This window comes from Podarcis vaucheri (assembly GCF_965113315.1).
Source record: "Podarcis vaucheri genome assembly, chromosome: 16".
Classification (NCBI taxonomy): Eukaryota; Metazoa; Chordata; class Lepidosauria; order Squamata; family Lacertidae; genus Podarcis; species Podarcis vaucheri.
Window position 1 is genome coordinate 17019758 of NC_138754.1, and position 121896 is coordinate 17141653.

General features: G+C 46.1%; 6 protein-coding genes and 4 long non-coding RNA genes across 14 annotated transcripts; 3 read left to right on the forward strand and 7 right to left on the reverse strand.

Annotated features, from left to right (window-relative positions):
• Positions 1 to 19012: 19012 nt before the first annotated feature.
• On the reverse strand, positions 19013 to 19469 carry LOC309521640. The gene is made up of 2 exons (XR_014214747.1): positions 19418 to 19469; positions 19013 to 19311 (listed from the first exon to the last, which is right to left on the reverse strand). It is a non-coding gene; the product is annotated as an uncharacterized lncRNA (long non-coding RNA).
• A 1670-nt stretch (positions 19470 to 21139) lies between these two features.
• Positions 21140 to 22321, forward strand: LOC309521241. The gene is made up of 3 exons (XR_014214598.1): positions 21140 to 21655; positions 21884 to 22053; positions 22299 to 22321. It is a non-coding gene; the product is annotated as an uncharacterized lncRNA (long non-coding RNA).
• Positions 22322 to 26118: 3797 nt separating this feature from the next.
• On the reverse strand, positions 26119 to 32788 carry TXNIP (thioredoxin interacting protein). Its single transcript, XM_082204057.1, has 8 exons — positions 32295 to 32788; positions 30774 to 30846; positions 30519 to 30666; positions 29972 to 30074; positions 29408 to 29664; positions 28695 to 28854; positions 28275 to 28426; positions 26119 to 27876 (listed from the first exon to the last, which is right to left on the reverse strand). Exons 1-8 carry the CDS (start codon positions 32542 to 32544, stop codon positions 27841 to 27843), a joined length of 1179 nt encoding a protein of 392 aa, XP_082060183.1. The 5' UTR covers positions 32545 to 32788; the 3' UTR covers positions 26119 to 27840.
• Positions 32789 to 33150: 362 nt separating this feature from the next.
• Positions 33151 to 39436, forward strand: LOC309521499. The gene is made up of 4 exons (XR_014214688.1): positions 33151 to 33176; positions 35220 to 35260; positions 35439 to 35515; positions 35641 to 39436. It is a non-coding gene; the product is annotated as an uncharacterized lncRNA (long non-coding RNA).
• A 2328-nt stretch (positions 39437 to 41764) lies between these two features.
• On the reverse strand, positions 41765 to 50119 carry LOC309521498 (intelectin-like protein). The gene is made up of 8 exons (XM_082204058.1): positions 49964 to 50119; positions 49367 to 49431; positions 47589 to 47753; positions 45438 to 45685; positions 44401 to 44559; positions 43814 to 43934; positions 42386 to 42489; positions 41765 to 42153 (listed from the first exon to the last, which is right to left on the reverse strand). Exons 2-8 carry the CDS (start codon positions 49425 to 49427, stop codon positions 42001 to 42003), a joined length of 1011 nt encoding a protein of 336 aa, XP_082060184.1. The 5' UTR covers positions 49428 to 49431; positions 49964 to 50119; the 3' UTR covers positions 41765 to 42000.
• A 3160-nt stretch (positions 50120 to 53279) lies between these two features.
• Positions 53280 to 56413, reverse strand: LOC309521496 (interferon-inducible GTPase 5-like). Its single transcript, XM_082204056.1, has 2 exons — positions 56209 to 56413; positions 53280 to 54640 (listed from the first exon to the last, which is right to left on the reverse strand). The coding sequence occupies exons 1-2, from the start codon at positions 56213 to 56215 to the stop codon at positions 53322 to 53324; spliced, it is 1326 nt and encodes a 441-aa protein (XP_082060182.1). The 5' UTR covers positions 56216 to 56413; the 3' UTR covers positions 53280 to 53321.
• Positions 56414 to 59126: 2713 nt separating this feature from the next.
• Positions 59127 to 90580, reverse strand: F11R (F11 receptor). 2 transcript variants are annotated; one of them, XM_082204325.1, is made up of 9 exons: positions 90271 to 90580; positions 74791 to 74850; positions 72656 to 72763; positions 71003 to 71146; positions 68573 to 68775; positions 67464 to 67566; positions 65659 to 65770; positions 62669 to 62720; positions 59127 to 60285 (listed from the first exon to the last, which is right to left on the reverse strand). In XM_082204325.1, exons 1-9 carry the CDS (start codon positions 90563 to 90565, stop codon positions 60250 to 60252), a joined length of 1113 nt encoding a protein of 370 aa, XP_082060451.1. In that variant the 5' UTR covers positions 90566 to 90580; the 3' UTR covers positions 59127 to 60249. The 2 variants fall into 2 exon arrangements, with proteins under 2 accessions (XP_082060451.1, XP_082060450.1); XM_082204324.1 differs by lacking the exons at positions 59127 to 60285; positions 62669 to 62720 and adding an exon at positions 63837 to 64029 and having other exon boundaries at positions 65663 to 65770.
• Positions 60859 to 62662, reverse strand: LOC309521634. Its single transcript, XR_014214739.1, has 2 exons — positions 61960 to 62662; positions 60859 to 61313 (listed from the first exon to the last, which is right to left on the reverse strand). It is a non-coding gene; the product is annotated as an uncharacterized lncRNA (long non-coding RNA).
• A 2771-nt stretch (positions 90581 to 93351) lies between the features above and the next one.
• LOC309521612 (immunoglobulin superfamily member 11-like) lies at positions 93352 to 105089 on the forward strand. Its single transcript, XM_082204319.1, has 7 exons — positions 93352 to 93485; positions 96453 to 96613; positions 97929 to 98133; positions 100230 to 100385; positions 102042 to 102164; positions 103202 to 103358; positions 103932 to 105089. Exons 1-7 carry the CDS (start codon positions 93404 to 93406, stop codon positions 104236 to 104238), a joined length of 1191 nt encoding a protein of 396 aa, XP_082060445.1. The 5' UTR covers positions 93352 to 93403; the 3' UTR covers positions 104239 to 105089.
• A 512-nt stretch (positions 105090 to 105601) lies between these two features.
• USF1 (upstream transcription factor 1) lies at positions 105602 to 119655 on the reverse strand. 4 transcript variants are annotated; one of them, XM_082204338.1, is made up of 11 exons: positions 119500 to 119655; positions 116018 to 116105; positions 115065 to 115114; positions 114742 to 114860; positions 112998 to 113099; positions 111630 to 111828; positions 111058 to 111145; positions 110813 to 110871; positions 109147 to 109241; positions 107940 to 108068; positions 105602 to 106641 (listed from the first exon to the last, which is right to left on the reverse strand). In XM_082204338.1, the coding sequence occupies exons 2-11, from the start codon at positions 116023 to 116025 to the stop codon at positions 106555 to 106557; spliced, it is 936 nt and encodes a 311-aa protein (XP_082060464.1). In that variant the 5' UTR covers positions 116026 to 116105; positions 119500 to 119655; the 3' UTR covers positions 105602 to 106554. The 4 variants fall into 4 exon arrangements, with proteins under 4 accessions (XP_082060464.1, XP_082060466.1, XP_082060463.1 ...); XM_082204340.1 differs by having other exon boundaries at positions 114742 to 114854; positions 119439 to 119655; XM_082204337.1 differs by having other exon boundaries at positions 119439 to 119655.
• Between the last annotated feature and the right edge of the window lie 2241 nt (positions 119656 to 121896).

A 121896-nucleotide genomic window follows, 5' to 3' on the forward strand; every position in this document is an offset into this window, starting at 1 on the left:
TGCCTTCTGCAACAGACTAACGTAGCTGCCCCTCTGGGATTGCCACACATCCCATATTGTTATATAGCTCAGCGGAAGAGTGGTTGCCTTGCATGCAAAAGGTCTTCAGGTTCATTCCTCAGCACTTCCAGGTAGGACATTTTAAAGCCCGGAGAGCTGCTGCCGGTCAGTGTTGACACTACTGAACTAGATGGACTAATGGTCTGACTCCATATATGGCAGCTTTTGAAGGGCCGTGGCTCAGTGACAGAACATCTCCTTTGCATGTAGAAGGTCCCACCTCCAATCCCAAACATCTGCACCTGGGCCCGGGATGCTCCTGACCCGGTAACTCTGAGACACGGAATTCACCAGTGTGTGGAGCTGCTTCCTGACAACAGGCCTTTAATTGCTGCCCTCTCTCTCCTCTGAATCTTATCAAGCGCCTTATCTCATACCTGTAATCTTATCTCACAGCACTCCTGGACTCCTGTGACCTGGTAAACAAGACTTTCTTCAGAAGCGAAGTTTCTAGAGCTCGCAGTGATTCAGATAAAGGGCGAGAGTGTGATGGGATTACATGGGATAGATACCCCATGGCTGGGGCCAGCCTGCCCATGAAGCATGGTGAGGTGGTTGCCTCAGGGTGGCAACCTCCAGGGATTGCAGGGTAGAGGCAGACCATAGCCATTGTGGCTAGTAGCCATTGATAGCCCTCTCCTCCATGAATTTGTCCAGTCCTTTTTATTTTTTATTTCAAGTCTTATTTATTTATTTTTCACATTAAAAAACTTGACAAATTTTTACATAGATCATAAGTTATTTTATCCATTGACTTCCCGTCCTCCCCTTCCACGGTTTCCATATTTGCCCTTAAATGCTGCATACTTGACGTATATTATTCAATACAGTGGTACCTCGGGTTACATACTGTCAGAGCTGCTTCCAGATCCTAGCTCACAGAGGATCACGCTAGCCAGCGATCATTAAGTAAAAGTCTTTATTGAGTTACAGTTTCCATTCTCAAGCTGCTGCGTGCAACTCTACGTCTAATGGCTAGATCGGCGAAGTCCCGTCTGAGTCTCCGCCCCTTGCGCACCAACTTAATATCCTAGCCCTGCTCCACCTTTTCCGCCTGACTGTTCTCCTCTGGGTCCCTCTGCCCCCCGGGGTCTCTTCCTTCCTGGATTCTTCTGACGCCGACCCCCCGGACTCTCCTGTCTCCTTGCGCCGGGCTTTAGGACCTGGCTCTCTTTCAGGGCTGCCTACTGCGTCACTTCCCTGTGCATTTGAACTTGGCGCGCGCGCCCAACCTTCCACTTTCCGTCTGACCGTTTCTTCGCTCCCCGATGGAGGTGTGGCCACTCCTGACTCATGCCCTCCCCCCTGTTGTGAGCTGCCAGCGCTTGATCCCTGGCTCTCTTCCTCTTCCCTGCTCTCTGGCGGTGACGCTGGTCCCGATTTCCAACTGCTCTCCTCTGAGTCCCCTCTGGCTCTATCTCCCTGGGGTGTCCCCCTAGGCTCCCCCCTTGCCCTGGCCACTGGTGCTCCTTTCTGTGAATCTTCTGATTCACTGGAAAGACTCGGAGATCTCGGGTCGTCGTCATCACTCATCTTTTCCTCTGCCTCCTCCCCCTCGCTCTCTGTTTCCTCCCTTGCCCTTGCCTCTGCTCCTGAACCCCTGACACATACGCTTCAGGTTACAGATGCTTCAGGTTACAGACTCCACTAACCCAGAAATAGTACCTCGGGTTAAGAACTTTGCTTCAGGATGAGAACAGAAATCATGCTCCAGCAGCGTGGCGGCAGGCCCCATTAGCTAAAGTGGTGCTTCAGGTTAAGAACAGTTTCAGGTTAAGAAAGGACCTCCAGAACGAATTAGGTTCTTAACCCGAGGTACCACTGCGCATCCATTTTAACCTATTTGTCTTAATAAATCACGCTGTTTCAAGTCCTGCTCGCATTTTCTTTCGCTATAGTAGTTCCTTCAATCCTCAATAAAAAAAGTCTCCAGTCCTCAGTGGATAATTTTATTTGCATTTTGGCCTGTAATCTTTGCTGTTAATCAATTCTTGCTAGTTCTGCATCCTTCATCATTTTCTAAAGCCAATGTTCCTTTGTTGCAACCTCTCCTTCTTTTGTGTCACATCATTTTTTTTAGAGCCGTCCATTTTCCCTTTGCAAAATAAGAATCTATCCACTGAGGTGCGTGGCTCTTACGCATGGGTAGGAAAACTAAGGCCCAGGGGCCGGATCCAGCCCAATCTCCTTCTAAATCCGGCCTGCGGGCGGTCCGGGAATCAGCGTGTTTTTACATGAGTAGAATGTGTCCTTTTATTTAAAATGCATTTCTGATTACTTGTGGGGCCTGCCTGGTGTTTTTACATGAGTAGAATGTGTGCTTTTATTTAAAATATATCTCTGGGTTATTTGTGGGGCATAGGAATTCATTCATTTCCCCCCCCATCCAATATATAGTCCAGCCCCCCACAAGGTCTGAGGGACAGTGGACCAGCCCCCTGCTGAAAAAGTTTGCTGATCCCTGCTCTTACGTAAGATCTGGCCCCTGGGCCTTAGTTTTCCTACCCATGAGTAAGAGCCACGCACCTCGGCAGATAGATTGTTATTTTGCAAAGGGAAAATGGATGGCTCTAAAAAAAATGACGTGACATGAAAGAAGGAGAGGTTGCAACAAAGGAATCAGCACCTCTTTGAGTAAGGCTTACTCAAAGAGGTGCTGATTCTCGCCCAGAAGAGGAAGCAAGAATGAAACCAGCTCTTTGATCCTAGTGAGAGGATTGCTCACCCTTTGCTATCGGAAGAAGGAATGGCTTGGGAGTGACTGAGGATGAGCTGGCCCCTGAAACAAAGGTCTAGTTCTCACCGATGCAATGCACCTACCACCTGTGTTGGTGTAAGCACTCCTATAGCTCACAGGATCGAATGCCCCTCCACAAACAGCTCCCCTAGCTGTATTCCCTGCAGCTAGAACTCTAGCACACGAGTAAGACAAAACTACCCCAGCCATCTCCTTGACATGCTAGATTTCTACCTGCAGTAGCTTTTTTTGCACAAAGGAGCATTCAGTTCAATAACCTTCAGCTACAATCAGATGCCTGACAGCATGGATGCAGCTCATTGCCTCGGTGAAAACTACCGTATTTTTTGCTCTATAAGACGCACTTTTCCCCCTTCAAAAAATAAGGGGAAATGTGTGCGCGTCATGGAGCGAATGCAGGCGCCTTGGTTTCAGCGATAGCAAAGCGAAGCCTCCTAAGCGCAGAGGGAGAGCTCCCCCCACGCTCCGGAGGCTTCGCGTTGCTTTTGCTGAAGCCACCTGAAGCACCCGGAGCTCCCACAGTTCCCGCTGCGCTCCAAAGGCTTGCGGATAGCCGCCTGAAGCCTGGAGAGCGAGAGAGGTCGGTGTACACCAATCCCTCTTGCTCTCCAGGCTTCGCTTCGCTGGAGAGGCGCTGCACAGTTTTCCCTCTCTGCGCAGCGCCCCTTCAGCGAAGCGGGAGGAGAATTGGAAGGGGCTCCGTTTCTCCTGCCACTTCGCTGAAGGGGCGCTGCACAGAGAGGGGGAGAATTTCCCCCCCCCCTGTTCTCCCCCTCCTATGGTCCGGTGCGTCCTATAGAGCGAAAAATACGGTAGATGCCTTGCATTCCTGCCCTGCAGAGGGTTGGACTAGGTTACTCTCAGGGCTACCTTCCGACTCTAGAATTCTATGCTTCTATGGCTCTCTGGCCTTTAGGATCACCTCAGTGAAGCCAGAGATCCTTTGAGGTGCTTCCTTCCTGCTGCTCTGTAACCTGTTGCAGCAGACTGGGGCCGGTGGGAGTTGTAATGCAAAACAGCTGGAAGGCACCAGGTTTGGGAAGATTGAACTAAAAGGCTTCTTGCCTCTACAAAATGCACAGTTGGCTGAGTCACCGGAGAATTTGAATACGGTTCCAGGTAGTGAAAGGGAATGAGATGGGCGATATTGCAGAGCCATGCCAGTTGCTCAGACATGTCAACATATCCGGTGCATTTGACGTATTCCCTAACCTATGCCTCCTCCCTCTCTCCCAGGACTTCTTGAGCCTTTGGCTATTTGAGAAAGACAGATACCTTATACTATGGCTCACTGACGTCAGCAGAGCCAGCTGAAATTCAAAAGAACTGGGCAGCCTATTTTTCTGTGTCCAAGAGGGTTGGGAGGCCCCTATTCCCTGTCCTGCAATATGACCTAGCAGCAGAATACTCTTGGAACTGGGGGAATTGTAACTATACAAACATGTTTCAGGACTGCAAGTTGGGTTTATCTTCTTCTTCTTCTTCTTCTTCTTCTTCTTCTTCTTCTTCTTCTTCTCCTCCTTCTTCTTCTTCTTCTTCTTCTTCTTCTTCTTCTTCTTCTTCTTCTTCTTCTTCTTCTTCTTCGTGTTTTCCTCCAAGAAGCTCAAGGCAGTGCACAGGGTTCTCTGCCTCCTCATGCTATCCCCACAAAAACCCTATGAGGTAGGTTAGGATGAGAGTAAGTGACTGGCCCAAGGTCACACACCCAATGAGCTTCATGGCTGAGTGCTGGATTTGAACACAGGTCCTAGTCTGACACTTTAGGCCAGGGTTTGGCAAGGCTTACCGGGCATGGGCCAGATCACTCTTGCGGAGATCCTCCATGGGCTGGACTGGTGCAGTGTGATGCCGGAAATCGCGTCTGCACATGTCTGTGGCGCTGGAAATTGCTTCTGTGTATGGCCAGATGCTGGAAATCATGCCTGTGCAGAAGCGATTTTCGGCATCTGGGCACGTGCAGAAATGATTTCTGGCGCCACAGACATGCGCAGACGCGATTTCCAGAGCTGCGGAAGAGAATCCCTGCGCCGCGCTGCACTGGTTTAGTGCAGTGCGGGGGGACTCGCTGAGTGGGTGGCTCAGTTCGGGGGTGTCTCATGGGCCACTTCCAGCCCATGGGCCTTAGGCTGCTGACCTCTGCTTTCGGCATTATGCCACAGGCTGGCCACCACCAGTTAGGTAGCCTCATGTCTCACTTTGCAGAGGACTGTCCTCTGTTTGGAGGAGCCCTCTATCTGATGTCTGCCATAAAGAGAAAGAGCCATCAGAATGGAAAGCACATGTGTCACAGTTGACCCTCATCAGGGTCATAGTCTTTCCCTGTATGGTAAGATGCTTTGTATGTCTACATAGATTGTAGTCCAAAACATATGAAGGGCACCAGCTGGGCGGCGGCTGTTCTCTATTTTATTAATATTTGATATGGTTAAATAACTTTGACTCTGGATTCTCTGAGGTCCACCTGGATTCCTTGCACCCTCGTGCCTCGCCAAACTTATAAGATTTCTGCCTATGGGCCTGGCTCTTGGTTTATTTTTTATTTTTGAAGGTGAGGCACAGTGCCCAAAGGGTGGAAGATTAAAATAAAAATAAACAATAAGACTGCATACGCCCTGCATACCTTTAAAGCATGTTCAAAGTGCATTCATTTCCCCCCTCAGAGAATTCGGAGCACTGTCATTTGATCAGGGTTGCTGGGAACTGTTAATTCTGTGAGGGGCAAACTACAGTTCCCAGAATTTGATGTGTGCGTGTGTGTATGTGGAAATGTGCTTCAAAAGTATAGTGTGTACACAGTCTTAAAATCAAGTGTGTGGCTTTTGGGTGATTTGAATTGTGATGGGATGTTGAAGCTGCTTCCAATGAACCGGGTTTCAATCAGATTTTGAGAACAGTTGGAAACGTATTGGTTGCCCTGTTCCAAGAACTATGTCTGTGCCGCTAGGATTTGTAGGGAAAGCAATAAGCTCCGGTCTCTTTTTCAGAACACTTTGAGGTTGATTATCTTGAGAATGTGGCATTTCTCATGGGGAAGACAAAAGGAGCACAGGGCGAGACTCAGCCTTTCCCACAGGCAGGCTGGATTTCCTGGCCTCAGCGCTTTGCTAACACTGAAGCCAGCTCAGCAGAGGATGCTTGGGAGAGGCAAGGGGGCTGATTGGCTGGCTGCAGGGATCACGCAGCACCTGATTGGCCAGAGGCCTTTTGCACACAGCAGCCACGCTCCCTGCGCCTGATCCCTCCTGCCTGTGCCTCCCACTTACTCAAGATGTTTCATGAGCGAGCCCCGGTCCCTAGAACACACAGTGCCTTGCCTCATCTGAGTCATAACCAGATGAATTATTGCTATCTTACTGCTAGCTCCAGAAGAAAAACTTTGGGAAACTCCAGGGCAGCTAGAAGAACCAGTTTTAGACCTGACTGAAGTTTAGCAAATGCGGTGAGCAAGCTCCCCTCCACCCCAATTCGTCTCACATTTAAAGTCAGCTTTTGAGTCACACAGGACGCTTCTTCAGGCCTTGATGTTTAAAGTGTATTTATACTTACTTTATCAACAGTTAACAGAGCTTTTGCTGAATTCTGCTGGCTTCATTTCACACTCAACTCTCTGTTTTCAGAATATGACAGGAGTGTAGAAGGTGGCCCACTTTCTTGATCCAGGCAAGGCACGCCTTGGGAAATGGGTTGGAGGCATGACTAAATAAGGCAGTTGCAAAATTTACTTGCTTTTCAAAGAAACTACACAGTCCCCAACAAACAACCTTATTGTTTTCATTCAGATAAATTAGGCAAATGATTTGCATCTGAAGGAACCTTCCTTAACATTAATTTTTCTGATGGGCAAATGCTGGAATTTCATATTCCTGAATATTTTCTGAGTAGCTGAGGGTTGCCTGAATCTCAGGGTCTGGTCTGAAGTTTCAGGATTTTATCCTCTTTCTCAGGGGTTTTTGTTGGGGGGGGCAAGGAGAATAATAAAATCACAGTTAGCCGAAGTCAAGGGAGCAGGTTATTTTTCTACTTGGCTGTGTGTTCAGTTATGTCTTTATTACATTTATATTCTGCCTTTTTCTCCAAGGAGCTCAAGGTGGTGTACATGGCTCTCCCCTCTCCTCATTTAATCTCCACAACAACCCTATGAGGTAGGTTAGGCTCAGACTGACTGACTGGTCACCATGGTCACCCAGCGACCTTCGTGGCTGAGTGTGGATTTGGTCTCCCATGTCTGAGTCTGACACTCTGACCACTACACCACACTGCACCTCAACTTTACAAATACCTTGCTTTCAATGGTCATGTAGCTTTAGGAGCAAGAAAAAGATAGGTCCTTGCCCTGAAAACCTTACAATCTAAGACTTTGCGCAAGGAAGGCAGTTGGTGTGTGGCAGGGGGTTAGATGACAGTGTGTGTTAACTGAGAGAAGATGCATTAAAGCACACCCAATGCACACATATCAAGCACATGCCTTCTCCCAAAGAATCCTGGGAGCCATAGTTTGTTAACTGGGTGCTCAGGTTGTACCTCTGTGAGTGGAAAACTACAGGTCCCAGCAGTCTTTGTGGGAGTCATGTGCTTTAAATGTGTGTTGGATGTGCTTTAAACACTGTGAAATTATAGAGGTGTATACACACACACACACGGTAGACAGATGATAGATAGATCAGGCATAGGCAAACTCGGCCCTCCAGATGTTTTGGAACTACAATTCCCATCATTCTTGACCACTGCTCCTGCTAGCTAGGGATGATGGGAGTTGTAGTCCCAAAACATCTGGAGGGCTGAGTTTGCCTATGCCTGAGATAGATAGATAGATAGATAGATAGATAGATAGATAGATAGATAGACAGATCGTATTTTCTGCCCCAGAAAAGTAGCAACGCCACACATTAGAACACCTCCCTTTTGCTGGTGAGAGGGGGGCATTCCGGTGGCAGCGGAAGTGGTGGGGAAGGTGGGGTCCTGCCCCTCGTGGGCTGGCTCTGTTTCACACATTTATGGAGGAGAATAAGCCTGTCAAGGGCTATTAGCCTTGATAGCTCAATAGAACCTTCAGGCTCAGTGGCAGTCTACCTTCAAATACCAACCCGGGAGAGTTGTCGCTTTCCTGCCCTGCTTGTGAGTTTCCCAGGAGTAACCAGATGAGGGCAGAAATGATGTACCAGAAAGATCTCATGGTCTGGCCAGTGCTTAACCACAGCTTCTTCCCAGCCAGCGATGTCCCTATCTTCATCGGAGAAATGTTGGAGGGTATGCAGCTCTGATGTGGAGTAACAGCTGAAGAGGGTCTCTGAGCATGCACCAAGTGCCTTGGGGGGATCTCTGCTGAATACCCACAGCTCGACTTCTCCTTGTGGGATCCATGATTGAGCTTCAAGTGAGGGAGTTGCTGACTCTGGGACTGAGAATGTTAGTCACCGTCCTATTCAGAATTTTAAAAATAGATTTTTTTCCCTGGAGGGGCAGTTCCCCGCCCCCGTAGGAAGGGTGGGGGTGGAGCTGCTGATGCTGATTCAAAAAGGGGCCAAAGGATACCCTCAAGCAATGCTGGATTTCCTCCTCACCCTCCTTAGTCAGAGGAGCATGCTGCTGGCGCATGGATGTGCACATGAAAACGGGCCTCCTCCAATCGCCTGCCAGCTGTTATCTCTTCCAGCCAATCAGGGCGACTTCCCTTTACTGTTGAGAGCCGTGTGTGAAATTGCACTTCATCATAGCCTCATGTTAGGAGCAATAAGCAGGAGTGTCAGTTTTCAAGGAAAAGAAAACGGCCGGCTGTTTTGCTACCCTGCCTTCCTCTTGCAACTGAACCCTCGCCCCCACAATTTCTGGTTCCTTATTTTCAATCCCACCTCAGCATCTCTGCATACCCCACCCGCCAGATCTGGTGCAGGGCTCAATTTGACCTGGCTGCCAGCCAGTCTCAGCTCCAGAGCCTCTCTGGTTGGGGGAAGCTGATGACTTGGATCCATTTCGATCTAGCTCTTCAGGCCTGCTTGAGGTACTGAAGCTGCCTTGGTCATGGATTCACAGAAGGGACCCTGGTTGGTGACATTTATCAGGGGACAGATGTGGGGAGGGTGACCCTGCCCATTCCCAGCATCTCCTGATCTCGAGCCACTGCATTCTGTGCTCTAATAACTTCCAGACTGTATTATTTCAATGTGTTCCTTGTGGGGCTGCCCTTGAAGACAACTCAGAAACTTCAATGGGTCTTAAATTCAACAGCCAGATTACTGGCCAGGGTTCCATTTAGATCTCATATAAACACTGTTTTGAAACATCTGAACAGGTTGCCAGTTTGTTTCTGGGCCCAGTTCAAGGTATACACATTGGTGCTTAAAGCCCCAAACAACTCAGGCCCCAAATACCAGACCCTTCAAGTGCCCCTATTTTCCAGGGACTGTCCTGGATTTACAGAAGCCATCCCAGTTTCTGATTTGATCCTGGAATGTCCTGCTTCTCCTTAGGACATCCCTATTTCCATTGCAGAAATGTTGTAGGGTATGGAATTATCCGATTCCCGAGCCACCTGAAGGCAGCACTGTATAGGGAAGGTTTTTTAAATGTTAAATGTTTTATTTTGTTTTTATATATGTTGGAAGCCACCCAGAATGGCTGGGGCAACCCAGTCAGATGGGTGGGGTATGAATAGTGAATTTATTATTATGGAATAGGATGTCCCTATTTTCATCGTAGAAATGTTGGGGGGTATTTTATGCCTGAAAGATGCCCTCCTTCCCTACAGCCTCTCCTGGGTGCCCAAATCAGCAGAGGGAGCCCTCTTGGTAGTTCTCCCCCCCTCAGAGGTTCAGGGAGTGGAGGGCCTTCTCTGTAAAGGCCCCTAAGATGAGATGTACCTCCCCAAAGGGGTGCATCTGGCTTAACCATTTTTTCCTTCCCCACTGTGTTCTCCACAAAAATGTCCACCTCCAAACTGTTAGCTACCACGTAAACCCTGGAAGGGAATCTGGAATATTAGGGATGTTCCTCTCCCCAGCACTAATAGGATCCGTGTGTGTGTGTGTTCCTTTCCATTGTTGGGAAGGAAAGAGTTAAACCTCTTTGTTGGGAAGGAAAGAGTTAAACCGCACGGGCTGCGCAGCCCCGGGTGCTGGAGAGGGTTTATCTGCCACTGGACAGTGGATATGATTTTCACTACTCAACAGCTTCAAGAAAAATGCAGAGAGCAAAACCAACCCCGGTACCCCTGTATATGGCTTTTATTGACGTGACTAAGGCCTTTGACACTGTAAATTGTAATGTCCTGTGAACTATCCTTCTGAAAATTGGCTGCCCAGATAAATTTGTGAACATCTTTCGGCTCATCCATGATAATATGACAGCAACAATCGCATATAACAATGGCTCTCAAAGTGAACCATTCACAGTGGGATCAGGTGTTAAACAGGTTGTGTTATTGCCCCAACTCTATTCATTATTTTCATTGCCATGATCCTACGCTTTGTCGAAGGGAAACTCGCCACCGGAGTAGAAATCATATATCAAACAGATGGAAAGCTCTTTAATCTGAGTATGCTGAAAGCAAAGAGTAAGGTTACCATAACTTCCATCATAGAGCTTCAATATGTTGATGACAACGTAGTGTGTGTACACACAGAGGATGACCTCCAAACCATCCCAAATGTCTTTGCAGAAGCTTACGAAAAGCTTGGTCTGTCGCTCAACATCCAAAAAACCAAAGTGCTGCACCAACAAGCACAAAACAACCCCTCTGCAGTGACACAAATCCAACTCAATTGGAAAGCATGGCTGGGGTGGCTGCGGAAACCCAGCCACATGAGTGGGGTATTATTATTATTATTAATAATAATAATAATAATAATAATAATAATAATAATAGCATCAATCACTTCTCCTACCTGGGCAGTTATCTTTCTACAAGGGTTATCTTTCTACAAGCACCGCCTGAGCTCTGTGAGTGCAGCTTTCTCCCAATTGAAGTGCAGAGTTTTTGAGGTCCAGGACATTTGCAGGGAAACCAAAATGCTTGTGTACAAAACTATTGTACTACCAACCTTACTGTATGTTTGTGAAACATGAACCACTTATAAACACCATCTCCAGCTCCTCAAAAGATTCCTTCAACAGTGTCTCCTAAAAGTTTTACACATCATTTGGGAAGACTAATGCCAGTGTACTAGAAGAAGCAAAGATCATCAGTGTCGAAGCAATGATTCTTCAACATCAACTTCATTGGGCTGGTCCTGTTGTTTGGATGTCTGATTATCGTTTTCCAAAGCAATTACTCTATTCTGACACCTTCCCCAACCAAGGGCCTGCCAGATATTTTGAACTACAGCTGCCACTGACAGCAGATGGAGCACCAAAAAGCCATGCTCACTGGGGCTGATGGGAGTTCTGGTCTAACATGGCTGAGCTGCAGCTATGGAATTTGTAATCAAATATTTGGAGGGCTTGGGGAAGGCTGGTTCTGTGCCATATCTGCCTTGGCATTCAGAAAAGTAATTACTGGCTACGTTAGGGTGGGAACTAGGCTGGCACCACTAGAAAACTCACGCAGACAAAATTTCAAGAGTAGTTTACCATGGACAGAGGACATAGACGGGCAGCTGTCACTTGGTTCCCTGGTCAGTTGGGACAGTTGGACATCACTGTGGTCTTTTAATTATGGGAATAATATAAGATGAAAGATGGAGCAGCAACTTCCAGTAAAACCTTTTGCACGCGAAAGCTTCCCCCCCCCCCCGAGGGAATTTGTTATGAATCGTGCCATGAGACAGGGAAGGGGAAAGGACCTTCGCCTTTCAAGCAAGGGCTCTGGGGACTGAGGAAGGGCATGGTCACACAGTTGGAAAGTCTTCAGCGATTGAGTGCTCATGAGGAAAGACAATGTGCAACCTTTATCCTAGTTGGCCTGGCGACAGGAAAAAAGCCTGCAGGAAAACAACTAATATTAACTCTGACTCTGCGCCACGGCACATGTGCTCTCCAATTTTCTTTCTAGCTATCACCTGCCTAATTTATTCTGCATTTTATTTTATTGCCACCTCACTCTGGCGCACCCTGTGCAGCCTCTTACGATGCAAAATGGTAAAAGCGGCAGAGGCTGGTGTCACCCCCAGACAACCTTGTCCTTGGAAGCATTCATACCAATTTATTTACTTATTTATTGGATTTTTATCCCACCTTTTTTTCTCTCTCCAGAGGGCGCATGTGGGTCTCCTCCATCTCATTTGATTCCCGCAACAACCCTGTGAAGTAAATTAGGCTGAGAGGAATAGTGACTGGCCCAAGGTCACCCAGGGAGCTTCAGGGCCGGGTGAGGAGTTGAACCTTGCCCTCTCCCAGGCCCTAGTCCAACATGCTAACCATTGCACCACCACTGACTCTTGTTTGCATCCTGATTCATGAGTTTTGAAAAAACCTATGCCATTAAAACAATTTTTAAAAACAACAACTCTAGGAATGCATTAGCTGTTTACAGACTTTATTCCGCGGCTTGCTGCTTTGATGCTCTGTGAGCAGGAATAGTGACAGGGCCGTCTTTACCTGGGGTTGCAAGGGGTGCGGGGCACCCGGGTGCCGAATTCTGGGGGGCCTGGTGCCCATCACTATTCCTCTCAGCCTAATTCAAATCGGGGGAAGTAAATACAGTAAATGGACAAAAGTACAAAGATTCACAAAACGTTTAGGGGTATGCGTCCCCCTGCATCCCCCAACAAAGCACTGAGTGTATTAAAAAAAAGAGAAGATGGGACCAGAGGCTAGGTTCTCTTAACAGGAAAAGGCAACCTTCAGGATTTTGTCTACTTCATTGATATAATATTTGCCTTAGACAGTCCTGAACGTGCAAAAGATGTACAGTTTGGTAAGCAGAAAGAGTTTGTTGATGCCTTAAGGTTTTCCTCATGAATCTCACCAAAGTCTGCAGGTGCTGGAAATCATGCAGTTCCTCGATTTAGTCAAAATGGACCATCCTACTGAATGGGGAAACTTGCAGAACAAAAAGTTGCTGGAATCTACCATATATTTGAGAAAGTAGTTTGTCTGTCTGTTTGTTCTCCATAGGTTTGGATGCCTCTTGAGATATCACCGCCAAATTCAGCACAAGGCTACCTGAGATGGAGGCAGCAGCAATTTTCATCAACATCTTCACTCCAAGCACCATCTTGAATCAATATGGTGGACTGAAACATGACTTTAGTGTGACTTCACATGATTTTTGGCGTAAGGGGTCAAAATTGCACAGATTTCAAAATTGGCAAGAGGGTTCCTGAGGTGGGGTGGGGTGTTTATTTATGTCAAAGTTGAACCATCAACTGCCATTTTGAATCAAGATGATGGACCAAATTAGCCCTAATTAAACAATAGCTCCTCCCAAAAAAACATGATTCAAGGCCAAGTGAGGTACTCTCTGGGTCAGGTCAGAGCCCTGGGTTAGTGTTGCTGTGTGTTATGCACATTATGTTGTCATTATGTTATTCCACCGCATTCATTTCAGTGCAAAGGAAACACAATGCAAATGGGGGCAGGTGGGATGGATACATAAACATGTTTTGTTTTCATTCAGAAAGCAGCAACAGCAGATAACAGTCAATATTCGCTGGACTGATTTCTGTTCTGGGCATTTGGACAAATAAGCAAACACTAGCTATTTTTTCCATGCCCATTTCCGTCAGAATTCTCTGACTCAAGTACGGTAAGTCTGAAGGATTTGCTTACAAGAAATAAAAGTGGAATTTATGTATGGATCTTTAGCGACGATCCTCTTTCGAACTGCAATCAGCTACTTTGGGGGTGGGGGCAACTTGCTGGGTAGGTTAGGTTGAAAAGCATCACCCAATGATGTAGAGAGCCATGTATGCCCACCTTGAGCTCCTTGGAAGAAAATGTGGCATATGAATGAAATAAATGGTGATGATGATGAGAGAGAGAGAGAGAGAGAGAGAGAGAGAGAGAGAGAGAGAGATGATAGCACTGGGGGCAGAGCAAAGAGTAAAAGCTGATCAATAGCTTCCTCCACAGTGGTGCTGTGGGTTAAACCACAGAGCCTAGGGCTTGCCAATCACAAGGTTGGTTCGAATCCCCGTGACAGGGTGAGCTCCCGTTGCTCGGTCCCAGCTCCTGCCAACCTAGCAGTTCAAAAGCATGAAGTGCAAGTAGATAAATAGGCATCGCTCCGGCGGGAACGTAAATGGCATTTCTGTGTGCTGCTCTGGTTCGCCAGAAGCGGCTTAGTCATGCTGGCCACATGATCCAGAAGTTGTACACCGGCTCCCTCGGCTCATAAAGCGAGATGAGTGCTGCAACCCCAGAGTCGTCTGCGACTGGACCTAATGGTCAGGGGTCCCTTTACCTTTTACTTAATTTTTTACTCTTCACCAGTGCCGAATTACCAAATAGGCAGAGTAGGTACCAGCCTATGGGCCCCACAGTTCCTGCCCAGAAACCTATGTCCCCACTGCTGAAGGATGTGTGAGTTCAGAATTGGCCTCCACAGTCACTTATGGACACACCATTAAGACCATATTCACAGAAGACAGTCTTACTCGGCTATGAGTGATCGCCAAAGAAGGAGCCCCACAACAAGGGATCTAAATAATATTGATTTGATCTTGGAAGAATATTGCAAAAACGCATTAGGAGTTAATTTGCGAGGGCCCCACCCCCTTATTTTGACTGCCTAGCAGCCTCCACAGGGTTTAATCCGGCACTGCCCTGAGCTTTTAGCCTTTCCCTGGAGACAACCCTGCACATGTTTACTCTGAAGTAAATCCCTCTCTGTCCAATGAGGCTTCCTTCCATCCTTGGCTGCCATTGTTGCTGACTCTTCTGGGCTTATGTAGGGCACTGTTTAATGTCAATAACCAAGGGCGTCATTTGCCCTACATTTCCTGAAAAACAAAACAGGCAGGAAAGTTATATACCTTTTGAGTCATTTGTTTTTAAAGAAAAGTCCAAAATAAAACAAGTGGGAATTTCTGGGCTGATAAGTTTAGTATACAGTGGCCAGTGCTTTGATTTCCAGAAGAGATAAAGATGACAACATCTCTTTTTAAGGTTGGACCAGCTGTTATGATATAGCAATGGGAAAGCTTTCGAGTGCCCTTGCTCTGTCTTGATAAAGAGCTCTGTGATAGCCCCAAAGCTTGCATACAGTGGTACCTCGAGTTAAGTACTTGATTCGTTCTGGAGGTCCATACTTAACCTGAAACTGTTCTTAACCTGAAGCATCACTTTAGCTAATGGGGCCTCCTGTTGCTGTTGCACCGCTGGAGCCCGATTTCTGTTCTCATCCTGAAGCAAAGTTCTTAACCTGAAGCACTATTTCTGGGTTAGCAGAGTCTGTAACCTGAAGAGTCTGTAACCCGAGGTACCACTGTACTTGGTACTGCCAGGATTTCTTTCTAGTGTCCAAAATTTTACTGGTGGGTGGACAATTAAACATGGCCTTGATCCATCAGCTAATTACTAGGTGATCTTTCATAAGCTCCCAGATTGGTAGCCAATAGTCGTATTAGCCTGTGACCGCGAAAACAAGCAAGCCAGCAGATGAGCGTGTCTCCACACCCACCCAGTGACCTTGTGGGTGGGCAAATACCAAGATCACAATCACCACGTCCTTCATTCACCTGGGGCATGTCCAGGGAGAGAAAGACGTGGGTGAACTAATAAAGGGGAGCGTTATCAACTGCCTATCAAGTAACCACACCCACTGCAGGCTTTCGACTCAATCTAGGGCGAACGCAGCTGGTTGAATCATAGAACTGTCGAGTTGGCAGGGCTCCCAGAGGCCATCTAGTCCAACCCCCTGCAATGAAGGAATCGCAGCTAAAGAATCCCTGACGGGTGGCCATCCAACATCCGTTTTAAAACCTCCAATGAAGGAGGATGGTTGAGGACAGGCATGAACTGTTCTAGATTGAGGAAAACTGTATTTTTTTGTGCTACAAATAGGTTAGTGTTTTTAGGCAGCTAGGGACAAAAAATATGTAATAGATCACCTGCTCTGAGACCCCACAGCTAATTCTCCCCTGGCCCAAGTAGGACCAATTCAGCCAGCTAGCCCTGGGGATTATCTAATGCTTATTTCCCCTAAATTGATTTTTGATTTTTGAATTTTATTGTTATCCATGTTTTTATACTGTATTTTATGCTGCTTTTATAATTAAGTGTTCTAAATTTGTTGTTAGCCGCCCTGAGTCTGGTTTTTGAACCGGGAAGGGCAGGGTATAAATAAAAATGTATTATTATTATATTTATTACATTGTGTGCAGACTCTATAGAAGAAAACAAGTGTTCAGTCTCCATTTATTCTATAATAAAATGTCTCTGTGTGTACACAACACAAGTGTCTTGCGGCGTTTTGAAGACAAACAGATTTGTTATAGCATAAACTTTTTGGACTAGAGTTTACCTGATGAGGTAAGCTTCTACCCTGAGCAAACTTTCGTTGCGTAATTCTGTCTATCTTCAGCGTGCTGCAAAACTCTTGGTTGTTTTTCATAAGCTTATATAAGTAAATGTTGGTCTATAAGGTGGGGGCAGGGACTTCAGGTCCTCAATTGAGCAAAACCTTGATTAAGACCAATCTGGCAAGCTCCTGAGTTCTCCAAAACTTCATCTGGAGAGTCAGTGTGGTGTTGTGGTTGGAGTGTCGGACCAAGACCTCAGAGACCAGGGTTCAAATCCCCACTTGGCCATGAAGTTCACTGGGTGACCTCGGAGGCCAGACACTGCCTCTCAGCCTAACCCACCTCACAGGGGCGTTGTGAGGATTAAATGAGGGTGGGGGAAGCATTGCGCCACCTTGAGCTCCTTGGACAAAAGGGTGGGATATAAATGAAATCAATCAGTAAAAAGATGTTAAACAAAATAGGGGCATGTTGAATAATAATAATAAACGAAGGTAGGGGAATAAATAAGATGGCATGATAGCCACCTGGGGCTGCTCATTTTTTTAAAGAGGGAGTTTCATGAGATTTGTTTTTCCGAAAGATAGAGAGAAGGCTTATTCAGTATCAAGGTACAAGTTTTTATTGGGGCAATATAAAAAAAATTAAATTTACCTAAAAATAAAATAATTTCTATAATAAAATTTAAATTTAGCCTTCATGTTATCCCTTGCTAAACTTTGCCCATAACCACATTCTTCTTTATTTTAAAAGTAAAATTTTGCCTGTTTGCTGTTAATATTTCTCATGGGACAGAAAATCAGTGAATTTCTTTTTGTAGAACACTCCCATTTGATTTCACTGGCATAGCAGGTGGGGAGACTGTGGTCCTCCAGTTGTTGCTGAACTACAACCCCCAAGATCTCTCCGGATTGGCCCTCCTGGTTGGGGCTGATAGGAGTGGTAGTCCTAAACATCTGAAGGGCATCAGGTTGGTGAATGCTGCTGCCAACTGTTTATTTATGAGCGAGTTTTGCCTCCTTTGGGCTCGGATACATACTCTTTGCTATGACTGCTGAGGTGGGATCTGCCTTGACAGGCCCAAAGTCAAGCCAAGCCCTTCGCTGCCCTTCCATTGCTACAGCAGCAAGCCAGGATCTTGCCATGCCCCTTCACCACCACGGCTATTTCTTCCTCGCTTTCAGTCCCCAGTTAGGCAGGGAGCTCTGAACTCCATCTCCTTGTAGGGTGGCGGGTTCATGTCCTCCCCAGAACTCCCTGATGCCTCCAGGGTGGTAAACAACTTCCAGGAAAGATATCTGGATACATATCCGTGCCTGTGTATAAATTAAAATCCCCCCCCTCCCAGACAGCTGGTATGTGTAAACAGCCGCCACTGGATTGTGAGAGGCTTCTGTGTGCTGAGTGATCAAGCTTCAAAAATATCCACTCTGAGTCTGGCTGGGGAGGGGAGAACCAACATACTCCTCCTGGCTTGCCTCGTGAACCTTTTTTGGGAGGGAGGTATGAAATCACCAAGGGACGCAGGTGAAGCTGTGGGTTAAACCACAGAGCCTAGGACTTGCCGATCAGAAGGTCGGCGGTTCGAATCCCCGTTGCTCAGTCCCTGCTCCTGCCAACCTAGAGGTTCGAAAGCACATCAAAGTGCAAGTAGATAAATAGGTACCGCTCCGGCGGGAAGGTAAACGGCGTTTCCGTGAGCTGCTCTGTTTCTCCAGAAGTGGCTTAGTCATGCTGGCCACATGACCCAGAAGCTGTACACTGGCTCCCTCAGCCAGTAAGGCGAGATGAGCGCCGCAACCCCAGAGTCGGTCACAACTGGACCTAACGGTCAGGGGTCCCTTTACTTTTACCTATGAAATCATCAGGTAAGCTATTTAAAAAAGAGGGGGCCCCACTGAGTTCACCTGGAAGCTGGACCCATGGTCTATTCTCAGCTGAGTTATAAGGTAGTTGGCTTTTCCTGAAACTATATAGATGATGTGATTCTGCAAGAGTGCAAGAATATTATGGTGTTGGGCATAGAAAACAGCTTCCTGATAATCTAGTACACTGACAGACACACACACACACACACACACACACACATATCCTAGGGGCTCTGACCCTCTCCACTCTCCTTGCCAACCCCTGCATTAACCCCCTTGAAGCTTCCCCTTCCCACCCCATACAACTCCTAAGCTGGCTTTTTTCCGTCCCAACCCTACTGTTGATTCTACTTCTCTGTTCTCGTCTGCAGCACTCCTGCTTTCACCCTCCATGTCGATGCTTCCTCCCCACTTCTGTGTCTTCCCTTCCTCTTTACTCAGAGATCCACTGTTGTTTAAAACTAACGTTTTCCTCTGTGTCCTTCCACCCCAGCTTTATTAAAATATCCGCTGTTGTTTAAAATCACCGTTGCCCTCTGTGTCACTCTATCTTCTGCCTTCTCTCCTGCCTTATTCTCCCACATTCCCTACAAATCCAGGATTATGATGAGGCAGTACAAGGTCTCCAAGTTTCTAGTCCTCATGCCTCATGGCTCAGAAAATATGTTTGGGAGTATATGGGCTTTGAAGCCAGAGCAGCAGTTGATTTACATTCCCGGTATCCCAGAGCAGGACTGTTGTGCCTTATTCATCTCCTTGTAGCAAAGACACTCTGCACATGCACAAAGGAGCCCTCACTTGCCATAATGCTTTTGCCTTGGTGTGAGACGCAGACTGGAGAGGGCAGGAAGGAGGAGGAGGTTACCATTAATGAATGCATTTTGAGAACGATCTTTTACTAGGAAATTCTGTTAATTTCTCAACCATCCTTTGTTTGCAATACTTTTATTTCGGTCATCAAGGGTAAGAGAGAGTCACATGAAAGTCGTAACCGTTCTCCTGGACCATAAATGCCTCAGGGTGTCTGACCTTGAGATTTCCTGAACTTGAAATTTTCAAAGGTGCTGATCACTGGCTGCAGGAAAGGGAGGCCAGCTGTTAAACTTTGCTCTATGGCATATAAATGCAAAGAAAAATAAGGATTTTCAGAGGCTGTGATTTGCAGGTAGCTCCAGTGCGAGACAGTGAGTAGCCAATTCAATGACAATCTGTTATGCGCATTCCCTCTCTGCAAGCATTTCAGAGAAAACAGTGAGATATAAACAATTTTTTTTTTCTAGAAAAAGAGGAGCTCACCATGAACGCCTCCCTTGTTCTCTTATAATGGTGCTCACCTGAGAGGTGCCGTGACTGAGTTCCGGAGAGTTCTGGCTGAATAAAAGCCCTGGATATAAATGTAAGAAATGATTTTCTTACAACAACATCAACACCATCACTGTGCTGGCTGGGACTGCTTTTAAGCCTACTATCAGAGTACAGAGTTTTGTAAATGAAAACGGGGGGAAAGAACAGGACCCAATGTGAGAAACTTAACAAAATACCGGTATATTTCCGTAGTAAGTATGTGCAATTCATCTTTAACTAACTTTCAACTGCCCAAAACGAAACAACCCCAGCAATTTTAAAATTAAGATTTGGGGTTCTTAAAGAAAAAAGACATTCTGAAATCCTCAGCAAAGCGAATTCTGTGCATTCATCACATGTGCAAGGACACTACTTAATATCTGCAGCTAGTACTTTAGAGCAGCCCTACTCCCCAACCTGGTTCCCTCCGGATGTTTCGGGCTACAACTCCCATCGTCCTCAGCGAGTGCTGACTGGAGCTGATGAGAGTTGTGGTCCAAAACATCTGGAGGAGGGCACAGGTTGGGGCACACTGCTCTAGAGATACTGGCCACAGACATGGATCTTATGTAATTTTATCAGGGCTGCTTATTTAAGACTTACTTGGTGTTGGCAGAGAACCCTGCTATTTAGACTGATATACAATATGGCTAGCTCTGGTTGCTGGGCATGGAGTTCAGAGGAATTGCCTTGCATGGTCTGGTGGGCAAAGCAATCTGGGAGTTTTGACAGAGGTTGTATCACTTCTAACAGATGTCAGTACCTGTAGGCTCCTTTACATAACACGTCCCATGCTCTTCTGTTGTCTCCATGTGATAGGGATGGGGAACCTGCGGCCTTCAAAATGGACTTCACCAGCAAGGCCAGAGGTCAGGGGGGAGATGGACTCCAAGAACATCTGTTTTATCCCTGATTTTAGCTTTCCTCCTAGGAAAGGTGCTCTCACCCCCCACCGCGACCATCCTGATCCTCTTTTCCACACGTTTTCCAGCTCTCCAATTACAGATTATTATCAGTGGTTCCCAGTTTTTCTGGCCACCACACCCTTAGTTCCATGAACTCATCCTCAGTGCCCCTTGCCCTGTGAAAAGCATCGTTCAGAACAGCAGTTTGCACAACCCACTAAGGAACATGAAAGCACGACGAAATTCAAAACACTAACAATTAGTTGCACGTTTATTCAAAATGCAATGAAAACGATGTAGTTTAATTCAACATAGCTGAGGAGAGGAACTCGCTTTTCAAAGCCAGAGAGTCATCAATGTCTCCAGTGCCCCTCTGCCACCCCCTTGCCTCTTAGCGCCCCCCCCCCCGGTAATCCCCTCAGGAGGGCAATACCACACATTTTGGGAACAACTGGAATATATCCTTCTGATCTCTTAACAATTACCATCATTTGTCTGCAGACTCTTCACCCATGAACACAAAAATCTGGAATCGGGGTGCTCCCAAGAATGGCTGCTAAGCAGACTTGAGCCCCCAAGCCTATTTCATTTTTTTTTTAAAGCACTTCTGAGGAGCGTATCAGGATTTGCTGCTAGGTCTGTAACTTCATCCAGTCCTGCTGGACTCAGATTGCTCTGCCCAAGCAATCTTTGCAGAGGCAACCACTGACTGGCAGCTGTCTGCATGGCAAGTTGAGGGTGACCCTTAGATCAACCTTATATTCTCCCTCCCTCCCCAGCCTACCCCCCACCTCCTCCCTCCCTCTCAACTTTACCCTGGTTGGCCTGTTGGTCCTTTCCCACCTGTCTTGCTAGGCTGAAGGGGGTTCAAGAAGGGTTGGTTTATTTCAGCAGTGGTGTCGGATAAGCCCTTTGGCAGAGTCCTCTCTCCAAAGCATGTTGTACAAAGGTTACCATCTTCTCTTGGCCCAAAGTCTCTTCTCCTGCTCTTTGAGATGCTGGCAAGAACACCCACCAGCTGCACTTTCGCACGCTGGTTGCAATTTTGGTTTCTTTGCTTTTCATATAATTTTTACTGAAGTTTTAAAGTTATAAAGACCAGGACAAAATGACAGGAGGGAAATAAGAAAAAAGGAGAGAGAAGGTATTGAAAGAAAAGCATTGCACAGCATCCTCAGGGCAGGCATGGAACATGAGCACAGCAGAATATTGTTGAGGATTAACAAATATTTCTACATATTTGAAAAAGGGAATATCACGGAAATATGTTGAAAGCAAGACGGAGCAGGCAAGGTGGATCAGGCTCCCTCTCCACAGTGCAAGGTGAAACTTGGCTTTCCTAAAAAAATCATTTGTCTCTTCCGTATATGCTTTCCTGTTTTTGTTGTTGTTTCTGTTATTTTTTGCTGTGTCTATTTGTTTGATTCACTTCAGTAAAGCCCCCCCCCCAAAAAAAGATTATTGCACACCTAAATCTCAATTCTTTTTATGAAGCATCAAGATGAGGTGGAAGGAGGTTAGATCAATGAGTTCTCTGGGTGGTCTTTTCAGATACCTGGCCAGGACCTCTCATGTCAGGGGCAGAGGAGTGGGAGAAGGCAGAAGTGGAGCCCGCAATTCACAGAGCAGCTCTGTAACTGCACAGCAGTTGTTGCCCCATCCTGCTGGGGTTTGGGGTCATGGGAGAAGCAGGAGCAACAGCTGGCGCCTCTTCCACTCAGGTAGAGCAATACAGGTGAGGTCAGGACCCTGGGCGGCTCTCAGCAGATCCTGCAGCCTGAGCTATGAAAGATGCCTCAAGCAGTGAGGGAAAAGGAGCCTTTGCACAAATTCAGAGGCACTTTTCCCGCCCAGCAATGTGAGACGGGTTTTGCTTGGGATCAAATTTTTTGCAAGTGGGCGGGGATTCCTCACTCCATTTTGCTTGCCTACTGACCAGTGTTTGTGTTTTGATTGTCTAACTCAGAGCTTTCCAAACTGTGTGCTTTCCAAACTCAGAGCTTTCCAAACATTAGTGCGTCGGCTGCAGTGTCTGCAAAGGAGCACTGCTGTCCTGTTGTAATGTGCTGAGCAGCAAAGGAGCCCATTTCGTGGAATTTTCAGAGTCTGGACTGTTTGGAAGCAGAAGGCTTTATGAAACCTCAGCTGCCCCGCTGCTCCGTGCACAGACGGGGCAATGAGAGACAGATAAGACTCTACATGACGTGCAGTCATCTTTATCTCACGTATGCATGCTTCAGCCTCCTCCTACCCAGCCCCATCTCTCACGAGCCATTAGAACAAACACTGCCATACCTCTTTTAGGGCAATTTAATTGTAGGCCACTGCCCTCTGTTCTGATTACAAGATTTCATCTACCTTATCTGGGGCACCTTTGTGATTATGTTTGTTTGTGTTTCCCTTACCACCATGGCTGGCGGCTTGCCCATTTAACACGGTTGCCAGGCTGAGCCAAGCAGAGATAAGTTTTTTCTCCATTTTTATGTACCCTTTTAACTTTATTGACTCCTCTGAGTGAAGCTGTTAATGACAGATGCTGACATTGCTTCCAAAGGAGAAGAGATAAAATATATTAATTGAAGAAACAGCATCTTTCGCTGGGCTGGTTAAGGTTCGCATTGAAGGACGTGAGCTTTCAGCTTTCACAGAACTCTTCAAAAGCTCCTTTCATGAAGATGAGTTCTGTTAAACTTGAAAATGTCCTTGCTAGGTTCCAAAATGGCTAAACCTGTGTGATTGTTTGCTGTTCATGAAAATAGTGTATGTCTGCCTGTGCATGTATTAAACATTCAAACCAATCCATTTTTTAATGGATTGGGGGGTGGGGAATATGGTCAATTATGATAAAGATCAAATTAACATATCATAAGAAATTACAAGTAAATATTTGTGGATAAATTAGCCTTTTTTCAATTTTGAAACTGTAAGTAAAATGATGGTGTATAGGCATATTCTGATTTTAATTTATTGTATTCTCATCTATTTCATCTTTATGCATTCCTGCATTCCTGTGTAAACATGCTAATGGTATAAATAAATGTATATACCGTAAATGGGGGTGTAGGTATAAAAATGGAATGAATACAGAGACAAAAAGGAGTGTGTCTGCCAACATTGGTGGGTTTCCAGGGGGAAAGGGCTGTAGCTCAGTGGCAAAATAGTTGCTAAGCTCACAAAAGGTCCCAGGTTCCTTTCCTAGTATTCCTGGTAAAGGTAAAGGTACCCCTGCCCGAACGGGCCAGTCTTGACAGACTCTGGGGTTTGTGCGCCCATCTCACTCAAGAGGCCGGGGGCCAGCGCTGTCCGGAGACACTTCCGGGTCACGTGGCCAGCGTGACAAAGCTGCATCTGGCGAGCCAGCGCAGCACACGGAACGCCGTTTACCTTCCCGCTGGTAAGCGGTACCTATTTATCTACTTGCACCCGGGGGTGCTTTCGAACTGCTAGGTTGGCAGGCGCTGGGACCGAGCAGCGGGAGCGCACCCCGCCGCGGGGATTCGAACCGCCGACCTTTCGATTGGCAAGCCCTAGGCGCTGAGGCTTTTACCCACAGCGCCACCCGCGTCCCTACAGTATTCCTGGTATCTCCAAGCAAAGTCTAGCAAAGTCTCCTTCTTGAGATCTTGGGGGAAACCACTGTCATACGGTGAGCTGACCAGCCTTAAGAACATAAGAAGAGCCTGCTGATTCAGGCCAATGGCCTGTCTAATTCAACATCCTGTTCCCACTGTGGAAATAAAAATAAATTTAAAAAGGTTGCTGTTGTTACTTACTGCCAAAAAAAAATAAAATTAAGAAACTAACAAAAAAATTAGGAGCCAAATGATCCAGAAAAAGACCGAGAAAAAACATTAGCAGTAGGAAACATTTTCTTTGGTAAATAGCAGAACATTCATGAGAACTAGTCACATGCTGCCCTGGGAGAAGATAAAAGGGTTTTACCTGGAGTCACGAGGATGTTCAGTGCTGGCGCCAAGCAGCCTTGCTGGGATGTTCATTATAATGTCTCTAGGCAACACATGTAATTAAAACAAACCGGCCACCAAGTTGAACGATTCAAACAATACCCCGTCCCGAAAATGCACAACATAGAAACAGCAATAAGAAAGATCGTCACAGTCATTCAAAAGCCTGGGAGAAGAGGTACATCTAAACCTCGCACCAAAAGAGTGTTCATGTTGGCACCTGGCAGGCCTGGCTTGGGAGAGCAGTCTATGGAGAGGCCACCACTGAAAAGGCCCTGTCCCTCGTTGCCACCCTCTGAAACTCTCTCAGATCTGAATATGTATGGGAGCAGGGTGGGGGGCATAGCTGAATGTGCAGACGGTTCTGAGTTTTGAAAAAGGTGGTTCGAATCCCCGCAATGGGGTGAGCGCCTGTTGCTCGGTCCCAGCTCCTGCCAACCTAGCAGTTTGAAAGCACGTCACAGTGCAAGTAGATAAATAGGTACCACTCCAGCGGGAAGGTAAATGGTGTTTTTGTGTGCTGCTCTGGTTCGCTAGAAGCGGCTTAGTCATGCTGGCCACATGACCCGGAAGCTGTACGCTGGCTCCCTCAGCCAATAAAGCAAGATGAGCGCCGCAACCCCAGAGTCGGCCACAACTGGACCTAATGGTCCCTTTACCTTACCCAGGCAGAAAGCTCACTGATGCAAAGTCAGAAGAGGTAGAGCTGGGTAAAAAGGATCAGTGGTCTTGACAACTTCCATTGCTCAGCTCAACAGCAGGTTTTATCAAAGTTGTGGCGATTTCTGTTCTGCTTCCTAAAGGATCCCCCACCAAGCAAGTGCATTTGCCATTGGCTTTCACATCTCTGCCAGTGTCCTAAACACATCTATGCCAATCACCTCCTCTAGGCTATCCATAAGACCTCAGGTGCTCCCAGCAATGGTTAGGTTAGCAGCATTAGGCTTCAAGTTCTCTCAGAGGTCCTCTCATCCCCATTCCTTGCTGCTACACTGATTGGCCAAAGGGAAACAAAGTGCCGATTTGCAACCTACACACCCTAGAAGCAAGAGGCACAAATGGAACTGGCTACATTTTTGCAAGTTTTTGAGATTTAATGCAGCTGATAGGTAGGTGCATTGCCCCAACAAGAGTCTCCAAATTAGTTGCTCGATATATATTTTTTAAATCTTCCCATTAGGCAAGTTCAGTGGGTCTCACACAAAAACATCCAGCAGGAAGACTAGAATTACAAGCTCCTGTGAGTGAAGTGCCTTTCCCGTAATTTGGATTTAACAGGGCCCTGAGTCCATTTGAAATAGTCTTTTATATTATTGTTTGGTACTTTTGTTACATTAGTCTACCACCTCAGTCTAGGGAGCTGTGGGCAGAATATATGAATACCTCTTTTATTTCCACAAGCATCTTGAGTTAAGTTAAACCAAGTATCCCAACATCACCACCCCTTGAGCATCATGGCAAGGTGGGAATTTGAATTCCTACAACACAGGCTCCCATTAGCATTGGAAAACCCATTTCTTTATATGCCATCAGCTGCAATTCCTGCTGATGGGGTTGGACTAGATGATGCTTCTGTGTTCCTTCCAGTTCTATGAAGATGGGTTTTTGGTTTCATTCACATGAATTTAGAGATTTCCCTTCTTACGATCCTGTTATATCCAGTTCACCATGCGTATTGTGCAAATTAATTTAATGCAAACCCACTTACAATTGCATGGTCACATGCAGAATTTGAGGATGTAGTGAGAAACTAACCACTACCACCCCGCCACCTACCCTCCCCTCCAGAACAGCTAAGCAGATAAAGCGAAGACACTGGCATTTCAATTTTTGAACATTTATTAGAAACATGACCCCAAAAGGGGGATTCTGCAGAACTGCAGTAGTACAAAATATAATTAAATTTTCAAACCAGTACAAAATAAAGCAAAACGGAGCAACAAAATACACAATAGGAAAACAAATCGGTACACCCAAATTTATGTCCAACTGTCACTTATATAGTATCTTGTGACAAGATATTTGGAGTGACAAAATCTGGGATCAATTAACACTTTAGATATGCAGTGCTGTTTTTCAAAAACTGTTTAAAGAAAGTGCATTTTTCCATCAGTGGGGAATAAACCAAGTTATTTGCTGAAAAATATAGGGGCGGGGGGGGGGGTGAAGACGAGCAGCCCAGAAATAGATATGCTTCCTTATTTGATTTCACGCAAGCCTAAAGCCATGCCCGATTTTATTCTGCTTGTGTCAGCTTTGTGGGAAAGTACAAAGCTGTTTGGCACCATTCAACAAAATGTATAGAGATTGGTCTTTAGATATTGCTGGGCTTTTGATAACCAAGGAAGCAAGGGAATGCATGAGAAACCTCTCAAGAAGATGGTGGGGGAAAGTGCTGCCCCCCCCCACCGGAGCCTCAGATCCTGCCCTTGCATCATTCAAGGCTGCCAACAACTTGCCCCATACCCCAAATTATCAACATTGGTTTATAGTCACACAACACTAAAGATTCAAGATAAGAAAAAAATAGGCATATAGTGATTTTTCTCCCTTATACAATGTTTGCTTGTTTACCTACTAAGGAGAACGTAGAATTAGACAAAAACAGAACAAAAACCACAGAAATTAAGTGCCACAAAAGTCCATTACAACAACACTTGAGACTGTTTTAGAAAGCTAGACTTCTAAACAGTGTTTGATTTGCTCGATAGGCAAACACAAAAGAACACAAAATTATTGCTTCATAAGAAGTTGGGAGTTATTCTCCCTGGGGCTTCTTTTTTTGGGGGCCCCTTTGGATGGAGTGTTTATTACAACCTAACACTTAACACCACCTGCTATACTTTTCTATTCTCACCTCATTCCTTCACTTAATGCTACTGAGAGAAACCCCCAATCCCATCCAGCATCTGCAGCAACACCTACCAACCTACCACTGTCCATCTAGAAACTCTCCCCACACTTTTTTCCAAGTGTCCCAAAGATCAGGGTGTTAGGTTTTAAAACCTGAGAAAAGAACTTTTACTCAAAAAAAAACCTGTAAGAAACAAACTACCAAAAGCTTGCTTGTCCTATTGAAAAATCTTCAGACATACAACCTCATGTATCTAAATCACCACATTCAAAACAATTTTGAACAGATACAAATGGTCGTTGGTTGTCATTCAGTAGTATTTCTTCCAAACTGTTGATCTGTTGTTGGCCTTTCACCTCCCCTCATTCAGAAATGCCTGACCTACCCTACAGTCCCATCTTGAAAGTTTCACTTCAGCACCTGGCTATAGGGGAGAGCCGAGGCCTGGGTCCACCACTGACCCACATAGCTTCTCTTGGCCTGTGGCAAGTACACAAAGGCATAAAGATAGCCATTCAATTCAGCTCCTTGCCGACAAGTCTTCCACGAGATGTGCTGACACCATGAGGTCTTCCTTCCCTTTTCATCAGGGAATTTCTGCCCGGTGCATAATCTCTGAGTGCAATTGTTAAAAGTCCAGAAAAAGCTGGATAAAAGACAACTGCATAAATATGTCCCTTGATTGGTGCTCACTGGACATTGTTGTTGATAGTGCAAGGATCCACCTGGAAAAGAGGGAAGAACAGAGGGTGTGTGTAAGATGAAGGTCTATCAGCTCCAGAAGTCAGCTTGCAAATATTCTGTACTATTTATTTGCATTACTATTTTTAATTGCAAGACCACCTTGGGGGACTTGGCAGAATGATCCAATAGAAATGAAATAAATTTTAAGGCTTTGCAACTGGATCCATTCCCCTTCACGTAGAGTGCAAAAGCTGAAGTTTGGAATAGAACCTACTTAAGCCACAATGATATTCACAAAGCTTGCTTTGCATGGCTGCTCTTCAGTGAACCCCACACCCCCATCTCTTCGCCCTGGTTTTATTCCTACCACTTGCAAGCAGTGTTTATTGGTCTGTGCTGCAGTCACATTTTATTGTGTGACAAGAGTCGGATGTCTCACCTCTGTGTAGGTAGGTGGTGGCATGAACTTGAACTCTGGAGCATACATGAAGATGGGGCTGTCAAAGGAGTTGTCAAGCTCATCTAAGAGAGGGGTGGTGGGACTCTCCAGGCGGTGGTCTTCAGGGACAATGTCCAGGTAGCATGGAGGTGCTATATTGGAAAAGAAACAGATACACGTCAGTCCACTCTTTCCTAAATCTATCAAATACTTCTGGTGAAATGTGTTTGCAGCAACAGATACTTGATGGAATTTAGAAATCCTAGCTCTTCCCAGGTTCAAACTGAGTGACAAGGCTGCTTCTTACCACCCGCTTTCTAAAGACCTCCAACCCCTGCAATTGTGTCCTTGCAGAGGCCAACCTTAACTCTGAAGGCTACGTTTTCAATAACAAAAAGGCAGCAGGGAAGCTCAGCTCACCTTCTGGGGCATCTGGGATGTTGAGGTCCACCCAGCTCATCTCGGAACTGGTCTGGCTGGCCATGCTAGAGCTGCGGCTGCCAATGCCAGAAGACTTGCTGCCAATGACGAGTGGCAACTCCAGGATGATCTTCTTGGAGCCTGGGACACTGACATAGATCTGCAAAAAAAACACAGGAAAATATGTGGTGAGATGTAATGCGGTGCCTTCTTGAGAGATAATAGTCTGTGGGGAAAGGAGGGCTACTCCATGCCCACAGGGATATGTTTCAGGGCTTGAAAGCAGCTGCCATTAAATGCAAGCTCTCTCAGACAGAATATTTCAGAAGTACTGTATGGTGTTTTCTGACTTGGCTTGCTGGGAATTAAGAGGTCAGCCACCTTGCAGTGAAGCTCTTTAATCCAGATCAAATGTCCTGTCCTTAAAGTTGTCAGGGCTTAAGCATACTGGGATGTATCTCCCTTGGAAGTCTTAAGCCCGGAGGTATCTTAGCCAGTTTTGATAATGATGTAGGAAATGCCTTTTTAAAACATTTCAGGTGACAGCCTAGAATTCAAAAAAGATTCTGGGGCTATGCAGTTCCCAGAATTCACCCCTGAATATGACCTCAGTGCTTGAATTCAGTAGGGATTCTGTAAGCCCTCAACAGAAGCCAAGAACAAGGAAGATTTGGGGTGGGGGTAGGGGAGGGTTGCCTTTCTAAGCCCCTCACCTGCAAGAAGTACTCCACACGCAGGATGTTGCAGCCTAGAATGGACGGTTTGATCTTCTTGACCCGGAGGGTCTTGCCACGCCATGATTCAGACATGCCAGAGACAATGTGGTTGCCTCGGACGCATGAGAGCTTCTGGGAGAAGACCTTGGTCTGCCCATTGGCCAGGTAGGTGTGTTTAGCAACAATGGCTGCCTTGGGCATCACAATCCGGGAACAGGTGTTCTCAAAGTCGGCATTGATACATATGTCATCACCTGGTAAGAACAACAAGGAGAAGAAGCTTAGTTGTGGAAGACCTACAGAATTTGCCCACTGGAGCAGATCTTCATTGAGATCAGTTAGGTGCCACATTTTTCAATGATGACTTTCCCTGCTTGCATCCAAGCTCCTCATTAAATCCCCAAACCACACCTATATCTCCAGCCCTTGAACTATGCTTGGCTTGCCAGGAACAGCTAGCAGTTACAGGTCTGACTACTAGCCATTTACATCATTTATTCCAATTTTCCACCCTTCCTCATCAACTCCCGTTTCCTGAAGAGGAAAAGAGCCAGGCCTCACCTTCACAGAATCCTTTGCGGTCAATCCTGGCACTAACAGACACATGCCCATCAGGGATAAACATACAGGACACTTTCTTTTCCTTCTTGGCAGCTACAGGTGACTGAAAAGAAATGAACAAGAAGATATTGTCACATACATACATACATACATACAACACTGACTAATTTCCAAAGTATTGCTCCTGTCCATATGTACTATCTATAGTCTCAGGAGTTCAGCCTTCGGTACCTTGTCAGACCTTCAATCACCCCTTGAGTTATAACTAATTATTCACAAGTTTCTTGTTTCAACAGATAGTAAATGACACAACTGGACACATACTATTAATTTCAAGCTAAAGATGAACAGAGATGCATGTCTCTGAGAAGACTTTGAACCAACTGAGCAATAATTGGGAGAGAGAGAATTCCAAATTCTGAAGCAAAGTTCACTAAAAAATGCTGAAAGATGGCCTGTTTCAGATTAGCTGTGGCGCTAAATCTATCTAAGCTGATGACTGACAACTGACCAAAGCTATCAAAGGACAACCTCAAGTGGTAATTACCATCAGGTCTGGAGTGTTTACGTCAATTTGATCCATGACCTCAAAGCGCTTCTTTACATCTTGAGTCGGGAAGGATGGACGATCCAAGAAAGCCTTCACCCAATAGTCAACGCAGCCATATTTGCCCTTGAAAGTAGTACCAAGCGGCCTGAAAGAATACAAATGTCTCATTAGACACAGGAAAGGCAGGCAAGTGGCGATAAATCCTGTATTTTAATACTAACGTATCAGTGGCCATGTCTGGCCAATACCTACCCCTGAGGTAGCTCAAATCCAAACTTGTACTCGTAGGTGTTTCCTGGTCTCAGAATCACAGAACCATCTGCATCTAGGAAGACACCACAGAAAGAGAAAAAGGTGTTAGGCTTACAGAGAAAATATTTTAAGTATTTTAAGATGACTAATACTGCAAGGTGTTTTTTATCAATGTCAGTGCACTTTCAAAAAATTAAGCAGGCAAGAGATTTAAACTTGAGTGGTGCCTAAGGAACCCCCATGTTCTGTTTTACCAACAAGTCAGCATTTCAAGAACCGCTGCTTTTCTCATCCTTAATACTGCCTGCTCACACATGCAATTAAGGTTTCAACTGTTAAAAAAAAATTCAGTCTCCTTTCCTATCTGTGCGTCTGTCCAATTACAAACCAAAACGTCCAAGTTACAGAAGCCAACAGTCTAAAGAATTTCACATCTTCCTGGCTCTCCTCACTTGCTCTGATCTTCAGCCAAAGTGATGACTATACCCCTCTCCCAGGGTAAGGGACTCCCCGTACTGCTAGGCAATCACTACCTATTAATACATCCACTGCCAGAAGTCCCAACTGGCCAGTTCCCTGCTGCGCCAACTGTTGCTGGGACATACTGTACTCTCGGAAGTTTGCTTAGCAAGGGAACTACAATGATTTGAAGTTGCCGCTGGCCCTTTATTCAGAGGTGACCCATCACCCTGGACCCTTTTGTTCAACTCCCTAGTAGTTCTCTGCTTTAGGTTATTCCCAATCCTGAAAATTATCTCTCTCTTCTCTGCTGGCGCCTATCTGATGCTAATCTTTTGCTTGCATCTCAGACCTGCAAGGCTGCAATCTTAGAAGGGCTTACTTGGTAATCAAGCCCCATCAAGCTCATGGGGACTTAATTCCAAGTAAACACACATAGGACTGGGATGCAAGTTTTGAAAGCCAGTCTTTAAATGGGGTAGAGTTCCATTCCCATCCCATTCTGAGCCTGCGCTAGGTTTCAAACCTAGACAGAGAGCCCAGAAAACACAGGAAGATGCTGTACCCAGTACAAAAAAAAAAAAAAAATGCCCCAAAAGCCAGTTTAAACAAGAAAAAGCAGAACTGGACCAAGTATTTAGAGCCAAGTATATATACGCCACTGAAGAGGACACCATTCCAACCAACTCATTAGCTTTGCAAACAGAAGTGTCCCAAGTTCAAGCCCCATCAGCATCTCAAAGAAAGGCTGGAAGAGACCCCTGCCTGAGAACTTGGAAAGCCACCGCTGCCCGTCCATGCAGAGAAACTGAGCTAGAGGAATCATTGGTATGACTCTATATAAGACTGCCTCCGATGTTCCTATGTAAAGCCAAAGGTGCCATCCTAAGTCTCCTTACCCTACAGTCAAGTCCCCATGCATAGGACCAGGCTGCAAAAGCTACCCACTCGTTGGGCTCCTCAAAATTCCAGGAAAGGCTTTCAATTCTTTTGCAAAAGCGGAGACACAAAACATACAGAGACACCCTGCCCCCCCCCCAAAAAAAACCCCATGAGGCTCACCAGCTGGATGGTCGTCCAGGGTGAGGACATCTTCATAGCGAAGGTATTCCATCTCCTGCTTGCACTGCTGGGGCCCTTTGATCCACAGGACCTTGGCCACCCCGCAAGCCAGAACTCTGACCCGGGTGACCCGGGTGACTTCGGCCACCTCCACCACGACACGGCCAGCCACCTTGTCCCCGCTGCTGTAGACTTTGTCAGGCTCACTGAAGGCCACTTCGAAGGTCTTGATCTTCTTGAACATCACCATGGTGACCCAAGTGTTATTAGTATTCTCAGGCAAAAGGGTCAAAGTGGGCTGAGTTCCGAAAAGCTTAGCTTTTTATGCCCAGAAATATTTTAAGGGGACAAAACTGAAAAGGCAATTTTTTAAAAAACAAAAGTTTTCCTCCTTTGTCTTCTCGAAATAAAAGGAGTAATAGCTTAGTAGAGTGCTAAGGAACTCCTGCCTCCTCTCTGTCCCAAGCCTGCCTCGGCTATTGGCACCGTCATCCGGATGCGGCCGTTTTATATGCGGCCCACACCCACCTTCCCCCTCCTTTACGCTGTTGATCTCAAGCAGCTCCATGCGGCCGGCTCGTGTACCCTCGTGCTGCCCTCGTGCACAGCGCTCCGATTGGCCGGTTCGTCGTGTTTACAGTCCCGGCAACCAATCGGAGGCCGGCCCGCGGCGCGTGGACAGTGTGTGTAGAAGAGATGCCGGCTGTAAGAAAAAATGAGAAACAGGCGGTTGGGAGGGGGGGAGTGGGAGAGCGGAGTGGCAGGAGGGTAGCCAATCGAGAGGCGAGAATGGTGGAGGAAAAAAGCGCCGCTAGCCAACGAGGCGCGGAGGGCGGGATTTAGCGGAGTTGTAGTAGCTGTGAGAAGTTTCGCTTAAGCGGGGTGTGTGAGGGAAATTTTGCTTAAGTTATTCAAGGATATATTGCACATCTCTCTATATATATTTATTACCTTCTCTGCCAAGTTGTGCAAGGGGAACTCCAAGCCTGCAGCCCTCAGACCTCAATATGCCCCATTACTTTGGATAAAGGGAGGAAGGAACTAATTGCTTCATAAACTTTTTAATTAGCTGGAGGAGAAAATATGTTTCCTTTCAATATTTACATGTTTCGTTTTTTAAACCTTTTCCTTTTACAAAGCACAACCAGTACTAAAAGATATTAAAAGAGGCTTGTGAACAAATATTTTAAAATTCTTGAAAGAGCATGGGGGTGACAATTGAACATTCTGCCAAAAAGGGTTTCCTTAGAGTTTTAGTTTACAAAGCTTGTGGCTCAAGCAGCATGTCACTAATCCAGCCCCCCCCCCCGCTATAATAAGAGGTTAAATTGGCAAAGGAAAATTGAAGGGACAGTTCTAAAAAGGAGAAGCCCAAATTGAATCTGACCGTCCTCTCAAGATGGTCTTGGAAATTGAAAGAATATAATCAAATGCTAACAAAGGTTAAAAGGAACACGACCAGTTAAAATCAGATTTAAACGGCAGATCCAATGCCCCAGACATCAAAAAAAGCTGAAGTTCTTAAAAAAGTTACAGGCTAGTAAAACTGGTGTTTATTACACAAAAGTGTAGCAGATCCAATTAATCTTTAATTCATAAAATGTAGCATTTAGTCATGCTTAGAAGTTCTGATTTCCTTTGAAGCATACATTTATGTAAAAACTCAGTGTTTGCAAATAAACAGAAATACCAATTTGTGTGGCACACACGAGCTTTTAATTCACCACACTCACACTCCATTACAACTGCTTTACTTTGGGAATAGCCCTTTTCCTAAGAGAAACGCTGCTCAATGACATCCTTTACATTGAAAAAACTTCCAACCTTGTCCACGAATATGATGCTTTGTCTTATTTTTCCAACTGCGTGCACACCATACATTTAAAGCACCCCTCAAAAAAAACATGGGAACTGTTGTTTGTTAAGATTGCTGAGAATTGCAGCTCTGAGGTATAAACTACAGTTCCCAGGATTCGGGGGGTGGGTGGAGGGGAGAGTGTGCTTAAAACGTTTGGTGCATACGCAGAAGAGTCAACCTTAGCTGGTCTCAGCTGGGTCAGTCTGCATCTCAATTGCTGCTTTGTTAGTTTTCTCTCGGGCGTCAAATGCATTCTGCAAATGTCAAAGAAGTTTTTGCCCTGCTACGGGCTTACGGCCAGTGGTGCTTGCGATCCAAGGCACGTTCCAGAAATAGTATCCTTCTCAAGTACTCTCTTCTCTGCCAGGCTGCTTTTAACCTTTGGCTCCCTGACCTCAATTCGGCCATAAGCATAGCACAGTGTTCCTGAAGGTACGCTGAAGGAAATAACAATAGGGTTTGCGTGTTTTGAGCCACACACACCCAAGATCACATCTTCGAATTCTGTGTTAATTAATCTAGATCTGCCATCACCCAACTGGGGCCCTCCGGATGTTTTGGGCTATAACTTCCATCAGCCTCAACCAGCATGTAGTCCAAAATGTCAGGATGGCATCAGGTTGCTGAAGCCTGATCTAGAACACTGTTTTCTTTAAACTATATTGTGGAAAGTCCCGGGGTTCCTTAGAAACATATCAGGGGCTACTGAGTGTGAAGACTGATCATGGCTGACAAGCTTCCCTGAAATACGCTGCTTGGTCATCCCACTACCATACTTCTGTTGCAAGGCATCATCATCATCATGACACAGGACTGTTGAGCATGTGCTAAATTCAGCTGCACTCTCAGTTCACAATGGTGAGGCCCCCAGGCTTGTGCAGGGTGGGGGCAGCTGGGTACACTTGCCCCAGGCCTCGGAGGACTCAGCTAGCAGTATGGTGGGGGCCTGCCAGGGACTGGTTGCTTTTTTGTTTCCGTTTATAACTTAATTCTAACAAGACTCCCATCCCAGGCCCTAAAGCCCTCAGTTCCATTTTAATTGACTTATATGCTTCCATCTTCTGCAGAGCAAAGCTGTCCCACGACAGCTAGCAGGCAAGTCACTGCGGTAAGGGTTCCCTTGAGATATAATTTAAAAGCAAACATCCAAGTGGTTAGGAATTGTTGGATTTATAAGGAGTTGGGCTGGATGATCTCTTGGGGACTCTCCAACTCTGCAGTTATGTGCTTCTATTGCATTGCTAGCTCTGCAGTTCTCACTTCTGTGTTTCCATTGTCTTGCTTAGAAACAAACTCAGTGCCTCCTTATGCAGCAGAATCATTGACTAAAATGTAAGCAACCATATCCAAAACAGGATTTCAGGTCAGATTGGAAAAGGAACTTTATTTTTATTCCATAACAAATAGGAAGAAATTGATAATACAGGCTTGGGTTTCAACTGACTGGTCTTTTATTTATTTTTATTTGTTTATTTATTGGATATATAGCCTACCGTTCCTGCCAAATAAGTCCAAGGCAGCAAACGACAAGTGAGAAAAAAGTAAGAGCAATTCGAATACCACCGCAGATGGGGACATTTCTCAACTTTCTTGTTGAAAGTGGAAAATTTTCAGTAGGTACCAAACAGACAACAGAAGACAGCACCTGTCTATTATCCAGGGAGAGAAAATTCCACATAGTGGGCGCCACAACACTAAAGCCCCACTTTATGCATTGTATGGAATCCAGACCTCCTGATAAGACAGTATTTGCAGAGGAGTGCAGTGATCAACTGGGTATTTAAGGGATGAGATGACCTCTAAAGTATCCTGGTCCCAAGCTGCATAGGGCTTTATTCGCCAAAACCAGCACCTTGAACTTAGCCTTCAACTGCAGGGTAACATGTTGGCGATATTCTGCCCCAATGAATCATCGAGCTGCCACATTTTGCACCAGCTGCAGGTTCCACACCAACCTCAAGGGCAACCCCACAGAGTACATTGCAGTAATCCAGTTATTATTAAATGCAGTTATGAAAAAATTACATGTGGCTGTAGGAAGACAGCTGTTATTTGCCGTTCGTACTTGACAGATGTACGGGCTGGAAAGGCAAATTTTATACTTGTCACAATGCAGAAGGTGAATATTCACTCCTTTCTAGAGCTTCTGGTACTTTCTGTTATTTCCCCCCCTTCCACCCAGTCTGGAATGCCAGAGAGAAAGATCCCAGCTGCTGAAGTGCATTCTTCTGGCATCTGTTTTTCCTTGTGTTTTTCCTCTGTTAACAAATACCCTTCTGGTCTGTTTACACAAAATATAAATATATAGCCATATAAGGTTTCCTTCACACCATAAACTGCTCCTACTAAAGCCTGCTAAAGGGATCTGCTCTGCTTGAAGTCAAATTGTTCTAAAAAATCTTCCACTCATTGTGGATAGGAGAGGGTAGGCAATTCAAAGGACTGAGAATATGGTTTTTCTATTTCAGGACCGGGTGCAATGAGGGAAAGTTCATCTTTAATGGATTTGCAAACAAAAAGGTCAAACTGGACATAATATTATATACATTTTCCCATTTACTCTGCATGCTTTTTCAGAATCCGAATAGCAGCTGCAGGGGAGAAGGCTGGTAATTATTGAGATTGCAGCAGGCAGGGAAATGTAGCTTTCACCCCCTGCAATGGTTTGGATGAAAATACTGGAATGTGCCAAACTGACCTGAACAAAGAACTGAAAGCAGGGGTTTCTCCTTGTTAGATTGTGGACACTCATAATATGCAATGCCTATTCAACATCTTCCTTAAAGTTGTCTACACAAGTAATTAGATTTATATGCAAGATAGAACGTTTGGGGCCAGTTCCTATTACAGTATAAAAGATGTTCAGAGACTTATTTCCCACTCCACCCTTCCTTCTTACTATCTAACTCTTCCTCACACACACTCACCTATCTGAAGACAACAGGATCTTTGCCTATGGCACTGGCTGGATAACTGTGGAATTTATTACAGAATGCCAGGGAACTTAGATGGTAAGATACGTTAGGAAAACTTAAACATTTTTTAAAAACTGAGATAGGCTGGAGGAAGTTAGGAGCCTATATTTTCAGTTAGGGTAGGAAATCTAATTTTCTTATTAATGCAATTAAACTGCTGTTTGCATAAATTATTTTGTTGATGGGATTTGCCCTTTAGCGGTTATTTATAACTAGCCAGCACGGCCAAATGGTTTGAATAAGGGTGAAAGCTATATTTTAAATTGTGCATTGCCTCTACCATCTTCAAGTCTGTTCCAAACTGATGCTTGTGGACATTTACTGATATTGCTAGCTTAATGTTTTGGACATGGCAAGATTGCTTACTCAGATATTGTCAAGCCAAAAGGATTAAAAAAAATTTACAAGACAATTAAGGCTGTCATGGTGCACCACGTGTGAGGGAGAAAGGCAGATCATCCCCTTTATGTGAACCAGATCCCTTCTGGGTTCAAAGAAGAAAAACTTTCACAGACTGGAGGAGCAGGGGATATTCTCCAGTGCTAGTCCTTATTTGATGCCTGTAGGAGGAGCGGTACTAACAGTGCTTGCTCCAGCGGTTTGGGGGTGCTTTGGGCATGACAGCCATAGCTGGCCTCTCTAGACTGGAAGAGGTGGGGACATGCAAACTGAGAATTCGCTAAGGCCACATCACATCTTGGATATTCTCTGTTAGGTAGCACTGTTAAGTGGTAGCACTGTTAGGGTGGAGAGCCCTCTGCTGGTCTCATCCAGCATTGCCATTCTCCTAGAGCCAGTTTTGGGAGTTCATGGTATGTATTTGTATTCCTCTTTTCCAGTAGCATGCTGGAGGAAGCTAACAAAGTACTATTGCTCAAAATCTTTGAAACAATTCAGTACAAATTAATAGCAAACATAAGGAATGCCATGGTGACTTCAGGATTAGATTACTGCAACACATTCTGTGTGGGGCTTCCCTTTCACCTGCAGTTACTCCAGAATGCTGCAGCATGATTGCTAACAGGAGCGAGACTCTGTCAACATATAACACCTCTGCTGAGAGATCTGCACTGGGTGCTCATTTGCTTCTCAAGGCCAAAGTCAAGGTGTTGCTATCAGTATATAAAGACCTGAACAATTTGGGACCAGTTTGCTTCCAGGATCACCGTACACTATAGATGCCCAAATGACTGCTTCAGCCTGCAGAGCTAGCACTGTTACAGGTGCCACATAATACTTGTTCTGCGCTTGTAAGAAATCAGTCTTTTAGAATGGCAGCACCTACACTTTATAGCTCCCCGCCCATTAACATCAGGCTTCCATTGTACTCTTTTCGATGCTTGCTAAAGACATTTTTGTTCAGGCAAACCTATCCAGACACACAAAACCTGAGATTAAACACGTGCCTTTTTTAGCCTATTCTTGATTTTAATTATATTTTGAATGTTTTAAAGTATCTGCTTTTTACCATTTTTATCAGTAATTCTGTTATATTTTTATTGCGATCAAGCAGCATATAATTTTTGTTAAATAAATAAATGCAGCATTGCATCCAGAACTATCATAGGCATTGGAGAGGCAGGAGGGTAATTCTATCAAGCTCCTTTGTATCAGAATCAAACCAGCTATCTTTCAGAAGAACAATGTGTCATTTCTGACCCCTCTAGCCCAATGTTATGTACTCTCCTGCAGTGGTGTAGCATGGTTTGCCAGTGCCCAGGGCAGGGCAAGTGTCCCCCCCCCCCCCCGTGGACTGGGCAGCTGGAGTGGAGGCATGCTTGTACTCTGCTGAAATAGCAGGACTCCACCAAATTCTACTGCCTCTCTTCTGGTAGGTCTCAAGTACAGGATTACACCTTCAGTGATGCAGCCAGTAATTACGTTTAGCATAATTACGTTTAGCATTATGTGCAGTGTTCAGAGTATGAGTGCTTCACAGGCTGGGCACATGAAAAATAAATTCAAAACTCAGCTAAATGTTTCTTTTTCTCAATTCGGATCAAATATGGTTTGAGGAAACTTCCTCAAAATGCAGTATTTCATAAGAAAGGGCATAATAGATGGATATATATGGATTGCAGCTGGTGTGTACACTGCTTCCCAGACCTGTGGTGGTAATGCACTGCATGCAGAGTCAACAGGAACATGTACACAGGCACGTAATTATCTTGAAATCTTTACAACAACCCTTTAAGTTAGGTCACTCTTATTATCTCCACGTTGCAGAAGGGAGGAAGGGCTGTAGTGGAGATTGCAGTTTGCCTAGGGCTATGTAATGAGTACATGACAGAAGTAAATGTTGAACCCCAGCAGCTAAATTCCATAAATTTGGCATTAATTTGTATTGCTTACCATCCATTTCTGCCTGCATTTCAAGACTTTCTTTGCTACTACAAACACTAGAAATGTATGCTTTCTTTTAAAATTTCAAACTTGAGATTCACAGAAAAATGCAGATAACCTCATGGGTAGCCTACCAGTTGCTATTCAATTGTTTTCACAAGGAAACAAGCAAACCCTCAGATATTCATTTGGTTGATTTGTCTGGTGATTTTTCTTTCTTTTATCCCAGATCTTAGGAGTGGAGAATGTACTTGATGTGCATCTTCTTTCCCCCCTGGAAATAATTCTACGAATTAAACTTTCAACTCTGTATTCCAAACAAAAGGTATGTTTTTATGTCCCAAAATTACAATACCCCAGATAGACTTCTGTGAGATAAGAGGCCTCAGAAGACCTGTTCTTTTGAGCATTCATTCTCATTTGTTTGCAAAGAGGTTAGACAATGTTGCTTAAAGCAAACTTTATCCCACACTTCCCAGTGCATTTTTCCATCACTTATTGCAAAATAACAACAACAAATATCTTCATGAAGATGGTTTGTTGTGCAATACCTCAAAATTGTTGGTATTCTGCTTGTATTTTGGTTAAAAGGAAGATGGCTCCATAACTGTTAGGGTTCACATGGTGGAAGTGTGCGAAAACAAAGAGTCATATTCTATGGTCTTAACTGCTTCATATTTTAAATAAAGCATGTTGGTTATGTGAGGCTAGATATCCCACAAAAATTTGGCAAAAGCCTGAGAAATATTGCTTTTATTGATGGATCTTGCCCTCTAGAGGTCACTGGTTTGCTTGCAGGGTGTTTACACACCTTCCCATTAATCATTTGTTCACCCTATACTTTCCCCATGCATATTGCCATCACTTCCAAACAGCAAAAAGTCCCTTTTCTTTTTTTTTTAAGGATTTGTTATGCTGGGCAGCAGAGTGCATTCATGTACCTTACATGCACAAATATAAAGTTTTGGTATGCACTTTAATTCTTCCCACAGAATACTGAATGACTTGAAGTTCCCTTAAGGACTTTTCTCTTTAACCAGGCATTTCCTGTTGATATGAAGGGGGTGGGTGTTGTTCTGCCTGCTGTAGCCATTGAAATTACATGGCTGTCTGAATGTTTTTAACTGTTATTTAATGCTTTTTGTGTACATTGTGAACTAGTTCAAGGTTCATGAATGAAAAAGGGTGTTAAAAATACAAATGTAAAGAGTGCTCTTGAGCATGTGCTGAGTGCCTTTCCCTCCCTAATGAATAATCAAATCACAACCAGTGTTCAACAAGGGCACCGGCTTTCACAGGGCAGAGTGTCATATCCAGGGACTTTCATGTCTGGAATCAACCACTGTGGCTTAAATGCTTACATGTAAGGACAGCGGCTGAGCACAGCAGCCAAACTCTCCCCCTCTTAATGCATTGACAGGACACAGGCACTGATTCCTACCCATCTCCTTCATATTTCCCATCTGTTTTCTTTTTGCATTACAGAACATCTTCCTCCTACTCAGCGTGGGGGAGAAGGGCTTATTTGTCTTTCAAGTACTTAGTCATGTTTTGTCACAACCTAAATGCTAATTTGCTGATTCGATGCTTCATATAATAGTTGGTGTTTGTAACTGCCATGGAGCTTCGAACAGAGGAAACATGGCTGGGCACTCTTGGATCTGTGGTTCTGAGGGTAAACATGATCTCAGAGCCATCTGCGAGTGTATCTGCCATGAGAGCCAGTGTGGCCTAATGTTGAGCCATGACCTGGGAGACCAGGGTTCAAATCCCCACTCAGCCATGAAGCTCACTGGGTGCAAGACCTGAGTGCAACAGCAACTCTCCCCACTTGTGATTCCCAAGAACTGGTATAATATTCAGAAACATTACTGCCTCCGACAGCGGAGACAGAACATAGCCATTGTGGTTTGCAGTCATGGATAGTACATGTAATGAAATAATAAGGCTTATAAATGACTATCTTATCCAACTATCTTCCAATCGAACCAAATGCTGAAACTGCTTGAGAGGGGTTAAAACATTCATCCCACATTTGATAGGAGCAGTAACAGATTGTCCCACTGGGAATAACTTTGACCTCTGTGAATGAGGTCAAAATCAATATTCTTTCAAACACATTATGGGCTTCTACAGCAGAAGGAGATATGGTTAACAGCCTTCCTCACCGTATTTTTCTTATAAAAATAGTTCTTTAAATTTTGAACATACAGAAAATAAAACAGAAAAAACAGGTGATCATTTGGATCACCTGAAATGCACCATACAGCTAATTAGGGGAGAAAACAGGTAAGTTGAGATTCACTCATTTTTTAATATTATTGTCACATCAAAAAATATAATTCCATTCTTTTTTATTTATTACAGGGTTCAGATTGTGCCCATCAAAAAATAAAGGGTTGTGAAAGCCAAACTATGTGAACCAGGGGTAGTGGGACTGCTCTATTACATGCCTTGTTATGTGAAAAAAAATAAAATCATGCCAAATTGCATACAGATTGTCATGTTTACTTTGACCTCCTTCCTCTCCTTAGTGATAGAAAAGGAGCATGGCAGATTCCAGTAACTCTTTGGAGACACTAAAGCCACTGTGTGCGCCATAGCCATTCCAATCAAAGGCAGTATAGTCGCCACACTGCCTCGGATGTCCTTCGGGAAAATACCCTCCACCACCAACGCAGGTCTGGAAGAAAAGAAAGAAGCATAAGCCAAAATTTTGAGTGCACAATCTAAAAAAATTGAGGGGCCGGCCCGGCCCAATACATTTTGCTGCCTGGCTTATTGGATCTGCTGCCCTCTGCCCAGCCACCCCCAGCCTGCTGCTTGAGGTGGCTGCCTCAGCAGGGCTAATAGTTGGGCCGGCCTGGGCGTTGGGACCAGGATATGCAACACTGGCAATTGAAGAAGCCACTCACATATTCTGTATCGCATCCTGTGACTTTAACCCCAGCACACAGAGCCATGGCAGCTTTCTCGTTATTAAACACCCGGAACTGAATGAAGCCAGGTTCAATCTTTGCTGGAAAAACAAAATCAGAGGCGGGGGGGGGGGAGGGATATTATGGAGTATGCAACATATAGACTGTCCTCTATCCCAAGAGCTTGGCAGCTGCTAGCTATTAATTTGAACACAGTACTCACGGCTCAGCTGAGGCAGCATACCAAGGTGCAGAGCAGCTGCTTGGGGTGCAAAAGGCCCCAGGTTCAGTGCTTGGTATCTCCAGTTTTTAAAAAAGAAAGAGTATCAGCCTATACAGATACCTTCTGGAATGGGAGCTGCGTCTTACTTTAGCACTCGCAACAGTGGACCTGAGAGCAGCTAACTTTCAGGCAGTTGTGGAGGGTGAAGAAGACACAATGGTCTGTCCCCAACATAGGGGAAGCAACAGGGCACTCAGGAGGGAAGCTCAGGGGGATACCACCACACCTGCCACTGAGGCAGTTGCCTTATTTTGGCTAATGAATCAAGAAACATCTCCCGAAAGTGGTGAAAATAATTGGGAGAGTCCCATCATTTTATATGCCGAACAGCTAAAATTCAAATTCAGAATGAGGATGCGTGGGTTCACTCATTCTTTCTTTTATTCAGAACAGGGTTACCAGACCTCCTGGGCTGGCCTGAAGTCTCCAGGCTTGTCTGGATGCCTCCAGGTGGGGCAGGGGGTATTGAAGCTCCAAGTGGGCATGAATGCCAATTAATAATAATAATAGTTATAGTAATAGTAATACAGTGGTACCTCGGGTTAAGTACTTAATTCGTTCTGGAGGTCCGTTCTTAACCTGAAACTGTTCTTAACCTGAAGCATCACTTTAGCTAATGGGGCCTCCTGCTGCCGCTGCACGATTTCTGTTCTCATCCTGAAGCAAAGTTCTTAACCTGAGGTACTATTTCTGGGTTAGCGGAGTCTGTAACCTGAAGCGTATGTAACCCGAGGTACCACTGTAATAATAATAAAGACTGCAGCTTGCAAGCTTCAGCCTGGCAGGAGCCAGATGCAAATTATTGCACAGAGTGGGAATCTGCCCTCCTCTGCTCCCTCCTCCTCTCTCCCAATTAACCTCCATCTCCAGGACTCAGTGTTGGGAGGGAGCACAGAGAAAGAATCTCTGAAGTCCGCCCCATGACATCACCAGAGCCTATTCCTAATTCTCGGGATTGGGCCCTTAAATCTCAGGGTCTGGGATGCTCCTGACCTTGCAACCCTGCTTCAGAATCAAGTTTCAGGTCTTGGGCTGGATACTTTGGTAGGCTTTAGCTTCCCCACCAAAGCCATCCAAGCAAACTCCATGAGAGTTTTTTTTGTGCTGACACTGAGCACTAGCATCACGGAACTAAAACTTACATCGAGCATTTGGGGAGTAGAAGAAAGACGTCTGCTGCACATTGCCAGTATCATAGATGACAGGAACTGCTGGGCCGTTGTTATCTGGGCAGGTGCCAATCCCAAATGTTACTGGGTATTTCTGGAAGGAGAAGAAATGCAAAAGAGCTGAGAAAGGCCTGTCTGAGAACATATATGCTGGCCTCTAAAAAAGTGATGCTGACCAGTTGCTGCCTCTCAGCCTTACCTACCTCACAGGGTTGTTTGGGGGATTAAATTACATGGGAAAGAACCATGAACACCTTGGAGAAAAAGGTGGGATATAAATGCAATAAATAATAACAAATGTGAGAAGATAAAAACAAAAGGATCACATTTGTTTTATGCTGGCCTTTAACTTGGTCCAAAACAGATATAACATGTGATTAGATATCCCAATTAAAAACAAAATGTCAATGCAAATGCAGGGGGTCATCCAAAATGGCCGTGCTGCCTGGGGCTGAGCTGATAGGCGTTGGGAGCCCAAAACAAGGAGAGGGCACCAGGTACTCCAAACTAGTCACAGCTATCAATGCCCAAATATTGAGTCACTAGGCAGCCATGCTTACCTGGTAGAGCCTGAGAAGGTTGCCTCCTTCTTCAGCCAAGAATCCATTTTCAGTGTGGTACCTCAAGATGGCGGCATCCATCCATTCCTTCATGGGGGTGTTGTTTGGGACATGCCAGATTGCCAAATCCCGAGCTTCAAGATCATAGTAGCCAGGGTTCTGAAAAGCAAAAAAGTCTGAGAGGAAAATCTTGTATGCTGGGGGTAAGAACCTTTGGGCCCAGGGGCCAAATGTGGCCCTCCAGATAGCTTTATCTGGTCCTCAGTCCCACTCTTCATGGGACTTGCTTTGCAGCATCCTTGACAACTTTTGCTTTCATTTTTGTATTACTTTCCCCATGACCGCTGCCCACCTCAGATGGGGGGGCGCCTTTTGCAGGTTGCACGCAGCCACCTGATCCTACACGACCCGGCATTGCAGCAAATTGGGGGACGGCCTCTCTGCTTGAACAAACGTTCTCCAGAGCCAGCCCAATCCCCACACAGTTTGGATAACCCTGATGTTCCCAGATCCCTGGATGGGGAGGGATAAACGCCCAATGCCTAAGCCAAGGTCTCCCTACATCTGAAAATTTAATAAAGTTGTGGCCAATTTTAATCCCATAACACATTGTCATGAGTCATTATTCCTCCCGGGGGTCGAGGGGGGAGGGGTCTCCACCTGGCCACGCAAAATACACATTGTGTCTGCATTTTTGTTAGCTGTCTTCTAATCCACATGTAAGTCCAAGCCCAGCTGATGAGGTCAGTTCACTTCAAAATGCAGACCCATATTTCTACTCCGTTCCCAGTTTAAACTAACCGCAGTTTGTGCCACCTTGGGGGGCGAAATGACAAACTGGTTAGCTGGAAAACGGAAGCAAATGGTTCCAACCGCATTGTGGGAAAGGTGAAATCAAGGAAGAGTGCAAAAGCCCAAGACTTGCACTCGTTTGGTGCTAAACCCTGGTTTAGGATTTATATTCAAACACAACCTATGTTGCGTACTCTTCCTAATCAAGAAAACCCACCATGCGCAGTACGGAAAGCAAAGCTGACCTTGTAATCATCGCTTGTGCAGCCCTTTGCTGACCCGAAGGTGGCGTTGTTGGACCAATTGCCTTCTCCATTAGGCCATTTGATGTCATTGCCCTGCTGGCTAGACCAGCGGTCTCCCTGGGTGCATTTCCCATAAATGTTGTTCTCGTGGATACTGGCCACTAGTGTCCAACCGCCTCCATTCGTGGTCATGTCGCAGAAGGTTTGGTAAACCTCACCATCTTCTGTGGCCAAGTCATACAAGCCATCTGCAAGAGGAAACCAGGATATCAGGAGAGCCCTGCCTGATCAGGCCCTCCCAGTCCAGCGTCCTGTTCTCACAGCGGCCAAACAGATGCCTGTGGGAATCCAGCAAGCAGGATCCGGGCGCAAGAGCCCTCTCCTGTAGTCTCCAACTGTGGAGACATGAGCACAGCCATCAATAGCCCTCTCATTCACAAATTAAATATACAATATTACAATAATATCATAGGCAGCGGCAGCAGTGGTTAGAGATGGATATTTCTTACACAATAACCCCACATTCTGCACACATTTGACTTGCGCAATTTCAGCCGCTAAAGAGGAGGGGTGCCTGTATTTGCTGTTCTCAGTTTCACCATATGTGGGGCACAAACCTGTTAGTTTGCATTTCTTAGTGCAGAAAGTATTGATCTGATATGTAGAGATCTTTCCTATTCTAATTAATTGAAGAGGGTTCTAGAAGCTTCTTTGTGTGAAAGAAACAAGTAGAAGGTTCATGTTGTTTGGGTGATTCCTTCAGAGAAGCTGAGAACAGCTGGTTTAAACTGGTTCTTCTTATCTCTTCTGTCAAGGTCATGCTGACTATAATAGTAAGGACAGAAGGAGCCCGGGTTTCTCTTTCTACCTCTCTTCCTTCTGGTGTGGTGTTCTGCACATAGTATGCTTAGTGTTAAGGTTTAGACTTATAAGTTATTTAAGTTTAAGTTAAGTCTGCTGCAACTGGATTTCATTTGTCTTCAGTAAAGCTCTGATGGATAAAATATTAATTGCCTCTGGTCTACAGTGGTGCCCCGCAAGACGAATGCCTCGCAAGACGGAAAACTCGCTAGACGAAAGGGTTTTCCGTTTTTTGAGCTGCTTCGCAAGACGAATTTCCCTATGGGCTTGCTTCGCAAGACGAAAAACGAAAACGTCTTGCAAGTTTGTTTCCTTTTTCTTAATACCGTTAATACAGTTGCGACTTGACTTCGAGGAGCAACTCATAGAACGCGGTGTGGTAGCCTTTTTTGAGGTTTTTGAAGACTTTGGTGATTTTTGAAGCTTTTCCAAAACGTCTTTTAAACTTTTAAAACTTTTTTTGGGGGGGTTGGATTTTGGGTTGGGGTGTTTGGAATTCAAGGACTTGGTGTTGGGGAGGGGTTTGCAAGAATCTGGAAGCTTGTGTGGTTTTTTTCTGCATTTTTATGATTTTCTGTGACCATTGGGCCACTCTGCTGTTTTTTTTAAAAAATTCTGGATTTGAATTTCTGTGTGGTGGGCGGCTGGGGGAACAGTTGGGGAGGGGGTTCTTCAGCAAGAAGCAAAGAGTGGAAGAGGAACCTTCTTCGAGTTGTCCCCCAGAGTCTTAGAAAATGTACTGTACACTTTGTTGATTTTTAAATGTTTTTCTGTCATGTTTAGAAACTTAATTTATTGTTCCTTCAATTTTTGAAATGCTCTTTACAGTATGTGTGACTTTAAAGAGCACTTAATAAACTCTTGTACCAAATTTGGCTTTGTTTGGACTTTTTTTTGACCATAGGAACACATTAATTGAATTCCAATGCATTCCTATGGGATTCCGTGCTTCGCAAGACGAAAAATTCGCTAGACGAAAAAACTCGCGGAACGAATTAATTTCGTCTTGTGAGGCACCACTGTATTTTTGGGGAATCCTGCAACGTGTTTAAGTTTTTACTCTGCTAGCTATACACTGGAATCTATTCTGGATCAACATTTCACTAACAAGAACCATCCCCGCATAGTTTGGAATCACTTTCATTCCTGTCCACAACAGCCAGCTCAAGTCCCCGCCATAATGGTCACATGGGCAGAGACATGCAGAACTTACCTTGTGGCCGTTGCACTCAGCTCATCGCACCCCCTAAAAGTTCTGGACCGAACATGCCCTTTTCCCGACTCACCCACCTGTGGCTCCTTCCAGTGCTGTTTTGATTTCCATGCAGCTTCGGGGCAGAGACTGAAGGAGATTCGGGGGCAGACCTTGATGGTTCTGGAGACAGGTTGCATCTTCCCACTTGACCATCAGCTTGAGGATGTCTCGCTTCAAGGAAGTGACACAGCCATTGCTCTCTGCACAGAATAAATTCATCAGGGCCCTGGTCTTCAATTAGTGGGTCGGAAACCCGCAAGCGAGGGAGGCCAGTGGTGGTTTAGTGGTTAGAGCTTTGGACTGCTAGGACCTGGGAGAGACCAGGGTTCAAATCCCCACTTGGCCATCATAATGCTTGCTGGGCGTGACTGCCACTGCCTCGCAGGGTTGTTGGGATTAAATGAGGGAGGGGAGAACCATGGTTGCCTCCTTAAAACTCCTTGGAGAAGAAGGTGGGGTGCAGATGCAATAAAATAAGGGTCACACGAAGTGGAACCAGAACACTTGCTTTTTAAACAAAGCAGAAAGGGTGGGAGGAGAGAGAGGGAGAGTATGGTTACATCTACACTTTTATGCAGATTCTACATAGTTCTCCTTTCTGGAGAAGAAGGATCTTGGACACAGATGCACTAGGATATTCCAGGCTAGACTGCTGTAATGTACTTAGCATGGGGCTGCCTTTGAAGATGGTTCAGAAACTTGAACTGGGGCAAAAATGTGATTTCCCAGCTGCTGGTTGGAGCCAGGTGATCAGAACACATGGTTTTATTTAATTACTAAATGCCTATCCTGCTTTTGCTCCCAAAGGGTGGCAAACACCAAAGTGGGTTTTTTACAACACAAACACAGAAATTAAATGAAAAGAAAAACATTTTGAAACTATTCAAAAGAACACGCTGCAGGGTAATGCCAAATCAACATGCAACAAGCTTTCTGTTTTCAGAATGAAACCGTTTTCTCAATAAGTGCATTTCGGCAGCAAAAAAATAAGCAACAGATCTAGATGCTGTGTGGATTATGTTGAAAAAGCAAGTACTCAGGTCTGCACTGAGCATAGAATCAAAGGTCTTGCATACGCAGCCAGAACCTGTGAATTTTGTTTCTTTCCAAAGGTCTCATTCAACTGCCACACAAGCCTCCTGGTTAAAACAGCCATATTTATTTTAAGACCATTATATATTATAATCTACCCAAAGGTCCTTTGTTTTGTCAGGATTCAATTTCCATTTATTTTATTGCATTTTAATTATTAATTTCATCAAATGTCTACATATTTATGCAGTGCTTTTTTCCGGGGATACGCATACCCCTAAACATTTTGTGAATCTTTTGTCCATTCACTGTATTTTTCCCGATTCGAACTATAAAATGGTGATTTTCTTGAGTCAAAATGAGAGTACCCCTAAACATTTTTTTAAAGAAAAAAGCACTGCATTTATACAAATTTATACATTGCTTGATCGTAAAAAAGCAAACCCTGGTGGTTTACAAAAAAAAACCCAATAAAACTATCAATAAGAAAAATGAACAATTCCAGACTTTCAAAAAGTTAAAATAACAATAGGCCCAAAACAGATTAAAACTCCCATCAACTTTCTAAACATCTGGGTAGCCTTCTCTAAACAAAAATGTTTTTAGCAGTTACCAAAAGGAATATAGTGAAGGCACTTTCCTGATTTCAATAGGCAGGAAGTTCTGGCGTGTAGGGGCTGCCACACTAATACTAATAGTAACAATTTGAACTTGGCCTGATTTTTTGAAGCTCATTCGCCTATTACTGGCTATTATTTCACCAAGGGACCCACACGCTTACCGCACCGTTGGCCTTCTGGAAACACAAACGCACACAGCAGAATAATCACAAGTTGCTTCATCTTCCTAAAGTGAAAGACCAAAGGTTCATTATTTCAGAATCACTCCGCTCCAGAACTCATCATGCACTCAAACAGAAAGCGAGAGAGAGAGAGATTTGGAAGGAAGCAGAGCTAAATTGCAATTGAGTGACGGCTGGATCTTTGGCAAATCGGATGGAAACCAACTGGTGGAAATTCAGACCATTGAGGAGGGTCAAGGAAGCCACCCTCAGGCTGTTTGCACTAAACCAGACCCACAAGTACCTGGAGTTCCCCACATGGATTGGCAGGGGGCTGCAAGACTAAATAAAGATGCACTATCTTGCTCGCTCGCTCTCGCGCACACACACACACACACACACACACATATTCATTGTGGGTAGTAGGCTGTGGTTGTGTCGTCTGGCCCTCCATGAAGAATTGAGCAAGCCCTCACACTCTAGGCTCCTCTTTCTCTGCTTGAAAGGTGGGCATCCATTTTGGGACCTGAAGCCAAAAATACTTCTGCCTTATTTTACGCGGCATAAATGGTTGGGGAGTGGGATTTTTCAGCTCACCTGACTTCAAGATCACAGCTTCCTCCAGCTGTTTACTACAGGACACTACAGAGGCAGCAGCTCAGACAGGAAGAAAGACCCGGCCCTCCGACCAGACGGGTTCAGTCCTCTTCTCGTCTTCATTAACAATGAAATGGACCTCAGTGAGCAAGCCAGGGCAAACAGCTCACAGTGGCCAGTGGCCAGAGGTTTGTTGACATAAGGACACACAGTGACCAAGAGGGCACTGAAAAGATTGCAGAGAGATTAATTCGCTTACAGGGCAAGGCTATGTCCACTGAGCTCAATGGAATTTATTCCCAAGCAAGGAAGTATAGGATCGCACCTTTATTCTTCAAGGGACACACACACACACTTCCAATCTAGATTAAAAGTCTCAATTTACACAATAGTTTGTACTGGGAGGGCTACATGCGTTCAGTTCACAAGTACCGGCTAAGCACAGAGTTCAGTTTAGCCATCATACCAAGCCACCATTGCACTAACCATCATTTAAAATCACAAACCGTCGGGTGAGTTGCTGAATGCTCAACAGGCAAATCAGGGTTTAGAATGGCATATCTTCGTTTTCTGTCCTCGTAAGTTTGTTACGCCCACACGTCCACTTGTCTCCATGGTAGCCATAATACTATGGGAATTGTTATGGTTTAAACCATAGAAAAACGTATGTACATGATTCCACCTTGCATCAACAAAGGCTGCACTTAAAAGTTTGGAGTAATTGCTCCCCTAAACTGGCTCCAGGGTTATCCCCTGTAACTTCAGTTCTAACTAATGGATTTATAGGAAATTTAAAAAATAATCGGAGGCTTGACAGCCTGCGAAGATGGACATGTAGAACTTTAGCTCTCTAACCAGTAGGCCTATGACAGCTGGGGAATTGATATCTAAAGAAATAGAAACGTGAAACAACCATACTTTTTATGTATTTATTAATTTAATAGAGATTAGCTCAAAATGGCTCCCAAACCATTTTTGGACCACCGCCCTCTTGGTTCCACAAACTCAATCCTGGCACCCCCAAACCACCCTACAGTTTAATAAACCATTATTCAAAATAGTGGTTTGCGGTACCCACAAGATAATAACACAACAGAGTTCAAAACTAACAATTTATTGCACATTTATTCAAAAAGCTATTTAATTCAACAAAATGGATGGACTTGAAGCAGTGATGCCAACTTTTCAAAGTCTGAGAGTCAATTGCGCCTCCAGTGCCCGCTGGCCATCCTGCCCCTTGCCTCTTAGCACCACCCCCACCCACCCAGTAATCTCACAGCTTCCCTGGGGGTAGTCCTACCCACTTTGGGAACCACTGAACTAGCTTGTCCCCCATTTATGAAGTGTTGAAATTGTTAAGTTGTGGGTGAACATATCAGACGACACAGCGATTCTTCAAACAGCTCTTGTTTATTCAGAGGCCAGAACAGAACTGAGCTGAAGGGCTCAGTCAGCCTGCTTATATAGAGCTCCAGTACAACGTTACTGTAGCAACTTTCTAAAACTATCCAATCACTGAACGTCACTTTCGATCCTTCATTTGCATAACTATCTACAGTATCCCCCTGCTGGCCCAGGGTGAGAACTTCAGTACATAACAGAAATCTATCCACCTTGTGTAATTGAGGACGACTGCAGATCAGGGTCATAGGAGAGATCAGGGGGTGCTTATTGTTCTGACCAGTTTTTCCCATACCTGGAGATCATTAGCTAAAAAGGCTAGTAATTTTAGCAGTTGAAACATCTGGAGTGGTTAACACACACACACCCCATCTCGCCTTCAGATTCTATAAATAACCAAGAAAAGTGTGGGCCATGAATTATTCTATATGAATTTTTAAGAGCCGTGGCATCAGGGGTAACTGTTTCAGTGCAGTCCACCTCAGGGCTGGATTTAGGTTTGATGAAGCCCTAAGCTACTGAAGGTAATGGGGCCCTTTATATGTCCAGCTGTCCTTTGTCAACAACCAACTGTCGCTGTTTTTTGTGTTGAATATATGCTGTATGGTAATTTATGGACTTAATAGGTATCTAAAGCTATTTGCACATGTTGCCATGTAACCAGTCCATGCAGAATGTAAGCAATCTGTATACAGAAATGAGCAAACCAGTGATATTTTAGGGAATAGGCTAGTAGGCGGGGCCCATTACTTACATCATAGGAGCCTACACAACACAAAACACTGTTGCTGTATGTAGGTTTTATTTTATTTGTTTTTTATCTTATATTTTGGAAATGTACATCCAGGTGTGTGTTTTCTTTAACCTTTTTGGGGGGCCCCAAGAGAGTGAGGAATAAGGACTCTGGGGTATCTAAAGTATGAGGTACACAGTTTGAGGCCTGACATTCGCTGTATGTTTAAGAAGCGGTGGGAAAGTTAACCATCACTGAGGGTTAACTTCAAATACCGAGGTTATACAAATACTGTCAACCTTTTTCTTGAAGTCAGTCAAGGAGGAGGGCTGGTCATTTGCTCAATGCTGTCCTCTAAAAGGTTTTTAAAATTCCTGAGATGTATTCTACAAGGAGTATTCTACTCCTTGTAAATTTAATTACATTTATATCTTTTCTCCTCTGCTTTCTAATTTTTGGGGTTCTTAATTCTATTTCTTCCTTGCTATCCGCCAATTTCCAGTGTTTACCACTTTCAACACTTCTCTGGTTTCTAGCAACCCCTTTGCTATGAATTGGAAAATTAATAATGGTGAAGGCTGTGTACTTCATCATCTTAAGAGGAAAATAGACACCAAAATAGAGGCTGATGAGTAAAAAGGGATCAGTATAGGTAATTTGAACAGAACACCCAATTTCTGAAAACAAGCACTGCAATTTCCTGGGTGGCACCTTTTTAAAAGGTGCTGGAGGAGCATGGGTGCTAATTCACACTTCCATTTTGTGCCTCCATTTCTAGGCACAGGTTTGTGATGTGTGGGCACGGGATCAAGCCAGGAGTGGGGTATTTCTTTTGTCCCACCACTTTCCACAGGAAAACCCACTTTTTACCTCTGAATCAAAACAAACACCAGTCTGTGGAACTAGGGGCCTCCTAAAAACCTCAGAACCCTGACCAAGCTACAGCTCCCAGAATTCTTTAGGGGAAGCCATGATGGTTTAAAGTGGTATCAGCGTACTCTAAATGTCTGGCGTGAATGTGGCCCTGGTTGCCTTATTCATTTCGGGCTGAGACATAATAACGTATTTCTGTCTGTTTCTGAGAGGGAGGGAGTCGCTCCTGCTTTAACCATCTCAAGCAAGAGCAGGAACCTTCTGGGAGAGGAACCTTCTGCAAGAAGAAGCCACAGAAACAGGGAATACTTGAGTGTTTGGGCCGTGAGCTTTCTTTCTCTGCTCTAGACATTATGTTTCTGTGTCCGTGGGTGAGAAGATCCCTCTGCTGCCTCCAGGGCTCACAACATGTTGGTCTGACTCACTTCGAGGCCTGTGGCTCATGAACACTTTGAGCAGCACCCGGTGGGCATCTGCCGCCGCCTCGTCCACAAAAATCTTCAGCATATTGTACACCACGGTGAACGACGGGCCCACCTCTGCCACTGGCACCAGGTCTCTGGGCAGCTTCAGCGCTTTGCTGGCTGCCTCCATCAGCAGCTCCACCACCTGCTCCTCGGTGATGGCCACAGCCAGCGGTGACTTGACCAGGGCTTTGAGCTGCTCCAAAGGTTGCCCCGTGTGCTCAGCTGCTTTCCTTAAGGAGGAATCATCCAAGCCGAAGCTGACGCAGTAGCCCTGCAGGGTCTTGGCCAGGAGGTCCACGTTGCATGCGATCGAAAGTGCCGGGATGGGCACAGCCTGTTGGCCGCAGGCTACTGCCGAGACCAGCCACATGTGCTCAGCCATGGCGGCCTTCTTCTTCTCCAGGATGCGGTGGGAGATGTTGGGAGTGGCTAAGATGAATGAGTGGCTCTTCTGCACACCCTGGGTCTCGCTGAGGCTCTCCCCAAGGAGGGGGAAGTCGTACTTGCTGGCCACAATGCTGGAGATCAGGAATACCCTGGGGGCTTTCACTCGCTCGGCCTGGAGGTCTTGCACACAGGCCTCTCGGATCTTCTGCAGGGCCACCGCTTCGCTGAAGCCAGACGGTTGGCTCTGGCGGGCAGCTTCCAGCTCCGCATCCACCTTGGAGAGGACAAAGTAAACGTCCTTGCCAGCTTTCTTGATGTGGCGAGACAGTTTGGCGTGGGCAGAGGTGAAGCGCTGAGAGGCAAGGATGATGAAGCAGTCATAGCGGGAGACTTTGATCTCCTCCAGGTAAGTTCTCACGCTGAAATCAGGAGCACTGATGCTTGGCAGGTCCCACAGAACCACATTGGCGTACTTGGGGTGTGAATAGGCCACAGGGTCCTTACTGGCGCCCGCCCCACCGGTAGGAGCAGCACCCTCATCCTCCTCGTGCAGATCCCGGAAGGTGTTGATGAAGGTGGACTTGCCTGCTCCAGGTTCACCAGCGACACCCACATCCAGGCAGATGTTCTCCAGGAAGTGAAGAGCATCTTGGAGCCTCTCGGATAGGTCAGAAAAACTCCCTTTCTCAAAGGCCCTTTTGAGGTCCTCGATCTGCTCCTTGGACAGTATGGTTTTGTCGTTGTCGTCATTGTTGTCGTCATCGTCCTCCTCCTCTGCCCTTGAGGCAACTGTTGGCCAAGAAGACCGTGGTCGGCCTAGAGGGAAAAGACCAGGCGAGCAACACTGAATTAATGGGAGCCTTGTAATAAAACACTGATTGGTATAGCACGGACTCAACTTTATTATGGCAAAGTTACTAAAGACTGTCTGTTCAGCAGAGGAGGCCTGTCAGCTTTGCCACTGAGAGAACCATGGTGGAAGTTGCCCATGCAAAGAGTACCACCAATTCCATGCATCGGTCACCCACAGAGACCTCTGTGCAATTCATGCCCATTTTGCCACAACTACAGAGAGCAGCAACGTTATAGAGGGATGCTCGCATGAAGCACACAACTTCACATGACTTGAGCTATTCAGCTGGACCACACAGGGACACTCTCCGTCTCCTCTGTGGACACACAACAAAATATATTTCACCCACACACCCCAATTCCTTCCTCATCACAGTCAGCTCTGGAGGAATGAAATTCACTTTAGGAGTTTCATATCTCTGTTGCAATAGAGTGCGAGCTCTATATAGTTATTTCAGCTCATTTTGTTTGTTCAGGTCAATCTGAGTATATCACACAGAGGATCAAAGTGTTTGTGTGCAGCTCAGTGGCTAAGAGACAAACTTAGCAACCCTGGATTCAGCAGGGCTCAATAGCAGCTGGCGCTCATTGAGACTGATAAGGCAAAAGACAGAGATGCCAATGATAGGTGGAGCCAGAGCCAATGACAGGTGGAGCCACACTGGCAATAGGCTTGCAGGCACACTACTATGCCACCAGAGGGCAGCAGTTGGGTAGAGAGGGGCTGCAGCTACACAATTATGCCACCAGATGGCAGCAATGGGGAGAAAGAGGCTGCAGGCACACAATTACACCACCAGATGGCAGCAGTGAATGGAAAGATATGCCACCATAAGTACTGTATGCATGTATGTATGTATGTACAGTGGTACCTCGCAAGACGAATGCCTCGCAAGACGAAAAACGCGCAAGACGAAAGAGTTTTTCGATTTTTGAGTTGCTTCGCAAGACGAATTTCCCTATGGGCTTGCTTCACAAGACGAAAAACGAAAACGTCTTGCAAGTTTGTTTCCTTTTTCTTAAAACCGTTAATACCCTATGGGAAACCGTGCTTCACAAGACGAAAAAACTCGCAAGATGAAAAAACTCGCAGAACGAATTAATTTCGTCTTGCGAGGCACCACTGTATGTATAAATAAATAAATTCATTCATTCATTCCCCATGCATCTGACTGGGTTGCCCCAGCTAATCTGGGTGGCTTCCTAGAAATAATAGCCTAGAAATAACTGAAAGTCCAAATCTAGCACCTAATCATAAGCCCCAAACATTAATCTTTTGACCCTTAACCCCGACTCTCTACCTAACCCTCTAACCTAAAGACAACTGTGAGGGAGTCAACTTTCTGAAAATGTCGTATGTTCTTTAGCAGTGAGTCCTGCCTTGTAGGGGTTGGACTAGATGACTCCTGGGGGTCCCTTCCAACTGTACAGTTCCGAGTCTACACCAGGCCTTAATCACTCCAACCTGTCCCCATCCATAATCATGGAAGCTCCCTTCCCAGAACCTCCCCACTAGGGCTGCTGTCTCTCACCTCCCATCACCTCAGAAATGTGGAGGCCTTGCCACGATGGCCTTCCATGGTTCCACGTTTTGATGGTGTCCTAGTTCCCTGTACTCTAGGGCCACTGCTTGGGGCAGCAGCCGCTGCAGATGGCAAGCATTCTCCCAAAGGGCTTGGGGAGCTCACATTTGTTTTCCAAGCAGTCTGGCCTGGCCTGGATGGTGCTATAGAAACCAGCCTTGGCCCAGAGCCTCCTCCCAATTGGCTAAATTGGCTTCCCCAATGTGATGTCAGAGGCAGGTCTGGGATTATCTATTTGATGTGCTGAAAGGAAAGAGTCCTGTGAAGGGATGGAGATGTTTGCATACTGGGAGGCACCAAAACCTAAGAACATAAAATGCAGGCCAGTGGCTCACAGTGGCAAAACAAATGCTGCAAAGGCATGGGTAGGCAAACTAAGGCTCCAGGACCGGATCTGGCCCAATCGCCTTCTAAATCCGGCCCACGGATGGCCCAGGAATCAGCGTGTTTTTACATGAGTAGAATGTGTGCTTTCATTTAAAATGCATCTCTGGGTTGTTTGTGGGGCATAGGAATTCATTCATTTTTTTCCTTCAAAATATAGTCCGGCCCCCCACAAGGTCTGAGGGACAGCGGACCGGCCCCCTGCTGAAAAAGTTTGCTGACCCCGGGACCACAGGGAATTCCTCAAGCAGGACCTGAGCACAAGAGCCCATTGCTGCCTCCAACTGTTGGGGCACAGCATAGCCATAACCAAAAGCCGTCTCCTTTTATGAATTGGTCCAATCCTCTTTTAAAGCCAGTCTAGTTAGTAGCCATCCCTGCCTCCTGTAGGAGCCAGTTCCTTCTTTTAACTATGCTCTGCATGAAGGAGGACTGCCTTTTATCTGCCCAGAATCCTCTGACATTCAGGAGGGTCTTTTACCAGCTTGAGTTGGTAAGACCGCTACGGCCACCTGGAGCAGGATAGCTTAATCATGCGTTTGTAACCTCATGGCTGGACTACTGCAATGCACTCTATGTGGGGCTACCCTAGGGGTCGCTCTGGAGGCTGCAGGTGGTGCAGAAGGTGGTGGCTTGGTGCCATAGAGACTTAAGTTGCTAGAAGGCCTGCACATGACACCCTGCTTGTGGGATTCTCACCGGCCGCTACCAGGCCAAGTTCCAGTCACATGTATTAATGTGCATCTCAGGACTAGCTTACCTAAGAGACCGCTTTATCCCTTATACATCCAGCAGATTGCTGTGGTCTACGGGAGAGTCTCTCCTGGAAGGTCCAAAGATCTCAGAAGCCCATTCCGCAGATCAGGGCGTTTAGTGTGGCTATTCCTGTCCTGTAGAATAGTATCCCTATCAAAATACAACAAGATGCCCATGCTCTGCACTTTCCAGAAATAATTGAAGATATATTTATTCCAACAGGTTTTCCTAGATGGATAAATGGGTCCTTGTCACAAGAGTCCGTTTGTTAGGGCCTTAATCTCATTTTAAATGTATTTGTTATTTTTGTGTTTTTAACTTTTTAATTGTCTTATGTGTAAATTGCTTAAGATGGTGGTTTAGAAGGTGTTCAATATATTGCAATAATAATAATATATAATTGTAACAATAAATTAAGAAGACTGCAGTCACTCAGGAAAGTGAGGGGAGTCCTTACAGTTTTATAGCTAGGCCAGCAGAGGGCAGCGTGTCACTTTTCAGTGCTCATTTGGGAGCCAGTGACAAACACACATACAATTCCCTAATACAATTCCCAGCGTACTTGTTTAATCGAAGGAACATTTGAGGAACAATAGAGAAATTGCGAAAAGGAGGGAAGTTCACAAATCTCTTAATGGGAAGGTGTGGGTGCTATTATTTGCATATCAGCCAGATATAGTGCAATTTAAGTGTAACAAACAAACAGAAAGGGCAGCTCTCTGCCCCAAGGCGATTACAGTTTAAACTTTGACCCAGAAGGATCCAGCATGATATCCACTGCTATAAAAGTTCCATAGACAAAGCAGGCCCGTCTGTGGTTGCTGCAGAGTTCCTGTTTCCCTGCTTGGTAATGTTAAGTCTATACATGTTTATTCAGAAACCAGCGCCATCAGCTTCAAAAGGGATTTGGTAAATCAGCAGAGGACTGCAGGCTTGAAGTGACTTGTGGGATTCATTGTGGCATCGTATCTCACGTGTTGCCGTTTTATTGCAGTTTGTTCCTTTTTATTCTTATGAGCTGCCCAGATGCCTTCAATTACGGGGTTGCCTTCTGTGAACAAAATGCATAAATCTAGAGCAACCTAAACTGCAAGCTTTCATTCAGGGATAGGGAACAGGTGGCTATTAGCCAGGTTCGAGGAAAGGGAATCTGTGGAGTTAGTTGAAAGCAAAACTTTCCAACCTCTGCCACATCAAGAGAGGAGCCAAGAAGCCCAAAGTTTCACATTATGCTGAACCAGACGTTCTCAACCTGGCGCCCCAATAACTGCCATTATTCCCGCCTTGCACAGGCCAGTTTGGGATATAAGCAAACAGGACCCTATTAACTGGACTGGTTGAGATGTAAGTTTGTGGCAGTGTTTTCCCCTCTCCACTTTCCTTCATTGGGTAAATTCTGAGGCTATTCAGAGGTAGCACCAAACCACAGTTTGCCGTTTCAAGATTCCCATGCTCTCCCCTTCCTCCGTGCACAAGGATTAGGGAACGCATTGTTTGGCCAAAAAATGGGTTCTGCAAACCAGGCTTACAAGCTGCCTTGAAGCCCCCTGCAACACACAAAATCAAACCACCACTTTTCAGCCTCAGCCCAAGGCTTACACCCGATCACAGTCGCAACCTGACTGGTTTGGAGTTAAATCTGCATAGCCTCGTACCCCTGAGACATCTGCTGCCCGCTTGTGACTATTACTTGAAGCGCAAAACATATTTAAACACAGAAGACAGGGTTCAAACGGAAGGGCAATGTTTATTTTCAATTCTGTTCCCAGCATACAAAATGATACAAGAACATCGCAGCAGTATTTATAAAAGGCACATACGATAGCACTCTCAAGTTTGAAGGCCAACTCTCTAACGCAGCATAAAAGCCACCACTAACACCGGGCCCAATCCACCCCACAGCTACGCATGCAGGAACTCTCAGATTAATGGGCCACAGCTGCAATCCTGTACCTGGGAGTAACCGTGACTTAATGCAACAAGACTGACTTCCAAGCAGATGTGGTTAGGACTGGGCTGTAAGACCCTATTCTAATTCTGTGCTGGATCGCAGCTACAGGACAATACAAGTTTGCACTGTGTGGCGGTAGATTTATCAATATCCTCTGGCCCCTCGTTGACTCTTCCAGGAAGCATCCAGACACGATTATTAATTCTGCTCTCAAAACTAATTCTCTTCTTTTTTGGAGGCCAATCTGAGGTAGAAGGGGTTCAAGGCCAGGAAGGGATTTCATAGGTACAATTTTGACTTAAGCCATCTCAGATTGTGGGATGCCACTGACATCCCAAAAGGCAATGCCCTACAGGTCAAACCTGGGCAGCTTGCAAGGGTCAAAAGGTAAGCCTAGGAGCCCCAAACTAAGTTTTCCAGGCTGCAATCCTAACCTCACTGAATTCAATAGGACTTGGCGAGTGATATTCAATGAAGTTTTACAAGACAGCAATAGTCCCTTCACAGTTAATTCCACCCAAACCAGAGGCACTGTGGTGGCTGTTTGCATTTGCTATGACTGCAGCTTCTGAAATTTGGTCTCTTAATTTCAGTGGTTCTCCTCTGTGTAAAAACTTCATTGCATATGACCCTCAGAGTAGGCACGGATGGGATTGCACTCAATGGCCAGGCCCCTAATGAGACCGCCATAAATTGATGCTCTTCAGCTGAGTAGTGACCAAGGGTTTAAAGCATTAAAAACAAAATTCATAACAGCACACTTCATCTTTTCTTAAAAACAGTTTCTTTAAAAAAATCACGCTTAATTACAAGGATTCATAAGGAACATTTACAACAGCCTCAAGAGGAGGGAGAGGTTTGACTTTAATACATGGTGGAAGGCAACATGAGAGTGGAGATCAGACCAAGAAGGAAGACGTCTGTTTAAATTCACCCTGGAAAAAGAGAGAGAGAGAAGAAACCTCTAAGTTACACAGCATGAGAAAGCCAGCAGGGCAGTCTTCCCCGCAGCAGGGGCTTTGGACTACAAGTCTCATCAGTCCTCAGCCAGCTTGGGGGAGGCTGCTGTAGAGAGCCAGACCGCATAAATTCAGAACCCCAAAGTTTCAAGGTGCATAATCCCCACAGCTCTTAGCTGTACGCCTGTGTCTCCTCCCGTCTTTGAGAGTGATCTTGCACCACCAGCATGCCAGGATTGCTAACAATGGCCACGTGGCCACAAAAGGATGGCAGAGTGTTTAATAATAAACACTTTGCCCTGATATTGCACTTTCCATGCGTTCAAAACTTGTCACACACATTGGCTTCTTCTAATCCTGTTAAGGTGGGCTTGCTGCTGTCGCAGGTGTGTGCGACTGTGTGTTGAAGCTGGGGCACTGAACTACTATTATGTTTTTAGATATGCTGCAAGCCACCCAGAGTGGCTGAGGAAATCCTGCCAGATGGGCAGGGTATAAATAAATTTATTATTATTATTATTATTATTATTATTATTATTATTATTATTAACCTTTGGATTTTTTCTGTAACAGGCCAAGAACAGCTACCCAACATCCAAACTTGTAGCTTGGACACAGCCAATGCTTTCTCTCCAGACCAGTGATTCCCAAAGTGGGCAGGACCACTCCTTGGGAGGGGATTACATTGGGGGGGGGGAATCTAACAGGCAAGGGGGCGTTGCAGGTGGACCCCTCCAAGCACACAGATCACTTATTTAACAAATGACCAGGCTAGAGCCTAGAGCAAAACACCTCCCTTGCTTCATATGCAAAGTTTTACCGCTCTTATCACTTTCAAAGCTATTTACTTCGGTCACGTTTGTTTGTAGCTATGATGCTGAGTTGTCACAATAATAGCTATTTATTTTCTTATAAATTAGTTATTGTACATCTGTGGTAGGTGAGGGTTTGTGCATGTTTGGTAGTTATAAATAAATATTCTATGCTATAAACCTCATTCACCCCTTATGTTTTTAAAATAAAAAAATTCCTTCCAGTAGCACCTTAAAGACCAACTAAGTTAGTTCTTGGTATGAGCTTTTGTGTGCATGCACACTTCTTCAGATACACTGAAACAGAAGTTGCCAGATCCTTCTATATAGTGAGAAGGTGGGGAGGGGTATTACTCAGAAGGGTGGTGGGAGTGGGAGATTGACAGATAGCTGAGATGAGCCTGTTGACGACTCTTAACGACTGTAATAGGTCTTACAGGAAAAGGCAAGGGGTGAGAAGGTGAGAAATGGCTTAGTCATGTATAATGAGATAAGAATGCCATTAATATCTCATTATACATGACTAGGCCATTTCTCACCTTCTCACCCCTTGCCTTTTCCTGTAAGATCTATTACAGTCGTTAAGAGTCGTCAACAGGCTCATCTCAGCTATCTGCCAATCTCCCATTCCCACCACCCTTCTGAGTAATACCCCTCCCCACCTTCTCACTATATAGAAGGATCTGGCAACTTCTGTTTCAGTGTATCTGAAGAAGTGTGCATGCACACGAAAGCTCATACCAAGAACTAACTTAGTTGGTCTTTAAGGTGCTACTGGAAGGAATTTTTTTATTTTGACTATGGCAGACCAACACGGCTACCTATCTGTAACTGGAACCTTAAGTTTTTGTTAGTAAGATTGTGTCAAAATATTTTTCATGCAATATTCTTTGCTGCGATCTATCTATCTATCTATCTATCTATCTATCTATCTACAAGCTTAGATCAGATCATATATTTATTTTGGCATGTATTTATTTTTCATATAAGCACGCGATCAGTTTGTTACTGTTTTGAACTTCAGTTCTGAAGAATTCATTTTACTGGGTTGGGTAGGGGGCGCTGGGGATGGTTTATGGCACCAAGGAGGCAGTGGGTCCCCAAAAGTTTGGAAACCACTGGTCTAGGAAATCACCCGAGTTGGTGTGTGCTGTCCGAGAGAACCTACATAGGTACCCTTTAAACCAGGGGTTGTCAACCAGGATTCTAGGTGGGCGGCGGGGGTTCTATGGCACAAGCGGAATCCTCCTTCCATCGAGCACTGGTGGGCGGTAAGGAAATTTCACCATCAAGAAAGATGCATTAGTGGGCGGTAGGTATAAAAAGGTTGACTATCCCTGCTTTAAGCAAAATCATGTCCCACCTTTTGCTCTTCCAAATAAAGAAATAAATTCATGAGCACGTTTGCAAACCCACCAGAGACTCGAGTGGCCCCATCATTCCTCCCAGTCGGAGGCTGCCAAAAACACCACTCACTACATCATTGCCACGCCTAACAAAACCAGCTTTTCTGGGGAAAGAACAGAGCAAGTTCCTGTTCTACTTACATCACTTCGGGTAGAAGGTTGGCTGTAAATGACCTTCTTATTGCTGGTGGTGCTAAAACAAGTAGAGAAATGAGAAATTAGAGGCAGGGACCTGGCAATAGAGGAAGATATCCCAGAAGCGTAGGCAGAAGGCGGAATGCTGAGGGTGGCATTCAGCTAAATCCCAGGCCATATTCACACCATACAATTCACAGCTTGCAGAGTTGGAAGGGGCCACCAAAGGTCATCTAGTCCCACCCTCAGCTCAAGAATCCCTGGCAACCTCTGCTTAAAAACCTCCAGTGAAGGAAAGTCCACCTTCTCAGGTAGTCCGTTCCATTGTCAAAAGGCCGTACCTTCGGAAAGTTCTTCCTAATGTTTGGTTGGAATTTCCTTGTCATTTTAATCCATCAACTTGGGTCCCACCCTCTGAATCAACAGAAAACAAGCTTGCTCCATCTTCCATGTGACAGCCTTAAAATATTTGAAGATGGCTATCCTATCACCTCTCTAAACATCCCAAACTTCCTCAACCATTCCTCATAAGGCTTGGTCTCCAGGCGTCTGACCACCCTGGTCGCCCTCCTCTGCACCCTTTCCAGCTTGTCAACACCTTTCTTAAAATGTGCCACCCAAAACTGGACACAAGAATCCAGGTGGGGGGGGGGGTCTAACCAAGGCAGAACAGAGTGGCACTTTGGCTTTCCTTGAGGTGGACACTCTACTTCTATTGATGGAGCCTGGAATCGCATTTGCTTTTGTTTGCTGCTGCATCACACTGTTGGCTCTTAAGAGGAGTCAACAGAGTTCCCTGTGAAGCAAGATTGAGTGCTAAACCACTCTGGAAACTGTAGCTCTGTGAGGAGAATACGGGTGTCCTATCAACTCTCAAACTACAGTTCCCAGGATTCTTTGGGTGAAGAAGCCATAACTGTTTAAAGTGGCACCACAGCGCTTTAAATGCATGGCATGAATGTGGCCCTATTTAGAGCAGACCCACCTTAGCCATGCTGGTTAATTTCAGCGGGTCTACTCTTGAGTAGGGCTAACACCAGATGCAACCCCTTTTGGCATATAAGCAATGTATACAAGTTCGTTAATAAATAACTCTGGGCACCTGATACCCAGAGGCTCCCATCAGGAGGCTGGTGCACCATGGCTCTTTCCGCAAGTGCCACCCTCTTCGGTGGTTAGGAAAGAGGCCAGGGGGAGCCCAGTGGCCCCCAAGCCTCAGCCAACATATAAGAGTTTTGGGGGCAGGAGGAATATGTGGGGAGAGGATGAGAATGGCAGGGCAATGTGGGCTGGGAAGAAGGGTTCTGGTGGAGGAGACACCGACGCCGCCAACCCAACTGGCCAAGCTTCTACTCACTCTCTTCTCTCTGAAAAAGAGGGAAAAAACAAAACTTTAGCCAACAAGGCAAACTTCAGTTTCCTCAAATCATTTGGGCAAATCTTCTTCTTCTGACAATTATAATTCACACTATACATTCAAAGCGCAGTGACACTCCTTTAAACAGTCATGGATCCTTCCCCAAAAGAGTCCTGGGAGCTGTAGTTTGCTAAGATGCTGAAGAGTTCTGAAGAAACACCCGTATTTCCCACTCCGAGGTACAATTTCCAGAGTGGTTTTACAGTCAACCCGTCTTCTCAGGGAAGTCTGGGAATTGTAGCTCTGGGAAGAGAAGGGGGGGGGGGTCTCCTCACAACTCTCAGCACCCTTAGCAAACTACAGCCAGGCTGCATTCACACTCTACATTTAAAGCAGGATTGTATCGTTTGAACAGTCATAGCTTCCCTCAGAGAATCCTGGGAAATGTAGAATTTGAAGAGCTCCCGGTGTGGAGACAAAATTGGGTTAGGATCTACTTGGACTTCTTTTGGGGGCACTTGACTAATCCCAGTAAACTCTGTTCCTATTCTATTTCTTGAAAGGGGTCAGACACAGGCGAGAGGGAGAAGATGTGATGTTTCGAGCTTTTCAGAAAAGGAGAAGGAAGGAATGCAGTGGTATCTTCTGAAAGTACCTCAGATGCTCTACTGTCTAGACTGCAAAAAGTCACATTCAGCTGATTTGCTGATCAACTTCCCTTTCATATTGTTCCAAGTCTAAACTGACTGCTTGCGGTCATATCTGTGACACTTGCTTTGATGCTTTGTAACATGTCTCTAAAAAGCTACCCTCTCTGCTTGTACGCAGAGTTTCCTGTGAGGGGCTAGGCCAAGACCTTGTCCTCTGTGCAGCTCTCAAAGCTACCACTTTTTAATAAAGAAGATTCTCAACAGTTCTTAATCCTACAACTTCTGTCTGGAGACTATTTCTTAGACTCCACATTTGGGAAGATGAAATAACTATTAATCCACTCTGGAAATCGTAGCCCTCTGAGGGGAACAGGGCACCCTTAAGAAACTTCCTTTCCCAGGATCCTTTGGGGGAAGCCATGGCAGTGTAAAGTGATAGGATACTGCTATAAATGTATGGTGTGAATGTGGCCTGGCTATTTTTGTTAAGGGTGCAGGGTTGCTAGGATGGAATAACAATTTTAATGGGAACTGTAGCACTGGGAGAGGGACAGAGGCCTCCTAACAACTCTTAGCACTCTTAATAAACTATAGCTCCCCAAATTCTTTGGGGGAAGCCATGACAGTTTCAAGTTCATCACAGTGCGTTAAATGTTTAGTCTGTAGCCTAGGTCAGCCTTTTGCCAGCTAGGTTCTTTCCAGAGGTTATTGGCTACAGCTCCCCTGAGCCACCAGCTGGCACAGCTGCCTCACAGGATTGTTTAAGAGCCTTACAAGCACCTCACCTATGTCATTTATGGCCACGATTCAACAACCATGTAAGGGAGTCCAATGTCATCCCCGTATTGCAAGCTCCCACCTATTTGGGGAAGTGCATGGGATATTAAACCAAACGCCAAGCCCAGAAAACCTTGCCAGTGGAGGAAGCCGCATACATAATCAAACTAAACATCGCATGACATGATCGGTTCAAGTGCAAAGCCTGCTACTTACTGCTGAAGAAGCCCCGGCTGTAGGCAAACCAGACCCCAAAGATCACCAGGCCTAGGACGATGAGAAGCACCACCACAGCAGCAACAATGCCGCCCACGTTGACTTCACCTGCACAGAAAAGGAAGATGGTATTCAGCTCTTCTGAAAAGGAGCCTGTCACACAGCAAGACCCTACACAGTCTGGCAAAACAGCATGGAATCATAGAATTGTCGAGTTGGAAGGGACCCTGAGGGTCATTCTAGTGCGATGCAGGAGTTGCAGGTAAAGAATCCCTGGCAGGCGGCCATCCAAACTTCTGCTTCAAAACCTCCAATGATGGAGAGTCCGTCTGGTGACACCTGTACACCTGTATACCTTGGACCGACTCTAATTCCCTGGAGGTTTTCTCCTTCAACTTTGGCTGAAGTGGGGCAGCAAACCTAACACACAGTGAGAATTTGTTTCTTACTCATTTCTCTCTTTACAGCAGGGGTGTCTAATGATGGTTTTTTCCTGCCTGAGGCCTGTTGTCACCTTTGGCCAACTGCCTTGGGGGTGCCACCCCACACTTGTAATAACTTTCCTCTTTATCTGGCAATTCCCCATTCCTACTGGGCTTCTGCGGCCTTATCCTGTTTTTCCCAAAGACAAATACTAGAATGTATTTGGAACGCCAATTAATGGATTAGTTTCAGGTATCTTTTCATCATTCCTGCCCTGTCACCAAGATCCTTTTGTTCGTGATCTTACTTCCACTTCTCCAATCCCATACTTCAGCCAACTCATCTTGGGAAATTCCTAACCTTTTTTTCCCAATAGTGGAAAGCACCTTCTAAATCACCGTATCCTAGTATCGATCAAGGCTGTAGACAATGAGGGAGGGATGTTAAGCTCCCTCTGAGAGCACCAAAATTTCATATTCGGAAATTCATTATTCATAAAAAGAATACTAGAACATAATGAAGTAATAACTGGCTATACCTTACCCATGGACCCTCTAATTTTACCATCTGAATATGTTGAAGAAACTGCACCAAGGGGACAGGGAATTAATGCAAACATCTCTTAACTTGCTGCCAGAATGGTTACAGCATTTGTCAAAATTGGGGGCGGGGCAGAAATGAGAATACCATCCTCAAGAGAATGCATAACTAAAATCTGGGACACAGTATATGCATGGTTAAGCTTACAGAGATGGTAAGAAACATAGAGGGGAGACAAGAAGATGCCTTTACAGTATTGAGAAATGGGAGTCTTTTTATAATGTACTGGAGGAATAAGGTACAGGATAATGTACACATTTGCAAGCTTGTGATATTAATTTTATTTTGTTTGATTTTGGAAATGTGCTCCTATTATGTTTATTTCTAGATATCCCCTTCTATTTTTAATTGTCATCTGTTACTAGTGCCATGTTGTTGTTGTTTGTGTACACACACACACACACACAGACACACACACTGAACAAATACAATGTAAGTGAAAAGTGGGCAACTGCAACAGATAATACATCAGTCAAATCTAAAATTGCAATTAACTCTTTCACATCATTCCAGGTATACACATATATTTAGGCACAAAAGAGAGAGCTAACGTTATTAAGTAAACTGTTTCCAGTGCCTTCATCCTCCAAAACCCCTAAAACCTAAATAATATATAAGGGAAGCTCTGGAATATTATGTATTTATGCATTTTTCATAAATATCTGTAAAGGTATTTGGGTTCAGGTTGCAAAAATCTGCTCTCAGGTGTTCGTTCCCTCCATAACCAAACAGTAGAGCCGGCCATTAAGGCAACCCACCACCAGTCGGGCCTACTTACTGGTCTCCATGCGCACCGTGTCAGACTTCTGGGGGGCCCCGACTTTGTTGTCTGCCTGGCAGTAGTAGTCCCCAGCGTCATAGGCCATCGCGGGCTCAAAAGACTGAAAGAGAGGGAGAAAAAGAGGGGTCTCAGCAGCACGCAATTCCCAGGGGTCAGGAGACCTCTCTTGTCTACTCGAAAGCCAGAAGTAATGGGGAAGGAGGTGCAAAGAATCGACAATTTCAGCCCATGCCAGCCTGCTGTGTGTTCACCTTCAAACCATAGTTTGATTTAAAACAGCACGCAAGCAGAACGATAGTTACTTCTTGCCTTTTTTGTACTTAGTATGGGGCACTATTTTCAACCCCACTTTCATGTTCTCCCAACGAAACCTAGGCCCCTTTAAAATGTCTTGGCTTCCCCCTCCCAAGAAGGATCCCCGGAACTGTAGTTTGTTAAGGGTGCTGAGATTTGTTAGGAGATCCCCTATTCCCCTCGCCGCGCTACAATTCCCAGCGTGCTTCAACAGCCGACCGCTCTTCCTAGGCAACTCTGGAAACTTGGTAGTTCGGTGATGGAAATGGGAGGGCCTCCAAAAAAACTCTCAGCACCCTTGAAAATAACATTCTTTGGGGGAAGCCATGACTATCTACAGTGGTATCATGGCACCTTAAGTAAGGCAGTGAGGCGTAGTGGTTAGTGTCCGACTAGGACCTGGGAGACCAGGGTTCCTTCACTCAGCCATGAAGCTCCCTGGGTGATCTTGTGGGCCAGTCAGTGCCTCTCAGCCTAAGCTACCTCAAAGGGATTTTGTGGGGAGTTAAATGAGGTGTGTGTGGGGAGAACCACAAAAGCCACCTTGGGAGAAGAAGGTGGGACATAAAGGCAAAATAAAATAAAGACTAGTGTGCGTGTGGCGTTAAGGAAGCATAACTGAGAGTAGAAGAATTACTATTCCTCACTACTGGCCTCCCCTCTCAACAAACCTCATGCCCAAGGACCCCTTATTTTTCAACACACAAGGCTGCCAAACTTTTCTCCCCACCCCCAAAACCAAAGTCAGAGTAGCACCCCCCCCCAAATATGACAGAATTCACAAAGCTCAGAGCCTGTTTTCAAGACCCTACCAGAAGCCCCGTCTTGGGGTCCATTGTGTAGGATGAATTCCTGAAGAGGGAGTTGGTTTTGGGGTCTTGGGGCATCGGGATGTTGTCTTTGAACCAGGTGAAGGTGGGAGGCGGGGAGCCGTCTGTCTCCACGCAGGTGAGAACCGCTTTGGTGCCAATGGTGACCACAGAGGGCACTTGGGCCTTGGGCTTCGAGGGCGGGACTGCAAGGCCAAGAGACGTCCGTTAGAGAAACAAAGGTGGTGGTGTTGTTGCAGGAACGCTCAGTTAGTTTGTGAAAGGCGAGCAGCTGTGCAGGACAACTTGAAAAACATGCACTCCACTGGTTCTAAATTCATTTGCTCTAAACCAGAGGTTCCCAGACTACTTGAAAATTGCTGGTGGATCTAAGTGGATCACTTAAACGATTTTTAATGGGAAATGATTTATAATTAATTGAATAAAATGTTTAAAATAACACTTACAAAAAGAAAACAAGAAGCTTTTCTATTAGGAATTCTAGGCGCCGAAATTCCAAAGGAACAGAAAAGACTGCTTATGTATACAACAACAGCTGCGTGGATGCTGCTAGCCCAGAGATAGAAAGAAGACACAAGTCCCTACCAGAGAAGAATGGCAGATCAAGTTTCTGGACTATGCCAAAATGGCAAAAATGACCAGAAAAATCATAAATCAGGAAGACCAACATTTCAATAAGGAATGGGGGAGATTTATAATTTACCTTGGGGACCACTGCAAACAATTAAAAATGTTACTGGGATTGCAATAACACTTGTAATGTAACGAGAACTATGGATACAATGGAGATATAAAATTTTCAGACTATCATATAAGATGCCGTTTAACAATGGGACCCACAGAGGGGAAGGAAGAAAGTCTAGAGATTCGTGGGAATCTTGTACTTATGGAAGGTGTTGTGGTATGACTGTAAATTGTAATATGGAAAATCAAATAAACAAATTGGGCAGGGGGGATTCTGCTTGTTGTTGCAATTGCATTGCCCGGCGCTAGACCCTGGATCATTTTTTTCGTTGTACAGTGGTACCTTGGGTTAAGTACTTAATTCGTTCTGGAGGTCCTTTCTTAACCTGAAACTGTTCTTAACCTGAAGCACCACTTTAGCTAATGGGGCCTCCTACTGCCTCCGCGCCGGCAGAGCACAATTTCTGTTCTCATCCTGAAGCAAAGTTCTTAACCTGAAGCACTATTTCTGGGTTAGCAGAGTCTGTAACCTGAAGCGTATGTAACCTGAAGCGTATGTAACCTGAGGTACCACTGTATTTTTACAGACACACCACGGACCAGGGGAAGGGCCACAGCTCAGTGGTAGAGCGTCGGCTTTACCCAAGAAGCTCCTAAATTCAATTCCCAGCACCTCTGGGTACGGCTGTTAGAGGCTCCTGCCTGAAACCTCAGAGAGTCGCTGCCAGTCAGGGTAGACAATACTGAATTGGATGGAGCGACAGTATAAGACAGCTTCCTATGTGCCACCTGAACAAAGCTTGTGCACCACTGTATGGGAAGCCTGACTCTGAAGGGGAAAACACCCCACTATTATTTTGCCTTTGAGGAAACATCCCATCAAAATCTTGTTAGGGCAACAGCTAGCCTTCTTATTATTCTCCGTGTTCTCTAGTTAGATCTGGGTGAGGAATACACACAGAGAAACCTCCTCAATATTGCACTAATAATATTGTCATCATTGTTGCCATCTTCTAACTAAGGTCCATTTTGCACCATAAATTAAAAGCACAGTTTTATCACTTTGGACAGTCATGGCTTTCCCCAAAGAACTGTGGGAGGTGTAGTTTCTTAAGGGTGCCGAGAGTTGCTAGGAGGCCCCACTATTCCGCTTACAGAGCTCCAATTTCCCAGAGTTCCCAGGGATGAGGAATTGATTGGCATATCTTGGCAGGAATGTTCTTCCACAGAACAGGGGCAGCCTTGCTCTGTGGAGTGGGATTCTGAGATCTTAGGAACTTGCAGGAGAGATTCTCCTTCAGACCACAGCAATCTTCCTGGCAGTATTAAGGGGCAAGGTGGTTTCTCAAGTAAGCTGGTCGTGAGCTGCATGTGGCCTTTTACTGTATGTATATAGCTTGGCCTGGTAGCAAATGGGAAGCCTGTGCAAATCCTGCAAGCAAGGCGTTCTATGCTGATGGTTGTTTCTCCCCCAACAAGCAACTAAGCTGCCACATTCTGTGCCCGCTGCAGCCTCTGAATCAACCCCCAGGGCAGCCCCGCATTGAAAGTATTGCAGTAATCCAGCTGTGAGGCTACCAATTGCTGTGGTTGAGGTATTAAAATAATTAATTCCTCATTTACGGGCTGCTTGACACAAGGGCGCTGAGAGACCTTTGGGCCGTTGAGCTTCTGGAGGCCAGTGGTCAGGGCCATGAAAGATTCTGGACATAAAATGACATTTTGTACCTTGAACAATGAGCCGCACAGAGGAATGTCGAAAGTCCTCTGGAGGGACAAGCACCTCGCAGATGTACAGGCCCGTGTCTTTCCGAGTCACCGATTTGAAATAGAGTTCATTGGGATAGAACTGGACGCGATCCTTGTAGGGGTCTGTGGGGGGGAAAAGAAGGCCCTCAGAGCATGAGAAAACACCAGGGAATAAGCTCTTCCGGGGAATACTTCAGCACAAGTGGTGATAATTTTACCTCAGTACTGGTGGAATCATCAGACTGCAGGGCCTAATTCTGTCTAGTAGGGGCCCTGAACAAGGCTGTTTTCTCCCAACTTAACATGGGAACACTCCCAGAAGTGAATTTAGTCCATATTGGTTTTTAAAAATGGGTCTAGTAGACCCAATCTCATCATTCTATGATGTATCACGCGTGTATATAACATTTCCCTAATTTTTATCCCCCATAACTCAATAATAATATTAATAACAATATCCCGCTCATCTGGCTGGGTTTCCCCAGCCACTTGGGGTGGCTTACAGTACATATAAACTGGATTAGTTCTTTCTCTCCTTGACGTCTGATGGGAAGGCATTCCACAGGAAGGAAGAGGATTTTTTTATTCACTTTATTGATTTTGACATGTGAGATAATCCAGTACAGCAATTTTAATCAAAATCTGAGATGTGGTAGTTAATTTTTTAAAGAAAAATTTGTAGTGATCTGCTGTGGAACGACCCCATTGAAGTAGGTAGCAGCTGTTACCCAGACCTTACTGCTGGTTACAAAGGGCCCCCCCATAACAGATCAAGCTTCAGGGCCACAAAATGTAGGCCCCCCACTGCCCACACCCAATGCTAGGTGTGGCGCAGATAAAGACTGCTGCGAAGGATCCATTGGGAGGCTTAAAATTGGCTTCTGATTGTTCCTTGGCAAGAGGGGTGTCTATCTGATGACATTTAAGTCATTAAGGCCCCTTTCCATGTGCTACCAGCACAGGGAGGGTGGCAGCACAAGAACGTGCCTTTTCCGTGGTGGCTCCCTGCTTGTGGAATGGCTCGCCTGCCTTTTATTTGTGCATGGATGAGTTTTGATTTTACTGATTGCCTTTACTGTAACTGGCTAGTATTTTTATTGTGTCTAAGTCACTGTGAGTCATTTCCATGAGTAAAGCTAGCTAAATAAAATAAAATAAAATATCTGGCATCAAATAGAAGCCCTGCTGAAATCTGAGCAATGTAGGAAGATTTTGAAAGGTCCTAGGAAAGCTAGCCAAGAAGGCCAAATCCAGCTCCGGAAGGGAGACTGTTAGGCAGCTGGTATGCCAACAGCATCCCTACTCTGCCTTAGAGGCTCAGTTTCAGGTACTACAAACACTGGAAACAAGGAGACAGCAGGACAAACAACCTAGCAAGGCAGATGGATGTTCAACAGGGAAGAGGGACAACCTCCCCCCCCCCCCGCCGCCTTGAATCAAGGAAACGGATGTACACCTCTCCTGACCCAATTGGTTTCTCCCTATGACCTATCCAGGTAGGACCCACGCGGCAGACAATAAGAATAAAGGGTTCCAGCTTCAGCAGAAGTTATCTTCTAGGACCCCAAAAGTCCCCTTTTAGAATTAACTCATCCTCCAAAACACGAACGCACACACAGTTAAACTACCCACCTGTGAAGTGACCGTCAAAATAGAAGAGTGTTGTGGCGCCATCCCCCTGGAATTTCCACTCCACACGCCTTGGGGAGCCCTGGTATGCCTTGCAAGGCAATCGTGCTTCTAAAAAATGTTAAAGGGGAAAAAGAACACGGGTAAGCGGGAAGGCAGAAAAGCATCACATTGGGACACATGGATTACCAGGAGAGTCTGGCACAAATTCCAAGAGAAGAAGCATCATCCAAGCTCCAGGAAGTTGCCTGAGACCTGGGTTGTGGGCACCGAAACAGAATGCCCTTTAAACAGGCCCAGAGCCACTGCACCAAAGCCCCAGGAAACAACTGGCTATAATTTTGGCAAAAGAGGCTTTTCTCATGTACTGCAAAGGTTAGAAGAATGCTTTTTCCAAAAAATGCACTCTGTCTCTCTCTCCCTCAAGGACATTCTTTGGAGTATTCTATTTACAGGGCACTTTTGAGATGAAGATTCACTAAATCAATGGCTTCGTATCTGTGGCTCCAGATAAGTAGATGAGGGTAACTATTGGGGACAAGCTGTCATTTGAGGGATGAAAGTTTTGCTAAATCTGAATCCATCATGTAAAAGAAAACAGCATGGGCTGTGTTTTGTATCACCACATGCATTAATACTTACTGGAAGGCTCATCTGAATTAGTTTTACACTTTTCCCTTTTTTATACGTACTTTTTGAAACACAAGGGAGATAGATACCCAAGTGAAATCTGCATACGTAAAATCATACAGTAAAAACATGGCTAAAAATAGACATCAATTAGCCATTGTGGAAAGATAGCGGTTGGCATGGAATTGGCCTGGTAGGCAGCCCTAAGGTTGATTGGCTCCCCTAATTAGGCACATACCTAATGAGCATCAGTCATTTTATTATCTTTACCTTAAGGGTATGTTATCCTTTTCTACACCCCCCAACACATATATACCATCCTGTCAAAATATCAGTATCTCTTTCTTAAATAATAATAATAATAATAATAATAATAATAATACCACATATCAGGGGGAAGTCAAACTGCTTTTGCCTGTTTTTTGCTGCAACACTTCAGGATTTTAGAAGCAGCTTGTAAAGCATGGAATGGTGAGGGGGAGGGGGACAATGAATGAAGATAAGTGTTAATTACACGCTTCAAGAATAAACGAGCACACATGGTTTTGCAAAGGGGTGGGGGGTGCCATTAAGTCCAGGCTCTAAAATTATCCAGCTGACAAAATGAATTGGAGAAGGTGTGGGAGAGAGAGATCGAAAAGAGGAATACAACATTTTTAAGCATTAGGAATTGGGAAGAAGGGGCCGGAGCTCAGAGGCAGAACATCTGCCTTGCATACGGAAGGTCCTGGGGCTCAATTCCCATGCAAGGCTGTGAATGTCCCATTGCCCCAAACCATTGGAGAGCCACTGCTGCCCAAGAGCTAGATGGACCAAGGATCTGACTCATTACAAGGAAGGATGGGCTGGGGGCTTCCCCTGCCTGACTCAGTATAAAGCAGTTTCCTGTGGGGAGCGAGAAAAGGGTTGTGGGCAAGGAAATCCTGCTGTGGGGTCGTTCCAGAGGAATGGAAGCAAACGGGTGTATTGTTGTGGAAGCGGGGAGCTGAGTTGTGAAGATGTTCCTTGCCATATTTGAATGTTGGGGGCACAGGGGGAGGAGAGGGGGGCACCTTGCCCCACCCTGGCCTTGCAACACAGCCGACTGAAGCCGCCTCCTTCTACCAGGACGACTGAAAAGCTCTTGCAGAGGGGGAGAAGGGCTGAAGGCAGGAACCGGGGCCTGAGCAATTCAGCAGAACTTTTGCAAGTGAGGCAGAACCAGGGCGGTATCTGGTCTCCACTTCAGGCAGCAAAATGTCTTGGGCTGGCACCCGACACAGGACAGCCTTCCCAAGCCTAGCAACCATCAGATGTTTCAGATTCCAACCCCTCGGCCTACACGGCCATTTTGCACCAAACTCCCATCAGCCCTAGCTGGCAGCCATAAGCCCAACCAGCATGATGCCGGGGCTGATGGGCGTTGTAGTCCAACACGTCTGGAGGGAGAAAGCTGCTGTGAGGTCCGACCAAAAGAGCACAGAAACCCTTCGTTGCAAGAGAAGACAGCCATCGTTTTCGGGACTTACCGCTGTTCTCAGGAACTTGAACGAGTGTCTCCTGGCTTGACTGGCCTGATATCAAGGACCCTGTAGCAAAGAGGAAATTTCAAAGTTATCAAGGCCCTGTCTGCACTATCCATTTAAAGCGGTATCGTTCCACTTTAAAGCTTCATGGCTTCCACCAACTATTCCCCAGAGCTGTAGTTTGTTTTTTGTTTTTTTAATTTTTTATTACATTTTTTCCAGATAAAGATAACCAGTCAGATATACAAAGAAACAAGAACAGCAAGAAAAGAAAAGAAAAAATATGAATCGTTTCAAAGCTTATTTCAATCTTCTATCAGACTTCCCCACATCTCCCACACAATGCATTCTTAACAATAAAATTATCAGCAAATTATAACCTTGTTTCATGTGTTTCTTTTGTACTTTCAAATCATTGCATTTTAAGTTTAAATTACTTATTATCCATTTACTTTGAGAACAAGTATAATATCATTTTAAACATTTAAACATTTAATCCTTTCATTGATGTTACCTAATTTCATATATCCACCCTCGTTGCTGGGGCTGTACCTTTCCAAATCATGCGAATTATTATAGTTCATATAACTTATAAAATTTTTGCAAATAGTCCTTAAATTTTTTCCAATCCTCCTCGATCGTTTCTTCTCCCAGATCACGGATTCTGGCAGTCATCTCGGCTAATTCCATATAGTCCATCAATTGCGTTTGCCACTCCTCCAGTGTGGGTAAATCTTGAATCTTCCAATATTTGGCCATAAGAATTCTTGCTGCTGTAGTTGCATACATAAAAAACGTTCTATCCTTCTTTAACACCTTTTGGCCGACAATGCCCAAGAGGAAGGCCTCCGGTTTCTTAGGAAAGGTGTACTTAAACACCTTTTTTAACTCATTGTAAATCATTTCCCAGAAGGCCTTCACTCTTGGATATGTCCACCAGAGGTGAAAGAATGTCCCTTCAGCCTCCTTACATTTCCAACATTTATTGTCAGACAGATGATATATCTTAGCAAGCTTGACTGGGGTCATGTACCACCTGTATATCATTTTCATAATATTTTCTTTCAAGGCATTACATGCCGTAAATTTCATACCAGTGGTCCATAACCTTTCCCAGTCTTCAAACATAATGTTGTACCCAATGTCTTGAGCCCATTTTATCATGGCTGATTTGACTGTCTCATCCTGAGTGTTCCATTTAAGCAGCAAGTTATACATTCTTGATAATAACTTAGTCTTTGGTTCTAACAGTTCTGTCTCTAGTTTCGATTTTTCCACCTGGAATCCTATTTTTTTATCCAACTTGAATACCTCATGAATTTGGGCGTAATGGAACCAATCCTGCACCTTATTCTTTAGTTTTTCATAGCTCTGCAGCCCAGAGCTGTAGTTTGTTAAGGGCGCTGGGAGGTGTTCAGATACCCCTCTTCCCTTCTCAGAGCTACGGCTCCCAGAGTTGCCTGCAAAGGGGGACTGACTGTTAAATCGCTCTGCGAATTGTAGCTCTGTGAGGGCAACAGGGGGTCTCCTAACAACTCTCAGCACCCTGAACACACTACAGCTCCCAGGACTGTTTGGTGGGGAGCCATGGCTGTTCAAAATGGCATGCTATTGCTCTCAATGTACTAAGAGAGGATTTCCCTTCAGTATTTGAAGACAACAGCAAGTAGCTTAAAGACTAAGTCAGCTTTCCCCCCAACTTGGCACCTCCCATATGCTTTCGAACTACAGCTCCCACCATCCCAGTGGTCATGCTGGCAGGGGCTGATGGGAGCTGGAGTTCATGATGTGGAAAGCCCTTTGATGGGGAACGCTGGATTGAACCTCCCCGGTCTGATCTACCCAGGTTCTCGTGGTCAGCTGGCATACCCTCCACTGCCCCCCCAAAGCATGCAGACATTTCCTAAACAAAATAGGATGGGAGGGGGGAAGAGGGAAGGCTTAGGAAGACATTAGGAAGAACTTTCGGAGGGTAAGAGCTGTCTGTTAGTGGAACAGACAAGCTTCTAAGGTGGTGGACTCTCCTTTGCTGGAGGTTTTTAAGCAGAGGTTGGGTGGCCATCTGTCTTGGATGAGATTCCTACATTGCAGGGAGCAGGACTAGATGACCCTGGGGGGGGGAGAGGTCCCTTCCAACTCTACGATTTTACAACTTCCTTGCATACACACAAGACAGTCGCCAGCCTTACTCAGGCAGAGAAAAATTACTTTTGCCTACAGGAAGAATAGAGCAGTAAATACTATGACTCAGGGTTTAGTACCGCAACATGAGCTTGGCACAGGTGGGCGGAATCTGAAGTGGGAAGGAAAGGAGAGAGAAAAGGCGAAACCTGATGCAAACGCGTGTTTGATGAAGGAGTGTTCAGTGAAAACAGAAACAGCCCCCGTATGACCAGGTCTCTCGATCCTGTGTGATGCTGGGAAGATTGCTGGGACATGGGCACACCCCTCCCCCTGCCCTGCTACAGGTACATTTATTTCTATTAGGGCAGCTTTCACCAAGCTGGCGCTCTCGGGACATTCTGGACCACAACCTTCACACAGTGCATCGTTAAACTATGGAACTCCCTGCCACAGGAGGCAGTGATGGCCACCAACCTGGGTGGGTTTAAAAGAGGACCGGGCAAATTCACAGAGGAGAAGGCTACTAGCTATGATGGCTACGCTTTGCCTTCACAGTTGGGAGCATTAAACGTTTCTGAATGCCTGTCACTGGAAGCCACAGGGCGGGAGAGGGCTCTTGTGCTTGGATCCTGCCCGGGGGTTTTCACACAATGGGCATCTGGTTGGCCACTGTGAGAACAGGATGCTGGAGGAGATGGACCACTGGCCTCTGCTTGGGTTCTTATGTAGTGCATAAGAGCTACATATTGTAGATGTCAAAGGCCAACGTTCATCATCATCATCATCATCACTTTTAATTTGTATTTTAACCCTTTCTATCTTACAATACTCAAGGCGGTTTACAAGCTGAAGAAACAAAAAATGTACAACTTGTAACAATCCAATGCAATACAAAAATGTGATTATAAAACTTTAAAATAGGCAACCTACATCAAAAAGTAACATTCAACAATCATTAGAAAAGTATTAAATAATAATAACATATAAACGTTAAACAGAAATCCACTCAACAGTTACAATAAATAATTTCTAAACTATAATCAATAAAACAATGGCAAGTCACAGTACATAAAATGATAAGGTTCATCTAGGTTCAACCTCCAAACACTCTCTAATTGACAGGGTGCTCCAACAAACCAGTTCTCTCACTCTGCACCTTCTGTTCAAAAGCATTGCAGAGCCTTCGCACTGGTTCATGTAAGGTAAAAAGGTAAAGGACCCCTGATGGTTAAGTCCAGCCAAAGGCGACTATGGGGTTGTTGCACTCATCTCGCTTTCAGGCAGAGGGAGCCGGTGTTTGTCCACAGACAGCTTTCCGAGTCACGTGGCCAGCATGACTAAACTGCTTCACGCGCAACGGGACACTGTGGCAGAAACCAGAGCACACGGAAACACCATTTACCTTCCCGCTACAGCGGTACCTATTTATCTACTTGCCCTGGCATGCTTTCGAACTGCTAGGTTGGCAGGAGCAGGGACTGAGCAACGGGAGCTCACCCCATTGCAAGGATTTGAACCGCCGACCTTTGGATCAGCAAGCCCAAGAGGCTCAGTAGTTTAGACCTTCTCTCAAGCATGAATATGCCATCCACTGCTCACTTCCAGAAAGTGGGTGGGATGGGACTTTAAAAACAGCAATAACTTGCCAATGGGAAGGAGAGGCTCCCACACAAAGGGCCATGGATGGAGCAGAAAGAGGAGTCAGGAGGAGGTTAACTGGTCTTCAACCCACCTGGTGGAATTTCTGGCTTTGCTAGTTTCAGCTTCACTCCCCCTGCCCCTGGGCACCCACGCACTCATTACTCACTTCACTCACTTCACTTCCGTGTCAGAAGAAACTGACTCAAACCACTGGCTCTGCAGAATGACCTCATTTCCATCCTCAGCTGCTTTTATCAGGTAATTTAGCTGGCAGGCAGTAATTCCCAAGCCAAATGCACCCATGCCCCACCCCTGGGCCCATGAAAGTGCTCAGTTCTAAGTAAACATTGTTGTTTTAACAGTTTTCCAGGTAGGGGGAGGAATGCAACAGAGTTTGCATTTTTCAAATAAATAAGAGATTAGATAGCACAAGGGGAAAAATAAAAGCAGCAAAACACATAATGAAACGAGTGTTTTACAGGATTTACAGAAGCAGTCTTGGTTTCTGATTTGATCCCGGAATCCTCCTTTTCCTTAGGACATCCCTATCTTCACCAGAGAAATGTTGCAGGGTACGGAGTTATGCAATCCCCCTGAGCCAAGGGAGAGAAGTAACTATATCTTTAGAAGACATCTGAAGGCAGCCCTGTATAGGGAAGTTTTTCAATGTTTAATGTTTTACTATGTTAGAGAGAGAGAGAGAGAGAGAGAGAGAGAGAGAGAGAGAGAGAGAACCGCCCAGAGTGGCTGGGGCAACCCAGTCAGATGGGTGGTGTATAAATAATTAAATTTATTAAATTATTAAATTATTACTATTATTATTATGGTGTTGGAGGAGCCTCTTGAGAGTCCCATGGACTGCAAGAAGATCAAACCTCTTCATTCTTAAGGAAATCAGCCCTGAGTGCTCACTGGAAGGACAGATCGTGAAGCTGAGGCTCCAATACTTTGGCCACCTCATGAGAAGACTCGACTCCCTGGAAAAGACCCTGATGCTGGGAAAGATGGAGGGCACAAGGAGAAGGGGACGACAGAGGACGAGATGGTTGGACAGTGTTGTCGAAGCTACCAGCATGAGTTTGACCAAACTGCGGGAGGCAGTGAAAGACAGGAAGGCCTGGCGTGCTCTGGTCCATGGGGTCACAAAGAGTTGGACATGACTAAACAACAACAATGGGATAGGACATCCTTATTTTCACTGGAAGAATGTTGCAGGGTTTCTTATGCACTTAATTAATTAAATCCCACTAAATGGCATTAGAAACGTTCTTGGTCTTCCTTACCCTAAGAAACACACAACACTCTGGTTTTTAAAATATTTTGCTCTGTTGACTGTACCCAAGTATCCTGCTCAGGATTTCTGTTGGTTTTTTGGGTTTTTTTGCAGGTGTGTGTGTGTAAATTTAAAAATGTAACAAGAATTGGCTGGCAGAACTGCCTTGCATTTGTTTTATAGGGGTGGGCTGTACATCTTTTAGAAACAGATGCATTGCTCATTCAGGAAACATGAGCAAAAGGTCCTTTGGTTCTAAGGCAAGCAAATGGCACACAATAGAGACCCTGTTCTCCAAAAGCAAACGTTCTTAACAGAATAAAGAAGTCAGTGGACAACCAGTGAATCTCTGTTGCCATTTGAAAGGCACACACATTCACGGCCTTGTAACTTTGCCTGATGCTTTAGTTCTAAAAGCGGGAGGGGGAGGGGGGAGGGCTTCTGGCAAAACAAGGTCCAAAAAAAGCAATCTGTCCCTTAGATAAAATTATCTCTGTAATGCCACAAATGCAAACACGCATTTCCAGGGGAGAATCTGCAGGCAGGAGCCTGTAACCCCTTCGCTCATTGAGGGGTCCCAAACAAAGTGGAGAGAAGCTAGACTGCATCATTTTAAGGAAACCACAGGCTGGTCACTGGGGATTCAAGCAAAGAATGATGTGCAGCACTTTCTCGTGACTCAGCACCCCACAAACAGCCACACCTGAACTGCCCAGGGATTCAGAAGGTGCCAATTTCAGTTTTGAAATGGGTGGTCCCACCAGGATTCCAGAAACAAGAAACTGGGCCATGTTGCTCTAAATCCACCCATCCCTATCAGAAATGGTTTCCCTTGCTTCAAAAGTCACTGCGGCGTTGCAGTTGGCCCGGGATCTGCGAGGCCAGGGTTCAATCCCTACTCAGCCATGAAGCTCACTGGGTGACCTTTCGGCAGTCGCTATCTCTCAGTCAAATCTGCCGGGAAAAAATGGTTTGTGGGAGGACCCTTTCGGTACCTGGAGGAAAGGTGGAATGTAGATGTGATAGGAAATAAGTTTAAAATCATGTCAAGTCAGTTGCAGCACATAAACAACTCTTTGCATCCATCTGAGCTGCAAAACATCTAAGCTGCAAGACGACTTTTGGAAGTGATCTGTGGCACTAGTTCTGGACCTTAAGTCCTAGAAGGGGATTTTATGATACAGAAGCCATTTCCCTGCAGCTGCTTAACTTTGGACCTGGCCACAGTGGAGGAAGAGGCAGAAAAGAGCTACCTATTAACTCACAAGATTGTGAAACAGGAGCCTCTGGAAGCCAGGACTGTCACTCAGTAAATCACAATCCGCATCTACAGTTTGCTGCTGCTTTTCTGCAAGGGGAGGGCACACACAAAGGCCTGTTGCAAACTTGCAAATTCAATGGGGCAGGTGTAAAAAAGCCCAGCTTGGAGAACCAACATCAGATATTAGCGCAGAGATTAAACTGAGAGACAACCACAAGGATTATACCACTTAAGTTGAAATCCTACAGTCAAATATTTGAATATGGCTTGCAGCTTGCTCCTTTCATCTATATAGGGTTAAGGGGAAGGGAGAAATTTGGGGTGAGGCACAAGTTCAGTAGTAAGAGAACTTGCTTTGTTCCAGATACTGTCAGCAGCATCTCCAGCTAAAACGGTCTCTGGTAAAAAGTTCAGCAAAGCAACTTTGGAAGAGCTGCCATGTTATTAGAGACAGTGACCTGGTTCACAGGTAATGCCAAGCCAAATTATGGCTTAATATGAACAAGCAAGCGTGGGGGATCCCAGAAAAAAGTTTGCAGCTGCTTTGCTCCTCATCTCTCATAGTAGGAGAGTAGCCCATGGGTTGACAACATTTGAGGCCGCGCTACTCTATTTTTGAGCCTTTGGATCTGCTTAAAATGGGGCAGCCGAGTCACTGTACCTCCAGAGTCAATGCCTGTACTCATCCTGAGGGGAAAAACGAACTACGGAACTCCCTGTCACAAAGAAATAGCTGTGGCGAAAGAACTGAGATATTTCCAAAGAGGGATGAGACATAGAAAACTATGTCAGTAACTGGCTTTAAGGGGATTACATCAATTCATGGGATGGGAGTACATTTTTGGCCTACAGCTCCTCTGCTGGCTGGGGCTGATGGGAGCTGTGGTTTAAAGTATATGAAGGGCAGCATTTGAAATTTGCCAGGCGCATTTTGTTCCTGGCTATCGGCCATTTGTGATGTAGGGAAGATGCCTAGGCAACAACAAGATGGTCCCTAATGTCTCCACCATCTGGAGGTGGATCCTTGGATCTTTCCTGTTTTCACATAGTAACAACACATCCTGTAGAATTCCATCCATGGTATTTTATCTGCACAATCATAACGACTTTCAGGAACCAGAAAGCCCTATTGAAAAATACGACTTTCGAGCCGTTTGGTCCCAAAATGGCAACTAGACATTCCATTTTGGAGATTATAACCCTGGTTTAAGAAGCCATTTGGCACCTAGCTTATACAGTATATCTGAGTTTCTAATATTGCTGAAGGGTGTCAGGTGGATAAAGGCCGACTTAAGGCCTTGTCAGCCATCTTGAAGCAGCCTTTCCCCCAAAGAGGCAAGGTATAACTATTTTAGAATGGGGGGGAAATGTTGTTGAAACAAAAAAGGTGTTCTCTTTGTACTTGGCTAACAGGAAATATAGACCACTTCATTTAGTGTACATTTGTAGCTGTCAGCAGGTGGTCAGCTGGAAACTGGATGGTAATCCCTATGGTAGGGCTTTGATTTACCTCAAGGATAAAGACCAGCATGGTCAGGAATGATGGGAGCTGGAATCCAGCAAGACCCAGTAGATTCCTCATTAACCATCTCTGCTGCCCTACAAACCCTTCCTTTACAGAGCTGAATATTTTAAAATTAAAAGGTAAAGGTACCCCTGCCCGAACGGGCCAGTCTTGACAGACTGTGGGGTTTGTGCGCCCATCTCACATTTATTGGCCGGGGGCCAGCGCTGTCCGGGGACACTTCCGGGTCACGTGGCCAGCGTGACAAGCTGCATCTGGCGAGCCAGAGCCGCACACGGAACGCCGTTTACCTTCCCGCTGGTAAGCGGTACCTATTTATCTACTTGCACCCGGGGGTGCTTTCGAACTGCTAGGTGGGCAGGCGCTGGGACCGAACAGCGGGAGCGCACCCCGCCGCGGGGATTCGAACCGCCGACCTTTCGATCGGCAAGCCCTAGGCGTTGAGGCTTTAGCCCACAGCGCCACCTGCGTCCCTATTTTTTTTTTTTTTTTAAATTAGCAACGACCAAAACAGCGAAAAAATGAGGCAATCCTGGTGCCCTGACAGGACTTCTTGGAGTACTCATTTAAGTCTTCAAAACCAGTTTCCCCAGAGTTTAAAACTCCTTCCGACAGCGACTTTATAGAGTCGCACCCTCATGCTTTCATGGCATTAGAAGCACTGAGAGTCACCAAGGTTTGGAAAAGGTTTTACTCTGCCTTTCATAGTCAATTAAAGTACTTTTGATTTTGGGTCGTGGCATGAAACTCCCACCTGGGTTTTAAAGCCGAGTCACAGTAAGCCTGACTGCTTTGCTCGATGTCCTGGGCAATAAAAGGCATGGGGAATGTATGCAGCTCTGGGGTAGGGCAGATCTGCTTTGGATGCGGACGGTTCTGGGTTCAATTAACATTATACACATTTTTGTGCAGATGCGGCACCCCCAGAACATAATCGCCCCCCCAGATGCGATCATACGGTACTCAATACCCATTAAAAGCGCCAGCAAACAGCACAAACAACTCTGAATCCAAATGGGAAGGAAGGATCCCTAAAGGGAAGGGAGGAACATAAACAATGTTAACACAGCTGGATGGTCCCTTGGCTACTAAGGCCAGATACAGTGGAAGATCAGTCAGCTAGCTAGCCAGCCCTTAAACAAATTTGAAGTGGAGGGGGGGATACACCTGAGGCTATTTAGTTAGGGGGGAAATGGAGACAATAGAAGACCTTTTTTGAAAGAGATACTTTTATTCCTTAAATCACACCCACACCATACATTTAAAACACATAGCCCCCGCCCACCCCCCAGCAAGAATCCTGGAAACTGTAGTTTTTAAAAGACGCTTCAAATCGTAGCTCTGTGAGAGGTAAGCTACAGCTCTCAGGATTCTTAAGAAGAAGCCATGTGCTTTAAACATACAGTGGTACCTCAGGTTAAGTACTTAATTCGTTCCGGAGGTCTGTTCTTAAGCTGAAACTGTTCTTAACCTGAAGCACCACTTTAGCTAATGGGGCCTCCCACTGCTGCCGCGCCGCCAGAGCACAATTTCTGAAGCAAAGTTCTTAACCCGAGGTACTATTTCTGGGTTTGCGGAGTCTGTAACCTGAAGCGTATGTAACCTGAGGTACCACTGTACAGTGTGGATGTGCCCACAGAATGAGCTGCAATTCCCAGAGTGGGTTAGCAATCAATCCCTCCTCCAAGGGAACACTGGGAACTGTAGTGCTGGGAGGGGAACAACCCTCAGAAAAGTTAACAAACTACATTTCTTAAGGTTCTTTGTGTTTAAAGTGACATGATACTGTTCTAGAAATGTATAGTGCAGGATGCTGTATTGCAGCGATGTTCGCGGTCGGCCACGATCGACAGTTAGATCTCCTGTATGTCCCTAGTAGATGGCACATTATTTGTGGTTGATCGTGGGCAAGTAATGTCCCCGCCTCCTACGAAGTATTAGGAATGCGGAAGTAATGCTTGCTGTAGTGCTGTGTGCAATAGGGATCGTTGCTGTTTGTGGTGAGCGTATTTTCTCATTCCCCCCCAGCTCAACAACTCTGGGCGATCCTCCCTAAGAAACACACGCTCCTCCTCCCTCCAATGACAATGGGTAGATCACTGCCAGTTATTTTATACTGGGAGTAGATCGCAATCTCTTGGGAGTTGGACGTGCTTTATTGGATAGGTCGGATGGGCTGTCTAGGATGATGGTCCAACACTGGCAAGACCAGCTCAAATATTTGATCAGTGATACAGCCCACAATGAGAGAGAGAGAGAGGGAGGGAGGGAGAGGGAAAGAGATCCTTCTCTGTGTAAAAAACAACCAAACAACCCTCCCCAGACTCAATTGCAACAGAGGAGCTTGGTAGATAATTAATCCACGGTGTTAAACAGTCCAACCCAGGCTATTTATTTATTTAAAATATATCCAACCTCTTGGACCAGCAAGGAAGAAGAAGAGGAGTAAGGCTGAGGAGAGTCACGATCCGGGAAATGCAACTCCTCTATGAGGAAACGCTGCTGTATTTGGGACTTTTTAGTTTAGAGAAAAGGCGAGTTAGAAGTGACGTTTATAAAATTATCACAACATTGAGAAATTGAAGAAAAGTGTTTCTCTCTCTGTGAACGTCCAATGAAGCTGAATGCTGGAAGATTCAGGACGGAATAACGTAATTCTATGAAACTCACTTCCGCAGGAGGCAGTGATGGCCGCCAACCCGGATGGATCTAGAAGAGGATTGCACAAATTCATGGAGAGGAGAGGAAAGGGCTATCAATGGCTACTAGACACAATGGCCAGGCTCAGCCTCCATGGCTGGAGCCAAGCAATACTTCTGAGTCCCAGTTGCTGGAAACGGCATGACAGGGTATTTGCTCTTGTGCTTGGGCCCTGTTTGTGGGACAAACAGGTCCCACTGAGGCATCTGGTGGACCACTGTGAGAACAGGATGCTGGCTAGATGGGCCACTGGCCTCATCCAGCAGCCTCTTCTTATATTCTGTTCTAAATCCAACTCCACAGTCCCCAAACATAATCTTGGGCACCAATTCTTCTCCACTCTCCAAGATGCAGAAAACCACTAGATATGGCAGAAATTCAACTATAAGCAGAGCAAATGGTGCCCTCCAGATGCTTTATTAGACTACATCACCCACCAAACCCAGCCAGTAACAACTGCACTGGACTACCTCCTAAGGGGAGGGGGAGGCTGATGGGAACTGTAGTTCAAAAGGGCCAAGCTGGCTGGAGGCTGTACCCCAAAACATCTGGGGGCACCAGGCTAGTGCAGGTTGAGCCCCTGTAGTTTTGCATTCATCGTACATAACCCCAGAAAACTGCTGTGCTGCCTGACTAAAGAATGAGTGAGCCATACTGTGGAAACACCTAAAACACAGAAAAAGACTCACTTCCTCTGTAAAGGACAGAAGGAATCTATCCCAACATGAGCCTCTGGAAATAATAGCCTAGTCTCCCAAACAGGTTTTCACTCATTCTGAAGAATCCTTTGCCCATCACCAGCGGAGAGGGCCACACCTCCAAGGACCGGAAGGGATATTGAGAAGGCAGCAGGAGGAGGAATTGTGACTGAAAAGTGGGGTGGGACGGCCTTTGTGAACTGGCTGACCTCATAGGGTTGCCGTAAGGCTTGCTGAGGTCATGTATACCTGGCCATTTTTACGTACCACAGGCACATTGCGTTTCTGTTTCAATGCACGAATCATCAGACTGCTTTGTTTTATATTTTAACATTCATTGAGGGGGACTGGACTAGGTGACTCTCAAACTCTACAATTCTGTGATTATTTCCTTGTTTATTTCAATCCCAAAGGAGCTCAAGGTGGTGGCATCCATAGCTTTTTTCCTCCTCCCCATTCTACCGTGACAACAACCCTGTGAGGTAGAGTTTGGCTGAGCAACGGGGAATAGGCCCAAGTCACCCTGTGAGCTTCATGGTCGAGTGGGGATTAGAACCCTGCTCTCTCAGATCCTGGTCCAAACACTACACCACACTGGCTCTCGCAGATTAACATTACACCTAATAGTCAAGTGCTTGGAGCAAAACAAAAGATGGATAGCTTCCTTGCCATTGTTTGAGCTTCCTGGAAGTAAGGGGTGCCAAAGCCTGCTCTAGAATTTGGAGTCAGGCTGTGGGAGGAGGCTGAGAATGGCATCAGGCTCCAGTGACCCATCCCCACTGCCAGGCAGAGTATGGTACCCCGAAGTCTTTAGAAAACATCCTGTAAAAATAATATCAATTACTTGTTTCTCTCTCTGGAAGGCGCTTCATGAGGGGCTGCCTTTAAGGTCTACTCAGAATCACAAGCAAGCCCAGAATGCAGCTGTTGACACAGACTGGTGGAAAAGGCACATTCTGCCAGTCTAAAACAACTCCACTGGCATCTAGTTCTGGGCAAGCGTTGAAGTTGTTTCCTAGAGTCCTCGCTCCACATTTTCCTGGCCTTCAGAGCTCAGGAGGTTGGTCATCCGAGAACAGACCTTTTCTCTTCTGGCAATCACCCTGTTGATGGAATGATATCCTCCAGCCTGTGGCCTACTCTGGAAGCCAGCAAAAGACTCTTTCAGTTGCCCCATCCTTTTATAGTTTCCCAATACCGTAAACATTATCACACGCAACTGTTGGTTGCAGAACCATTTTATTGCTATTATATTTTTACCTTCCCTATGATGCTGCTTGTGTGTTCCTTTTTAATAAAAGATCATTGTAGGATTTCTGATTATCTTAAACCACCCCGAAAGTTTTTAATTGATTCCCTGCCTGCAAACCCAGATTGAGGGTTATATGTTTATTTTACTTATTTGTTTTTATTTCACAGAATTTGTATACTGCCTGGTTGTTTTTTTAAAAAATAAATAAATAAATCCCAAAGCAGGTTACAAAAAGAATCAATCAATACAACTGTTTGTAAAATCAAATAAAACACTCAAAAGGTTAAAATGAGCGATGAACTAAAAACACATCAGCATTCTATGTATCTGGGTAGACACGTGTAAACAAAGATATTTGCAGCAGGCACAGGAAGGCCCCTGCCTGAAGTCAATAGGCACGGAGTTCCAAAGTGTGGATGGTGTTGCAGTAAAAGATCGATTTCTTACAAATGCGGTATTATGTAGCACCTGTAACAGCGCCTGTTCTGCAGACTGAAGCAATTGCATGAACATATATGGGGCAAGGCAATCTCACAGCTAAATCAGTCCCAAGTTGTTAAGGACTTTGTCTACCAATAGCAACCAGATCCAAAAAGCAGCATTCAATAAATAATTCTCAATTTCCACATCTCATCTCTTCCAGATTTAAGAGAGCCCTCTGCAGTCGCCTTTCCAGCATCTCCCCAACCAGAATATACAGAAACTTTACAAGCACCCCCCTGCTTGCTTCTAAAACTGATCTTTGCTTTTGCTCTCTCTCTCTTTGGTCAATAACTATGCCACACATACACACACCCACTGCAAAAGCACTCAGCGGGAGTCTCTGAGCCAACAGATAACAGGCATCAGGTCCTGAGAACAGATCACGCCTTTATTAAAAGCTTTTAAAGCCCAGTGCAAGGTGGACCTGTTTGGGTAGCTTGAAATGAACAGATCAGGGCATGGGGCACCCTGCCAGCTCACCGCTCATTAAATCCCGGGGTGTGGTTTAAAAGAACACAGAAACATGATTCTGCTTGCCTTTACACCTCCTCCTGACAATCATTTTGTCAAGAAGGAACAGAGTATAAAATTCAGGGCTGTACATACTAAGCAACAGCCAAGACAGACCTGTTGTGTCTGCAATTCCAGCCTGCGAAGGAAATTAGCAATAGACAGCTTGGGAAGAAAACAGTACATTTTGGTGCCAACACCACACACCAGGAGTCCTAGGCCTAAAGAAGTAGGAATAGCAAAGCAATCTACTCCTCCAAACCTCTCCCAAGGCCAACCCTTGAGAATTAAAGATATTTGTACACATACCAGCAGAGGCAAGAACGAAAGGAACAGCAAGTCTAACTTTCAAACAATGATTCATCAAGGAAATAAATTCTCTCATATTGGAAGCACGGCAGGGAAACCACCATTTTAAGGCTTCAGCAACCAAGAGAGAAAAACCGAAACACCTTTGGAAGTTTACAATTGAAGTTCTACAAACTCACATGGCATCACTATCTAAACACGAACTCAGCTCTATATAAACTATCTGTCCATTTATCTGAAGCCAAAAAAGAAATGGGTGGTTGTGTGAGTAATTCAGCTGAATTAATATTTAAAAGGTACAGTTTCTATAGGCTCAAAAAACAAATAACTTTCAGAACAAATGATAAAGGACCACAGAAAGGCAGAAATCCAGGAAGATATACAACAAAGAGTCTAGTGCTTTTTTAAAAAATTGGCCGTTTTATTACAGCGTAAAAGTTTTTGTGGACTTTATCAGATGCCTAGAGCATGACCCTCTGCTATTAGGACAAAGGTTGAAGGGAAAAAGCAGTCAAAGGTTCACCTTATGTTTACTCAGGATTGCTAATATGATGTTGGGATGATCAGCTACTGCTGCCCTAAAGGGTCCTTCTGCCTGCATTTAAGCGCTCACTGAATAGTCACAAACTGTATTTTTATATTCCACAGCTATTTAAATCCAACATTTATTTTTCTCCTCTTTACATCCGTACATCTGAGGATCACACACCATGCACTGAGGTGAACTGTGGTCCCCAAATCTAAGCACCGTAACAAAAGGTGTGACTCTTTAAGGTACCACAAATCTCTTGGGGCAGACCCACGACATCATACATTTAAAGCACGTGGTATCTCCCGAACAATTCTGGGATCTGTAGTTTCCATCTCCTGGAACCACAGTCTCCAGCACCCTGAACAAACTGCAGTTCCCAGGATCCTTTGCTTGCACTGCTACAAATGCACACACCTATCCCTCTGGAGAAGATAACAGAAAGAAACGTCACACTGTGTATTTAACAAAACTACACAGGCTTCTTTCCAACCTACAAAAGGGGATTAACACAGATGATTTAAATACAATTTCCCTGTCTCTGGCTGCAAACTGAGGTGTGCATACTTTGTTGAGAGAGCATCCCTCCTCCACTCCTGTTTTAACTCTATGGCTCTTACTCCTGAGTAAACAGAGAAGATGGCTGGCTGGCACAACCTGCAACGAACCATGGTGGGGGAAAATAAGCACTTCTGGGAAATGTGGGGTGTTGGCTTGAGCCAGAGAGAGCCTGGCAGGAACTCTGCTTGCTTTCCCTTTCCAAGGCCTGCTCGATCTGTTACACAACCCACAGGCAAGGTTTCTTTTGCCAGGGGGAGGAAGGGGACAGAAATAATTAATATTTAAGAAATTTCATCCATACAACCACAGAGGTCACCAACAGGAAATGACTAGGAGTGGAGAAAGAGGAAAATGGTCAGTGTAAGGACTAGAAAACTAATTTTTTTTTGCTAGTTTTCCGGGTCCGATCTCCGCAGGGTCCCGAGAGCTGCTGCCAGTCAGTGTCGACAATATGGAGCGAGATGGACCCCAAAGTCTGGTTGCAAGTATAAGGCCGCTTCCTCTGGTCCTGAGCCCCACCTAGGAGGCTGCCCCAAATCTCCTTGCAGCCCCACTCACCTGGGAAGTTCCTTCCAGCCCCCCAGCCCCTCCTGCACCCACTTCCCTTGCCTACTCACACAGCCCAGCGCAGAAGCAGCCCCACCAAAGCCAGCCCGTCGCCGCCACCGCCATTGCCTCCTCCGCCGTACAAACCGACTGAGCAAGGCCGGAGCGCAGCGGCGCCCAGGTGAGCAGGAGCTCCTCCCGGATTGGCTGAGCAGGACGCCCCGCCCCGCCCGCACAGGTGAAGCGCTCCGCAAGGAAAGGCGCGCGGAGGGGGGCGTGGAAAAGACTCGCCCCGCCCTCCTGGCCTCCTCCTTGGAGTTTGGAGGAGGGGGAGAGAGACATCCTTTCCACGCCCACCCCCAGCATTGTCAACTTGGGCTTTCCCGCCCTGCAAGGTAGCAAAGGAAATGCCCGATTCAACCCCCACCCAACCCCACCAGCTTTGGGGCAGGTCCACATCACGCCTGCAAAGTGCATCCAACGCGCATTTGGAGCGCATGACTTCCTTCAAGCAATCCTGCGAGCTGTAGTTTGTCCTGGGTGCTGGGAATTGTAGCTTAGTGAAGGGGAAGCTACAGTTCCCAGGATTATTTGGGAAACCTCGGGGGGGGGGATTAAATGTGCAAAGGTGAGACAACTTTTTTTTTGTTATTAAGCTGATGTGGAGGAGGGTTTCAAAAATCTAGGCGCCCCGATTCTTCCCCAACCAGAGTTTAGGATATTGCTCCAAGTGTGCGTGTGCACTCATATTCAAGTACAGTATATTCCAAAAGCTTGCTTTCATAGGTGTAGCCAGGATTTGGGGTGAGGGGAAGCAGGACACCCACCTGTCACCATGTCTGGCTCTGTCTAGCTGATTTCGAACGACGTATGTCAACAACAATGTAGATTTGTATTTTAATCAGTTTTCTGTTCAGTGGTGATTTTAATTTTTTGAAAGTTTGAAATGGTTGTTTATAGCTGTTTCTACCAATGTTTTTTACTGCTTTATTCTTTTTGTAAAGCAGTTTGATGTTTTGTTTGTTACAATCAAACAATGTATGCATAAGTTTTATGAAATAAAATGCATAACCACCAAACCAAAGGGAGGTGTTGTTTTTTTAAATACTGGTCTACAGAAATCCATGATTTATATGCTGACTTTTCTAAAAGGTCTCTTTCCCAAATCTTTGAGATTGTAAGTATTTTAGGTTACCAGTAATAGCAAATTCAGCCAGGAGAACTATTCAGGTTTGGAGCCTCACAGGTGTGGGAATCTTAAACCCTTCACCCCTATTGCTGCCCGACTCTGGATTGGGGGTGAGGTGCCTGCTATTTGCATCAGAAAGACAACTCCAAAGGGACTCAGTTCCCCCACCATGGTATTCATGTTTTACTTAAAATCCAATTTGGTGAAGAATTCTTAATTTGCTCTTAGAATCTATCAATCGGGATTTGCTGCCCTCTGGTGGCTACTGTCAGTCACAGGCCACTGTGAAAAATGAAACCGTGAGCCAAATCCGCAGCCCTCGGAGGTGGCGTGCTTTCTTTTCTTTTTTAACATTTGCTTATCGAGGTTTTCAAAGTACTGACAAAATAAAATACTGCAGGGGTCCCTGTGCTCAACAGATCTTGCTTCCCCGCTAGGATTTCCAGGGAAGCAGACACGGCTCTGTGTATCTGCAGCTTCCAGTATCAATCCCCCAAACTCTCACACAAAGTTCTTCCATACACAACCCCACCTAGGATGATGTGCCATCCTTGTCTCTATGGTAATCCCTTGCACATCTTATATTTCTTGGAAGTCCCCCAGAGTGGCTAGCGCAACCCAGTCAGATAATAAAATTGTTGCTGTTAGTATTATTATTATTTTAATACTTAACTGGTCAGCTAAGGCCATTACCTTAACAAAGGGACTGGCTGGGCTGGTTTAGCAGCCTATTCTGCTAGATTCTACTATGCCCTGAAGATCAGCTAGATTAGAAGAAGCTGAAGACCTCTTGCTTTAAACAAAACAAAGCATAGGAACATAAGATATGGCCCAATACCAGGTCAGATCACTGGTACATCTAGCCCAATATTCCCTACACTGACTGGTAGAAGCTTTCAACGGTTTCAGACAGGTATCATCTCCACCTCAAGATGCCAGGGACTGAACATGGGACCTTTTGCATGCAAAACAGATGCTCTATCCCTGAGCAATAGCCCTTCGAGGGGAGCTGGGTTAATCTATGACACCATGCCCACAAATTCTGAGGATTTGTGGGCATGGTGGCCGGGGCTCAGAAAGGCAGGTTTATGCCATGATAAATATGCTTTCAGGTGACACAAAATCTACCCCCCTCCCGTTTTTTGCAGTTGCTGCAGACTAGCATCAACTATCCCTCCGGAAGTGTTATCCTTTTCCAGCAGCATGACTGCAGAACCTAAGACTCATTCTGCATTTGTATGAAATTAGGGTTGCCATATTTCAAGAAGTAAAAACCAAGACCCCAAAAATGTTGAGCTTTTTCCTCCTGCCTTTGAAATCCTGGTAATGTCTGGAAGGAACTGGACATATGCCAGCCCTATAAAAAAATCAAGTAAGAAAGTGAATTTTTAGCATGACAGCACTCAAACTTTGGAATCCCTTGTCTGCTGACATCAGAAGAGTGCTGTCAAAATACTCTTTTCGGCCCTCTGCTTAAAGCGCTTTTGCTAAGGCAAATCTGCCCAGATACATAGACTGTTGACATGCATTTTAACCTGTTTTTAGTTTGCCGCTGGCTTTAATTACTTTTTTTGGAATGTTTCACATTGCTGTTTCTACTGATAATTTCAGTTTTTTTCTTTCCGTAAACTGTATTAGAGAGCTGTTGGGTTTTGTTTTGTTTTATTCAATCAAGTGGTATATAAAGGTTTTGAAATAACTAAATATAATCCTTTGGTCCTTTTTATTTTTAAGTATCATGCCAGAGGTATACACCTAACTTAGGAAAAGAGGCCAGTCCTTGCCCCAAGGAGCCTACAGTTTAAATGCCTGTCAGATGCCGTTGGAGGGATAGCCCAGGCAGACTAAGCAGGTTTTGAGTCTCCGGCCAAAGAGGGATGGGCGAATAGAGAAAAGCGGGGGGGGGGAGAGAAAAGGGATGAGTTGTGGGGGGAGGAGGGTGTTTCAAGGGTTGCAGGCTGGCGGAAGGCACCAAATGAGCTGCGCTGGTGGACTGAGCTGACCGCTGCAGAGCTATGAGCCCTGGTAAGAAGGGCAGAGGCCGGCCCTGGCCCAGAGCTCTACCTGTCTGGTGGATTCTCCTTGGCTGCATAACAGGTACCAGGCAACAGGGATGGTGCAAAACAAGGGAGGTGTGTTTTTTTTCTTTCCAGGGGTTCAGGGGGAAGAGAAACAGCCTCACTGGGGGAACAAACCAAACTGGGCAGGCAGACCAAGCGGGGATATTTTTGGGGTCCCCGTCCATTCTGCTTGGGTCAAGTACAAACCATTTAAAGCACTTTTAATAGGCACAGAGGGTGCTAAGAACTATAGGTCTGAAAGGTCAGCACCCCCTTAACATACTCTGGTTCCCAAGAATCTTAGGGGGAAGCCATGACTGTTAATAGCATGTTGTACTATTTCTCCTCCCCCCACCCCCGGGTCTGTATTTTAATAGATTTTTTTTTTTTTACACTGTTGGAATCATAGTTCCATTACTTTTCAGCTACAGTGGCACCTTGGGTTAAGGACCTAATTCGTTCCGGAGGTCCATACTTAACCTGAAACTGTTCTTAACCTGAAGCACCACTTTAGCTAATGGGGCCTACTGCTGCTGTCGTACCGCCGGAGCACAATTTCTGTTCTCCTCCTGAAGCAAAGTTCTTAACCTGAGGTACTATTTCTGGGTTAGCAGAGTCTGTAACCTGAAGCGTATGTAACCTGAAGCGTATGTAACCCGAGGTACCACTGTATAAGCTTTTGTGTTTCTAGCTATGGGTGTTTAACGGTGTGGGTTCCCCACCCATGAGTTGACTTGAGTCCTGGAGAAAAGGCAGGGTGTAATTAAATGAATAAATAAATGATTAAATACAATATTGTGGAATAAGAGTGCTTAAAATAAATGGTGTGGTGGGTATCACCTTGGTCTGCCTGTCTGCTTGCAGGATTTACAGTGTTGGGGCTGGGGGCTGGCTTACAGCCAAGGTTGTCCTGATAGCATTTTTAAAAAATTTAAAGGGTGGCAGATTTGGATCAGGGCCACAGTACTGAGAAAATTCAGGGTTAAGCCTTTACCCGATTGAAATCTTGCTTCTTCATCCATACCAATTAGCAGCTTGGGAGGGTGGGTACAGTCCCTATTGGGAAAACAGTAGAACAATAATGGTTTGTTAAAAAGGCCCATCCCTGCCACTGTGGCCCTAATCCAACCCACACCCCTTATTTTTACCAACAACATGGTCACAGAGAAACAATTGGTGGTTGTGACTGGTGGTTTTTTTCCTCACGCACACTCAGAATCCATTTGTTGAAAGCTGTGAAGGTGCCACGCACAGCTTAGAGCCAGTGTGGTGTAGTGGCTAAGAACGGTGGACTCGTAATCTGGTGAACTCGGTTCGCGTCTCCGCTCCTCCACATGCAGCCGCTGGGTGACCTTGGACTAGTCACACTTCACTGAAGTCTCTCAGCCCCACTCACCTCACAGAGTGCTTGTTGTGGGGTAGGAAGGAGAATGTTGGCCGCTTTGAGACTCCTTAGGGGTAGTGATAAAGCGGGATATCAAATCCAAACTCCTCCTCCTCCTCCTCTTCTTCTTCTTCTTCTTTGGGGGCTACCACAGAGAAGGCTCTCTCTGCTTGAACCACCCCCACCCCCTGAGCATATGAGGGTGGCAGAACTACCAAGAGGGCCCCCTCTGCTGATTTCAGCACCCAGGAGGGTCTGTGGGGTTAGGGAGATAGGAAGTTGCTCCTGAGGAACTGGTACCGACTGCTATCTTTGCAAACATGTTGCTCAGAGATGGGGGGGGTAATGGAAGCTGCCTCAGCACCCAAAGGCTCTCACCGCTGTCTCTCAGGCACGTCCCATGACATCACTGGGTCCTCCTCAATTATCACCAATTACCTTGAGGAGATGTCACTGTTTCAGGCAGCTCCAATTAATTATCTAGCCTGAGAATTCAACCCGGGGACAGTTCCCATTCACTGCAATGCCTTCACACTTCGCCTGGGGGAAGGAGAGAGGCAAAAAGAGAGAGGTCCCTTGGGAGTGGGACACACAGGCCCATTGTTCAGGAAAAAGCTACCGCCCCCACCTCCCACCCAGCCACTCAGTGCTGAGGCCTTTGGAGAAAGGAAGTGAAAAGGTCAGGAACAGAGTCTCCCAGACTCCCCTTGGCACCATCTCTAGAGTGGGTCTTCAAGAGAAAGGAATGAGCTGTATCTGTCCTCTCCCCAAAAAGGCATTCTGTTGCCCCCAAAGAGCCCCCCACTGTCATTTTTAAAAAATCTACTTACATTTTTCCCCCATTGGCTTCGCCTGTGGGTCTTCCACTGTGATGCCATGGTGCCAAAAGTTTGGGGTGGGTTTTTTTGTCCCCAGTATGTCCAACAACATCTGGAAGACCAGAGGTGTCCCACTGCTGTCCCTTTATAGCATCTAGTTATAGGCCTTGCCCCCAATAAGTCTCTCTTCTTGCAGGAACTAATGACTTCTGAATTGAGCTGCGAGAAAAAAGGAGGGGGAATGATAATCTTTAAATGTACAAAGTTGAGAGTGGTGTGAATTCCAGATCTTTAAACACAACCTTCGCCAGCCAGATGTTCTTCCGAAGTTGTTAGAACCAGAATGACCATTAGCCCCGACCAGCATGCCCCAAACCCAAAGGGCATCAGGTTGGCAAAGGCTGCTTAATAGCTTTAAAAGAGCCTTGCCGAATCGTAAGAACGTAAGATGAAGATGCTGGATCCAACCAGCCGCCCTTCCAGGCCAGCATCCTGTTCTTGCAGTGGGAAACTTTCAAGGAGGACCCAAGCATAGTCTCTCCATCATGGCCAGCAGCTATTGATGTCCTTCTCTGTCAGTACGTCCCATCCTCTTTTAAAGCCATCCTGTGCCAGGGAGTTATACAGTTTAACAATGTGCTATTTGTCCACGAGTTCCAGTGTTAGGAGAGAGGGGTAAGTGTCAGATCAAGCCTTGTGTAGTCTAACCTTCTATCCAAGGCATTCAAAAAGCCAGCAAGGCCCAGGGGCAGTGGAAAGGTCAATTTCTGAGCATCCCTGACCCTCCTTCTCTCTCTCTCAGTCTCAGGCGCTGTGAAGGTCTCCGTGGTAGCTGATAGCATCCAGGTTGTACAGGGAGGAAGTGCCCTCTTGCCATGCTCTTTCCGCACCACAGCACCCTTGAACCACCTCAATATCATATGGACCATCATTCCATCTGCGGACCCCAACCGCCCTCAGCAGGTGAGATCAAGCTGGGGGGAGGGTCTTTCCCTAACTCACCCCTTTTGGAATTTGCAGTGCTTCTGCCCTGAGGTTTCAGGTGCCTGTGATATTTTTCTAACATACATCATTGAGGGCAAAGACTTGAATCTTGCCATGATGGCTCTGAGGCTGATGGTGGCCCTTGGAATAGTATAGTGGTACCTCGGATACTTAATTCATTCCGGAGGTCCGTACTTAACCTGAAACTGTTCTTAACTGGAAGCACCACTTTAGTTAATGGGGCCTCCTGCTGCCGCCGCTGCACAATTTCTGTTCTCATCCTGAAGCAAGGTTCTTAACCCGAGGTGCTATTTCTGGATTAGAGGAGTCTGTAACCTGAAGCGTATATAACCTGAAGCATATGTAATCCGAGGTACCACTATATAACTATATTTCTCATCATGACAAAAGGAGAGGCAGCGTCATCTAGTGGTTAGAGCAGCATGTGCCAACCTGAAGCTCTCCAGATGTTTAGGACCACAAGTTATTCCTAACCAGTATTTTGCAGTATTTATGCATTCCTCCCAAGTAGGAAGTACTCTGTCTCACACACATACCACATCTCCAGAGAGCAGGATCAATGTCTCCAAGATGCTCTTCCAGCCCCTGGGTTTCTCTGTCTGCTTCTGTCCCAAAACTGCCTCTTCCAACCTGAGACATTCAAATCACTCTCCAGAGAAATTGCCAACTGTTTCCTAACCATTAGGTCCCCTTTGGTGAAAGATCTGCCAATCAGCCTTGGCAGGGTTGCCAGACCTGACCTGAAATCTCCAGGTTTGCCTAGCCCACTTCAGGTGGGACGGCTTGAATCTCCAGGTGGGCAACAGTGCCTTAAAAAAAAAAAACTTTTTAAATTATTCGGAAGACTGTGCATGCAGCTTGCAAGCTTCAGCTTGGTAGGAGCCAGCTGAAAATTGCTGCACGGGCTCTCCAGGGTCTTCCCTCCTTGCCTCTCCCAATTAACCTCCGTCTCCAGGGTTCAGTGGTGGGAGGGAGTGCAGAATCACCAGGTGCCACCCTAGCTCTCAGGTTTGGGCCATAAAATCTCAGGGTCTGGGATGCTACTGACCTAGCAATCCATTGACAAGCAACATCCTGAACAAAAGGTAGTTCAAGTCCTCTAACAGGTGCCCAAGAAAGCCAAGGCCCAGCATAACCAAACAGAGAGTCTAGACTTTCACTCATCTGCCCACCTTGAAACTGCCTCAATGTACTGTCCTCTTAACTTCACTCTCTTCTCTTGCTCTGAGCATCCTTGGCCTATCATCTCACTTGACCTTCTTCTGCTCTGCAGGTCCTTGCCTACGAGCAAGGCGAGGTGGTGGAGAGCATCTCCCACTACACAGGCCGGGTGGGTTTTGCTTTCTCGCCCACCAAGAGCGCCACCATCATCCTGAATGACACACGGAGCTCGGACAGCGGCAGGTACCAGTGCAGTGTGATGAACCCGCCAGACGCTGCCACGCCCAACATTGGAGTCATCCAGCTCACTGTGTTTGGTATGGCTGCTCCCACATCCTTACTCTCAGCTCCTTCATAAGCACGAGACTAGGCTTGTCTCTTTCCATAAACAACAACAACAACAACGGTATTATTTATACCCCGCCCATCTGGCTGGGTTTTCCCAGCCACTCTGGGCGCCTTACAGCACATAAAAAATGGTAAAACATCAGACATTAAAATTTCCCCAATACAGGCCTGCCTTTAGGTGTCTTCTAAAAGTCAAATAGTTGTTTATTTCCTTGTCATCAGATAGGAAGGTGTTCCACAGGGTGGGCACCACTACTGAGAAGGCCCTCTGCCTGGTTCCCTGTAACTTTGCTTCCTGCAGTGAGGGAACCGTCAGAAGGCCCTCAGATCTGGACTTCAGTGTCCAATGATGGAGGTGGGGACGCTCCTTCAGGTATACTGGGCCAAGGCCCTTTAGGGCTTTTAAGGTCAGCACCAACACTTTGAATTGTGCTCGGAAACGCACTGGGAGCCAAATGTCTCAGATGTGGGGAGCAACTGTGCTGTGTCGGTTCTGCCATGGATGTCAGTTAATCTAAATCTAATGAGGAATCACCTGACCCTCTTCAAGAAAACCTTTTGGTGAAATTTATACCTGGGTAGCTAATTGTGATGCTAGAATACCTCCCTCTAAAAAGAAATGGGATGACATTATAAATTAACTGGTCCCTGAAGATGCTTGGACTTGGCTGTTGAAGAATGTACCCAGTTGGTCTATTAGGGCAACGCACCAACCTTTGGTCCTCCAAACCCACCTGCCCTCTTTCTCACAGCCAGCCCAGCGGTTGCCTTTGGGCATCTGCTTCCTTCTCTGTTGTTGCAGTGTTGCCTTTGTAGATAAAACTCAAATTAGACCACGTTCTTTCTCCCAAAGAATCCTGGGAAGTATAGTTTGTTAAAGGTGCTAAGAGTTGTTAGGCAATCGCAATTCCCCTCCCAGAGTGGTTTAACAATCAACCCCTCCTCACAGGGAACTCTGGGAACTGTAGCTCCGTGAGGGGAATAGGGATCTGCTCGCAACTGTCAGCACTCTCAACAAACTATAGCTCCCAAGATTCACTGGGGGAAGATATGACTGTTTAAAGTGGTATCACAATACTTTAAATGTATGGCACGAATGCGGCCTCAGTTGGCTCCATCTACCATTGGTCTCCTTGCTTTCTGACCTCGCTCCCACCGCCCTGCAGTGCCAATGTGCACCAGGCACCGGACTAATATGTAGTCATTTGCAAGAGAGCTATCTTCATAATATATTTCAGTGGTGTCTCGGCCCTTACAGATTTCACAAGATCTATCCCAGGCTTCCTCAACCTCGACCCTCCAGATGTTTTGAGATTACAATTCCCATCATGCCTGACCACTGGTCCTGCTAGCTAGGGATCATGGGAGTGGTAGGTCAAAAACATCTGGAGGGCCGAGGTTGCGGAAGCCTGATTTATCCCAATGCCAGTAGTAAATGCCAGAGATGTACAGTAATTCTACTCATGCAGATGTTAATTTATATACTTTGGTCTTGTCTTAGCGTTAACAAGTTTTCTGGAACACAATCTTAGACGAAATTAAAGAAATAACTGGATAAAAAATTTTCCCAACCAAACAAATTCAAAGAAATTTTTTATGGGACACCTGAGCTGTAAACCGTTAATACCAATTTATTATTTATTTGCTATAGCTAGAATTTGCACAACTCCTCACTCCCAAATCACAGGCTGTTTAAGAAACAGCTCCTGATCAAGCCAGCATTTTCCTGGAAGTTATCAAAATGAACAAATCAATTGAAAAATGGTATTGGCTGGTTAATGTTTAGATAACGAATTTCAAAACAAAAGCAAGTGATATGTGTTCCATCTGTAATATTACTTTGGGTTTTTACTCTGGTTAGCATATCAAACATTTGGTTTTCATTACCTTTTATTTATTTCTATTTCTAAATATTGCTACGCCTCTACATCATCTTCATTTGGAACGACTTCATTATGGTCATCTTTAAAATATTTGCGTATTTAAAATATGAGCAGAAATATCTCAAGAAATGTGGCTTGTGGGTCTGAACTGGACTTCCTGTTCTTCTGTGTCCCTCCCCCAGTGCCTCCCTCTCGCCCCAGGTGTTCCAGTGAGGGCGATGGCGAGGAGGGTGGAAGCCTCCAGTTCTCGTGCACCGTGGATGAAGGGATGCCCACCCCCACATTCACCTGGGAGAAGATCCCACCGGATGCGCAGCCTCTGATGATGAGCTATGAAGGTAACAAGAAGCCGAGAGAGGCGGCATTCAGCCTGAGACAGCTTCTGGTCCCAGTACAAGTAGGGCAAGCAGCAAAAAGATGGGAGGCCTTTTATTTAATTGAAGGTTTGTAATGGGATGTTATATATTGTTGCATGCACCCTAACGGCCAGGCTACAAGACTCTCCAGGGGTACCTGTACTTACCCAGGGTTCAGTTTCCTTGGAAAGGAGATGGTGGTATCTTTAAGGTGCATGGTTTTCTTCACACATATATGCAAACCCCAGCGTAGGAGGGAGGGACTCGCAGCACCAACACCCCAACAAATCTTGCTTCCGCATTAGGTTTCCAGGGGAGCCCCCAAGTACAGCACGGAGCACATACTTCTGAGTCTCCAGCTTCCAGCATCAGCCCCAAACTTGTGCACACAGCTCTCTCAAACGCAGACCCTTTTTCTTGGCCTATTGTTCCCCATTATTTTCCTCTTTTTTTGGTTTTTCACATTAAAATTTTACAATCACATATCCAACATAAAAACAAGATTCCAAAGAATCTCCTGGACTTCTTTCCTCCCCTTTGTGGGTCCTATTGTTAATAATTTCCTCCTGAATCTTTTATAATAATCCAAATTTTTTACCTCTCCATTGTGTCCAAAATTCACCATTAAACTACAATATTTTAGCTGTTTGCAATGGCTTATAAGATAAAATATAACTTTCCCCCATTCTTTATTAAAATTTTGGTCTCCCTGATTTCTGTTTCTTCCGGTCATTTTAGCCATTTCAGCATAATCCATCAAGTCAATCTGTCATTATTCTCTGGTTGGGACTTCTTTCCATCTCTGGGCCAATAACAATCAGGAAGACCAAAATTTTAATAAGGAATGGGGAAGATATTGTTCTCCATTCTAGGATGATGTGGTATCCAGCCAGGTGAGTTGGGAAAAGACCCACCCATTTGTCTCTTCGATATGGTAAATGGCAGCATTTAACTGGCCACCCTAAGCAAATATCCTTAAAAAAATGGGATCTGGTATTGGTTGGTCAGCAGCTATTAGCTTCCAAGGATTACTGGATCTCGGATCACAGGCTTAGAAGGGACCAAGGGAGTCATCCAAACAGACTACACCCCCCCAAAAAAACCTATAACAATATTTTTGTTGTTGCGATGATTATTAGTTGTCTAACTCTATTAAAAATCAATTTAGAGAAGTACCACACAGGGATTTTGTATTGGAGCTCCCATACACCCCCACCACTGACCATGCCAGCTGGGGGTTGATGGGAATTGTAGTCTAAAAAACATCAGGAGGGCTGCAAGCTAAGGAAGACTGATTTGGAAGACTGAAAAGTGCTGAATCCAAGGGAGGACATCTATGCTACAGATCCTCCCTTGTTCTTAATACATACATGCATGCACACACACACACAAACTTCCCATTGCCTCATTATTCTGGGAACAAGAATGCATCTGTTGCCATTTTTAGACATCCACCCATCTCTGCCAAGCTTTGAAGAATTCTCCTAAGGGGACGCAGTGGCGGGTCAGCTCCTGTTCACATTCATGTAATACAGATGAGGGTCCTATGCTGATTGTGATTGGGGGTTGGGGGGGAGGAGTTACTTCCCATTGCTAATTTCCCCTTTCTCCTCCGGCTCCGGCCCTCTCGTTGGGCAGATGGCAAACGTGCCCTCCTGACATTGCAAAACCTGACGACGCAGGCCTCGGGCCTTTACCGCTGCACAGCCTCCAACATGCTGGGCTCCACCTCCTGCGTCCTGGAGCTGCGTGTTCACGTCAGTGAGTATCGCCAGTGTCTGGAAAGGGCCGGGGTCTAAGCTGGTGCCCTCAGCTGCAGATCCAGAAGATTCACATGGCATGGCTTCATTGTACCAAGGCGCCCATCTCTGAATGTGCCTACGCCTTCCCCCGATGTACTTGCCTATATTATTATTAACTACTACTGTTGGTGTTATTACAATTTATTACCTGCCCTTCAACCTGGGGTAAAGGTAAAGGTAAAGGGAACCCTGACCATTAGGTCCAGTCGTGACCGACTCTGGGGTTGTGGCGCTTATCTCGCTTTATTGGCCGAGGAGCCGGCGTAAGCTTCCGGGTCATGTGGCCAGCATGACCAAGCCACTTCTGGCAAACCAGAGCAGTGCACGGAAACGGTGTTTACCATCCCGCCGGAGTGGTATCTATTTATCTACTTGCACTTTGACGTGCTTTTGAACTGCTAGGTTGGCAGGAGCAGGGACCGAACAACTGGAGCTCACCCCGTTGCGGGGATTCGAACCACCGACCTTCTGATCGGCAAGTCCTAGGCTCTGTGGTTTAACCCACAGCGCCACCCGCGTCCTTCTCAACCTGGGGTGGGTGACGACAACTTAAACACAATTCTTAAAAGCCATTTGGAATAGGTCCTAAAAATATGCATCCCAGGTGTTAGCTCTGCACAGGTAAGTGGAGTTAAGATTGCAGACAGAGCTATGGATCAGGCAGGCTCCCAGTTCAAGCTCTGCTGCCGCTATCCAAAGGCCCCCCTCTTTTTCCTGCAATAAGGTGGGGAAGTTCCACTCTCCCAGAGTTTAGGACCATTCCCAGTTACCTCTTCTGTACAACTGGGAACTCGGTCCTCCTTGAGATCTAGAAACCCTACTAGGCTTGGTTGTTGCTAGCGGCAAGACAGTGGCCTTCAGCCAGCCTTCCCCAACATGGTGCCCTCCAAATGCTCTTGACTACAATTCCCATCAGTCTCAGCCAGCAGGGATAACCGGACTGATGGGTGCTGTGAGTGGCCATTCTCTCAACCCATTTCCTTTGCTGTATTCCAGCCTCACATGGCACCACCTCCCTCGCAGTGGGGATCAGCCTCATGCTCACGATGGGCCTGGTGCTGATGACGCTCTTTGCACTGGTGTTGTGGCTGCACCATCAGAGCGTGGAGAAGCAGAGAGAGCTGGAACAGGACAATGCACGGAAAAAGCACAGGTAAATCGATGCAAGGGCCAATGTGGGCTAGCATGCATCTTGCACTAGGATCACTGCAGACCTCTGAATTGCAGCCAGGAAATACCTACCATTTGGGGTATTATACACAAGGTGCATTCGTACCATACATTTGGGCCACTACAATACCACTTTAAACCATCAAAGCTCCTCCCCCCCCCAAAAAAAAATATATTCTGGGAGCTATAGTTTGGGTGCTGAGTGTTGTTAGGAGACATTCCCCTCACAGAACTGCAATTCTCAGAATTCCCCTCTGGGAATTGTAGCTTTTCAAATCCCCTCCACACCTTTCAAGTGCCTCTCCCCCAGAACTTCAGGCCTGCACCACTCACCTCCAAGCTGATAATCCTCTCCACTCCTTTTGAAGTGCCTCTTCCTGCATCTCACCCTGCTCATCTTCTAAGCGGTCCACTAGGTTCCAAGAACTATGGAACAGACACTGCTCTTGCCATTCTTCAGACCACCTGAATAAAGCTTGTGAAACAGTTTTGGGGGAACCCCCTAGACTGAGCCCTAGTGTTCCAAATGTGGCTAACCTTGGCTGTTGCTCCACAGGACAGACAGCTTCACATTGGGGCGCCTGATAGTTGTCAAGAGTCCTTCTGGAGCCAACCCTGCGGCCAGCCCCATCACCAAGCCCCTCTGGATCTTCACCAGCTCCACTCCCAACACCACCTATGCCCATCGTGAATGGAGGCCCGAGCAGGGGAACCTCAGCCAGGCCACACTTCCAGGCGGCCCACGACAACCCTGGGGGAGATGGAGAAGCAACAGCCTCTCTGAGGAGCAGGGGTCTTCGTCTGGAAGTGAGGAAGGGAAACAGCCAGGTCCTTTCCCAAAACCCAGAGGATTCCTGGTCTAGGAACACCCACAACAGATGACCCTCTGCGTGGATAAACTCCACCTGAGCAAGGGGACAGAACTTTAGGGCTGGGGATTGGAAATTGCACTGGGGAGAGCCCTACCCCAGAGATCTGACAAGTTTGGGGCTATGTGTGGATTCTGTGCTTTAATAGCAATCATCATTCCCCCAGACCTTGCACTTCGAGTTATTTTGATCATTTGGCTCAGGGAAACGGCATCAGCTGGGTTGGTGCACCTGCAGAAGCACTTGGTAATGGTTCTCCCATTTTATGCAAGCCAAATTATACTGGGTGAGAATATAATTAGCGTAAGACACAAACACACAAGTACTTTGTATGCTCTGATCTCCAAGAATTTGGTGCAAGGGTTGTGTGAAATTTCCACGTCCTTAGCTAGTGTCCTGGAGTAGAGAACGGCTGTGGGGAAGGACACATGCTGCGCATGCAGAAGGAACCAGTATCAATGTCTGGCCTCTCCAGATAGAGCTGGGAAATGTATTTGTTTACTGCATTTATAGCACACCTTTTTCTAAGGAGCTTAAGGTGGTATACATGGCTCTCCCCCTCTCCTCATTTGATCCCCACAAGAACCCTGTGAAGTAGGTTCGGTTAGGCTTAAGGTGGCCCAGAAAGTTTCATAGGCAAGTGGGAATTTGAACCCTGGCCTCCCAAGGTTCTAGGCCAACACTCTAACCACTATACCACACTGGTGTATGGTGTTATAACAACAACACTGTTGCAACCACTTTGGTTCAGACCATGACCTAGTAGTGGGTCATACAACCAAGGGTTGTCTAGTCCAACCCCCTGCAATGCAGGAACCGCAGTTAAAGACAGATTGCCATCCAACCACTGTTAAACTTCCAGGGTAGGAGAGTCCACCACCTTTTGAAGGACTTTGTTCCACTGTCAAGCGGCTCTTTTTGTCAGAAAGTTCCTCCTGATATTTAGTCGGAATCATCTTTATTGTCATTCGAATCAGTTGGTTTGGGTCCTGTCCTCAGTGGCAGCAGAACACAAACTTCCTCCATATTCCAATTGGTAGCCCTTTGGATGTTTGAAGATGGCTATCACATCACTTCTCGGTCTCATCTTCTGGCAAAACTCCCTTGGCCATTCTTCACAAGGCTTTGTTACCTTGATCAGTTTGATCGCCCTCTTCCGCAAATGTGCCAACTTGTCCATATCCTTCTTCAATATCCCAACCCACCAGTTCAAGGCCAGTGCTCTAGGGCAGGAGATCTCTCCAGCTGCTTCACCAGTACTGCCCCATATTTTGGCAGGGCCAAACTCAATGTCCTCTCTACCGCTGCAAGAGGAAACTTGACACTCATCCGCAAGCCAGAAGACAGAACAACCCCCTGCTTTTCCATTACTTTATTTTTTTTAATCCAGACTTATTTTTTTAAAAAAAAACGGGGAAAAAACAAAAAAAGAGAGAGAAGCATCACCCCAACCAGTTGTCCAATCACCTGAGATGGGAGGACAGCTACTGCTGCTCTCAACCCACACTCACCTCCTTGGCAAACATCTTCCATGGCAAGAGAGCAACGTTAAATCACCTTCCAGGGTGTGGAGCAAAGGGGGAGGCTGTGGCAGGCTTGTCTTCAGTGCAAGCCCAGACTCTCGGGAGGGTTTTGAGGGCCACATCAGACCTGCAGCTGTTTGAGTGGAAGCCCAGAGGCAGAATTAGGTGGCCAGCCTTGAAGGGGAAGCGCATGTGAGGCTGTCACTGCGGTGTAAAGTTTTCCTCCTACTGGCTGGTTTGGGCCGGAGAGCCACAAAGCAGGGTTGGGGGAGAGGAAGACTCTCAGCTCTCCACGCTCACAAAGAGTAAGGTGCCCGGAGATGGGCAGTGCTGTGGAGGCAGGGCCTATAGGCGGCGCGAGGGAGAAAGGGGGGACGTGCAACATGTCTACATAATATCGCATGCACGGACACAGCGGGAGGTGTGTCGAGCGCACAGGTGGGAGGTGCTGTTCAAAGGGAGGAGAGAAAGAAAGAGAGAAAAGGTCGCGACCCTGGAACTGATTGGGGTCGTATCAAGACAGAGGACTGTGTCGAGAGACAGCGTCTAAGCTCAAGGGGGCAAGCCAGGTCCCGGGCCGTGAGGAAGAGCACTGGGCAGAGGCAAGTGTCCTGAGCTGAGCCCGGCCCAGCTCCCTGGCCCGGGAGCAACAGCGCTGCTCACTGGGTCTGTACAACAAGGACGGGGGCCTGGCGTGGAAGCACCGGCGAGGCACAGGACCCCCGTCGGCTGCTGTGCCGGAGGAGGAGGAAGAGGGCGAGGAGGGCCCTTGGTCAGTGGTGGCTTATCAGTGGCTGTCCTTGATGATGACCTCCACGCCGTGCTGCCGCAGCTGCGCTCGCAAGATCAGGTTCTTGTTTTTCAGGTCTTCCACCTGCAGAGGGAGAAAGGAAGCAGGGAAGGGCCTCAGCTCCGTGGCAGAGCGCCTGCCTTGGATGCAGAAGGTCCCAGGTTCAATTTGAAATCATTTTTTCAAAAAGCATTTTTATTTGGTTTTACATGTACAAAGTTATAAAAATCCAAATATATGTCCATATACAGAGATTCCTCCGAATATCAGGACTTCCCCCCACCCTCTCCATCGGGTCCCATTTTGAACATTTAAAACTGCATATTCTTCCATACTCTATTATATCAATCCATATTATCCATGGTAATTGTTGCACTACAAGTGAAATCAAAATCCTGCCAATGTTTCCATCCGCTTACAGTGGTCTCTTAAGTAGCTTATAAATTTTTCCCATTCTTTTATAGAGTTTTTGTCCTCTTAGTTTCTGAGTCTTCCCGTCAGTTTTGCCATTACGGCATAGTCCATCAGCTTGGTTTGCCATTCCTCTCCAGGTTCAATTTGCAGACAGGGCTGGGAATATCCTCTGCCTCAAATGCCTGAGAGCCGCTGTTGCCATCCAGTGTAGGCAATACTGAGCTAGATGGAACAATGATTTGCCTCAGTATATGGCAGCTTCCTATGTCCCTACGCGCTAAAGGAAGGGCTGCAGCTCAGTGGAGAGCATCTGCTCTGCATTGAGAAGGACCCAAGTTCAATGCCCAGTAGCATCTCCAGGGAGAGATGCCTGCCAGAAATCGCTGCCAGTCAGTGTAGACAATACTGAGCTAGAAAGACGAGTGGTTTCTCTCCGCACAAGGCAACTTCCTATATTCCTACACATACATAAAGGTAAAGGGTCCCCTGAACATTAGGTCCAGTCGTGGCCAACTCTGGGGTTGCGGTGCTCATCTCGCTTTATTGGCCGAGGGAGCCAGCGTACAGCTTCCGGGTCATGTGGCCAGCATGACTAAGCTGCTTCTGGTGAACCAGAGCAGCGCACAGAAGCGCCATTTACCTTCCCACCGGAGCGGTACCTATTTATCTACTTGCACTTGGACGTGCTTTCGAACTGCTAGGTGGGCAGGAGCAGGGACCGAGCAATGGGAGCTCACCCCGTCATGGGGATTTGAACCGCCGACCTTCTGATCGGCAAGTCCTAGGCTCTGTGGTTTAACCCACAGCGCCACCCGCGTCCATACATACATACCGCTGCAAGCAAAAGGCAGACTCTGCTGGAAGAGCCCCTGCCATGCCAGTTCCATCCCCTTAAGGAGCTCCCCCACTACTTCTCCCCTTCTGGTAGAAAAATACCCACACCGTGCCCCATTTCTAGCCAACCTTACCTGCTGCCGCAAGACCTCATTGTCCATCTGTAGCTGGTCCAAGCCCTGCAGCTCCTCGGAGAGACGAATGTTGCTCTGCCGCAGCTCCTGAATGTAGTCACAAGCTTTGGAGAGGATCCCTCCTTTGCTCTGCAGTGAAAGCGAGTGATTGAGCTGGAGGCCCAGGGGGGAGACTCCAGGGTAGTACCAGCCCCTGACACTTCAGGTGGGAACACTTGGCAGTTCATGGCTGCCTTCTCTCTTCAACCCCCTCCCCCTTCCACCCATCCCAGTGTGCCATTTCCTTGAAGACCGGAAAACTGCCTCCTCCTGCCTAGAAATGTCAAAACCAGCACAACTTTTGTTGCCAGGTGCTGCAACAAGTTAAGGCAGGTGTAGGAGAGGAAAGACACCCCTGACCAAACAGGGAACCAAACAATTCCAGGTGAAGATGGAAGCAGGGGATTCCTTCTGATGGGGGTGACAAGACAGATCCTGGGGTCTTTTTTTAATGATTCTATTCAAAAGCTCTTATAAACCACTTAATGTTTTAAAAAGCTTTGAGTTGTGAACAACAGAAAAGCAACAGAATTAACAGAAAAAATACAACCCAAAACAAACAAAGCAGCAGCAACAAACCTTGTAAAAAGGAATTTTAAAAGGCATTAAAGGGATTGAAACACACAAAACAGGGTCCAATATTCTGGGGTCAGGGAAAGTCTGGGCAAACAGGTCTGCTTTTACAAGGCATCCAAAGCAACTGATGGCTGCTGCTTCACCCAACAGCTCCTGTTTTGCACCTATTTGTTTTTTAATCCATGCACATGCATACAGACTGCTTGATACGGACACCAACATGGGTTACTAAATGCCAAAATGAACGATTTCCTTGATGTGCAGAGTAGAGTTCTGGATACAAGATTTTGAAGTTTGGTAGGCAGAATGTTTGAGAGGGTGCTGAGCTCAGGTAAGCTCCCTCAGGCAGAGCCCCTTCTGGCCTTTTTGATACCTCAGTGATGTGCCCACCATTTTAAGATTACCCAGAAAACCCTGGTGAAGTCAACATGGCATCAAGCACTGTGGAAATTAGAATGTCAAGCAGCTTCACAGATGCAGCAGCTGACACTGAGTGAGCCTGAAGTCAAGGGCTGGCACCCTGCTGGGGCCTTTCTGTAACCAGGCCCAGACTGTCTCTGCTCCTACAGAAGGCCAGTTCAAGCCCCCTTACCTGCCCAGACTTGGTGTTCTCCATGGAACAGTCAGGGATAATCTTAGACAGCTGCACAATCCAGTTGTTGATCTTGTCCCTGCGCCTGCGCTCCACTGGAAGAGATGGAAAGATAAACATCATAAACAGAGCCTGCTGGATGAGGCCAAGGGCCCACCTAGTCCAGCATGCTGTTCTCACAGCCGCCAACCAAATGCCTCTGGGAAACTTGCAAGCAAAAGAGCACTCTCCCATCCTGTGGTTTCTAGCAACTGGTATTTGAAATCATGACGGCTTCCCAGCATCAGCATCGTACTGAGTACCCATTCGTAGCCTTCTCCTCCATGAATTTGTCCAATCCTCTTTTAAAGTCATCCAATTTGGTGGTCGTCACTGCCTGCTGCAGGAGTCAGTTCCATAGTCCAGCTATGTCCTATGTGAAAAAGCACTCGGTATTCCTCAAGAAGAGCCTTTTGTCCAGCCCAAAATGACCCCCTGCCTCCTGGCCTACCACCGGTCATTCTACACACACAATTCTCCATTTAAGGTGGCCAGCCGGGTCCCACCTCTTGACAATTATTACCTGCAATTGAACACAACTCAAACGCTTCAAACGGCCTTACTAGTTTTTCCAGAATTTTAGCCAGTGTTGGAAATACTTTAGAACTCAGAATAAAATCCCTGGACAATGAGATGTGAACATATAGTGGCATATGCAGTGACATCTTTACACCCTTAGAGGATTTCTTTAGAGGCTTTCTCTTTTTTTAGAACATACCAGACAAGATAATAGACAAGGTGGGGGAGAAACAGGGTATGCTGAAGAGGTTGTGAGCAAGATAGTATATATGGGGGTCAGGAGAGAGAACACGGCTCTCCTTTAACTTCAAAAGGAAAAAGAGAAAGAAACTGGGTTGTCAACCGCTAAAACAAATAATTAAAAATTGCAAGAGGCAGTAAGTACAGCAGCTAGGAAAGAGCAATTCATCACTAAAACCATACCAGTCAACCTTGGCCATTGCTGCCCTCACCAAATTACTTCAGACAGGGGAGATCCTCTGGTCCACAGCAGCACATTGCTGCTGTGTTAAACCAAGAGCCCAGCAAGCTTTACCACCACCCAACTTTACTTTCCGAAATGAAGAGGAGGAGGAAGGCAGCACCAAAGGTGGTAGGATTCAGAGCATATGGAGAAGTACAAGCCTAGTTTGGAAGCCATGGCACATGTAGAATACATCACCAAGTCTGCTCCCTTTCCCTTGTGTTTCTAGATTGTAAGCCTGCGGGTAGGGACTACCTTGTTTTGAGTATGTAAACCGCTCTGGTAGTCTTTCTGGCTGGAGAACAGGGCACAAATACTGTCTGGTTTCACATGAATTTTCTTCTTCTTAAATATTTCTGTTGTGCGCAAATCTATCTCAATACATACAAGGTCTCAGACCTGCTAAGAATTCAAACAAAATAATAATTGAGCATGAAGTGGAAGAATGACTGGCATACTAGAACGGTGGGATGTGGACCAGTCTCTTTCAAGATGCTGAACAGATTGCAGTGCTGCAGTACGCTCTGCAAGAAGATCCTCCTACAGAGGGTTGCAAGGCAGTCAGCACTCCAAGCAACCTCTCCTCATGGAACAGTGTGGCTAAATTCAAGGATCACGTTTGTTAGCAAAGCAGTTCCCACTCACCTTCATTGTGCTGTGCCCGACGTTTCTCATCTCGGGTCGTTCGTGGAGCTTCAGACTTCCTAATGGAGTCAAAAACAGAGTTTGGCACTGGGTTTCCCCTTCAGATTTTCAGAGACAGGAGGAGACCCTCAGGAGTCCCCCTTCCAGGCTGGGAAGCCATCGGACACTCAGGGAAACTGTGCCCCACCCCCGAATAAAAGAGGAACTTTAGAGACTGGTATGTGACAGGGAAGGAGAGCACTCACGGTGAGTAAGGGTGAGTCCTGGGTGCGATGGACCTCTGTGTCCCACTTTGCAGAACCTCCTGTGGCGACATCATGACAAAAAACTGCCCTGTGCAATTCAAAACAAGACAGAGTTGTAGAGAAGAGCAGCACAGCTCTGAAGGAGCTCCCATGAAACCAAACAGGTGGCCAAGATGCTCTAGTTCTAAAGGGGTGGGTGGGAAAAGTGGTGGTGGTGAGGATAATAACATGACTGCGTAGCACCTTCACATCTGAAACTGGGTTTCCCCGATCTATAGAAATGGGAGCTTGTTTCCCGAAATCTGTGTCCAACCTGTGTAACCTAGACTCCTAACTTCACCACTCTGCGACAACAGTTTTAGATGCGCAACGTCGTTCCGATTCATTTGCACAACCTGAGATGGCCAAAACGGCTCCATCTTGACATGGAAAATCTGTAGCGAGCACAGAGGTGGGAGCAACTCCATTTCCCAGGGAAAGGGGCTAAGTAAGTTGAACTTGCCAGCTGGCTCCCAGGAAGGGGAGGGGAGGGGTGGCTCTAGTTGTCTCGCAGGTAGCCCAACCCAACTGACCTGTGCCAGTTGGCGTCGCTTGCCCCAGCAGGGCATCTGAGTTCTGGGTCGTCACCACGGCTGTGGCTGTGGTCCCTGCCCCGGCAGATGTGCTGGTGTCAGCCACTGCAGTGGCAGGGTAGTACGTGTAGTGCGTCTCCGTGGTTGCAGCTTCTGTCTCGACGGCATCTTCGCTGGTGAATGCGCCCTGGATGACAGCCTGGGAGGAGGAGAAGAGAGGAGCCTCCTTCAGATACATCTACCTCAACAAATATTTGGGCAGGTATCCATCTCAGGCAAAGACAGAGAGAGAGACAATGGTGTTATTCTCTCAGGATGCTCCTCTCTTGAGATGCTCTTCCTACATTGCATTTGTTTTGAAGCCCAAGGCACAAGTGCAAAATCGGCGCAGGAGGGTTCAGAACCTTCAGTCTAGCACAGTGGTTCCCAAACCTTCTCAGGCAACCACCCCCTTGGTTCCATAAACTCATCCCTAGTCTCACTCTACCCTACTCTATAAATGCATCATTCAAAACAGAAGTTAGGACAACCCACTGGTGAAGATAACAGACACAAAATTCAAAACAATAGCAATTAATTGTACATTTGTTTTCCAAAATCCAATTAAAACTTATTTAGTTGAATTAATTCAGCAAAACTGAGAAACGTGATCCAGTGGTACCCTTCACAAACACCCCAACAGCATCACAACTGCCTGGATTGAGCTGCTTATACCTTCAAAGGTACCTTAGATGTAAGAAGTGAGGGGCAGAGGCAGTTATTTGATATTCAGCAGCCTGGTTTTATGAAACAAGCTTCTAGTCCTTATGAGCTATGGAAAAGCCAAAGGGAAGGGGAGGAGCTAAGAAGGATTCCTTGTCACTCTTTGGGTGCTTCCAGGAGGGCTCTTTCTGTTGGTCTGGGGGTGCCACATGCCTGCAAGATTTTGAGAGTCCACACAATATAAACAGCGAAAATATGCCAGCCTGTATCCCCACCCCCTATTTTAGTTCAGATATTTCCAGGGAAAACCCAGTAAGAAGAAAAACTTCTCTTGCCAATGACCTGTTTGCAAGATCTCAACAACCCATTTATGAATTAAGCCCCACCTGGAATCACCCTCTGGCCCTACGTATTGACTAGCAGATGCTGAATGCTGCAAATGCACTAACTACATGCAGCCGTACCTAAGTTATTCAAGCTGCAGAATTGGGGTGAATGTGCCTGCAGAATATCCACCTCCTGCCCATAAGCCTCAAGAAGCCTGTTTCATCAGCCACAAACCATCCGGGGCCAGAGGAGCAGAGCTAACAGCTCAGCCAGAAAGGATGACTGCATAGAGCAGATTGGCAATGTCACCATTTCCTCCGCTGACTCAGCAGAACCCACCTGTGTCATGGACTGCGTTGCAGGATAACCGCTGATAGCCCCAGTCCCCTCGGTCTGCCCATCCAGCTGCCCCTCAGCTACCTGAATCACTCTGTACATCAGCTGGTGAAAAGAGCAAAGGGGGGACATCGTCAACAGAGCAAGTGCTTAGTGGTGAGAACAGCCTTTGCCAATCTGCCCCCCTCCAAACCCTCATCAGCTCCAGCCAGAAAACGCAGGTTCAGAGTCCTGCTGAACCATGAGGTTGACTGGGTGAGCCTATGACACATGCTTTCACCTAGCTACTTTCTTGCAAGGGGGGAACATAGAAAGTTGCCTTACACTGAGTCATGCCATTTGGTCCATGTAGCTCAGTACAGTCGTACCTTGGTTCTAAAACAGAATCCGTTCCGGGAGTCCATTCGACTTCTGGAACTGTTCGAAAATCAAGGCATGGCTTCTGATTGGCTGCAGGAACACCCTGCAGCCAATCAGAAGCCATGGAAGCCATGCCAGACGTTCAGCTTCTGAAAATCGTTCCAAAACCGGAACACTCACTTCCGGTTTTTGATCGTTCGGGAGCCGAAACATACGAGTTCCAAGGCGTTCGGCAACCAAGGTACGACTGTACTGCCTAAACTGACTAGCAGCAGCTCTTCAGAGTTTCAGGCAAGGGTCCTTCCCAACCTTGCCTGCAGATTCAGCCAGGAATTAAATCTGGGACCTTCTGCATGCAAAGCACATGTTCTACAACTGAGTTATGGCCCTTCCCAAATGTGCAGGGGAGCAGAAACATCTACACCATGCTGAGCATTTTGAAGGAGGGGCTGGGATCTTACAAATGTACTGTATTTTTCTGTGTACAACACAACCCCTATTTTGGGGGACTCAAATTTATGAAAATGGGGGAATATGACCCCCATGTATAAGACGACCCCCATTTTTTAACATTATTTTAGAGTAAAAAAACCTAGTCATACACAGAAAAGTATGGTATTTTTCTTTAAAAATTAAGACCCCCATCACTTCCCTGAGCCTTGCTGGAAATAACCCCAAGAGCTAGCAGGACCCTTGCAAACCATTTGGGCTTGGCCTCTTTCTCCAGGATGCAGTCCCGGGATGCCCCCATAACTGCATTTGCACAAGAGGCAGCTCAGGCCTACAAGGGGGAACACACAGGCCAGGCTCATGAAGGGGCTGGCAGGACCAGCCTGAGAGGGTACAAGTCCCTGCATGCCAGAGACAGGGAGATACCCTGTGCTAAGTCTCTTTATGCTTTGGTCACCTTGGACTTCCAGAAGGTGGAAGGATGGAGCACTTCAGCAGAGCAAAGATGGGGGTCTTCCACATACCTCTGGACACACTGGACAAGGCAGCACAGGCAACCCATCCCCATTTTTATGAACACCTGCTGTTTTAGTCTATTTTTCAGAAATGCTGGGACACGAGATGGGGTGTGTGTGCTGAGTTAGAGGTGACGTAGAGAGAATAGATAGTGGAAAGAACATGAGAATAACAGTACTGGATCAGGCCAATGGTCCATCTAGTCCAACATCCTGTTCTTGCAGTGGCCAACCAGATGCTTGTGGAAAAACCCGCAAGCAGGAGACAAGCACAAGAGTATTCTCCCTTCTTGTGGCTTTTGTGGGGGTACTGCTGCCTCTGACTGTCAAGGAATAACAGAGCCACTATACTTCACACCCACCAACCCACCCCAAAGGAAACAAAACCAGTGGCACGAGGGGAATTTGATTAAGTGTCTTACCTGAGTGCCCCCATTTTCTGTCCGGAAGACATATTTGATGTTGGGATCAGGGAAGGTAGCAGCTGATTGAATGCTAGCAATGGCCACACTGGTGGGATCTTCGCCTGTCGCCACTGCCCCTTAAGGAAAGAAGGGAAGGGGATGCCGCCCAGGGAAGAGAGATGGACACATTTGCTCATTAAGCGTTGCCCAGGCAGGAACATTCTCCACCCACCCGCACAACCAGCGGAGCACTGTTCCAGAAGATTAGAAAGGAGTGGAGGGGAATCTTTTGGGGAGTGGGAGGCCGGAAGCAAGAGCAGCAGGTGTGGGCGGGTGCTCACCTTCCTGGATTTGCACAGTGCCCTCTTCCGTCTCTACTGCTTTCTGCTGTCTGCCAAGAAAGAGAAAAAAGGAAGGCAAATGAGGAGAGAGCCCAGGAGCCCCAAGACAGTATTTGGGCTGTGTGCACCCGCCTTTCTGCTTCTTTCTCGAGGGTGGGCAGCTACAGAAGGAAGGAGGGGCTCCCTTATTTAGAAGAGACCTTCAGCAGACACCCTGCTCCACATGCACCAGACCTTGGAGGCTAATGCTATTTAATGTGTTTATATCTCGCCTTGCTCTCAAGTTGGGACTGAAGGGGGCTTACAGCATTTTAAAACAGTATCAGAAAGTGCAACGTAATTTATTTTATGTATTTGTTCCATTTACATCCCACTTCTCCTCAAAGGAGCTCAAGGTGGAGCACATAGTTCTCCCCCCACCCCACTTTCTCCTCCCAACAACCCTGTGAGGGAGGTTAGGCAAGCAAGACCTGAGCTCAAGAGCACTCCTCCTTCCTGTGGCTCTGACCATGGAGGCAGAGCATAGCCTTCCTGGCTAGAAGCCATTTATAGCCTTATGTTCCATGAATCTGTCCAATCCTTCAAGGAGAGAGGCAATATGCCTTTTGGCTGAGGATGAATGAGGGGAGGCCTGCTTGTGGGTTCGACAGAATCTTTTGTTTGGCCCCAGGATGCTGGACTCCCTGGCAGGGCAACTATCCTGGGAGCAGGAGGAAAAGAGAACTATCAGCCACTAGGCCTAATAGCCCTGCTATTGTTTACAAACAGAATTTATCTCAGAAACTTGTGGGGGCATTCACTCACTCTCATAAGAAGAGTCCTGTGGCTAGCACCCTGAAGCAAAGAAGATACCCCCAGGAAGCCCCCAAGCAGGGCCTGAGACTAAGAGCCACCCCCCACTGCTCCCCCCCCCCGGAAGCAAAATCTATTCAGAGGCATCCTCTCTCTCTCACCCCTTCATTTCTTCACTCCACTGTGCATCAGAAGACAGGAGCCTGGGTTTTTAGTCTTCCACTGCTTCACAGCTGCTTCATCCAGATCCTGGGAAGAAAAACACAGATTCGTGAAGATGATGCCTATCATTCTGCTGCATTTCCTCACACACTAATAATAATGCTATTACCAAAGCTACGCAATTTTGCCCTAATTTCAGTGCCCCAAAGTGCTTTCAGATTTTAGCTTTTGGTTAAAAAAGCTCTCTGTAATATTCATTTATTTCCACTATTATGGAATTGCCTGGGCGGCTCAGAATTCTAAGAACAGAAGCACCAAACAAATCTGGCCATCCTTAATGCAAAAAGCAAAAGGACCAACAAGCTGAACAGTCAAAAGCTAGAAGAATTTCCATGAAATGCCCAGAAAGCATTTCGACTTGTCACTAAAAGGCTTTAAGTGGAAAGATGGATCTTCCAATGTTCGGCCTGGGCACCACTGATGAAGATGCTCTATCCCAGGTCCTTAGTTTCCACATGCCTCACAGGGATGCAGAAACCACCCCGCAAGCTGGTTCACAGGGTGGAGATGCACTTAAAGGTAAAAACCAGTACCTTGTACTGAGCCAGGCAACGAACTGGGAGGCATTGCAACTGATGTATCATGCAACCAAGTTCCCACCAGCACCTTACAGCAGCCTAACCTGGAAATAACTGCTACATGTGTATCTGTGGCAAGAATTTTTCCAATCCTCTTTTAAAGCTATTCAAGTTGGTAGCCATCACTGTGTCCTATGGGAGGGAGTTCCACAGTTTAACTATGTGTTATGTAAAGAACTTGCTTTTATTCATCCTGCTCTACACCCACTGTGGCAGAATTCAGACAGGTCTTTCCCAGCCCTACGAGGGCTGTGCTCTACCACTTAGCTATGGGCATCCCATGTACTGTCTAAATAAATCAGTAACAGAGATTACGGACATCCCACAAGTGCAGACGGTGAGAAGGTACATTAAATTATAGGGATCAATTTGCATCACAAACTTCCTCCCGCGGGCACCAGAGGGGAGGGAAAAGAGCAACCAATGGAGACAAACGTCTTATTGCTCTAACCACTCATATGAACACTTACTAGTTTGCAATGTCCTTCGGGTGGGGACCCGTCCAGTCCTTGGGTTTTTAAATATTATGTGCATTTCCGTGAAGTGTCATGTACAGTGATGGCACCATGGTTCAGACTGACCTGCACTCAACACAACCCCACAACTCGGAACAAGAGGAGGCACTTCTCTTGCACCCCATCATCACTTTTAAGTTTTAGATTGTAAACTCATCAGGGCAGCAACCTTTCCCATTTTATGCTCCCCTGCAGAGGGCTATATACACCGATAGCACTATATAAACACTCACACAGATATTTAAAGAAGGCAGGATGGTGTAGAGATCAGATTCCATGCACATCATACCAGGGTTCGAAATTAGTAAGGCGCCAGGCGCATTTTGCACCTAACGATTCTCCGTTTGTGAGCTCCTAAAAACGTCTAGGCGCCTTTTTTTGCGCCTGGCCGACACTCAAGGATTACTGAAATGTAAGTGCTTTGAAGCCTCAAAGTATATGTTAAGGATATTAACAATAAAGCATGTTTTGAAAACTGAAGTATGGTACCAATTTTTTTTATAGTAAACACTAAATTAAACATGCATTAACAACGCAGGTCCCAGAAGCCATTTGGCTCCAAGCTTTTCTATCCCAGTTTCTTACACTGCATCACACAGGTGGGGGTTAGACGTGCAGCTTTCCCAAGGAAAGCAACAACCCACAAAGTCACGCCACTCCTTTGATCCTCCGAGCTGATGGCAACCAAGCTTGAATGATGCATACAGTGGTGCCTCGCAAGACAAAAAGAATTCGTTCCGTGAGTCTTTTCGTCTTGCGATGTTTTTCATCTAGCGAAGCACGGTCCGTCGCAACTGCGCCTCTTCAAGCGGCTTTTAAAAAAAAGCGCAAGACGTTTTCGTCTTGCGAAGCAAGCCCATAGGGAAATTCGTCTAGCGAAGCAACGCAAAAACGGAAAACCCTTTCGTCTAGCGAGTTTTTCATCTTGCGAGGCACCACTGTACCTTCCTGTGTTCATACAAGAAGGAAGCTGCCTTCTATCAATGATGTTGTTTTACTACATGTTTATTCATTTTTGCCAATGAAACTCTAAGATACTGTACACAATACACAGGTGTTGTAATGCTATAAATATTATATAGCAGCACATGCGTTGGTACTCACTGTTGTTATTAGTATAGCAACACTAATATTTTGTATGTTTTTAAAACCTGATTGTGGGTAACTTAGGGACCATGTTGTGCAGCTAACAAAATAAACTATATTTATATTTTTATTAACTACTTTACTCACAAAAGTGAGTTACAACACAGTATAAACATTAAAACCTGTTACAACAAACCAAATAATTAAAAAAACCACATCCATACAAAACAAAGGGCAGGCCTTATGGATCCTGTGCCACTAAGAGAAGCCACAAGTACTTAGAACCCCTCAAATTAAGGGCCCAAAGCCCAGGTAAAAAAAGTTACATTTCTGTCTGGTGCCCTGGGGAGAACATTCCACAAGCAGGGAGCCACCACTGAAAAGCCCTATTCCACCCTCTGGATATCCCATGGGGGAGAAGCACTTGAAGGAGGGTCTGAGATAAGGACCGCAGAGTCCGCAGTGCTGCATTCACCACCAGCAGCAGCTTGCACCCAACGTTAGTCACATTCAGAATAGACCCAATACAACTGTTGACGGGAATAGAAGTAGCAGTAGTAATAGTAATACTCGGCTGCACTCAACCATAGCCACCCTCAAGAGCAGACCAATGCAAATAATAACATCGAGAGAGAGAGAAAGCATGCACCCAGCGTTAGTCACCCTTTGGATTGGAGCCGACGAAACTCACAACAACATGACGGTAGTGATCATAAGAGCCGTCGTGGTAATAGCTTGCTTACTTAAACATTAGTCACACCCAGAGCAGCCCCAACGAAACAAACTGACTTGGCTCATTTGACATCCCCAAGTGCAACTGAGCTGGACACGAGCCCATAATAATAAAAGCGGCCTCGCACGTGTGAAGTCCCAAAAAAGCAAGAGATATCGGGAGAGGCCTGGAAATGGGGAGGAGCTGCTGTGGGAGAAGCCCCGCCCAGTCTCGTCTGAAGAGCCGCCTCGCCTTGAGAAACTGAGGCCAGAAAGACACCCACCCGAGCACCCGCCCCCCACCCCGGGCCCAATCCTGCGCCCCTCCTCGTTGCTGTCCCCCGCCGCCTCCCGCACCACGGAGCCTCCAACCGTCCAACCCTATCCTGTCCCCCGCCCGCCCCCCCCGAATTATCCCCTCCTCCTCCTCCTTTGCCAGAGATGGGGTTGGGGGGCGGGCGACTGTTTACCTGGCCTCCCCTCCGTCTCTCTCGCCCCCTTGTCTCTCCATGGAGATCGGCGCATGCGCACCGCGGAGCCTTTCTCTTCCGTCCTCTCTGCCTCTCTTCTCCGTCGTCGCCGCCGCCGCCCATACAGCTCGACGGGGAGGCAACCACGGCAGGCGGCGCAAGCCCCGCCTCGCCGAGCTTGGTTCCTGGACCCGGGGCGTCGCGGCTGGAATCGATATGAGGGGAAAGGCCGCCGCTTCCGGCCGCCGCCATCTTAGGGAGGGATCCGGCCATTTTTTTTCCCTTACAAGCGCCATCTTAGGGAGGGACTCGGGCCTTCGTTTCTCGCCGGCGCCATTTTGGGGAGGGAGGAGGGGGGGAGGATGGCGGCTCGGGTCTTTCTCTTCTCGCCAGCGCCGTCCTGGAGCGGCTCTTGGTCATCTGCACTTACGTATAGTGCAGGTAGACCATGAGAGAACTGTTTTTAAATTCACTTATGTTATGCAATGCCATGAGTGGGGTGTGAAGGGGAGCGCAATGTCTGTCTTTGACTTCCGGTGGCCGCCTTCTTAGCGAAGGGCGCTACCTTCAGCTGTCAATTTCTAACGTCCAACGGGGGTTGGCTCATTTTCTCTAGCCAATAAGGAAGGACCATTGCCTAGGGTTGCCATCTTTGTTGTGGGCAACAAGTTTCCTCTGGTTACTCCGAGCCTTGACAGATCCGTAATGTACATTTAAAGCACACCCAACTCATATTTAAAGCTCCAGACTTTACTTAGCAGAGCTACGATTCCCAGCAGCCTTAACAACTACAGTTCCCAGGATACTTGGGAGAAAGTCATGTGCTTTAAATGGGTGCAGTGTCTGTTTTAAATGTCTGGTGTTGATTTAACATACGTTAAATCCTTTTTTTTTTTTTTAGGGACGTGGGTGGTGCTGTGGGTTAAACCACAGAGCCTAGGACTTGCCGATCAGAAGGTCGGCGGTTCAAATCCCCACGACGGAGTGAGCTCCCGTTGCTTGGCTCCTGCCAGCCTAGCAGTTCGAAAGCACGTCAAAATGCAAGTAGAGAAATAGGTACCACTCCGGTGGGAAGGTAAACAGCGTTTTTCTGCACTGCTCTGGTTCGCCAGAAGCGGCTTAGTCATGCTGGCCACATGACCCGGAAGCTGTACGCCAGCTCCCTCGGCCAATAAAGCAAGATGAGCGCCGCAACCCCAGAGTCGGTCACGACTGGACCTAATGGTCAGGGGTCCCTTTACCTTTACCTTTAAATCCTTTTTTATTGGTAAAGGACTCCAGTGTCTTATGATCTCCTTATGTTCACATAACCAGTGCAAATTATGATGGCATTTGCTGTGTTTCGTTTTGAAGGAAACAGCTCCATATAGGTCATATTCGTTGTTGGCAGCTTGCAAAAAAAAAAACAAAAAAAAAACCTTTTCTTTTTGGGTCAGGTTAATTTTTTTCTCTGAAGATGGCATTAGGTTGGAATAGGAAACGGTACAGCTAGAATTACAAACGTTATTCCGGTTTGGACTTTTATCGTGTGATTGCCCTCCACCCCAGTACTTCCTTCAGGACACGTGTATTGACAAGTGTGTAGCACTTGTGAATGTTCAAAGCACTTTACAAATCTTATTTTATTTGTTTTAAAGGTTTATACCCAGCCTTTCCTTCAAAGTGGCTCATGACAGATGAAAGCATTACAAAAATAGAGCCCAAAGTTGCTGCTCTTCTGTTGGTGACAAAGAGAACCACTGGGGTCAGGATGTGATGTTAATGCTTCTCCCTAGTGATAGCAGATGGTACTCTGTCTCACCTTCCACCAAGCAGCATGAGATGATGCAAAATGTAACCCTTACAAGCACCCTGCAGAGTAGACCAGTATCATTACCTGCCTCACACTGTTGTAGATGAGAGGGCTGAGCTCTACAAAAGTTTAGGCATAGGGAGGGTGACTTGTGGCAACTTGACTTGAGTCCACTCACTAAACTGCATGACTCGGCAGATTTAAAAGCCCAAATGCAACACCCACACTTGGGCCAGCCTCATGCCAGAGTTGTGCCCCAGAAGCAGGTAAGAAATATCAAGCACAGCAAATTTAAAAATGCATTAGGCTGCCCCAAACTTCCACAGGTAGGTAGCCGCGTTGGTCTGCCGTAGTCGAAACAAAACAAAACAAAATAAAATAAAAATCCTTCTAGTAGCACCTTAGAGACTAATTAAGTTTGTTATTGGTATGAGCTTTCGTGTGCATGCACACTTCTTCAGATATAGTGGTACCTCGGGTTACATAAGCTTCAGGTTACAGACTCCGCTAACCCAGAAATATTACCTCGGGTTGAGAACTTTGCTTCAGGACGAGAACAGAAATCGTGCAGCAGTGGTGCGGCGGCAGCGGGAGGCCTCATTAGCTAAAGGGGTGCTTCAGGTTAAGAACAGTTTCAGGTTAAGAACGGACCTCCGGAACGAATTA

Bases quoted from the DNA above. Each gene is read 5' to 3' on its own strand.
- LOC309521498 (XM_082204058.1), bottom strand. From the start codon at position 49,427: ATGAAGCAACTTGTGATTATTCTGCTGTGTGCGTTTGTGTTTCCAGAA. The intron at 45,686-47,588 runs GTGGGTGAGTCG...TTCCTCTTGCAG, and splicing joins AGCACTGGAAGGAGCCACAG to ATGGCTTGTATGACTTGGCC. The intron at 42,154-42,385 runs GTGAGTGGCTTC...CTTTTCTTCCAG, and splicing joins CAGGATGCGATACAGAATAT to ACCTGCGTTGGTGGTGGAGG.
- LOC309521612 (XM_082204319.1), top strand. From the start codon at position 93,404: ATGAGCCCTGGTAAGAAGGGCAGAGGCCGGCCCTGGCCCAGAGCTCTA. The intron at 98,134-100,229 runs GTATGGCTGCTC...TCCCTCCCCCAG, and splicing joins CATCCAGCTCACTGTGTTTG to TGCCTCCCTCTCGCCCCAGG. The intron at 102,165-103,201 runs GTGAGTATCGCC...GCTGTATTCCAG, and splicing joins GGAGCTGCGTGTTCACGTCA to CCTCACATGGCACCACCTCC.
- TXNIP (XM_082204057.1), bottom strand. From the start codon at position 32,544: ATGGTGATGTTCAAGAAGATCAAGACCTTCGAAGTGGCCTTCAGTGAG. The intron at 30,667-30,773 runs GTAGGTATTGGC...GTATTCTTTCAG, and splicing joins GGATTTGAGCTACCTCAGGG to GCCGCTTGGTACTACTTTCA. The intron at 28,427-28,694 runs GTGAGCTGAGCT...TTTCCAATATAG, and splicing joins CATCCCAGATGCCCCAGAAG to CACCTCCATGCTACCTGGAC.
- F11R (XM_082204325.1), bottom strand. From the start codon at position 90,565: ATGCTGGGGGTGGGCGTGGAAAGGATGTCTCTCTCCCCCTCCTCCAAA. The intron at 71,147-72,655 runs GTGGGTAGTTTA...TCCCCCCCACAG, and splicing joins TTTTGACGGTCACTTCACAG to ACCCCTACAAGGATCGCGTC. The intron at 67,567-68,572 runs GTAGGGTCTTGA...CCTCTCTTTCAG, and splicing joins ACCCCAAGACGGGGCTTCTG to TCTTTTGAGCCCGCGATGGC.
- USF1 (XM_082204338.1), bottom strand. The intron at 113,100-114,741 runs GTAAGACACTTA...TCTTTTCACCAG, and splicing joins CAGAAAATGGGGGCACTCAG to CTGATGTACAGAGTGATTCA. The intron at 109,242-110,812 runs GTGAGTGGGAAC...CATCTCTTCCAG, and splicing joins TCGGGCACAGCACAATGAAG to TGGAGCGCAGGCGCAGGGAC.